This window comes from Nicotiana tomentosiformis, chromosome 8, assembly GCF_000390325.3.
Source record: "Nicotiana tomentosiformis chromosome 8, ASM39032v3, whole genome shotgun sequence".
Classification (NCBI taxonomy): Eukaryota; Viridiplantae; Streptophyta; class Magnoliopsida; order Solanales; family Solanaceae; genus Nicotiana; species Nicotiana tomentosiformis.
This window is the reverse complement of record NC_090819.1, coordinates 132345248-132489426: the sequence shown is the minus strand read 5'-3', so window position 1 is coordinate 132489426 and position 144179 is coordinate 132345248.

Sequence of the window (144179 nt, the reverse complement as noted above, 5' to 3'; positions counted from 1 at the left end):
GAGTATTAGTTTGTTTTCATTCTTTATTGAGCTATTCCAATATGTGTAGCTATCCTTTTTAGTCTAATATCGCATGTCTACGTGCTTTAATTGCTTATTTGAACTTTGTGAAGCATGCCTAATTGATTTCCTGCTTTTCCTTGTTCTTTATCAGTATAACTGTAGAAATCTTGTTGTTAATTGTTGTACTTATCGGTTTGAGCTGTGTGTTTACTTTTGAGACTACGAGGCGGTACCTTAGGAATTCTCCCTGCATATTTACTTTTGAGACTACGACGCTATTTCTCGGGAGTTCTCCCTGCATATTTACTTTTGGGACTACGGGACGGTGTCCCGGGAGATCCCCCTACACATTTACTTTTGAGACTACGAGGCAGTAGCTCGGGAGTTTTCCCTGCACATTTACTTTTGAGACTATGAGGCGGTACCTCGGGAGTTCACCCTACATATTTACTTTTGGGACTACGATATGGTATCTCAGGAAATCCCCTGTTGTTTATTTCTGCGTGTTGTACTGTAATTTCATTGTATTTTCCTTTGTTGAATTCCAGTCTCTTATTATACTATTATATTCTCCTGCATTATTTATTATATACCAGTGGACCTGACTTGACCTCGTCACTACTCGACCGAGGTTAGGCTTGGCACTTACTTGGTACCAATTGTGGTTTACTCATGCTACTCTTCTACACATGTTTTGTGTGCGGATTCAGGTGCTCGTTATCAGCCGCATTACTAGTGAGTTGAGACTGCTTTGGAGACTTCAAGGTATATCTGTCACGTCCACAAACCTCAGAGTCCCCCTCTATTCTCCTCCATGTCAAACATTTTCTGTATTTCTTTTTATTAGACTCTGGTGTAAAGAGATACTATTTCCGTTCTGTAGCTTGTGACTCATGATGTTCCGGATTTTGGATAGACTGTGTATTTATAAAGTATTAGTTATTGTACATGCTGAGCGGCATTGTTACTAGTTATTTAGTTATCCACTATTGTTAGTTGCCAAGTTTTACTTTCATTTTGTTATTTTCCGCAATTTGTTAGCCTTACCTAGTCGTATAGACTAGGTGCCGTCACGACGTTATATAGAGGGAGTTTGGGTCATAACACTCACACTCAGTAGGTACCTACGCTCATTGGGGGTGTGTGTAGACTCCGGAGGGGCTCCTTCAACCCAAGCGCTATAACAAGCCAATCATGGTATAAATCAATGAAATATGCTGCGACATGCAGCCTGAGCCCATAAATATCCTCACAATCAGGCCATCGGCCTCACTCAATCATTAACCTCTCCAGTCTCTCGGGATCTCAGAAATCATGATAAGTAGCCCAAACAATAATGATATGATGCATCAATATTGAGCAATAGAGACTCAGATGTAATATGCAAGTAAAATCATGACTGAGTATGAAACAACAATTTAGCAGATAATTCAACATGTACACGACATCTGTGGGTCTTAACAGTGTCAACACATGGTTTAAACATGATTTATAGATCAATTTTTCTAATACGTGGAAAATATGCGGATACAAATAGATTATTCAACTACACAATTCCATGGAATTGACAGAGGTCACAATTCCTACGGTCGACGCCAACACGCCTTTCACCTAGCATGTGCGTCACCTAATAACCGATCAATAACACAAAATCCAGGGTTTCATACCCTCAGAACTAGATCTAGAACTGTTACTTACCTCAAATCGAGAAATTCTTTATTATGCAATGTCGTTGCCTCGTGAATCGGCCTCCAAAAGCCTCGAATCTAGCCACAAATAATTCGATTAAGTCAATACAAATTATAGGAATTAATTCCATATGAAAATATTAATTTTCCAACAAAAATCCGAAATATCACACAAAGATCTCTGGTGGGGGCCACATCTCGGAACCCGACAAAAGTTACAAAATATGAACGCCCATTCAACCACGAGTCTAACCATACAGATTTTACCAAAATCCGACATCAACTCGACCCTCAAATATTCAAATTAAACCAAGAAGGTTTTTAAAATTTTCCAACTTAATTCACCAATTAAATGTTAAAAACAACCATGTATTTGTGTAATTTGACAAATATTGAGTTAAGAACACTTACCCTGTTCTTTTCCTTGAACATTTATCGAAAATTGCCTCTTTCCGAGGTCCAATTCGACAAAAATGGAAAATGGGATTTTCAGAACTTAAACTTTCTGTCCAGGCATTCCTTCTTCGCGAACGCGACCCTTGCCTCGCGAATGCGATGCTTCCCCGGGATGCTCAATCGCGAACGCATCTTCTCCATCACGAACGCGAACACCAATTTCCCCTAGGCCGACTTTCACCTTCACAAATGCGAGGTCTTAATCGCGAACACGTAGCTTTGCCCCCTGAACTTGCGCGAATGCGTAGCTTTGCCCTTGAACATTCGTGAAAGCGTGCCCTCGGTCGCGAACGCGAAGAACAATATGGGCCAGTCCAAATTTCCCCTTCGCGAACGCGTGAGTCCCTTCGCGTTCGCGAAGAAAAACATCAGTAACATCAAACCAGTAGCAGTAACCCAGCCAAACATGGTCCGAAACCACCTTGAAATACACCCGAGTCCCCGGGGACCTGAACTAAATGTACCAACAAGTCCCAAAACATCATACAAACTTAGTTGCAGCCTCAAATCACATCAAATAATATTTAAAACACGAATCATATGCAATTCAAGTCTAATGAAACTAGTAAATTCCAACTTCTATATTCGACGCTGAAACCTATCAAATCAAGTCCGATTAACCTCAAATTTTGCAAACAAGTCATAAATGACATAACGGAGGTATTCTAATTTCCATAATCGGATTCCGATATCGATATCAAAAAGTTAACTCTCCGGTCAAATTTACAAACTTAAATTTCTATTTTAGCCTAATTTACTACGGACTTCCAAATAATTTTCCATACATGCTCCTAAGTCCAAAATCACCATACAGAGCTATTGGAATCATCAAAATTCTATTCCGGGGTCATTTAAATGTAAGCCGAAATCTGGTTACTATTTTAACTTAAGCTTTAAACCTTGAAACTAAGTGTTCCAATTCATTCCAAAATCTCCCCGGACCCGAACCGATTACCCCGGCAAATTACATAGTAACTATAAAGTATAAATTGAGCAATAAATGGGGAAATGGGGTTGTAATACTTAAAACGACTGGTTGGATCGTTACAATTACTCAAGTAGTCTGCTCAGTAAATGATACATCATGCAAGGGTGATATGCATTGAATCGGGTAATTAACCACGGAAATTGCAAGTAGAGATAAAATGAAAATTCAAACAAACACTAGATAAATTTTCCTCAACCTTTCCATTTTCGTACCAAATCACTGATTCATTTTCCTTAAGAACTGCGTGCACACCATCAAGAAGGCACATGAGAGAGTGACCCTTGGGGGATGGATCCATATCCATACGCAAGCACGGCCAGTTCAACATGCTACCAGCCAACGTGGTCAGAGGCTCAATATCATAATTCGCCCAGTGTGGTCACATGCATAATAGTACAATCCACCCGGTGTGATCACATGCATAACAACACAATCCGCCCGGCGTGGTCGCAGGCATGCAGTCCAAATCATATCACATAGTAGGAAATGTATAAGAATACATGTAATTGATGAATGAATAACAGATCGCATGCTCTTGGAGTGATGTAAATGACATGCTAAAGTGTAGGCATGTGCAAAGTGTGCTATCATAGCTCAAATCGACAATTTCATCACGGAAATAACAATTATCATGTTCATTCAGGGAATTAGTCTTTATGTAACCTCAAACATGACTCAAATAGTTCACAACAAGGTGCACACCCTTGTAGTCTTTATACGGCGGGTGATAGATTTACATAAAAGGCGGCAATGCACCACGACTTTTAAATCATGGTGACTTTTAAATCTTGGGTCCATCTATGTCTGTGTCGCCCTTTTGATGTCAAGGCTTCACCCTTGTCTTGCTGTCAGATATATATATGTGGCACTTTTTATTGATTCTTGCTTGTGTTTAGAAGTAATGAGTTTCTATTAGTATACATTTTTACTTTGAATATCAAAATATAAAATATGCATGTATAGTATGTTTTTGTTTGCGAAAGAGAAATCATTTTAAAGATAATTGTTTTCTATTTTGAATGTTTTCCCACAAAGTTTCTTAAATATATTTTAATTTTTAACAATTTTTTTATTTGGCTATTTATATTTGGATTTTATTATTCTGAAAATTCAAAAAAGATTAAAAGTAAAGCTTGACCTGATTTATTAAAAATACTTTATCTTTTCAGTGTAATTATTGAATGATTTCACTAAGTAATATTAATTTTTTTATGATTTTTTCTTTATGAGTTTTTTAATTCTTATATTTTTTGCCTTGGAATTTGAGCATGTTATTACGATATCACTTTATTCTTTATCCTAAAATTACCAATTGACTATCCAAGTGAAATTTTGTTATCACATGGGTTCCAAAAAAAGGTTAGGAAGAGAAACATCCAATCATAAAAAGTGAAAACCAAAGTTCCCCGAAGAAATAATATATTTCTTAAATTTTTATTATTCATATGGGAAAGAGAAAAGAATTGAACTTTTGGTCTTTTTTCTTCATTTTGGTTTTCAGGTCTCCAAGAAACTATTGGATAAATATAGTTCAAAAAATATTCTTGATACACTAATTATTGAGGTCTTTTCGACTCAAACGTTACCCTTTTATCATCTTTAGTATTTTCGGTAAATCCAGTACTGAAATCATGTCACGACCCAAAACCTAACCCGTCGTGACGGCGTCTATCGTGGTACTAGGCAAGTCGACCTTCCCAAAACACTTTTAAAAATTTAACAATGAATTAAGATTTTAAAAATAACCGGAGTTTTTCATAAAACGGTGGTATAACCCAATTAAAACATAAGTGCGGAAAAGAAAATAGCCCAACATCAGGGTGTCACTAAGTCACGAGCATCTAACAACCAATCTAGAAACAGAGTCTACTACAGTCTGTGACAAATGCCAATACAAGAGAGAAAAGATAATAATAAAGGAGAAACAAGGACTGCAGCTACCTCATAAGTCTCTGATAATCAGCCCGCGCACGAACTCAGCAACTGTTAGTACCATACACACCTGGATCTGCACATGAAGTGCTGGGTGTAGCATGAGTACAACCAACTCAGCAAGTAACAAAATTAAATACGGAACTGAGAAGCAGTGACGAGCTATAAAAATACAGTTCATTTCTAAAGTTTTCAGTAAATAGTGAACATGCTTTCAATTCCAGTGTGTAAGTCAAATCAGTTCGAGCTCAAGTAAAACAGATATGAATCTTCCAAAAATTTCACCACAACAACAGATAACAACTAAGTGCAACGATAAATAAAAACAAGTACAACCTCTCAAGGCAGCAGTCACTGAACTCATCACAACAACTCATACTCTCGGCTCTCAGCCCTCAATACACACTCTCAATAGGTACCTGCGCTCACTGGGGTTGTGCAGACTCCGTTGGGGCTCCTTTCAGCCCAAGCGCTATATCGCTGCGACGTGCAGCCCGACCCAATCATATAAGTAGCCATAAGGCTCGTTGCGTCATGCAACCCGATCCACAGTCCATAAATAGCCATAAGGCTCGTTGCGGTGTGCAACCCGATCCATATAACCTCATATAGCTCATAGATCGACACTCAGGCCCTATCTCAGTCACTAACCTCTCCATCCCCTCGGGCTCACAGAATATCATAATAATCAGCCGAAATAGAGAATACAACAAGTATCAACAAGAACTGAGAGGGAAGAGAGATGTAACATACAAGTAAGACTGTGACTGAGTACACAACAATAATTAGCAGTCAATTCAACAAGTATACGACTGATGCGGGTCCCAACAGTGATGTCATATGGCCTAAGCATGGTTTCTAACACTAAAGGCAGTCAATTGCTCAAAGACGAGGAAAAACAAGTAATAACAATGGCTATTCGACTTTACAGTCTCACGGGACGGACCAAGTCACAATCCCTCACGGTGCACGCTCACACGCCCGTCATCTAGCATGTGTGTCACCTTCAAATACTCACATCATACTAATTCTCGGCGTTTCATACCCTCAAAACCAGATTTAAGACTGCTACTTACCTCGAACCGAGCACATCTTTACTCCGAAATGCCTTTGCCTCTCAAATCAGTCTCGAAACTTCCCGAATCTAGCCACAAGTAGAACAATACAATCAATATAGGCTAAAGGGATCAATTCCACAAGAAAAGTACTAAATTATAGCAAAAAATCCGAAATTGGCCCGAACCCGGCTCCTGGTACCACGTCTCGAAATCCGAAAAAAGTCACAAAACCCGAAAGCCCATTCACTCACGAGTCTAACCATACCAAATTTACTCAAATCCGATAACAAAATTCCATTCAAAACCTCAAAATCCTAACTCAAGAGTTCTTCCTCTTTTTCCCCAATTTCTCACCTCAAATCACAAATTAGGTGATAAAATTAAATATTAAATCATGGGATTTAACCCAAACCATGTAAGAATCACTTACCCCAATCAACTCCATGAAAATCCCTTCATGAATCGCCAATTCCATGCTCTCTAGCTCAAAATCTGCAAAAATGGGTTCAAACCCTCGTTTTTTAAATTAATACTTCCTGCCTTGATATCCTTCATTGCGATCGCGGAACATTCCTCGCGATTGCTTAGCACAACTACGCTGCCCTACATTTTTACCCTCACGCGATCGCGGAATCACTCACGTGATTGCGGATCACTGCCTCTCATACCTACGCGATCACATCTTGTTTTACGCGATCGCATAGAGCATTGGCCAAACCTCCCCTCCTGCTCAAATCCTTCTACGCGAACACAACCTTAGCCACGCGTTCGCGAAGAACAACTTAGCACACATACGTGATCGCGTTCCTAACTCTGCGATCATGTAGAACAAACTCACCTCTGCCCCAAATAAGCTTACGTGATCGCGAATAAATCTCTGCGATCGCGTATAAGGAAACCAGACTCTGCTGCAACCAGACTCCAGCTATCAAGCCAAGTCCAAAAATGTTTCGTTAACGACCCGAAACTCACCCGAGGCCCCCGGTACCTCAACCAAACACACCAACACATCCCAAAATATTATACAAACTTAGTCGAGCCTTCGAATTACTCAAAACAACATCAAAATACCAATTACATCTCAATTCAAGCCTAAAGAACTTCTAAACTTTCAAATTCCACAAACGACACCGAAATCTACCAAACCAGCCCAAGTGTAAAGAGATACTATTTTCGTTCTATAGCTTGTGACTCAAGATGTTCAGGATTTTGGAAAGACTGTGTATTTATAGAGTATTGGTTATTGTACATGCCGAGCGGCATTGTTACTAGTTAGTTAGTTATCCACTGTTGTTAGTTTCCAAGTTTTACTTTTGTTTTGTTATTTTCTGCAATTTGTTAGCCTTACCTAGTCGTAGAGACTAGGTGCCGTCATGATGTTATACAGAGGGAGTTTAGGTCATAACACTCACACTCAGTAGGTACCTACGCTCACTGGGGGTGTGTGCAGACTCACACTCAGTAGGTACCAATCATGGTATAAATCAATGAAATATTCTGCGCCATGCAGCCTGAGCCCAAATATATCCTCACAATCAGGCAACCAGCCTCACTCAATCATTAACCTCTCAAGTCTCTCGGGATCTCAGAAATCATGATAAGTATCCCAAACAATAATGATATGATGCATCAATATTGAGCAATAGAGACTCAGATGTAATATGCAAGTAAAATCATGACTGAGTATGAAAAAACAATTTAGCAGATAATTCAACACGTACACGACATATGTGGGTCTTAACAATGTCAACACATGGTTTAAACATGATTTATAGAAAAAATTATCTAATACATGGAAAATATACGGATACAAACAGATTATTTAACTACACAGTTTCATGGAATTGACCGAGGTCACAATTCCTACGGTCGACGCCAACACGCCCGTCACCTAGCATGTGTGTCACCTCATAACCGATCAATAACACAAAATCCAGGGTTTCATATCCTCAGAACCATATCTAGAACTGTTACTTACCTCAAACCGTGAAATTCTTTATTCTGCAATGTCGTTGCCTCGCGAATCGGCCTCCAAACGCCTCGAATCTAGCCACAAATTATTCGATTCAGTCAATACAAATTATAGGAATTAATTCCATATGAAAATATTAATTTTCCACCAAAAATCCGAAATATCACCCAAAGATCGCTCGTGGGGGCCACGTCTTGGAAACCGACAAAAGTTACAAAATATGAACGGCCATTTAACCACGAGTCTAACCATACAAATTTTACCAAATTCCGACATCAACTCGACCCTCAAATATTCAAATTAAACCAACAAGGTTTTCTAAATTTTCCAACTTAATTCACCAATTAAATGTTAAAAACAACCATGAATTCGTGTAATTTGACAAATATTGAGTTAAGAATACTTACCCTATTCTTTTCCTTGAACATTTATCAAATATTGCCTCTTTCTGAGCTCCAATTCGTCAAAAATGGAAAATGGGATTTTCAGAACTTAAACTTTCTGTCTAGGCATTTCTTCTTCGCGAACGCGACCCTTGCCTCGCGAATGCGATGCTTCCCCGGGATGCTCAATCGCGAACACGTCTTCTCCGTCACAAACGCGAACACCATTTTTCCTTAGGCCGACATTCCCCTTCACAAACGCGAGGCCTTAATCGCGAACACGTAGCTTTGCCCCCTGAACTTGCGCGAATGCGTAGCTTTGCCCCTGCACATTCGTGAAAGCTTGCCCTAGGTCGCGAACGCGAAGAACAATATGGGCCAGTCCTAATTTCCCCTTCGCGAACGCATGAGTCCCTTCGCATTCGCAAAGAAAAACATCAGTACCAGCAAACCAGTAGCAGTAACCCAGCCAAACATGGTCCGAAACTACCTCGAAACACACCCGAGGCCCCGGGGACCTAAACTAAATATACCGACAAGTCCCAAAACATCATACGAACTTAGTCGAAGCCTCAAATCACATCAAATAATATTAAAAACACGAATCATACCCCAATTCAAGCCTAATGAAACTAGGAAATTCCAACTTCTATATTCGACGCTGAAACCTATCAAATCAAGTGCGATTGACCTCAAATTTTGCAAACAAGTCATAAATGACATAACAGAGGTATTCTAATTTCCATAATCAGATTCTGTTACCGATATCAAAAAGCTAACTCTCCGGTCAAATTTCCAAACTTAAATTTCTATTTTAGCCTAATTTAACTACGGACTTCCAAATAATTTTCCAAACACGCTCCTAAGTCCAAAATCACCATACAGAGCTACTGGAGTCATCAAAATTCTATTCCGGGGTCATTTAAATGTAAGCAAAAATTCGGTTACTATTTAAACTTAAGCTTTAAACCATGAAACTAAGTGTTCCAATTCATTCCAAAATCTCCCTGGACCCGAACCGATTACCCCGACAAATTACATAGTAACTATAAAGTATAAATTGAGCAGTAAATGGGGAAATGGGGTTGTGATACTTAAAATGACTGGTTGGATCGTTACAATTACTCAAGTAGTCTGCTTAGTAAATGATACATCATGCAAGGGTGATATGCATTGAATCAGGTAATTAACCACGAAAATTGCAAGTAGAGATGAAATGAAGAACTGCGTGCACACCATCAAGAAGGCACATGAGAGAGTGACCCTAGGGGGATGGATCCATATCCACACGCAAGCACGACCAGTTCAACATGCTACCAGCCAACGTGGTCAGAGGCTCAATATTATAATTCGCCCAGTGTGGTCACATGCATAATAGTACAATCCACCCGGTGTGGTCACATGCATAACAACACAATCCACCCGGCGTGGTCGCAGGCATCCAGTCCAAATCATATCACATAGGAGGAAGTGTACAAGAATACATGTAATTGATGAATGAATAACAGATCGCATGCTCTTGGAGTGATGTAAATGACATGCTAAAGTGTAGGCATGTGCAAAGTGTGCTATCATAGCTCAAATCGACAATTTCATCACGGAAATAGCAATTATCATGTTCATTCAGGGAATTAGTCTTTATGTAACCTCAAACATGACTCAAATAGTTCACAACAAGGTGCACACCCTTGTAGTCTTTATACGGCGGGTGATAGATTTACATCAAAGGCTACAATGCACCACGACTTTTAAATCTTGGTGTCTTTTAAATCTTGGGTCCATCTCTGTCTGTGTCGCCCTTTGGATGTCAAGGCTTCACCCTTGTCTTGCTGTCAGATATATATGTGGCACTTTTTATTGATTCTTACTTGTGTTTAAAAGTTATGAGTCTCTATTAGTATACATTTTTACTTTGAATATCAAAATATAAAATATGCATGTATAGTATGTTTTAGTTTTAGTTATCCATCCTCGAGTCAGATGATAGCTAGCTTTAGAATATGAAAACTCATTGAGGAAAATTATAAATGAATGACATATTATTATTTATATTAGTGGTATTATTTAATTTTTGAGCTCTGCTCCAAGTTGTCATAATTATTATTCCCTCCGTTCTAATTTATGTGAACCTGTTTGATTGGGCACGGAGTTTAAGAAAAAATGAAGACTTTTGAAATTTGTGGTCCTAAACAAGTCAAAACAGAGTCCAGAATATTAGTGTGGTTATAAAAGCTTCTCATTAAGGGTGGAATTGGATATTTAAGCTAAATTATTTCTAAATTTAGAAATGGGTCATTCTTTTTGGAACGAACCAAAAAAGAAATAGGTTCACATAAACTGGAACAGAGGGAGTAAATTATTTCGTTTGATTGGTTTGTCTATATAAACAGAAAACACGAATAGCCTAAATCGAAAAAGTTCAAAATATGGTTAAACCGAGCCCAAAATAGTTAGTACCCGGAACCTCCAAATTCCAGATCTCTCTCTGATTGTATTATTAGTTGATGTTTCTCGTTTGTATGTACTAGGGATTGAGTGATAAAATCATTTGTCATTTACTACTTAATATATTGGTGAGGGCCGTTTTAACCAATTCCTTAACCTATGACCTCATCAATCTTTCATGATGTCATGCATGGGCTGTTTTTCGATCTTGCCCCATGAGTCTTTGGTTGTGCCCCATAGCACCCTAATAAGCCTCTTGGTGCCGAGTGTCATGGAGGATATTCCCATGGTCTTGGCTGCACCAAGCAACAAGTGCGCATGTACCTATATTGCCCCACCGGCAGTCCGCGCCCAGCAACAAGCGATACTCAAAAGCGCCTGTCAACAGGCAGCATTAGCCAGCATCTTGCACCTACAAGCAGATGACCGCAACCAGCAAGTCCTCATGTCCTGCGCACTGATTCTATTGACAAGGACGCTGCCCCTACAAGTGCCGGCCACTGGACCAACTTTTCCTTTGTATAAGCCTAGGTCTCTTTCCATGTAAATATAGAGTAGATTTGCTTCTTGTATTTGCATTATGATTTTCTAGCTTATTTATGTCTACTCCTATAACTTAAGTTTTTATTTTAATGACATATATAAGGAGGGTATAACCGTTGAAGTTTTTTACAAGCAATCAAATCTCTGCATAAGTGTCTCCTCCCCTCCTGGCACCGCATTGACTTTCTTTCAATCATTGTTCTCTGTTAATACAAGCAAGTTTCATTGAGTTCTCTCGCTGCAAATTGTGATCGTGACATTGACTTTCTCGCATGGCACTGACAGTCTAGTCTAGCATGTAGAGGGATGCTTCCGTTGGCGAAAAGTAATCACACGGAAGTCAGTTGCTTTGCCTTATGTCGCCCTTCCCAGATATCCCAGGAAGGAATTGCACAACAATACCCAAGTCAAACGTGTGATATAGATATTTTTAAAAAATGATTTTATGCGTACAACTTTTTAAATAAAATATACTAAAATTCAGCAGCAAAAGCGCATGCACGCAAAAAGTGTGTTACGTCAAAAACGTCTAATTTCTTCACAATACATCAGATATTTAAAGACGTGCTTTTCTAGTCTAGGATACAAGGAAACTTCAGTAATTCTCTTCGAAAGTTTACTTATGACAAAGACTAGACCGAATGAATCGCACACACCGATTGCCATCAAATTCCACTTTTAAAGAACTAATAAGAATACCACAAAAGAGGAAGCAAGTATCCATGCATGGTTGTAGAGTAACAAAATTGTTTTACTCGGGATCCTAATTTTTTGAAACAAGTTCAAGGTGTAGGCAAATTTGAGAGAGATGCAGAATTAAATAATTGGGGTTTGTCGGGGCAAATGTTGCGAGCTTCATGGATAAGTGAGAGAATCTGTATGCAACTACATGTAATTCATAAATTTGCCATAAACACCAATTGTGGATAAAGTTTTACCCTCTTAACTGTCACGACCCAGAATCTGCACGTCGTAATGGCGCCTATCTCAATACTAGGCAAGCCGACAACCTCAATAAAATACAAAATCTTTTAAGATTGAAAACATAATATTTGAGTTCAATAGAAAACATCACAATTACAGATTCAAAACACTCCCAAAACTTGGTGTCACTGAGTACGTGAGCATCTAAATAATAACAAAGTCTGACTGATAAAAACACTGTCTGATCAATATAGAACAGTTCAATAACTGAAAGGAAGATAGTCAAGGTCAGTGGACTCCAAGCAGCTACCTTGATAGTCTACAACTGATAACACTCTGAGATCTAACAGTCTCCATGTCCAGAAGCACCTGGATCTGCACACGAGGTGCAGAATGTAGTATGAGTACAACCAACTCAATAAGTAACAAGAATAATATTTGGGCTGAAAGTAGTGACGAGATCAACAGGTATAGTCCAGTATAGAAACAACAGTACGGAAATGTAGGCACGCTTTCAAGTTCAACAGTTAAACTTAGTATAAATAAAATAGATCAATACTGCATTATATGAGGAATATGACATCTCAGTGGAAAACCTCATGTACCAACGATCACTAATTACTCGGTTACTCAATATTGTATATGACAAATCCTGTCCAGGGAAATTCCATCATGTATATATATACATCGACTGACAGTCAGTCACTCAGTATCGTATAAGGCCAATCCAACCCTGGGGTTTTTTTATCCGCAAATATGAATGATTCAGACAAGATCCATGTTCAGGGAATTCATCACAATTATAAATAAATAAGGAAAGTTCATGCCCTAGAAAATCCATCCCGAATATATAATCATTTGTTTAGTTGAGGTGGCTATTTTATTTAAACTCAGTGAAGGTACTAGTTGTATAAATTATTTGTGATAGATACGTGCTATAAGTGCACATATATGTGAGGTTTGAGCCCATGTGTTGTTGAAGGTGACGCACATGCTAGGTGACAATCGTGTGGGAGAGCACCATAGAAATTATGACGTAAATAAATTATGTGGAGTTGTAAAATTAAAGAATCATGTTATTATCCGAATATTCTTCACGTGTTAGGGAAACGAGTTGAGACTCGTATTAATGAGTATATAAGCTGAAACACACCCCTCCCCCCAACACACAGTGAGCGTAGATGATTATATATTCGGGATGGATTTCTCATGGCATGGACTTGCCTTATTTATTTATAATTGTGATGAATTCCCTGGACATAGATCTTGTCCGAATCATTTATATTTGGGGATAAAATACCCCAGGGCTGGATTGGCCTTATACGGTACTGAGTGACTGACTGTAAGTCGATGTATATATATACGAGATGGAATTTCCCTGGGCTGGATTTTCCATATACAGTACTGAGTGACCGAGTAATTAGTGATCGTGAGTACACGAGGTTTTCCACTAAGATGTCATATTCCTCATATCATGCAGTATTGATCAATTTTACTTGTACTGAATTTAACTATTTGACTTGAAAGCATGCCTACATTTCCGTACTATTATTTCTATACTGGACTATACCTGTTAAGCTCGTGACTACTTTCAGCCCAAAGGTTAGTCTCGTTACTTATTGAGTTTGTTGTACTCATACTACACTCTGCATCTCGTGTGCAGATCCAGGTGCTTCCGGACACGGATACTGTTAGATCTTAGAGTGTTATCAGTTGGAGACTATCAAGGTAGCTTCTTGGCATTCACTAACCTTGACTCTCTTCCTTTCAGTTATTAAATTGTACTATATAGTTCAGACAGTGTTTTATCAGTTAGACTTTGTTATCATTTAGATGCTCATGTGCAAAGTGACACCGAGTTTTGGGAGTGTTTTGAATCTGTAATTGTGAGGTTTTCTATTGAACTCAAATTTTTCACACAAGTCATAAATGATATAATGGTAAATACTCCCCGGTCAAACTTCTAAACTTAAATCTCCATTTTAGCCATTTCAAGCCTAATTTAACTACGAACATCCAAATAATTTTCCAGACACGCTCCCAAGTCCAAAATAACCATACGGAGCTATTGGAATCATCAAAAATCAATTCCAGAGTTGTTTGAGCAAAATTCAAACTCCGATCAACCCTTCTCATTTAAGTTTCCAACATGAAATTTATTTTTCCGAACTAATCCCGAAACACCTGAAAATCAAAACCGATAATTCACACACCTCATAATACATCATATGAAACTTTTCAAGACTTCAAATAGTTGAAAGAGGCATAGATACGTAAAATGGCAAGTCGGGTCGTTACATTAATACTTATACCCGAGAAGATAAAGAAAAAACAAACTAAGAAAAATGAAAAGAAAAAAAAACAAAGGTCTCATCTGTAGCATTAAAGTATTAGTACTAGAAAGTAAAAAGTATCAATGAACTTAAAGCTCGAATTGGAAAATGTACTTCATAAGATAAGAAATTTGTTTTTGTTCCTATTTGAGAAAGGAGCTCGTGTCAGTATGCACTTCTAGGAGAATTACAACAACAACAACCCAACGGGATCGCACAAATGCGCTATGAGGAGGGTAATGTGTACGCAAACCTTACCCCTACCCTGGAGAGCAGAGAGAATTAATGCTTCAAATATCAAAGTACTTGCACTTTTTAAGCTGGAAGGATGAAAAATGAGTGGGAGTTACATATTAAAAGTTTGTCATGACCCAAAATCCGTTAAAGGTCGTGATGGCCCCGGACACCACTATCAGGCAAGCCAACACTAGATAGTTACTTAAATTCTCATTTTTATTATTTTTGAAATCGTAAATTTACTTCAATATATCTAGTAAAAGATGAATTTACGCAATAAATAACAATGTTTTCCAATTTTAATACTGAACATCCCATAATAATCCAAGAACCCGGTGTCACAAGTGCATGAGCATTTTTTAGGAGTTTAAAACAAAATACAATAACTGTCCGGAATACAAATTTGGATAGGAAAGAAACTAGAATACTCTGAAGGAGACTCTGCTAGCTGCGGGTCATACATAAGATGCAGCTCACCTAAATCCCCGTAATAACCGCGCCTCTGCGCCCACAAGGCCACTAGTCATGTATGTACCTGCACAAAATGTGCAGCAAGTGTAGCATGAGTACGTAAATCAATGCGTACCTAGTAAGTATCCCGCCTAACCTCGAAGAAGTAGTGAAGAGAGGTCGACTCCGACACTTACTGTGACCATCAATAATATAATTAGTCGTAGATTTATTAAAAACGAAAATAAACTCAAGAAAATCAAGAATCAAGTAAACAATTCCTTTGATAATAAGAGGTTTCCGTATTCACATTTCATCATTTATCAATTTTTCTAAGACCGGGGAGGCAGTATCATTATTTTATAAATTTCAAGGCAAGCAATAAAAGCATGCACAAATCATATCGAGGTCGTACAGCCCGATCCACCAAATATTTAAACTGTGCACTGCCAGAGGGTCGAATGGCGCGAACCATAGATTTATCTATTTAATTTGCCGAGACGTTCGACCCGTTCCACAAAGATAAACATATTCAAACAGTCAATCGAGAATTCATCAAGGGGTAATTATCCAAGGAAATGGCAATTGCTCTTTTAACAGTCAAGAAACGATGTTTAGTTTTTTAGAAAATTTTATTTACCAAGTTCGATATGATGTAAGCATTTTGAATTGACAACAAGGTTGCAGATATTACAAGTAGAGCATACTTTTAGGTCGTAGACTACCCGGACTCAAGCACACTAGTAGCTACGCACAGACTCTCGTCACCTCGTGCGTACGTAGCCCCCACAAATAGGAGCACGTATTGAATTATTTAAACTATGGGGTAAATTCCCTCTTACAAGGTTAGAAAGGAGACTTACCTTGCTCCGAAGTTCCATAACCGGCTCCCAAGCCATTCAATCAACGCAAATTGATGCCCAATGCTCCAAAACTAGTCAATAAATGAGCAAATCCATAAATATATACTGTAATACTTATTATAATCCAATTTATAACAATTTCTAACTCCGCTCGAAAAGTCGATAAAAATCAGCTCGGGCCCACGTGCCCGGATTCCGATATTGTTCGAAGATAATTATTACCCATAGCCTTATGAACTCAAATATATGATTTATTCCCAATTCCATATCCAAATTGGGTGGAAAAAGTACAAAATACCAAGTTCTAGGTCTTCCTTCAAAATCTCAAATCTCTACTAGTTTGCATATCTATATCCGCATATAAACCTTGTATTTAGATTGCAATAGGTGAGAATAACTTACCTTGATGTAGATGATGAAGATAGAGCTCCAAAATAGCTCCAATACCGGATCCCAGGGAGGAAATGAAGTCCAAATGAGCCAAAACCTCGATTTTAAAAGAACACTGCCCAGGTCTTTCCCCTTTGCGATCGCGGAAATCCACTCGCAATCGCGAAGGCCACTCAACAGCTGACTAAAAGATTCCCTTTCGCGAACGCGATCGTATTGCTCAGCTTCTTCAACTTTCGGAATCGCGAACACCTCTATGCGATTGCATAGAATAACGTTCACCAAACGGGCCAGCCCCATTAACACAACACGTTCGCGATAGCCCCTCCGCGAACGCGAATAACCTCTCGCTCGACCACTCCGTGAATGCAAACAATTATACGCGATCGCGTAGAGTAAAAATCCCACCAGTCCACTTAACCTTTTGCGATCGCGGCCCTTTCTTCGCGATCGCGGAAGAGGAAACCAGATGCCCAGAAACCAGCAATTCCTTAGAGTCCAATATCCGTTCGAACACGATCCAAGACACAACTAAGGCCCTCAGGACTTCAACCAATTATGCCAATATGTTTCAAAACACATTACGAACTTAGTCGAGCCTTCAGATCATATCAAATAATATCAAAATAATGGATGGCAACTCAATTCAAGATTTATGAACTTTAAAATTTTAACTTCTACCTTCGATGCCGAAACCTATTAAAACACGCCTGATTGACCTCAAATTTTGCACACAAGTCACATTTATATTACAGACCTACTATAACTTCACCAAATGACCTCGAAATGACCTATGGACCTCCAAATCCACTTTCGGATGCGCTCCCAGACTCGGAATCCCAAATGGACATTGATAACATTGAAAAGCACTCAACTCAAATTAATGAAATTCTTCCAAAATACTAACTTCCATAATAGGTGCCTAAACGCTCTTGGGGCATCTGAAACTCGATCTGAATATACGCTCAGGTCCGAAATCATCATACGAACCTACTGGAACTTTCAAATTCTGATTTCGAGATCGTTTACCCTAAAATCCAATCTTAGTCAATTCTTCCATCTTGAAACTTTCGAAATGAGAATTTTCTTTCCGATTCAACTTTGAACATCCCGAAATTCAATCCCGATCACGCGTACAAGTCATAATACCTGAAGTAAATCTGCTCATGGCCTCAAACTTCCGAACGACGCGCTAGAACTCAAAACGACCGATCGGGTCATTACAAAGTTAAAGCCAAATGTGTATATAAAATGCTGAAAATGATGAGTTAAATTTATTTAGCTAACTCAATAAAAAAGAAAATGATAACTATTACAAATTTATATGAAGAATAATAAATTGACAATTGCCTATTTATTTATAAAAATATTTGTTTAGGTTGTACATTATTTAGAAAATAAAGCATATAAAAATAAAGCACACATAAGTGAACATGAAAATATGACGTTGAGCCTGAAAGTTTTAAGTTTTTGGAATTTGTCTAATCCATAAACATTATATTATACGTTAGAAAAGAAAAATAGAACACTAACATTATTAAGAATTGAGACAAACAAAATAAAGCGAGAATTCAAATTATTCACAAAAGAAAATAATTTTTCAATTCATAAGTGAAGGAAGTTATTTGTTCTCTTTTAGAGAAAGCGTTTTTGATAAAGTAGATTTCTTAAAGATGTATTCTGCCAAATACTTACTCTCTTAATATTGTACCTGAGAATAGAAGAAAGAAAAAAAGAAAGATTTCAAAGCTGTATTTGAAATGGAATTTTTTTGTTCCCATATTATAACAAATCTCTTGTCAGCATGATGCATTTACTGAATACAATAATAAAAACCCAGTGAGTTCTCACAAGTGGGGTCAGGGGAGGGTAGAGTGTACGCAGACCTTACCCCTACTCTGAAGAGTATATGGAAATTGTTTCCGAAAGACCCTCGGATCAAGAAGCCGAAAAGAGACATTATATTAGTACCATCATTAGAACCATAGGAAACGCATTTACTGAATATATTTATGAAAAAAGAGGTAAAAGTTTGGATTCACCAACTCTGATTTATCTTTAGCCTTGTGAAGAAATATTGAATGGTTGTGTCATAGTGAGGGCTCAAGTCAAGTTTTCAATTTCCAAAAGTGAGTTGTGCAGAAAGCTGTAAGCAGATTTGCAAGTAGATGAAAACACCGGTTGTGGTAATATAATACCCTCTTAATATTGTACCTGAGTAGATAAAGTTTGAAAAAAGACAGTAAAGAGAACAAAGGAAGATTTCAAATATTTTACATTAAAGTTCTAGAGTACTACAAAGTATCAAAGAAAGCTGAAGATGTACTTCATATGAAGTGGAATTTATTTGGTTCCTATTTTAGAAAGGAGCAGTCTACATCATTATGGAAAGGAGAAAAAAAAAGAACAATTTAAATAATACAACTGGAAATTCAGAGTTTTTCATCTCTGATTTATCTTTAGGATAGGAAACATACCAATAATTAAGAAGAGTTGTAGGGGACACATATATACCAAGAACTCTATATATATGCACCAAGAACCATTTCGTTCTTACAGACGCTATACAAATTCAAAACAAAAACAAAAGAGAGAGAACTAGAGTTTGAAAAAAGAGAGAAGCATAACAGAATCAGCGCTTCAAGTTCATCGAACATTTTCAATGAAGATTACTTGGAAATTGTTCCATGGAATTTCAATCACTTTTATGAGGAAAATACATTTTAAAAAAAGGCTATAGAAGCGTATTTGCAGATGCACAAATCTCACTTAGTAATACCACAAGAATGTGAAACGCACATCGAATGGAAAACTAGCCGTAAACATGAAAACTTGGTGTTACTATGGGACAAATATATTTTGGCAAATAGGATAATCTGTGATAAATCTTTTAGATATCACAAAGAAAACCTCAGAGGGATTGACAAATATATATCGGCAAATATTCAGCTGCTCCAATATCCATCGGTTAAGGTCAAATTTCATGGAGTTTATGTAGATCCAATATATGGTCTAGATTTAGGACAATTAAAATTGAAACCACATCCTAAGTCACGTAATAAGTTATATGATACATCATGGCTTATGATGTGGGGATGCTAATCTAACCCTCCCATCAGAGAGAAGCATCACATCTCCAAATACAAAAGAGCATATGAGAAACTTCGTCAATTTTATGGATAGCCCCGGTATTTTTGATTTAGATTTTAGCCCCTTTACATTTGGAGATACCAAATAACCACACAGATTATCCAAAATTGATAGGATAATCTGCACTGAGAAATTTTACAGTTCATTTCAACGTGTAACAGCAACGAGTCTAGGAAGCGACATTTCGGACCATAAACCGATGACGTTGAGGTTGGCATGCTCAATCGAAGTTGCACAAGTGGATAAGAAAAAATTGGTATCCAAATATGCATTCTGTGATAATTACGTCCAATTGCAGTTGTGTTGGTTTCGAGAAACTACGAGATTGGCAGTTCTCTTCTCTTCAACCCCTCCCCCCCCCATTTTTTCTTTCTTGTCCATGAACAGTGGACTTCTACTAATGCTTTCAATCTCAAATGCAGAATAAGTGCATAGAGTACTCATTTTATCGAATGCTGCTAATATCTTTTTAGTATACGTTATTTTGTTACCTTTCATTCTTTCCCTTCTTTGATTTAGTTAATGATGCTTGACACTTTATTAGTTTTAAATTCTTTAATCATGTCTTGTATATGAAGACTAATATTTCTCCATGCAAGTATGATTGTATTTGCATTAATGTGCATCTCTAATTTAAAATAGCAATTTGTAATTAATACATCACTTTGTTCAAATGACCTTTTGATTGAAATATGATCCTATTTTCTGTAAATTGGATTTCAGTGTTGTTGGCATTACCTACTTACCATTAAATACTTGTTCTCTATAGAATTCACAAGTGGTCAAAATGTTATCCATATATAACAGGCCAGTTCATATGTTATTCCATGTGAAGGAGTTAGCTACTTGCCTTGATGTACCATAGTTGATATACCATAGTTAGTTGTTGAGTCAGCTGATAGGAAGTTAGTTAAAGTAATTAGTGGAAGGTACGAGTGTACAACTGGTTACATACAATACAATTCATTCTGAATATTAGTTTTGAGCTTATCATGTGCTCACAATTTTCGTCCTCTGTTTTTCTCTTCTTCTTTATTTCTAGAATTAATAATTCGATGTGTTTTGTCATGGTATCATAGCTTCGTGTCGATAGGATCTAGGGATTGTTCTTCGCAGATTGAAGATGATCGAGAGATTCATCGACATTTCTAGTAAAAATTTTGAATCCTAATTTGTAGCTGAAATGAACCCTAGATGTGTTCGTTATTTTCAATTTTGTTCATAATTCTTTGCTTTTTTGTCAGAATTACAGTTCTATATTCTGTAAAATTGACAATTTTAATTTCTATTGATGAGATATCATATTTGGGGACGTCTATTCCATCTCCAGTGGTCATTGACCATAATCATCCCCTGTATATTCACCCTTCTGATGCTCCTGGTTCACTGTCTATTGGCATTCAACCTGAGGTATGGAGAATTACACTTTCTGGGACAGATCGATGAGAGTTGCACTCCTATGAAGGAATAAGTTGGGTTTTATAGATGGCACGATCACAAGGGACACATTTGGGCCAACCTTAGGGCATCAATGGGATATGTGTAATGCAATAGTTGTTTCATGGCTTACTGGTAATGTGAGTAAAGAATTGTTGAGTAGAATTCTTTTCGTTCGAATGCATATTTGGTCTAGAATATTATAATGCTTCTCGGATCGTTATTGGCTGTGTCTTAATGTAGGAGGGTATAGTGATTGCTTATGATTCACGCCAGTTGAAGCCACGTGAAAAGAACTACTATGTTCATGATTTAGAATTGATAACCATTGTTCATGCATTAAAGATCTGGAGGTACTATCTCTACGGTATGTCTTGTGAGGTATTTACAGATCATCAGAGTCCTCAACACTTATTCAAATAGAAGGATCAAAATTTGAGGCAGCGGAGATGGTTGGAGCTGCTAAAGAATTATGATATTACTATTCTGTATTATCCCGTGAAGGACAATGTGGTGGCCAATGCCTTGAGTAGGAAGGAAGTGAGTATGGGTAACCTTGCATTCATTCCTATTGGTGAGAGGCCTCTTGCAGTTGATGTTCAGTCCTTGGCTTCATGAGATTGGATGTTTTAGAGCCCAGTCGGGTTCTAGCTTGTGTGGTTTCACGATCTTCCTTATATGACCGCATCAGAGAGCGCCAGCATGATGATCCCCATTTTCTTGTCCTAAAGGACACATTTCAGCATGGTGATGCCAAAGATGTTACTATTGGAGATGATGGGATGTTGAGGATGCAGGGTCGGATTTGTGTGCCAAATGTAGATGGATTGCGTTAGTTGATTCTTGAAGAAGCCCACAGTTTGCGATATTCCATTCATCTCGGTGCCGCTAAGATGTATCAGGACTTAAGACAACACTATTGGTGGAGAAAAATTAAGAAAGATATAGTTGGGTTTGTAGCCCGGTGTTTAAATTGTCAACAAGTGAAGTATGAGCATCAGAGACTTGAATATCTGAAGTGCAAATGGGAGCGTATTACCATGGACTTTGTAGTTGGACTCCCACAGACATTACATAAGTTTGATGCTATTTAGGTGATTGTGGATCTATTGACCAAGTCTGCACATTTTATTCTAGCTGGTAGTACTTATTCTTCGGAGTGGTTGGCTGAGATTTATATCCGAGAGATTGTTCGTTACACGGTGTTCTAGTGTCCATCATTTCAGATCAGGGAACGCAGTTTACATCACAGTTTTGGAGAGCAGTGCAGCGAAAATTGGGCATGCAGGTTCAATTGAGTACATCATTTCACCCTCAGACGGACGGACAGTCCGAGCGTACTATTCAGATATTGGAAGATATGCTACGCGCTTGTGTTATAGATTTTGGGGGTTCTTGGGATATGTTTCTGCCACTTATAGAGTTTTCTTACAATAACAACTACCAATCGAGCATTAAGATGGATCAGTATGAGGATTTATATGGGAGACGATGTCGGTCTCCAGTGGGTTAGTTTGAGCCGGGTGAGGCAAGGATATTAGGTACTGATTTAGTCTAGGATGCTTTGGAAAAAGTTAAATTGATTCAGGATCGACTTCGTACGGCGCAGTCTAGACAGAAGAGTTATGCCGACCAGAATATTCACGATATTGTTTACATGGTATGAGAGAAGGTACTACTCCAAAATTCACGTATGAAGGGTTTTATGAAATTAGGGAAGAAGGGAAAAGTGAGTCCTAGGTATATTGGGCCTTTTGAAATACTTAAGAAGATTGGAGAGGTGGCTTATGAACTTGCTTTGCCACCTAGTTTATCGGGTGTTCATCCAGTGTTTCATGTATCTATGCTCCGGAAGTATGTCGGAGATCCGTCTCATATTTTGGATTTCAGTACGGTTCAGTTGGATGGTATTTTGACTTATGATGTGGAGCCGGTGGCCATTTTGGACCGGCAAATTCGAAAGTTGAGATCAAAGAAAATAGCTTTAGTAAAAGTACAGTGGAGAGGACAGCCCATCGGAGAAGCTACTTGAGATACTGAGCAGGAGATGCAGAGCAAATATCCACACCTATTTGAGGCTCCAGGTATTATTCTAAACCCGTTCGAGGACGAACATTTGTTTAAGAGGGGGAAAATGTAACAACTCGGCCAGTCGTTTTGAGTATTACAGACCTGTTCCCCCATTTACTTCTCATTTTGTGCTTTACAGTTGTTATGTGACTTGCCAGGGTAATTGGTTCGAGTCCGGTGATGTTTCGGAATGAATTGAGACACTTAATCTCAAGGATGAAAACTTAAGTTGAAAATGTTGACAGGATGTTGACTTATTTGTAAACGACCCTGGAATAGAGTTTTGATGATTCCAATATCTCCGTATGGTTATTTTGGACTTAGGAGAGTGTCCAAAAAATTATTTGAAAGCCCGTAGTTAAATTAGGCTTGAAATGGTGAAAAATAGGAAGTTTAAGTTTGGTCGTTTGACCGGGGAGTTGACTTTTTGATATTGGGGTCGGAATCCAATTTTGAAATTTTTTTATAGGTCTGTTATGTCATTTATGAGCCGTGTGTAAAATTTGAGGTCAATCGGACTTGATTTGATAGGTTTCGACATCGAATGTAGAAGTTGTGATTTGTTAGTTTTCATTAGGCTTGAATTTGGGTATGATTCGTGTTTTTAGCGTTATTTGATGTGATTTGAGGCTTCGACTAAGTTCGTATGATGTTTTAGGACTTGTTGGTGTATTTGATTGAGGTCCCGGCAACCTCGAGTGAGTTTCAGATGGTTAACGGATTGATTTTAGGACTTAGAATTTTGCTGGAATTCTTCCGATGCACTATTTGGTTTCCTTCTACTCGATCGCGAGAGGGGGGATGCGATCAGGTAGCTATGGGATGGTGTGCTTCACGAACGGGTGGTTAGTGTCGCGTTCGCGTAGAGTATAGGAGGCAGAAGCTGGGGCCACACGATTTGTTCATCGTGATTGCGTGGAGAAGTCCGTGATCGCGTAGGTCTGTGGAACTAAGCTACGCGATCGCGTACAGTTATCCGCGATCGCGTAGAGCAAACAACTGGGCAGCATATTTAAGTTATGATTTTCCACTTTTAACAATTTTGAGCTCGGGGTAAGTGTTCTTAAGTCAAATTACCTGAATTTATTGCTATTTTTAGCATTTAATTGGTGTTTTAAGTTGGAAAAATTGTGAAAACCCTTAAGGTTAAATTGAAGATTTAAGGGTCGAGTTGATGTCAGAATTTGGTAAAATATGTGTGGTTAGACACGTGGTTGAATGAGCGTTCATATTTTGTAACCTTTTTCGGGTTCCGAGATGTGGGCCCTGCTGGGAATTTTAGGGAGATTTCGGATTTTGTTGGAAAAATTAGTATTTTCATGTGGAATTAATTCCTATAATTTGTATTTACTGAATCGAATTAATTGTGACTAGATTTGAGGCGTTCGGAGGCCGATTGGCGGGGCAAGGGCATATTGGAATAAAGAATTGCATGGTTTGAGGTAGGTAACATTTCTAAACTTGATTCTGAAGGTATGAATCCCTGAATTTCGTGTTATATGAATTGTTTGGAGGTGACGCACATGCTAGGTCATGGGCGTGTGGGCGTGCGCCTTAGAAATTGTGAATTAATTGATTCTGTGGAGTTGCATAACTTATTAAATGTCATTATCCACATATCCTCCATGTGTTAGAGAAATTGAGCTGAGACTCATATTAAAGATCATGTTTAGGCTACGTGCCGATATTTTGGGACCCGCATGGGTCGTGTTGGTGTTGAATCTTTTGTTTAAATTGTAATTTTGTACTCAGTCACATCCATCATTTTGCATATCATATCTTAGTCTCTGTTGTCATTCATTGATACATCATATCATTATGTCGGGTTGATTTTCATGTCATTGAGAGCCCGAGAGACTGGAGATTTTGAGTGATATTTATGGGATTGGGATGCAAGCTACAACATATTTTATTAATTATGTTTGGATCTGGCTTATTACAGTGCTTGGGCTGAAGGAGTCCCTCCGGAGTCTGCGCCCCCCCACAGTGGGCGTAATTTTATTTATATTTGGGATGGAGTTCCATAGGCATGGAGTTGCCTTGTGGGATGGAGTTCCATAGGCATGGAGTTTCCTTATTTATTTATATTTGGGATGGAGTTCCCTCGGCATGGAGTTGCCTTATTTATTTATATTTTGGATGGAGTTCCCTGGGGCGGATCGACTTTGTACAGTACTGAGTGACTGATTGTCATTAGATATATATATTTGGGATGGAGTTCTGTGGGCTGGATTGGCCATACATAGTACTGAGTAATTGAGTATTCTGAGAGTGTGGGCACACGAGGTTTCCATTGTGGTACATCACACACAACATATATTATGGCACGTAGATATAGAGATGTCATATTCTCATATCATGCAGAATTTATCTATTTTTCTTGTATTGAGTTTAAATGTTGAACTTGAAAGCAATGCATATATTTATGTACTATACTGGATTGCACCTATTGAGCTCATCACTACTTTCAGCCTAAAGGTTACCCTTGTTACTTATTGAGTTGGTTGTACTCATACTACACTTTGCACTTCGTATGCAAATCCAGGTACTTCAAGATATGACGGCTGTTAGTTTTTCGGAATTTTATATGTTGGAGACTATCAAGGTAGTTGCTTGGCGTCCGCAAACCTTGACTCTATTTCCCTTCAGTGATTGTATTGTTCTATATTTTCAGACATTGTTTTAATCAGTCAGGCTTTGTTATCATTTAGATGCTCATGTACTTAGTGACACCAGATTTCTGGAGTGTACTTATATCAGTGTTTGTGAGATTTGTATATTGAATTTAAATATAATGTTTTCAAACTTAAGAGAAATTATGGTTTATTGAGGTTGTAGGCTTGCCTAGTATTGAGATTGGTGCCATCACGACATGTGGATTTTGGGTCGTGACATTATCATTGTTGGACTGAGTAGTACGGGATTGTGAGACCTTGAGACTTGAGAGATTGATGACTGAGTTGGGATTTGAGAGCCAGATTGTGAGTGATATTTGTTAGATCAATTTGCACGTCATAATGAAATCAATAAGACAACCGCAAGAAATGACCCTTATGGGTCCCAACAGTACCGGCATAAAGCCTAAACATGATATCTAGCATGAGTGACAACTCAATTACTTTATCACATGATGAAAACACAGATATCAACAAGATAGAACCACTATACAGTGCCATAGAGTCAACCAGGTCACAATTCTCATGGTGCACGCCTGCACACCCATCACTTGGCATGTGCGTCACCTCAATACCAATCACACAACACATAATTTGGGGTTTTGAATCCTCAGAACCAAGTTTGAAAGTGTTACTTACCTCAATGCGGGCTAAACTCTACTCCAAAATTCCCTTGCCCCTCAAATCGGTCTTCAAACATCCCAAATCTAGCCACAAGCAGTACAATACAATCAATATAGGCTAAAGGAATCAATTCCACAAACAAATATGAAATTCTAGCCAAAATCCGAAATTGGCCCAAACCTGGCCCCCGGGCCCACGTCTCAAAATCCGACAAAAGTCACAAAATGCGAAAGCTCATTTACTCACGAGTCTAACCATACCAAATTTACAAAAATTCAACACCAATTGGTCATTCAAATCCCCAAAATTAACTATCCAAATCCCTAGCCTCAAACCCCCAAATCACACCTAAAAAACACACCATCTAGGTGGGAAATCAGTCAGGAAACATAATTATTGATAAAAACCGAGTACAAGAAACTTACCTCAAGAATCCCCTCGAAAACCTTCTCCAAAATCGCCTATGTCCGAGTCCAAAATGTTGAAATGAGACAAAAATCGCGAACCCTTGTTTTTAAACATTCTGCCCAGGCTTTTCGCACATGCGGCAACTTGGCCATTTCTGCGGACTCGCAAGTGCGCCCCATAGCCCGCTTCTGCACCAACCGCAACTGCAGAACAACCCTCACAGGTGCGCCATTCTTCACATTTGCTCCCAATATCTGCTCATGGGCAAACCACTTCTGCACGCGCATGTCCGCATATGCGGCCTGTGACAAAAGAATCCTTGGCCACTTATGCGGCCCCTTTTCTTGCTTATGCAGACATGCACCTGCGATGAGACTTCCGCAGGTGCGATTACACTAGCTGAGTCCAAACTTCAACAGACTTACAACGTCAAATCTTGACCCGTTAATCACCGGAAATCAATCCGAGGCCCCAGGGACCTCAACGAAACATACCAACACGTCTTAAAACATCATACGAACTTATTCAAATATTTAAATCACCTCCAACAACATCAAAACATGAATTACACACGGATTCAAGCCTAATGAGCTTCAAAATTTCCAAATTCTACAAGCAACGTCGACACCAATTAAATCACGTCCGATTGACCTCAAATTTTGTACACAAGTCATAAATGACCCCACGAACCTACTAAAACTTCCAGAATCGGAATCTGACCCCGATATCAAAAAGTGACCCCCCGGTCAAACTTCCCAAAAATTTAACTTTCTCTATTTCAAGCTTAATTCTACTCCCGACCGCCAAATAAAAATCCGGACAAGCTCCTAAGTCCAGAATCATCCAATAGATCTAACAAAACTATCAAAATTCCAATCCAAGGTCGTTTGCACATAAGTCGACATCTGGTCGACTTTTCCAACTTAAGCTTTCAATTAAGAGAATAAGTGTCTCAATTCACTCTAAATTCACTCCGGACCCGAACCAACTAACCCAATAAGTCATATAACAGCTATAAAGCACAAATGGAGCAGTAAATGGGGGAACATGGCAACAACTATCGAAACGACCGGCCGGGTCTTTACATCCTCCCCCACTTAAACAAAAGTTCGTCCTCGAAAGGGTCTAGAAACATACATGGAGTCTCAAATAGGTATGGATATCTACTTCGCATCTCCCGCTCGGTCTCCCATGTAACCTCCTCCACGGGCTGACCTCTCCATTGCACTTTCACTGAAGCTATATCCTTTGACCTCAACATCCGAACTTGCCGATCCAAAATGGTCACCGACTCCACATCATAGGTCAAACCATAATCCAACTGAGAGGGATCATCTATCTACTTCCGGATCATAGAAACATGAAATATTGGATGCACACTCGACAAGCTAAGTGGCAAAGCAAGCTTGTAAGCCACCTCCCCAATCCTCTGAAGTACCTCAAAAGGCCTAAAGAACCGAGGGCTCAACTTGCCCTTTTTCCTGAACCTCATAACACCCTTCTTGGGTGAAATCTTCAGTAGAACCTTCTCCCCAACAATGTAAGACACATCACGGACCTTTCTATCGACATAGCTCTTCTGTCTGGACTGCGCCGTGTAAAGCCGCTCCTAAATCAATTTAACCTTGTCCAAAGCATCCTCAACCAAGTCAGTACCCAGTAGTCTAGCCTCCCCCATCACAAACCAACCCACTAGAGATCTACACCGTCTCCCATACAAAGCCTCATATAGAGCCATATGAATGCTTGATGGTAGCTGTTGTTCTAGGCAAACTCCGTGAGTGACAGAAACTGATCCCAAGAACCCCCAAAATCAATGTTCTCCAATATTTGAATAGTATGCTCGGACTATCCGTCCGTCTGAGGGTGAAATGTTATGCTCAACTCAACCTGAGTGCCCAGCTCTTGCTGCATGACTCTCCAAAACTGCGATGTAAAATGCCTTTCTCTATCTGAAATGATGGAAACTGGTACCCCGTGAAGGTGAACAATCTCTCTGATGTAAATCTCAACAAACCGCTCCGCAGAATAGGTAGTACCAACTGGAATGAAGTGCATGGACTTGGTCAGCCGATCCATAATCACCCAAATAACATCCAACTACAAAATCCATGGTGGTCCGCTCCCACTTCCACTATGGAATCTCTAACCTCTGAAGCAATCCACCCGGTCTCTGATGCTCATACTTCACATGCTGACAGTTAAGGCACCGATATACAAACCCCACTACATCCTTCTTCATTCTTATCCACCAACAGTGCTGCCTCAAGTCCTGATACATCTTCGCGGCACCCGGATGAATGGAATACCGCGAACTGTGGGCCTCCTCAAGAATCAACTCACGTAGCCTATCCGCATTGGGCACATAAATCCGACCCTGCATACGCCATCATCCCCAATAGTCCCATCTCTGGCATCACCGTGCTGAACCGTGTCCTTAAGGACAAGAAAATGGTGATCATCATACTTGCGCTCTCTGATGCAATCATATAAGTACAACGAGAAACCACATAAGCTAAAACCTTACCCGGCTCCGAAATATCCAATCTCATGAACTGGTTGGCAAAAGCCTGAACATAAATTGTAAAAGGTCTCTCCCCAATGGGAATGAATGCAAGACTACCCATACTCACCGCCTTTCTACTCAAGGCATCGACCACCACATTGGCCTTCCCGGGATGATACAAAATGGTGATATCGTAGTTTTTTAGCAGCTTCAACCATCTCCGCTACCTCAAATTTAGATCCTTTTGTTTGAACAAGTGCTGGAGACTCCGATGATCTGTAAACACCTCACAAGACACACCGTAGAGATAATGCCTCCAAATCATCAATGCATGAATGATGGTAGCTAACTCCAATACACTGTATAAGAGCCTGAAGCTTAAGGAAAAACTAGAACTGGAGTTGTGGTCAAGGCAGTCTTGAGCTTCTGAAAGCTCTCCTCACACTCATCCGACCACCTGAAAGAGCACCCTTTTAGGTCAGTTTGGTCAAGGGCGATGCAATAGACGAGAAACCCTCCACAAAGTGACGATAATAACAGACCAACCCGAGAAAGCTCTGAATCTCCGTAGCTGAGGACGGTCTGGTCCAACTCTAAACCGCCTGTAATTTCTTCGGATCCACCTGAATACCCTCACTGGACACCACGTGTCCCAAGAATGCCACTGAGCTGAGCCAAAACTCACACTTGGAGAACTTGGCATAAATCTTCTCCTCCCTCAACTGTTGTTGCAATACAACCCTCATATGCTGGGCATGCTCCTCCTAGCTACGAGAGTACACCAGGATATCATCAATGAATACTATGATAAATGAGTCAAGATAAGGCTGAAACGCACTGTTCATCAGATGCATGAACATTGCTGGGGCGTTGGTCAGCACAAAAGACATCACAAGAAACTCATAATGACCATAATGGGTCCTGAATGCTGTATTTAGAATATTCGAGTCCCGAATCTTCAACTGGTGATATCCAGACCTCAAATCAATCTTGGAGAACACCATCACTCCCTCAACTTGGTCAAACAAATCATCAATACGTGGCAAAGTATAATTTTTCTTGATTGTAACTTTGTTCAACTGCTTGTAATCAATGCACATTCTCATAGTACCATCCTTCTTCTTCACAACCAACACCGGTGCACCCCAAGGTGACACACTAGGCCTAATAAACCCCTTATCAAGGAGTTCCTGAAGATGCTCCTTCAATTCCTTCAACTTAGCTGGTGCCATGCGATATGATGGAATAGAAATGGGCTGAGTACCCGGCACCAAGTCAATACCAAAGTCAATATCCCTGTCGGGTGGTATGCCCGACAAGTCTGTAGGAAACACATCCGAAAAGTCCCCCACCACCGGAACATAATCAATAGTAGGAGCATCAACACTAACATCCCTCACAAAGTCCAAATAAGATAAACAACCCTTCCCAACCATCCGCTGGGTCATCAAATACGAAATCACCTTACTGGGAAGATAGTATAGAGAACCTCTCCACTCAATCCTCGGCAACCCCGACATCGCCAACATCACAGTATTAGCGTGATAATCTAGAACAACATGACATGGAGACAACCAATCCATCCCCAAGATTACGTCAAAATCAACATGCTAAGCAATCAGAGATCAACTCTAGTATCCAGACTCCCAATGGTCACTACACACGACCGATATATGTGGTCCACAGTAATAGTATTGCTCACCATCGTAGAGACATGAACATATGAAAATAAGAACTCACGAGGCATATCCAAATGATGAGCGAAATACGATGATACATAAGAATAAGTGGAATCAGGGTCAAATAGTACAAAGGACTCCCTGTGGAAAACTGAGACAATACCTGTGATTACTGTGTCTAGAGCAACAACATATGGTCTGGCAGGAATAGCATAGAATCGGTCCTGACCGCCACCTGATCGGCCTCACCCTCTAGGACGACCCCTAACTGACTGAGCTCCACCCCAAGATGGATGAGATGGACCTCCCGTAAGGCAGAGACAATACCTCTTGAGGTGACCCATATCTCCACACTGAAAATAACCCCTCCTTGCGAATGGCGGTGAGGATTGGAGGGATCCCCGAGTACCAGAATACCTGCTAGAAGAACCCGGTGCCGATGAGCCCTGAACTGATAGTGCATGGGATGAACTCTGAGCTGGTAGGGAACTAAGAGATGACTAGCCCTGATGATAACTATATGAACCATGGCTGGATGATGCACCACGGTGAACTGGACGACCTGTCTGAGCGTGCCTGTAAGGACGACCCCTGCCACGGTATAACTGACCCCCTGAAAGTACAATGCTAAAATCACCTGATCCACGAGGCCTCTTGTCCTCCCTCTCTCCACGCTCCTAGCTATGGACCATCTCTATTTTCCAAGCAATGTCAAGTACCTCATCAAAAGTAGCACCAGATACCCTCTCTTTAGTAATAAGAAACCGCAACTGATATGTGAGGCCATCAATGAACCTCTTAATCCTCTCCCTATTAGTAGGAACTAGCCAAACTGCGTGATGAGCCAACTCAGAAAACCCCATATCGTACTGTGTCACAGACATGCAATCTTGAAGAAGCTGCTCAAACTTTCTACGCAGCTCCTCTCAGTGACACTGCGGCACGAACTTCTCCAAGAAGAGAACGGAGAACTCTGGTCATGTAAGTGGTGCCGCACCGACTAGCCTGCACCTCTCATAAGCCTGCCATCATCTGAAAGCAGCCCCAGAAAACTGAAAAGTAGTGAACGAGAGTCCAATGGTCTCCAGAATACCCGTTGTCCGAAGCATCCACTCGCACCTACCCAGAATGCACTGAGCATCTTCTAACTCAGCCCCACTAAATGTTGGAGGTTGAAGCCTCCCAAATATCTCAAGCCTCCTCTGCTCATCATCTGCCATAACGGGGACTACTTGGGCCTGAGCAGCTACAGCCGGCTGGGTTGGTAATGCCCCCGGTATTTGAAGTCCCAACACTACCTGATCTGGAGTATGGGCAACAGGGGTATGAGTACCTCCCCCGACCTAAGAAGTTGGAGGTGCATCCTGAGCCAAAACCACCTAAGCAAGGCTAGTTCAAACTGTCAATATCTAGGCCAAAGCCTGCTCAAGGCCGGGAATCACAATGGGCATAGCTAGTGCCTGAGCTTGTCCAACAGGCTCGTCAACAACTGGACCTGGTCCCACAGGCCGGTGTATCTGTAAGTGCTGTCATAGCTACTGTGCGAGCTGCACCTCTGCACCTTCCGCGGCCTTTACCGTGACCTCGACCTCTTGCGACCCTAGCTAGTGGTACGTGGCTGTCCATGGTGCCCAGTAGTACGTGTTCTCATCATCTGTGAGAGAATAGAATAAAATAAGTTTAGTTACAGGAACCAATAATCCGCACGACAAGAATACAAGAATGTGAAATTTCCTAAGGGTTCATCGGCCTCTCGAAGATAAGTACAGACGTCTTCGTACCAATCCTCAAGACTCTACTAAACCTACTCATGACTCGTGAGACCTATCTAACCTAAGCTCTAATACCAATTTGTCACGACCCAAAAACCAACCGTCGTGATGGCGCCTATCGTGGAACTAGGCAAGCCACTACTTAACTATCTCAACACAGTAAAAGCTTTAAAAATATAAGGATGTGAGGCTCCAGATATGATTCTTAACCTGTTTGAGGACGAACGTTTGTTTAAGAGGGGGGACTGTAATGACCGGTCGATTATTTTGAGTATTACAACCCTGTTCCCCCATTTACTGCTCAATCTATACTTTAAAATTGTTATGTGACTTGCCGGGGTAATTAGTTTGGGTCCGGTGAGGTTTTGGAATGAATTGGAACACTTTTTATTTTATTTTTTGATTTTTTGTTTTTTTACAAAAATCATAAACAGAAAAACCACAAAGGAAGAGTACAAGTAAGGGGGACAAAAGCCACAATAGTGTTGCCTCTTCGCTATAATCATCCATCTGCGCCTCCAATACCCTTTGACGCAGCCTCATAGGCTACTTGCTTAGTCTCACGATGGCGAATGATCTCATAGCCGTATGGATATATTCCAAAGTCGTAGGACATGAGCAAGCACATACTGCGCTAAACCTTGGAACACTTAGTTCCAAGGTTTAACGCTTAAGTAGAAATAGTGATCGGATGTCGCCTTATGTGTAAACGACCCCGAAATAGAATTATGATGATTTCCAATAGCTCTGTATGTTAATTTTGGACTTAGGAGCGTGTCCGAAAAATTATTTGAAAGTTCGTAGTTAAATTAGGCTTGAAATGGCTAAGATAGAAATTTAAGTTTGAAAGTATGACCAGAGAGTTAACTTTTTGATATCGGGGTCGGAATCCGATTCTGAGAATTGGAATACCTCCGCTATGTCATTTATAACTTGTGTGCAAACTTTGAGGTCAATCAGATGTGATTTGATAAGTTTCGGCGTCGAATGTAGAAGTTGGAATTTCCTAGTTTCATTAGGCTTGAATTGGGGTGTGATTCATGTTTTTAGCGTTATTTGATGTGATTGGAGGCTTCGACTAAGTTCGTATGATGTTTTGGGACTTGTTGGTATATTTGGTTGAGGTCCCGGGGGCCTCGGGAGTGTTTCGAGGTGGTTTCGGACCAAGTTTGGATGGGTTGCAGTTGTTGGTTTGCTGGTACTGATGTTGTTCTTCGCGAATGCGAGGGGACAAATGCGTTCGCGAAGGGGAAATTTGGACTGGCTTATTTTGTGCTTCGCATTCGCGATCGAGGGCACGTGTTCGTGAAGGTTCACGGGGCAAAGCTACGCATTCGCGATTGAGGCCTCGCGTTCGCAAAGGGGAAAGCAGTCCTGGGGGAAATTGGTCTTTGCGTTCGCGATGGAGAGGACGCGTTCACGATTGTGCAGCCCGGTGAAGAATTGCATTTGTGAGGCAAGGCTGGCATTCGCGAAGAAGGAAAAATTTGCAGCACATTTTTGTGCTTCGCGAATGCGAGGCAAGGGTCGCGTTCGCGAAGAAGGAATGCCTGAACTTAAAGTTTAAAATCTGAAAATGGGACTTTGTCCCATATTCCATTTTGACGAATTGGAGCTCGGGAAGAGGCAATTTTAGGCAGATTTTCAAGGAAAACAACGGGGTAAGTGTTCTTAACTCAATATTGGTCAAATTACCCGAATCTATGGTTGTTTTTAATAATTAATTGGTGAATTAAGTTGGAATATTTAGAAAACCCTCTTGGTTTAATTAGAAGATTTGAGGGTCGAGTTGATGTCCAAATTTAGAAAAAATTGTATGGTTGGACTCGTGGTTAAATGGGCATTCATATTTTGTAAATTTTGTCGGGTTCTGAGGTGTGGCCTCCACGAGCGACCTTTTGGTGAAATTTCGGGTTTTTGTTGGGAAATTAGTATTTTCATATGGAATTAATTCCTATAATTTGTATTGACTGAATAGAATTATTTGTTGCTAGATTCAAGGCATTTGGAGGCCATTTAGCGAGGCAAAGGCATTGCAGAATAAAGAATTTCACGGTTTGAGGTAGGTAACAGTTCTAGATCTGGTTCTGAGTGTATGAAACCCCGTATTTGTGTTATGTTCTCGATTTTGAGGTGACACACATGCTAGGTGAAGGGCGTGTGAGCGTGTACCATAGGAATTGTGACTCGGTCAGTTCCATGGAACTGTGTAGTTGAATAATCTGTTGATATCTGTACATTTTCCATGTATTAGAGAAATTGATCTATAAATCATGTTTAAACCATGTGTTGACACTGTTGGGACTCATAGAGGTCGTGTACATGTTGAATTATCTGCTAAATTGATGTTTCATACTTAGTCACGATTTTACGTGCATATTACATCTCAGTCTCTATTGCTCATTATTGATGCATCATATCAATACTGTTTGGGCTGCTTATCATGATTTCTTAGAGCCCGAAATATTGGAGAGGTTGATGACTGAGGTTGATGACTGAGTGCGGCCGAGGGCCTGATTGTGACGATATTTATGGGATCGGGCTGCACGCTGCAACATATTTCATTAAGTTTTGCCATGATTGGCTTGTTATAGCGCTTGGACTGAAGGAGTCCCTCCGGAGTCTGTACACACCCCCAGTGAGCGCATGTACCTACTGAGTGCGAGTACCTAGTGCTGAACGCTGAGTGATTGAGAGGAATGAGTGACTGTGAGGGAAGAGTGATTGTGAGGTTGAAGTGAATGGGAGGACTGAGTGACTGTGGCTCTAAGAGGATGCATTGATTTCATTATTTTTGTACTTCAGCTGTCATATATCACAGTTTTGGAAATTTTTGAAAGACATTATGTTCTGTTTTAGTTGAATTTGACATGAAATTACTGTTTAAGATTTAGATGATGAACTTGAAACCATGCGTACCTTCTTATGTTGGAAATTACTTTAATTGGAATTAGCTGTGAAGCTCGTCACAATCTTCAGCTCTTTATTTAGTATTGTTACTTACTGAGTTGGTTGTACTCATACTACACCCTGCACATTGTGTGCAGATCCAGGTACTTCTGGACACGGCGGATGCTAGTTTTTCGAAGCTTTATCCGTTGGAGACTATCAAGGTAGCTGCTTGATGTCCGTAGACTTTGACTCTCTATCCTTTTAGTTTTTGTATTGTTCTATATTTTCAGACAGTGTTTTATCAGTCAGACATTGTTATCATTTAGATGCTCATGTACTCAGTGACACCGGGTTTTAGGAGTATTTGTATCGGTATTTGCGAGATTTTTGTATTTTATATAAATGTTATGTTTTCAAACTTAAAGGAAATCGTGATTTATTGAGGTTGTCGGTTTTCCTAGTATTAAGATAGGCGCCATCACGACAGGTGTGATTTTGGGTCGTGACAGTAATCGTACACACACACATAGAGAGATAGTTCCTTTTGTGCTTTATACTTGATCACATTTTTGTTCCATACTTGTTAAATTTATGAAACTGTACAGGTTATATCAGGTATTACTTGTAATTATTTCTTATTTTACCTCGCCGAGGTTAGTTACAATGCTTATTTAGTACATTGGATCAGTTGTACGCATACTATACTATGCACTTAATTATGTAGATCCAGGTATTGGTACCAGCTATCAGTAGCAGAGTTGCTTGTTTAGCGGAGTATCGAGAGACGAAGTAGAGCTGCATTTTCGCCCCCAGTCTTGACTTGTATTTTCTTATGTACTATTGCTTTAGTTCAGACAGTTTTGTTATTTAATGTTCCGACTTGAATTCCGTTGTAGAGATCATGACTCTGTATTTACCAGTTTCTAGAGAGTTTATCATGTATTAGCGGTATGTGGTTATGTTGAGATTTCAGACTTATGCTATTTCTACAAATTTCGATTATTTTTGACTCTTTATTGTTATATCCTGTTTGCCTAGCAAGTGTGAGGCGCCATCACAACGGGTTGGGATTTTGGGTCGTGACAACTGATTAACACGTGTTCTCTCACTATTTTCTCATATATTTGAGAGAAAATACATGTTCCTTCTTTATAATTGAGGCCTTGCATTTCTCGTCAAAAACTTGAGTTTTACCCCTTCTTCAAAGTTGTCTTCGTTATTTCCTTCTCCTAATTAAGCTGGTGATTTGAGTACTGAATTTATGAAAAACACTGAAGATGATGAAAGGGTAACGTATGAGTCGAAAAGACCTCAATAATTAGTGTATCGAGAATATTTTTTGAACTATATATATCCAATAGTTTCCTAGAGACTCGAAAACAAAAATAAAGAAAAAACACCAAAAGTTCAATTCTTTTCTCTTTCCCATATCCAATAGTTTATGATTGGATCTTTCTCTTCCTAATCCTTTTTTGGAACCCCTGTGATAACAAAATTTCACTTGGATATTCAATTGGTAATTTCAGGATAAAGAATCAAGTTATATCGTAATAACATGCTCAAATTCAAAGGCAAAAAATATAAGAATTAAAAAACTCATAAAGGAAAAATCATGAAAAATTAATAGTACTTAGTGAAATCATTCAATAATTGAAAACATAAAGTATTTCTAATAAATCAGCTCAAGTTTTACTTTTAATCTTTTTTAAATTTTCAGAATAATAAAATTCAAGTATAAATCACCAAATAAAAAAATTGTTAGAAATAAAAATATATTTAAGAAACTTTGTGGGAAAACATTCAAAATAGAAAAAAATTATCTTTAAAATGATTTCTTGCATATAGGTGTTCATAACACGCATCGGAAGACAATAACAATCCTAGGCAGAACTTATCGTGTTTAAAATTTATTTACATGTACAAGATCGGATCTAAGACGTACATGATGAAGAGAGCCTCGTTTCAGAGTTTTCTTCGATAATACGAAGACTCTATGCGTATCCACATCGAGACCGATCTTTACTATCAACTCTTTGATCAATGAAAACAGTGAACAAATTGAACGAAAAATATTATGTTGAAATTTTTCATTCAATGGCCCTGACCAAGGGCTTAATTTGGTCGGTTATAATTCATGACAACATGGAGCTTAAACTCATTACCAAGAGTTGATAGATTCAATTTTGATCAATCACTAATTCTACAAGTATTTAATCATACCCAATATCCTTTCAACTATCACCCTAAGGACATAGGTGTCTAGTATCAAAACACAATAAATAACTTGTCAATTACTATGATGATATGAGGTCAAAGGAAACTCTTACATTACATTCTTCAAGAGAATATCCTATTGATAGTTTTTGGTAATTCTAACCATTAGGAATTATCCAATAAATCGGTTAAATGATCATATCTATTTATGCATCATCTATTTATGTGATTTAGTTAATGAGATCAACTAATCTTTATCCGATAAAGACGATCACATAAATATTGATTTAACCGGTTTACTAATATCCAAATTAATAATCCTACGATCATGAAAAAAATTTAGATTAAGTTGTAAGAGACTTTACTCTCATTATAATGGCCTCCATCATGATGATAAGTTTCATAATTTAATCAAAGACCTTACTAAATTAATCAAGCAATTAATAATAACTATGATAAACGAATATCAAATGCCATTGTAACGACCTGACTTGTCATTTTAAGAATTAATGCTCCGTTTAGCGACTAAAGGTCTCGATCAGCTTCGTAATATGTAATATGACTCGCAGGTGTGGTCGAGTTTGATTTTCGGAAGATTCAGAATTAAATTAAAAGAACAATTCTCATTTTTGAAGCTTAAATAAGAAGAGTTGACCAGAGATTTAACTTTTGAGTAAACAACCCCGGAATAAAATTTCGATGATGGCAATAGCTTTGTATGGTGATTACGAACTTAGGCGTATATTCGGATTTCGATTTGGAAGTCCGTAGGACAATTCAACGCATTTTGGCAAAAGTTGAAAAATAAATTTTTTTTGGAAAGTTCGACCGAAGGTTGAATTTTTTATAACGAGGTCGTATTTCGATTCCAGAAATTGGAATAGCTCCATTATGTCATTTATGACTTGTGCGCAAAATTTAAAGGCATTTCGGATTGATTTGATACAGTTCAGAGCAAAATATAGAAGTTGGAAGATTTGAAAACTCATAATTCGTTTCGATGTGCGATTCATAATTTTGGCATTGTTTGACGTGGATTAAAGCCTCGACTAAGTTCGTATTATATTTTGGTACGTGTTGGTATATTTGGTTGAGGTCCCGAGGGCCTCGGGTGGATTTCAGATGGTTAACAAATCGATTTTTGGACATTTGGAGACGTTGGAAATTCTGGACAGATGATGCAATCGCTTCTGCGATGTCCTAGTCGCAAAAGCGAGTGAAGGGGAGATGGGCAAGGCTAATGGAGAAAGTCACAGAAGCAGCAACATTTTGCGAAGAAGCGCAGGTGCGGCCACTCTGCTCGTAGAAGCGGAGGCAGCGCAGGTGCTATTTTGGCTCACAAAAGCGAGGCCGCAAATGCGGAAATATGTCCGCAGAAGCGGAAACTGGGCAGAATGTTAAGGACTAAAAATGGTTATTTCGCCATTTTCGTTTTGGATTTTTAGAGCTCGGATTTGGGCGATTCTGGAGGAAATTTTCACAATCTTGGTTGGGGTAAGTGTTCTATATCCTAAAATAATTATATTTCATGAATCTATGGTTATATTCATTGTTTAATTCGAGTTTAATGGAGGAAACGGGAATTTTTGTAAAAACTTTTCAAAAATGCAAATTCATGATTTGGAGGACGATTTGTTATTGAAATTCGATAAAATTGGTGTGGTTGAACTCGTATCAGAATGGGTGTTCGGACTTCGTAAAAATTATGTAGGGTTCCAAGAGGAGGGCCCCGTGTTGACTTTTGTTGAATTTTTAGAATAATTTTTAAGTCCACGTTTTAGTATCCGAAAGTGTTTCCGATGAATTTTAATGAAGTTATACAATTAATTTGGATAGATTTGAGTGGTTCGGATGTCAATACAAGCAAGAAAGCGATTTTGGAATATCGGCATAACTTAAAAAAAAAAGTAAGTATTTTGCCTAACCTTGAGTGGGGAAATACCCCTTAGGCATTGAGTCTTATGTGCACATTGTGTACTTGAAAACCATGTAAGCGAGGTGACGAGTACGTACTTGATTTATATGTGAAAATTACATTGGTTAAAATCCTTAGACGCCCTTATGTACTAAATTGGAAATTATTGGCACTTATCAAATCCTCTATTTGTCATGCCTAGATCCTTGTTTGTTGAAATTATTTTTATACGATGATTTGGTGTGATTGCCACCCTGATTTATTTGTGAAATATTATTTTGTTGAGTTGTTCACTCCCAGATATTTTGTTAAGATTTTTGTGCACATTATGATCGAGCCATGAGCTCCTTATTAAGGAAAATAATGTATTGTTGATTTTTGTAGCAAGTGGTTATATTTGACTTCCTATTTACTAGTGGAATATGAAGTTGTTCTTGACATGATTAAGTTCGTATTTACTAGTTTCACCTCTACATGCTTTAATTTTAATTAATTGCTTTAGGATTCACTCTTATTGCCTAGTTGACTCTTATTTGACTTAACTGAAGATTGTACCTCTTCTATTGTCATGCTATCTTTTCATAACAGCTTATCTTTATTTGGAATTATTATTATCTTATCCTATAATTATTCAGTCTTAATTGAGGTTATTATTATCTTTCCGCTGCTTATCCTTAATTGAATTGTTGAATATCCTTCGTAATTTCTCAACCTTAAACGAAGTTAGATATCCTACATCTTAGTCGACTTGTTTTATTTGGAATTATTTGACTCATGTTAGCATCCCCGTTGTTGAAATGTATATTGCGGGATCGTTGCTACATATTAGCTTTCCCTTGTTGAGCTGTTCTCTTTAAGCCTAACATTCTTTACTGTGGTTATTCCTTGTAAATTGGTTCTACCATTTTATTTGTGATTTAAAGTTCTTGAGTTGATTTACTTGTCGTACTTTATATTATTGTCATTGTTGTTGTTGTACTTATTGTGGTAATGTACGAGGTTTCTGCCATGCGGTTGTTGTTATTGTGATGCACGAGGTTTCTGCCGTGCTGTTGTTGTTATTGTGATGCACGAGGTTTCTGCCGTGCAGTTGTTGTTATGGGGTTGCACAAGGTTTCTGCCGTGCTATTGGTACTATTGATATTTGCACATGCGGTGTTACAAGGAGTGATATATATATATAGGGGGGGAGAGAGGGTTGCGCATGTGGCGAGACAAGGTGGGAACATTATTATGCATGTGTAGCGAGACAAGGCGAGCATTTACTTTACTATTGCATGCATGGCGAGACAAGGTGGGTTGTGTCAGGGATTGATTTGTGATGATTTGTGATGGCATGGGGGCATTCTTGTTATTAATATTTGTGTGGTGGAGAGACCTTGGGGAAGTTAGGTTCTCGAGAGCTTTCCTTTCTAGAGTAGGTTTACGTGTTTGTGGTGTGAGGGAACGAGGTAAGGCTTTTAAATAAGTGAACACGTCCTAAAATTGAGGAGGAAAATAAAATTAGCTCGGTTAGACCTCGCCTGTGCGAGGCATTATCAGGGGCGCCGAAATAACTATGCAAGGCGCCATTAGAGGCGTCAAAATTACAGTGCCTTGCACTGTCAGGGGCGTTGAGGATGATGCCCAAGACAGTGCCTTGCACTGTTTGTGGCCCTGAGTTTTTATGGACTTGCATTGTTTATGTCCGTGAGTTTTCATGACCTTGCACTGACTAGGCTATAATACGTACATCCCATAAATTTAGTCGATTTTATTTAATTTTATAGACCTTACTCTTGCTCTTGTTCTTAAATCAATTGTTTCCAACCATAGTCATCCTGTTAGGACTTCACATGTCTAGAAGGTCACATTAATACTCATTTTATACATCCACAACTAATATAGATTTATGGGGTGTTAAATGCTTTGAGCAGTCATGTGATTCTTTTAGTTAAAAATGAACCAACCGACTAGAATCAAGATATTGAAACAAAAACGTGGTTTGTGGGCAATTTAACAGAATAGATATTGATTTGAATGATTGATGAACTGACTTAACACTGAGCTGATTGGATACTGAACAACATGGAGATTATAATAAAAGTTCTGAATGAAAAGGATAGCTACCTTTGATATTTCTCCAAAACACCTGCCAACTAACAGATCATAACGATAGCTTCATAGGGCACCATAATGCGTAAACACGTGAAATATATACATGAATACTTGGCCGTTATGGATATGCGCATTTTGGACTAACGCGGATATATGAATACTGATCTGGCACGAATATTTGATTATTGTACTGACGTGAATATCTGATCACGAAAGTGACATCGGTATCTGAGTACTAAGCTGACATGAATATCTGAGTACTAGACTAACACGAGTACCTAAGTATTGAACTAGCATGAGTGTTCTAACATGAGATCTGAATACTAGAAACTTGAATGTTATAACATGACACGTGAAATACTAGGTGTACATCCGCCAATTCTTGTGGCAACTCTAACTCATAAGCTACTTGCCCGACCCTTCATAGGATCCTATACAACCCGATGTGTCTGAGACTGAGATTTCCTTTCTTCCCAAATCTTATAAAACCTTTCATAAGTGAAACTTTTCGAAACACGTTATATTCAACGTGAAACTTTAGGTCTCTATGCTACACGTCCATATAGGACCTTTGGCGACTCTTAGTTGTCTTAAAATGCTCTTGAATCAACTGGACTTTCTCCATAGACTAATTGACCAAATATGGTCCCAATAACTGTGCTTCGCCAATTTCGAACCAACCAATAGGCGATCTACACCTCCGCCCTTACAAATCATGATTTTCAAATAAGCGAGATAATCCTATTATGAGGTCCATATTTACTATCTTCACTAAAGGATGTGTATATTCTATGGTAAAATGCTAGGATTTGTGCTTCTTGATTTTCACCTCCAGACAATTTGGACACTAGGCCACAAAGTCAGTGACGTTGATTTTCATGTCGTTCCACCAATAAGATCTCCTTAAGATCATGATACATCTTTGGGAAGCCTAGGTGGATAGAATACCTGGAATTATGGGCTTCTAACACGTTACTCCCTCGCTAAGTCCATCTATGATTCGAATACACAATCTATCTCGATACCTCAAGGTAGCATCATCTCCCCCTTGTTCAAAAGTCATGGTCTAATGCATGTGATTTCCCTCTTTCAGCTACAACAAGTAGGGATCATCAAACCATTTCGCCTTCACTTCGGCTACTAAGGAGGAGTAAGTTCTGTTTTGGACAACAACTCCACTATCTTTGGTGTCCGAAAGCCGAATTCCTACTTTGGCTAAGTGGTGAATGTCTTTCACCAGAGTTCTCTTGTTTGCCTCAATCATGAGCTATACTATCCATAATTGATTATCTTCTTGAGGTACTTCCTAAAAACACTTATAGTATTGTTGTGAGCTAAGTCTCTGGCCATTACTCGGAATTATAGAGTCTCGTTCAATGGCACTACCCACGTGACACTTAGCTGGGCAAGTTTAATAGTTTTTATATCCCAAGCTCACTATGTGGGTTTCAAATCTCCAACTGTACTTACTGACAATTTTCACATGTCCCCCTTAGACTAAAGGTCTTATACTTGCAAATCCTTCTCTTTTGTTGGGATCAAAATAACTTTCCCTATCTTCTGCAATTCTTTGGACTTTACATCAATGACGACTCATTTTCTGAATTACTTCTGATAAATCTTTCTTACTAGGAGAAACTAAATTATTTACATAAACAGAAAGCTACTGTATTTACAACTACCATACACAATCCTACATTATTTAACTCTGCTCACACTGTCTATCCTGGGGGACCCTTTTTTGATAAGTCTTAAAGGTTATTCTTCTATAGTTTACTCTCTTAATACTATCTAATGTTTTCCCCACTGTCACTGTAATTCAAGTTTAAGTTAAACTCTTCGGATTACAACACGCCTTCGGTGTTTCAAACTGTTACCCACTCACTAGTGTTAACCTAACTAAGTAAATCAAATCGCACCTCTAATAGCTCGGTTGGAATTTTTAATTCATTGTATCTACTCAAGATACTTACTATTGTCTGGGGCGTTGAGGATGATGCCCTAGACAGTGCCTTGCACTGTTTGTGGCCCTGAGTTTTTATGGACTTGCATTGTTTATGTCCGTGAGTTTTCATGACCTTGCACTGACTAGGCTATAATACGTACATCCCATAAATTTAGTCGATTCTATTTAATTTTATAGACTTTACTCTTGCTCTTGTTCTTAAAACAATTGTTTCTACCCATAGTCATCCTATTAGGACTTCATATGTCAAGAAGGTCGCATTAATACTCATTTTATACATCCACAACTAATCTAGATATATGGGGTGTTAAATGCTTTGAGCAGTCATGTGATTCTTTTAGTTAAAAATGAACCAACCGACTAGAATCAAGATATTGAAACAAAAACGTGGTTTGTGGGCAAATTAACAGAATAGATACTTATTTGAATGATTGCTGAACTGACTTAACACTAAGCTGATTAGATACTGAACGACATGGAGATTATAATAAAAGTTCTGAATGGAAAGGATAGCTACCTTTGATATTTCTCCAAAACACCTGCCAACTAACAGATCATAACGCTAGCTTCATAGGGCACCATAATGCGTAAAACATGAAATATATACATAAATACTTGGCCGTTATGGATATGCGCATTTTGGACTAACGTGGATATATGAATACTGATCTGGCACAAATATTTGAGTATTGCACTGACGTGAATATCTGATCACTAAAGTGACATCAGTATCTGAGTACTAAGCTGACATGAATATCTGAGTACTGGAGTAACACGAGTATCTAAGTATTGCACTAGCATGAGTGTTCTAACATGAGATCTGAATACTAGAAACTTGAATGTTATAACATGACACGTGAAATACTAGGTGTACATCCGCCAATTCTTGTGGAAACTCTAACTCATAAGCTACTTGCCCGACCCTTCATAGGATCCTATACAACCCGATGTGTCTGAGACTGAGATTTCCTTTCTTCCCGAATCTTATAAAACCTTTCATAGGTGAAACGTTTAGAAACACGTTATATTCAACTTGAAACTTTAGGTCTCTATGCTACACGTCCAAATAGGACCTTCGGCGACTCTTAGTTGTATTAAAATGCTCTTGAATCAACTGGACTTTCTCCATAGACTAATTGACCAAATATGGTCCCAATAACTGTTCTTCGCCAATTTCGAACCAACCAATTGGCCATCTACACCTTCGCCCTTACAGATCATGATTTTCAAATAAGCGAGATAATCCTATTATGAGGTCCATATTTACTATCTTCAATAAAGGATATGTATATTCTATGGTAAAATCCTAGGATTTGTGCTTCTTGATTTTCACCTCCTGACAATTTGGACACTAGGCCACAAAGTCTGTGACGTTGTTTTTCATGTCGTTCCACCAAAAAGATCTCCTTAAGATCATGATACATCTTTGGGAAGCCTAGGTGGATAGAATACCTGGAATTATGGGCTTCTAACATGTTACTCCCTCGCTAAGTCCATCTATGGTTCGAACACACAATCTATCTCGGTTCCTCAAGGTAGCATCATCTCCCCCTTGTTCAAAAGTCATCGTCTAATGCATGTGATTTCCCTCTTTCAGCTACAACAAGTGGGGATCATCAAACCATTTTGCCTTCACTTCTGCTACTAAGGAGGAGTAAGTCCTGTTTTGGACAACAACTCCACTATCTTTGGTGTCCGAAAGCCGAATTCCAACTTTGGCTAAGGGGTGAATGTCTTTCACTAGAGTTCTCTTGTTTGCCACAATCATGAGCTATACTATCCATAATTGATTATCTTCTTGACTTACTTCCTAAAACACTAATAGTATTGTTGTGAGCTAAGTCTCTGACCATTACTCGGAATTATAGAGTTTCGTTCAATGGCACTACCCACGTGACACTTAACTGGGCAAGTTTAATAGTTTTTATATCCCAAGCTCACTATATGGGTTTCAAATCTCCAACTGTACTTACTGACAATTTTCACATCTCCCCCTTAGACTAAAGGTCTTATACTTGCAAATCCTTCTCTTTTGTTGGGATCAAAATAACTTTCCCTACCTTCTGCAATTCTTTGCACTTTACGTCAATGACGACTCATTTTCTGAATTACTTCTGATAAATCTTTCTTACTAGGAGAAACTAAATTATTTACATAAACGGAAAGCTACTGTATTTACAACTACTATACACAATCCTAAATTATTTGACTCTGCTCACACTGTCAATCCTGGGGGACCCTTTTTGATAATTCTTAAAGGTTATTCTTCTATAGTTTACTCTCTTACTACTATCTGATGTTTTCCCCACTGTCACTGTAATTCAAGTTTAAGTTAAACTCTTCGGATTATAAAACGCCTTCAGTGTTTCAAACTGTTACCCACTCACTAGTGTTAACCTAACTAAGTAAATCAAATCGCACCTCTAATAGCTCTGTTGGAATTGCTAATTCATTGTATCTACTCAAGATACTTACTATTGTCTGGGGCGTTGAAGATGATGCCCTAGACAGTGCCTTGCACTGTTTGTGGCCCTGAGTTTTTATGGACTTGCATTGTTTATGTCCGTGAGTTTTCATGACCTTGCACTTACTAGGCTATAATACGTACATCCCATAAATTTAGTCGATTCTATTTAATTTTATAGACATCACTCTTGCTCTTGTTCTTAAAACAATTGTTTCCACCCATAGTCATCCTGTTAGGACTTCGCATGTCAAGAAGGTCGCATTAATACTCATTTTATACATCCACAACTAATCTAGATTTATGGGGTGTTAAATCCTTTGAGCAGTCATGTGATTCTTTTAGTTAAAAATGAACCAACTGACTAGAATCACGATATTGAACCAAAAACGTGGTTTGTGGGCAATTTAACAGAATAGATACTGATTTGAATGATTGCTGAACTGACTTAACACTAAGCTGATTGGATACTGAACGACATGGAGATTATAATAAAAGTTCTGAATGGAAAGGATAGCTACCTTTGATATTTCTTCAAAACACCTGCCAACTAACAGATCATAATGCTAGCTTCATAGGGCACCATAATGCGTAAAACATGAAATATATACATGAATACTTGGCCGTTATGGATATGCGCATTTTAGACTAACGTGGATATATGAATACTGATCTGGCACGAATATTTGAGTATTGGACTGATGTGAATATCTGATCACTAAAGTGACATCAGTATCTGAGTACTAAGCTAACATGAGTATCTGAGTACTAGACTAACACGAGTATCTAAGTATTGAACTAGCATGAGTGTTCTAACATGAGATCTGATTACTAGAAACTTGAATGTTATAACATGACACGTGAAATACTAGGTGTACATCCGCTAATTCTTGTGGCAACTCGAACTCATAAGCTACTTGCCCGACCCTTCATAGGATCCTATACAACCCGATGTGTCTGAGACTGAGATTTCCTTTCTTCCCGAATCTTATAAAACCATTCATAGGTGAAACTTTTAGAAACACCTTATATTCAACTTGAAACTTTAGTTCTCTATGCTACATGTCCAAATAGAACCTTTGGCGACTCTTAGTTGTCTTAAAATGCTCTTGAATCAACTGGACTTTCTCCATAGACTAATTGACCAAATATGATCCCAATAACTGTGCTTCGCCAATTTCGAACCAACCAATTGGCGATCTACACCTTCGCCCTTACAAATCATGATTTTCAAATAAGCGAGATAATCCTATTATGAGGTACATATTTACTATCTTCACTAAAGGATATGTATATTCTATGGTAAAATGCTAGGATTTGTGCTTCTTGATTTTCACCTCGTGACAATTTGGATACTAGGCCACAAAGTCTGTGACGTTGTTTTTCATGTCGTTCCACCAAAAAGATCTCCTTAAGATCATGATACATCTTTGGGAAGCCTAGGTGGATAGAATACCTGGAATTATTGGCTTTTAACACGTTACTCCCTCGCTAAGTCCATCTATGGTTCGAACACACAATCTATCTCGGTACCTCAAGGTAGCATCATCTCCCCCTTGTTCAAAAGTCATTGTCTAATGCATGTGATTTCCTTCTTTCAGCTACAACAAGTAGGGATCATGAAACCATTTCGCCTTCACTTCGGCTACTAAGGAGGAGTAAGTCCTGTTTTGGACAACAACTCCACTATCTTTGGTGTCCGAAAGCCGAATTCCTACTTTGGCTAAGGGGTGAATGTCTTTCACCAGAGTTCTCTTGTTTGCCTCAATCATGATCTATACTATCCATGATTGATTATCTTCTTGAGGTACTTCTTAAAAACACTTATAGTATAGTTGTGAGCTAAGTCTCTGACCATTACTCAGAATTATAGAGACTCGTTCAATGGCACTACCCACGTGACACTTAACAAGGCAAGTTTAATAGTTTTTATATCCCAAGCTCACTATGTGGGTTTCAAATCTCCAACTGACATTTCCCCCTTAGACTAAGGGTCTTATACTTGCAAATCCTTCTCTTTTGTTGGGATCAAAATAACTTTCCCTATCTTCTGCAATTCTTTGCACTTTACGTCAATGGCGACTCATTTTCTGAATTACTTCTGATAAATCTTTCTTACTAGGAGAAACTAAATTATTTACATAAACGGAAAGCTACTGTATTTACAACTACCATGCACAATCCTAAATGATTTAACTCTGCTCACTCTGTCAATCCTGGGGACCCTTTTTTGATAATTCTTAAGGTTATTCTTCTGTAGTTTACTCTCTTACTACTATCTGATGTTTTCCCCACTGTCACTGTAATTCAAGTTTAAGTTAAACTCTTCGGATTATAACATGCCTTCGGTGTTTCAAACTGTTACCCACTCACTAGTGTTAACCTAACTAAGTAAATCAAATCGCACCTCTAATAGCTCTGTTGGAATTGCTAATTCATTGTATCTACTCAAGATACTTACTATTGTATGGGCCATTGAGGATGATGCCCTAAACAGTGCCTTGCACTATTTGTGGCCCTGAGTTTTTATGGACTTGCATTGTTTATGTCCATGAGTTTTTATGACCTTGCACTGACTAGGCTATAATACGTACATCCCATAAATTTAGTCGATTCTATTTAATTTAATAGACCTCACTCTTGCTCTTGTTCTTAAAACAATTGTTTCCACCCATAGTCATCCTGTTAGGACTTCACATGTCAAGAAGGTTGCATTAATACTCATTTTATACATCCACAACTAATCTAGATTTATGGGGTGTTAAATGCTTTGAGCAGTCATGTTATTCTTTTAGTTAATAATGAACCAACCGACTAGAATCAAGATATTGAAACAAAAACGTGGTTTGTGGGCAATTTAACTAAATAGATACTGATTTGAATGATTGCTGAACTGACTTAACACTAAGCTGATTGGATACTGAACGACATGGAGATTATAATAAAAGTTCTGAATGGAAAGGATAGCTACCTTTGATATTTCTCCAAAACACCTGCCAACTAACATATCATAACGCTAGCTTCATAGGGCACCATAATGCGTAAAACATGAAATATATACATGAATACTTGGCCGTTATGGATATGCGCATTTTGGACTAACGTGGATATATGAATACTGATCTGGCACGAATATTTGAGTATTGGACTGACGTGAATATCTGATCACTAAAGTGACATCAGTATCTGAGTACTAAGCTGACATGAGTATCTGAGTACTAGACTAACACGAGTATCTAAGTATTGAACTAGCATGAGTGTTCTAACATGAGATCTGATTACTAGAAACTTGAATGTTATAACATGACACGTGAAATACTAGGTGTACATCCGCCAATTCTTGTGGCAATTCTAACTCATAAGCTACTTGCCCGACCCTTCATAGGATCCTATACAACCCGATGTGTCTGAGACTGAGATTTCCTTTCTTCCCGAATCTTATAAAACCTTTCATAGGTGAAACTTTTAGAAACACCTTATATTCAACTTGAAACTTTAGGTCACTATGCTACACGTCCAAATAGGACCTTTGGCGACTCTTAGTTGTCTTAAAATGCTCTTGAATCAATTTGACTTTCTCCATAGACTAATTGACCAAATATGGTCCCAATAACTTTGCTTCGCCAATTTCGAACCAACCAATTGGCGATCTACACCTTCGCCCTTACAAATCATGATTTTCAAATAAGCGAGATAATCCTATTATGAGGTCCATATTTACTATCTTCACTAAAGGATATGTATATTCTATGGTAAAATGCTAGGATTTGTGCTTCTTGATTTTCACCTCGTGACAATTTGGACACTAGGCCACAAAGTTTGTGACATTGTTTTTCATGTCGTTCCACCAATAAGATCTCCTTAAGATCATGATACATCTTTGGGAAGCCTAGGTGGATAGAATACCTGGAATTATGGGCTTCTAACACGTTACTCCCTCGCTAAGTCCATCTATGGTTCGAACACACAATCTATCTCGGTACCTCAAGGTAGCATCATCTCCCCCTTGTTCAAAAGTCATCGTCTAATGCATGTGATTTCCCTCTTTCAGCTACAACAAGTAGGGATCATCAAACCATTTCGCCTTCACTTCGGCTACTAAGGAGGAGTAAGTCCTGTTTTGGACAACAACTCTACTATCTTTGGTGTCCGAAAGCCGAATTCCTACATTGGCTAAGGGGTGGATGTCTTTCACCAGAGTTCTCTTGTTTGCCTCAATCATGCGCTATACTATCCATAATTGATTATCTTCTTGAGGTACTTCCTAAAAACACTTATAGTATTGTTGTGAGCAAAGTCTCTGACCATTACTCGGAATTATAGAGTCTCGTTCAATGGCACTACCCACGTGACACTTAACTGGGCAAGTTTAATAGTTTTTATATCCCAAGCTCACTATGTGGGTTTCAAATCTCCAACTATACTTACTGACAATTTTCACATCTCCCCCCTTAGACTAAAGGTATTATACTTGCAAATCCTTCTCTTTTGTTGGGATCAAAATAACTTTCCCTATCTTCTGCAATTCTTTGCACTTTACGTCAATGACGACTCATTTTCTGAATTACTTCTGATAAATCTTTCTTACTAGGAGAAACTAAATTATTTACATAAACGGAAAGCTACTGTATTTACAACTACCATACACAATCCTAAATGATTTAACTCTGCTCACACTGTCAATCCTGGGGGACCCTTTTTTGATATTTCTTAAAGGTTATTCTTCTGTAGTTTATTCTCTTACTACTATGTGATGTTTTCCCCACTGTCACTGTAATTCAAGTTTAAGTTAAACTCTTCGGATTATAACACTCCTTCGGTGTTTCAAACTGTTACCCACTCACTAGTGTTAACCTAACTAAGTAAATCTAATCGCACCTCTAATAGCTCTGTTGGAATTGCTAATTCATTGTATCTACTCAAGATACTTACTATTGTTTTAAATCATGTTTTCTTGTTCTTCTTTGAATAACTAAAGTGAAGCATAAGGTTATTCCTAACTTTCCTTACCACTCGACCCTATTCTACGTTGACATACTATCCCTTTTTATAAAAAAAACTATGTCCATGGATCACACTTAGAGAGTATATCCAAACACATCCTTGGTAATAACAAATGTTTCTGACTCCTATTTATTTTACCCTTAGGCTCTAGTATGTCCAAGACTATATTGATCAATTCTATGTCCGTTGCGATTAAATTCTTAACATGTACACTATGCGCTCTGACATCTGAACTATCATTCTCCAACATGTGGCTCTATTTCCAAGAACTAAATGAAGTTGTGCTGGGAGGTAAAACACATACGAATACATTACTATGCACAAACATATTGGTCAGAATATACCATCATTTGATAAATCACTTTCAGCACCATCCAGTGAGTCTTGGGTCTTAATCTGGACCTCAAACGTTAAAAACTTTCGCAATAATCACTGTCACCAAAATTTGGATATACTGAAAATTGGACATCTGGTAACTGAATAACTGATAATGGGCATACTGAATAACCATAAACTTGCTAACTAAAAGACTGTATAATTGGTAACTATGGTAAATTGATTACCATAAAACATGATAACTGATTTTGTACCTTTTGATAAAGTCACGCTCTAATATGTACTACTATCTATTGCATTCCACTTACAACAACCTCTGAAGGACTTGGGTTTTCCCTGCACGTCGCTTATGCATTCGGTACATCTTGAATTTGATAGGAATAGAAGGTTACCCATTGCTCTAAGTTTCATGGCACGATTTAGAGTAGAAAGAAGTGAGATAATTCTAAATGTCTTAGTAGTTAACCATTTACATGTGCGGCCGACACACACATATAAAGGAAACTCCACTGGACACATCTTCATAGACTCTCTATAATACTTAAACCTAGTGCTCTGATACGATGCTTTGTCACGCCCCAAACCTGGTCTTGGACGTAACACGACACTCGGTGCCTGACTACATGTGACCGAGCAAACAAACTGGCTGGCTGAATCAACATGTGATATCATAACATACTGAATGCGGAAGATAAAATAACACATGCTGATATACTAAAACTCTGAATGATATAAATCAAATTTTGGAAAACTAATACAAGTCTAAAAATAATTGTAGTCAACATTGCTTAACATGAAAAACTCGAGACTCTGTCTAACTGTTTTTCTAGTCTATGAAGCCTCTAATGAAGTACTGAAAACACTGAGTGTCTGAAATTACTGAAGACTGTAAGGTAATCATAATGCCACGAGAACTGAGGATCACCAAATAGATGGTAAGAGAATCCTAGAGCTCTGAATCATCAACCTGTAAATTATTACCTGCATCGGGAGATGCAGGTCTCGGGCAAAAGGGACGGCAGTACATTTGAATTGAACTGGTATGTAAAGCAACTGAAAGAAATGATTATAAATGCTGAAACTGAAACTAAGTTGATAACTGAGAATTAATAATTGATAATTGAAATGATAACTATTGAAACTTAAGCTAAAATTATAACTGATAACTAATAACTTAAATTATAACCGATAACTAATAACTGATATAATAACTGATAACAGATAACTGAAATGATAACTAATAACTGAACTGAACAAAGCAAGTAACGATATGAATACTCCTTCTTCTGAATGATGAACATCCTATTTATCTAAATATTAAACTGCGGCCTCAGGCCCAATATATATATGCACAAACTGCGGCCTCAGGCCCAAGTCTACGTATACATAATTGCGGCATTAGGCCCAAATATTCATAAGCATAAACTGCGGCCTCAGACTCAAAGATGCATAAAGAAATATCTGCGGCCACAGGCCCAAATACAGGTGTTCAACATTCTTGATTTTAAAATCATGAAATGAGAATCACACTACAATACATGATACTGAAATACTTAATCACACTAAGACATGTATTCTTGAACTGATTATGAACACTGATACTTCAACTATTTATGACATGCCAAGTAAGCTATACTGAGACTCGAGTACATCAAACCAAAGTCTATATTGAATACGCGCTAAGCTCACAAACATTCAGAATGAAAGTCATGAACGAGTTAGGAATCTAGAGAATAGAAGTTCTGCAAATATTCATGGAACTAGGCTTAACTATATTTTTGAGGCAATTAGTAACATCGTAAAGGAAACCTATTGTAGGGAGAATTATTAACATTCTCAAACATAGAGAGTTAGCCTCACATATGTTGACGCTGGCCCTTTTAAGTGTATCACAATGTTTGTCGCCTCCTTCAACGATAATCTACGTTAATATATATCAAGATGAAATAATATTAGCACTAATTCTCATGTTTTGATCACTTAGGAATTCTATCAAACACCCTTTGGGCGTAAAGCCTCACAACCATTAATATTTTGTCTTTTCTTCACCAAGTTCTTATTCTACTACTTCTAACTGATCCTATAATCCCAAATAGATGTAACTAACACCAATTCTCATCTCCTTAATGTTTACAACAATCTTAAGTCAACAATCCAAAAGCATACCATAGTTCATATGGTTCTCTTTATCAAACCCATTTACTATTCTCTCATAACTCATATATTAATAGCTATAAATGATTTGGAAGAAGAAGCATTACCTTTTTGAAGTTCAATCCTTTTGAATTCTAGTTATAGCGTTTCCTTTCTCAACTATGGTGTTTTGATCGAATATCTTGGAGGATGGAGAGACCTTGGGGAAGTTAGGTTCTTGAGAGCTTTCCTTTCTAGAGTAGGTTTTCGTGTTTGTGGTGTAGGGAAACGAGGTAAGGCTTTTAAATAAGTGAACACATCCTAAAATTGAGGAGGAAAATAAAAATAACTCGGTTAATATGGAAAGCTACTGTATTTACAACTACTATACACAATCCTAAATGATTTAACTCTGCTCACACTGTCAATCCTGGGGGACCCTTTTTTGATAATTCTTAAAGGTTATTCTTCTGTAGTTTACTCTGTTACTACTATCTGATGTTTTCCCCACTGTCACTATAATTAAAGTTTAAGTTAAACTCTTCGGATTATAACACGCCTTCGGTGTTTCAAACTGTTACCCACTCACTATTGTTAACCTAACTAAGTAAATCAAATCGAACCTCTAATACCTCTGTTGGAATTGCTAATTCATTGTATCTACTCAAGATACTTACTATTGTCTGGGGCGTTGAGGATGATGCCCTAGACAGTGCCTTGCACTGTTTGTGGCCCTGAGTTTTTATGGACTTGCATTGTTTATGTCCGTGAGTTTTCATGACCTTGCACTGACTAGGCTATAATACGTACATCCCATAAATTTAGTCGATTATATTTAATTTTATAGACCTCACTCTTGCTCTTGTTTTTAATACAATTGTTTCCACCCATAGTTATCCTGTTAGGACTTCACATGTCTAGAAGGTCACATTAATACTCATTTTATACATCCACAACTAATCTATATTTATGTGGTGTTAAATGCTTTGAGCAGTCATGTGATTCTATTAGTTAAAAATGAACCTACCGACTAGAATCAAGATATTGAAACAAAAATGTGGTTTGTGGGCAATTTAACAGAATAGATACTGATTTGAATGATTGCTGAACTAACTTAACACTGAGCTGATTGGATACTGAACGACATGGAGATGATAATATAAGTTCTGAATGAAAAGGATAGCTATCTTTGATATTTCACCAAAACACCTGCCAACTAACAGATCATATCGCTAGCTTCATAGGGCACCATAATGTGTAAAACATGAAATATATACATGAATACTTGGCCGTTATGGATATGCGCATTTTGGACTAACGTGGATATATGAATACGGATCTGGCACGAATATTTGAGTATTGCACTGACGTGAATATCTGATCACTAAAGTGACATCAGTATCTGAGTACTAAGCTGTCATTAATATCTGAGTACTAGACTAACACGAGTATCTAAGTATTGAACTAGCATGAGTGTTCTAACATGAGATCTGAATACTAGAAACTTGAATGTTATAACATGACACGTGAAATACTAGGTGTACATCCGCCAATTCTTGTGGCAACTCTAACTCATAAGCTACTTGCCCGACACTTCAAAGGATCCTATACAACCTGATGTGTCTGAGACTGAGATTTCCTTTCTTCCCGAATCTTATAAAACCTTTCATAGGTGAAACTTTTAAAAACACCTTATATTCAACTTGAAACTTTAGGTCTCTATGCTACACGTCCAAATAGGACCTTTGGCGACCCTTAGTTGTCTTAAAATGCTCTTGAATCAACTGGACTTTCTCCATAGACTAATTGACCAAATATGGTCCCAATAACCGTGCTTCGCCAATTTCGAACCAACCAATTGGCGATCTACACCTTCGCCCTTACAAATCATGATTTTCAAATAAGCGAGATAACCCTATTATGAGGTCCATATTTACTATCTTCACTTACGATTATTTGGTGTGATTGCCACCTTGATTTATTTGTGAAATATTATTTTGTTGAGTTGTTCACTCCAAAATATTTTGTTAAGACTTTTGTGCACATTATGGTCGATCCATGAGCTCCTTATTGCGGAAAATAATGTATTGTTGATTTTTGTAGCAAGTGGTAATATCTGAGCACTTGAATTGCAATTTATGAGATATGATATTGGCACGTTATATTGTTGGGAGGTTTGTTCGGGTGTTTGCATGAGGTTTCTGCCGTACTATTGTTACAATTGATTTATGCACATGCGGTGTGACAAGGCAGGCTATATATATATATATATATATATATATATATGTGTGTGTGTGGGGGGGGGAGGGGTTGCGCATGTGGCCAGACAAGGTGGGAATATTATTATGTGCGTGCGGCGAGACAAGGCGAGCATTTACTTTATTATTGCGCACGTGGCGAGACAAGGTTGGCTATGTCGGGAATTGAATTGGGATGACTTTTGATGGCCTGGGAACATTGTGGTTGTTGCATATTTACGTTGGGACTACAAGGCGGTACCTCAGGAGATCCCCCTGTCTTGCATATTTACTTTTGGGACTACAAGGCGGTACCTCGGGAGATCCTATCACGACCCAAAATCTAACCATGGTCGTGATGACGCCTATCCTGTTAAAAGGCAAGCCTACTCCCCAAAATATTACTACTAAACCGATTATAAGAATTTATTAAAACATTTCCAAAATTTAAATTTTTTATAAACTAAATCAACTCTAAATATAATTATAGAAATAAGAAAACGAGCCCCAAACATCGGGGTGTCACTAAGTCATGAGCGTCTAAAATTATAAAGTAAGATATATAAACTGTCTAACTGTCCAAAAGAAGAAATGACAAAAGGAGTAACAAGGTCCTGCGGACGCTAGCAGCTACCTTGCAATCTCCACAGATAGCCGGCCTGAACTCAACGATCGCCATGCGGTAACTCACCTGGATATGCACATAAAGTGCAGGGTGTAGTATGAGTACAACCACCTCAGCATGTAACAGAAATAACTAAGGAACTGATCAATAGTGACGAGCTAAGTAAAACAGTCCAATTATTCATTTTCACAATTTAAAAATAAACAGAAATAAATAGGTAAATTCCATAACTCAGTAAATGCCACAAAGAAGTTTAACAGATAAATGCAGTAACAACACAAATAAATACAACCTCACAGTAGTGTCACTCCATCACTCATCACTCGCACTCAACACTCAACATTCCAAACACTCAACACTCTCCGCTCACTGGGGTGTGTACAGACTCCGGAGGGGCTCCCAAAGCCCAAGCGCTAAACACAGACAACTCACATGCCATCATATCAATACCTGGATCCGCACGGTCAAGTCACGTACTATGCGGACAACTCACATGCTATGGTATCAATACCTGGACCCGCACGGTCTACTCACGTGCTACGCGGACAACACATGCTCTATCGTATTAATATCCTCACAACCAGGCCCTTGGCCTCACTCAATCATGTACCTCACTATCCTCACAATCGTCAACAATAAGGGAACACAACCCACATCAAGTATCACATCATATTAGCAAATAATAGAGACTGAGGTAAACATGTACAATAATGTCTATGACTAAGTACAAATAATATAAGCATGAAGAAAGCCTAAGCATGATCTCTAACATGAAGGCAAACAAGTTCAACAACAAATAAACACATAACCACAGATAATAGCCATTAGGCCTCACAGCCTCAAGGGACGGACCAAGTCTCAATTCCTTGTGGTGCACACCCACACGCTCGTCACCTAGCATGGGTATCACTTCCAAACAGTCACACGTTATTAAATTCTCCGGGTTTATACCATCTAAGCCAGAGTTAAAACTGTTACTTACCTTAGGAGTGTAAAAATCCAACTCCGGGATGCCCTCGTCTCTGGACTCGGTCTCCAAATGCTCTGAATCTATTCACAATCAGTACAATACCATCAGTACGCGCAAATGGAATGAATTCCACAAGAAAAGCTACAAAATTAGACCAAAACCCAAAATTGGCTCAAACCCGGCCCCGGGCCCATGTCTCAAAATATGACAAATTTTACAAAACTAGAAAGCTCATTCACTCACGGGTCTAACCATACCAAATTCATCAAAATCCCACATCGTTTGGTCCTTTAAATCCTTAAATTACTCTCCAAAAATTCCAAGCCCTAAACCCTCATTTTTAGTAATTACAATGACTAAACAACGGAAAATCACCATATATACAAGTATTAGGGCTCAAGAAACTTACCTCACTGATAGCCCTTCAATCACCCTTCAAAAATCACTCCAAAAGCAAAACGACTTAAAAATGGTGGAAAACCATGCCTATAGGATTGTAAGTCTCGATTCTGAAACTATGTATTGCCTAAGCAGCCCACGTGCATTTATTGTTTATGTGTGGAGGGTGACATGGGCCTTTAATTATCTTTATGTGAAGTCCTATCTATTTTGAATGCCGCTTAGTTTTACCATTTTGAGCAACCTAGTTGAAGTCTAGAACCATCCAAATAGTAGGTCCAAAGTCTCCTGGATCATAGGTATGCGGCAGGTAGTGCACGTATAGGATACGATTTAGAATTGAATTAGAGCGCCTTTAAGTAACAACTTCGACATAGTAATTGGGTAGCAGGAGATGATAGTCTGTGCCCTCTGAATAATATAAACAAACACTACCTTAAGGAAGTTGCGAAGTATGATTTATGTTACACGGGGTGATCCTTTAGGCTAAAAAACTTAAGACCCCCGTTTTCTTTATATACTTGATATTTACTCTTAGTCATTTAACATAAACCAATGTAGTTGTATCCTTGTAATCATTAAGGATTTGTATCGATTCTCATGTGTCATGATAAGACTCTTCGACTTCTATATTTCCCTTTGTTTATTTGATCACATACCTTAATTACATACTCCGCATGGTTTAAAATTTGGGCGAGACCCATAGTTGTGGACCTCGAAGAGTGCCTCACACTTTCTCTTTGAGGTAATTTGAGCCCGTACCTGATCTTTGGTGACACAGACTAGTCAAACATAGTTATTTGCAAATAGGTGCCCTAACACACCTTAAAAATCGTTAGGTCACCAAAGGCCTTGAAGTTGCTGGGTTATTCCTCTTTGGGCCTGCTCTGCTTATTGGGCGTGTACTCATTTAACTTGTAATATTCGAGCATGTATTCTTCATTTTGGGCCTGTAATGATTTGTAAACAAATAATTGGAGTGTTAGTGAAATTGGGGAATGGGTGTGCTTTATTCTTACATAAAGGGTAGACAACATGCCTACATGGCCCATGTGTTTTATTTGCTATTATGTTTGACTTGATCTACTTTTGCGTGCTAATAGAAATCATGTCTATAGGAACCGCACACATCTCACCTAATTTGACTAATACTCACTACCTCAAACATGTTAGGAGTCACTATACTTGATTTCTATGTTATTACTGTGCGTTTAGACAGCATGCCTATAGGATGTATAGCATATGTTTTGTCAACCTAGAAACCATGCCTATAGTATTTCAAATAATCCACCGTTCAATTGCTTCTATTACTTTTAGTGTACTGCCCATCTAGATATTATGACTATAGGACCCTAATCTTTTAATCAACTACTTCTGTTGTTTTCATTACACTGCACCGCCTATATGACATGCTTATAGGAGTAAAGTGTTATAAAATCAAGAATAGTTGTCAATTGTTAAAAATCCTGCCTATAGGATGCCGTTACTCGTATAAGAACTGCTATGGGATCAATATTGTTAATACTAGATTTAAAGTTGTTTCATTTCCTAAGTTATGCCACTACTAGAATCATGCATATAGGACAATGTCACCCGCCTAAGACGCCTATTTATAAAATCAGTGCTAATAATCCTGAGCGTGCAAACAGTTTACTGCCTCCTCGCCTAAGCCATTTAGAACAATAACGATGCATATACGATACTAGAATTCATAATCACCAAGAAACCATGCCTATAGGACTCTAAGTCTCGATTCTCAAAACTATGTATTGCCTAAGCTGTCCGCGTGCATTTATTGTTTATGTGTGGTGGCTAACTTGGGCCTTTAATTATCTTTATGTGAAGTCATATCTATTTTGAATGCCGCTTAGTTTTACCATTTCAAGCAACCTAGTTGAAGTCTAGAACCATCCAAATAGTAGGTCCAAAGCCTCCTGTATCATAGGTATGGGACGGGTAGTGCACGTATAGGATACGATTTGGAATTGAATTAGAGCACCTTTAAGTAACAACTTCGACATAGTAATTGGATAGCAGGAGATGATAGTCTGTGACCGATGAATAATATAACAAACCCTACTTTAAGGGAGTTGCGAAGTATTATTTATGTTACACAGGGTGATCCTTTAGGCTAAAAAACATAGGACCCCCGTTTTCTTTATATACCTGATATTTACACTTAGTCATTTAACATAGACCAATGTAGTTGTAACCTTGTAATCATTAAGGGGTTGTACCGATTCTCATGTGTCATGATAAGACTCTTCGACTTCTATATTTCCCTTTGGTTATTTGATCACATACCTTAATTACATACTCCGCATGGTTTAAAATTTGGGTGGGACACATAGTTATGGACCTCGAAGAATGCCTGACACTTTCTCTTTGAGGTAATATGAGCCCGTACCTAATCTTTGGTGACACAGACTAGTCAAACATAGTTATTTGCAAATAGGTGCCTTAACGCACCTTAAAAATCGTTAGGTCACCAAAGACCTTGAAGTTGTTGGGTTATTCCTCTTTGGGCCTGCTCTGCTTATTGGGCCTGTACTTATTTAACTTGTAATATTCGAGCATGTATTCTTCATTTTGGGCCTGTAATGATTTGTAAACAAATAATTGGAGTGTTAGTGAAATTGGGGAATGGGTGTGCTTTATTCTTACATAAAGGGTAGACAACATGCCTACATGTCCCATGTGTTTTATTTGCTATTATGTTTGAGTTGCTCTACTTTTGCGCACTAATAGAAATCATGTCTATAGGAACGACACACATCTCACCTAATTTGACTAATACTCACTACCTCAAACATGTTAGGAGTCACTATACTTGATTTCTATGTTATTACTATGCGTTTTGACAGCATGCCTATAGGATGCATAACATATGTTTTGTCAACCTAGAAACCATGCCTATAGGATTTCAAATAATCCACCGGTCAATTGCTTCTATTACTATTAGTTTACTGCACATCTAGATATTATGACTATAGAACCCTAATCTTTTAATCAACTACTTCTGTTGTTTTCATTACACTGCACTGCCTAGATGGCATGCTTCTAGGAGTAAAGTGTTATAAAATCAAGAATAGTTGTCAATTGTTAAAAATCCTGCCTATAGGATGTCGTTACTCGCACAAGAACTGGTATGGGATCAATGTTGTTAATACTAGATTTAAAGTTGTTTCATTTCCTAAGTTATGCGACTACTAGAAATCAAGCATATAGGACAATGTCACCCGCCTAAGAGGCCTATTTATAAAATCTGTGCTAATAATCCTGAGCCTGTAAACAGTTTACAGCCTCCTCGCCTAAGCCATTTAGAACAATAACGATGCATATACGATACTGTAATTCAGAATAACCAAGAAACCATGCCTATAGGACTCTAAGTCTCGATTCTGAATCTTTGTATTGCCTAAGCTGCCCGCGTGCATTTATTGTTTATGTGTGGAGGCAAACTTGGGCCTTTAATTATCTTTATGTGAAGTCCTATCTATTTTGAATGCCGAGTTTTACCATTTTGAGCAACCTAGTTGAAGTCTAGAATCATCCAAATAGTAGGTCCAAAGCCTCCTGGATCATAGGTATGGGACAGGTAGTGCACGTATAGGATACGATTTAGAATTGAATTAGAGCGCCTATAAGTAACAACTTCGACATAGTAATTGAGTAGCAGGAGATGATAGTCTGTGCCCGCTGAATAATATAAGCAAACCCTGCCTTAAGGGAGTTGCGAAGTATTATTAATGTTACACGGGGTGATCCTTTAGGCTAAAAAACTTAGGACCCCCGTTTTCTTTATATACTTGATATTTACACTTAGTCATTTAACATAGACCAATGTAGTTGTATCCTTGTAATCATTAAGGATTTGTACCGATTCTCATGTGTCATGATAAGACTCTTCAAGTTCTATATTTCCCTTTGGTTGTTTGATCACATGCCTTAATTACTTACTCCGCATGGTTTAAAATTTGGGCGGGACCCATAGTTGTGGACCTCGAAGAGTGCCTGACACGTTTTCTTTGAGGTAATTTGAGCCAGTACCTGATCTTTGGTGACACAGACTAGTCAAACATAGTTATTTGCAAATATGTGCCCTAACGCACCTTAATAATCCTTAGGTCACCAAAGACCTTGAAGTTGCTGGGTTATTCCTCTTTGGGCCTGCTCTACTTATTGGGCCTGTACTCATTTAACTTGTAATATTCGAGCATGTATTCTTCATTTTGGGCCTGTAATGATTTGTAAACAAATAATTGGAGTGTTAGTGAAATTGGGGAATGGGTGTGCTTTATTCTTACATAAAGGGTAGACAACATGCCTACATGTCCCATGTGTTTTATTTGCTATTATGTTTGACTTGCTCTACTTTTGCGCGCTAATAGAAATCATGTCTATAGGAACCGCACACATCTCACCTAATTTGACTAATACTCACTACCTCAAACATGTTAGCAGTCACTATACTTGATTTCTTTGTTATTACTGTGCGTTTAGACAGCATGCCTATAGGATGCATAACATATGTTTTGTCAACCTAGAAACCATGCCTATAGGATTTCAAATAATCCACCGGTCAATTGCTTCTATTACTTTTAGTGTACTGCCCATCTAGATATTATGACTATAGGACCCTAATCTTTTAATCAACTATTTCTGTTGTTTTCATTACACTGCACCGCCTAGATGGCATGCTTCTAGGAGTAAAGTGTTATAAAATCAAGAATAGTTGTCAATAGTTAAAATTCCTGCCTATAGGATGCCGTTACTCGCATAAGAACTGCTATGGGATCAATGTTGTTAATACTAGATTTAAAGTTGTTTCATTTCCTAAGTTATGCGACTACTAGAAATCAAGCATATAGGACAATGTCACCCGCCTAAGACGCCTATTTATAAAATCAGTGCTAATAATCCTGAGCCTGCAAACAGTTTACTGTCTCCTCGCCTAAGCCATTTAGAACAATAACGATGCATATACGATACTGTAATTCAGAATAACCAGGAAACCATGCCTATAGGACTCTAAGTCTCGATTCTGAATCTATGTATTGCCTAAGCTGCCCGCGTGCATTTATTGTTTATGTGTGGAGGCAAATTTGGGCCTTTAATTATCTTTATGTGAAGTCCTATCTATTTTGAATGCCGCTTAGTTTTACCATTTTGAGCAACCTAGTTGAAGTCTAGAATCATCAAAATAGTCGGTCCATAGCCTCCTGGATCATAGGTATGGGACAGGTAGTGCACGTATAGGATACGATTTAGCATTGAATTAGAGCGCCTTTAAGTAACAACTTCGACATAGTAATTGAGTAGCAGGAGATGATAGTCTGTGCCCGCTGAATAATATAAGCAAACCCTACCTTAAGGGAGCTGCGAAGTATTATTAATGTAACACGGGGTGAACCTTTAGGCTAAAAAACTTAGGACCCCCGTTTTCTTTATATACTTGATATTTACACTTAGTCATTTAACATAGACCAATGGAGTTGTATCCTTGTAATCATTAAGGATTTGTACCGATTCTCATGTGTCATGATAAGACTCTTCGACTTCTATATTTCCCTTTGGTTATTTGATCATATACCTTAATTACATACTCCGCATGGTTTAAAATTTTGGCGGGACCCATAGTTGTGGACCTCGAAGAGTGCCTGACACTTTCTCTTTGAGGTAATTTGAACCAGTACCTGATCTTTGGTGACACAGACTAGTCAAACATAGTTATTTGCAAATAGGTGCCCTAACGCACCTTAATAATCCTTAGGTCACCAAAGACCTTGAAGTTGCTGGGTTATTCCTCTTTGGGCCTGCTCTGCTTATTGGGGCTGTACTCATTTAACTTGTAATATTCGAGCATGTATTCTTCATTTTGGGCCTGTAATGATTTGTAAACAAATAATTGGAGTGTTAGTGAAATTGGGGAATGGGTGTGCTTTATCCTTACATAAAGGGTAGACAACATGCCTACATGTCCCATGTGTTTTATTTGCTATTATATTTTACTTGCTCTACTTTTGCGCGCTAATAGAAATCATGTCTAAAGGAACCGCACACATCTCACCTAATTTGACTAATACTCACTACCTCAAACATGTTAGCAGTCACTATACTTGATTTCTATGTTATTACTGTGCGTTTAGACAGCATGCCTATAGGATGCATAACATATGTTTTGTCAACCTAGAAACCATGCCTATAGGATTTCAAATAATCCACCGGTCAATTGCTTCTATTACTTTTAGTGTACTGCCCATCTAGATATTATGACCATAGAACCCTAATCTTTTAATCAACTACTTCTGTTGTTTTCATTACACTGCACCGCCTAGATGGCATGCTTCTAGGAGTAAAGTGTTATAAAATCAAGAATAGTTGTCAATTGTTAAAAATCCTGCCTATAGGATGCCGTTACTCGCATACGAACTGCTATGGGATCAATGTTGTTAATACTAGATTTAAAGTTGTTTCATTTCCTAAGTTATGCGACTACTAGAAATCAAGCATATATGACAATGTCACCCGCCTAAGACGCCTATTTATAAAATCATTGCTAATAATCCTGAGCCTGCAAACAGTTTACTGTCTCCTCGCCTAAGCCATTTAGAACAATAACGATGCATATACGATACTGTAATTCAGAATAACCAAGAAACCATGCCTATAAGACTCTAAGTCTCGATTCTGAATCTATGTATTGCCTAAGCTGCCCGCGTGCATTTATTGTTTATGTGTGGAGGCAAATTTGGGCCTTTAATTATCTTTATGTGAAGTCCTATCTATTTTGAATGCCGCTTAGTTTTACCATTTTGAACAACCTAGTTGAAGTCTAGAATCATCAAAATAGTAGGTCCATAGCCTCCTGGATCATAGGTATGGGACAGGTAGTGCACGTATAGGATACGATTTAGCATTGAATTAGAGCGCCTTTAAGTAACAACTTCGACATAGTAATTGAGTAGCAGGAGATGATAGTCTGTGCCCGCTGAATAATATAAGCAAACCCTACCTTAAGGGAGCTGCGAAGTATTATTAATGTAACACGGGGTGATCATTTAGGCTAAAAAACTTAGGACCCCCGTTTTCTTTATATACTTGATATTTACACTTAGTCATTTAACATAGACCAATGGAGTTGTATCCTTATAATCATTAAGGATTTGTACCGATTCTCATGTGTCATGATAAGACTCTTCGACTTCTATATTTCCCTTTGGTTATTTGATCATATACCTTAATTACATGCTCCGCATGGTTTAAAATTTGGGCGGGACCCATAGTTGTGGACCTCGAAGAGTGCCTGACACTTTCTCTTTGAGGTAATTTGAGCCAGTACCTGATCTTTGGTGACACAGACTAGTCAAACATAGTTATTTGCAAATAGGTGCCCTAACGTACCTTAATAATCCCTAGGTCACCAAAGACCTTGAAGTTGCTGGGTTATTCCTCTTTGGGCCTGCTCTGCTTATTGGGGCTGTACTCATTTAACTTGTAATATTCGAGCATGTATTCTTCATTTTGGGCCTGTAATGATTTGTAAACAAATAATTGGAGTGTTAGTGAAATTGGGGAATGGGTGTGCTTTATCCTTACATAAAGGGTAGACAACATGCCTACATGTCCCATGTGTTTTATTTGCTATTATATTTGACTTGCTCTACTTTTGCGCGCTAATAGAAATCATGTCTATAGGAACCGCACACATCTCACCTAATTTGACTAATACTCACTACCTCAAACATGTTAGCAGTCACTATACTTGATTTCTATGTTATTACTGTGCGTTTAGACAGCATGCCTATAGGATGCATAACATATATTTTGTCAACATAGAAACCATGCCTATAGGATTTCAAATAATCCACCGGTCAATTGCTTCTATTACTTTTAGTGTACTGACCATCTAGATATTATGACTATAGAACCCTAATCTTTTAATCAACTACTTCTGTTGTTTTCATTACACTGCACCGCCTAGATGGCATGCTTCTAGGAGTAAAGTGTTATAAAATCAAGAATAGTTGTCAATTGTTAAAAATCCTGCCTATAGGATGCCGTTACTCGCATAAGAACTGCTATGGGATCAATGTTGTTAATACTAGATTTAAAGTTGTTTCATTTCCTAAGTTATGCGACTACTAGAAATCAAGCATATAGGACAATGTCACCCGCCTAAGACGGCTATTTATAAAATCATTGCTAATAATCCTGAGCCTGCAAACAGTTTACTGTCTCCTCGCCTAAGCCATTTAGAACAATAACAATGCATATACGATACTGTAATTCAGAATAACCAAGAAACCATGCCTATAGGACTCTAAGTCTCGATTCTGAATCTATGTATTGCCTAAGCTGCCCGCGTGCATTTATTGTTTATGTGTGGAGGCAAATTTGGGCCTTTAATTATCTTTATGTGAAGTCCTATCTATTTTGAATGCCGCTTAGTTTTACCATTTTGAGCAACCTAGTTGAAGTCTAGAATCATCAAAATAGTAGGTTCATAGCCTCCTGGATCATAGGTATGGGACAGGTAGTGCACGTATAGGATACGATTTAGCATTGAATTAGAGCGCCTTTAAGTAACAACTTCGACATAGTAATTGGGTAGCAGGAGATGATAGTCTGTGCCCGCTGAATAATATAAGCAAACCCTACCTTAAGGGAGTTGCGAAGTATTATTTATGTTACAGTGGGTGATCCTTTAGGCTAAAAAACTTAGGACCCCCGTTTTCTTTATATACTTGATATTTACACTTAGTCATTTAACATAGACCAATGTAGTTGTATCCTTGTAATCATTAAGGATTTGTACCGATTCTCATGTGTCATGATAAGACTCTTCGACTTCTAGATTTTCCCTTTGGTTATTTGACCACATACCTTAATTACATACTCCGCATAGTTTAAAATTTGGGCGGGACCCATAGTTGTGGACCTCGAAGAGTGCTTGACACTTTCTCTTTGAGGTAATTTGAGCCCGTACCCGATCTTTGGTGACACAGACTAGTCAAACAGAGTTGTTTGCAAATAGGTGCCCTAACGCACCTTAAAAATCGTTAGGTCACCAAAGACCTTGAAGTTGCTGGGTTATTCCTCTTTGGGCCTTCTCTGCTTATTGGGCCTGTCCTCATTTAACTTGTAATATTCAAGCATGTACTCTTCATTTTGGGTCTGTAATGATTTGTAAACAAATAATTTGAGTGTTAGTGAAATTGGGGAATGGGTGTGCTTTATTCTTACATAAAGGGTAGACAACATGCCTACATGTCCCATGTGTTTTATTTGCTGTTATGTTTGACTTGCTCTACTTTTGCGCGATAATAGAAATCATGTCTATAGGAACCGCACACATCTCACCTAATTTGACTAATACTCACTACCTCAACCATGTTAGCAGTCACTATACTTGATTTCTATGTTAGTACTGTGCGTTTAGACAGCATGCCTATAGGATGTATAACATATGTTTTGTCAACATAGAAACCATGCCTATAGGATTTCAAATAATCCACCGGTCAATTGCTTCTATTACTTTTAGTGTACTGCCCATCTAGATATTATGACTATAGGACCCTAATCATTTAATCAACTACTTCAGTTGTTTTCATTACACTGCACCGCCTAGATGACATGTTTATAGGAGTAAAGTGTTATAAAATCAAGAATAGTTGTCAATTATTAAAAATCCTGCCTATAGGATGCCGTTACTCGTATAAGCACTGCTATGGGATCAATGTTGTTAATACTAGATTTAAAGTTGTTTCATTTCCTAAGTTATGCCACTACAAGAAATCATGCATATAGGACAATGTCACTCGCCTAAGACGCCTATTTATAAAATCAATGCTAATAATCCTAAGCCTGCAAACAGTTTACTGCCTCCTCGCCTAAGCCATTTAGAACAATAACGATGCATATATGATACTGGAATTCAGAATCACCAAGAAACCATTCCTATAGGACTCTAAGTCTCGATTCTGAAACTATGTATTGCCTAAGCTGCCCGCGTGCATTTATTGTTTATGTATGGAGGCTAACTTGGGCCTTTAATTATATTTATGTGAAGTCCTATCTATTTTGAATTCCTCTTAGTTTTACCATTTTGACCAACCTAGTTGAAGTCTAGAACAATCCAAATAGTAGGTCCAAAGCCTCCTGGATCATAGGTATGGGACGGGTAGTGCACGTATAGGATACAATTTAGAATTGAATTAGAGCGCCTTTAAGTAACAACTTCGACATAGTAATTGGGTAGCAGGAGATGATAGTCTGTGCCCGCTGAATAATATAAGCAAACCCTACCTTAAGGGAGTTGCGAAGTATTATTTATGTTACAGTGGGTGATCCTTTAGGCTAAAAAACTTAGGACCCCCGTTTTCTTTATATACTTGATATTTACACTTAGTCATTTAACATAGACCAATGTAGTTGTATCCTTGTAATCATTAAGGATTTGTACCGATTCTCATGTGTCATGATAAGACTCTTCGACTTCTAGATTTTCCCTTTGGTTATTTGACCACATACCTTAATTACATACTCCGCATAGTTTAAAATTTGGGCGGGACCCATAGTTGTGGACCTCGAAGAGTGCTTGACACTTTCTCTTTGAGGTAATTTGAGCCCGTACCCGATCTTTGGTGACACAGACTAGTCAAACAGAGTTGTTTGCAAATAGGTGCCCTAACGCACCTTAAAAATCGTTAGGTCACCAAAGACCTTGAATTATTCCTCTTTGGGCCTTCTCTGCTTATTGGGCCTGTCCTCATTTAACTTGTAATATTCAGGCATGTACTCTTCATTTTGGGTCTGTAATGATTTGTAAACAAATAATTGGAGTGTTAGTGAAATTGGGGAATGGGTGTGCTTTATTCTTACATAAAGGGTAGACAACATGCCTACATGTCCCATGTGTTTTATTTGCTGTTATGTTTGACTTGCTCTACTTTTGCGCGATAATAGAAATCATGTCTATAGGAACCGCACACATCTCACCTAATTTGACTAATACTCACTACCTCAAACATGTTAGCAGTCACTATACTTGATTTCTATGTTATTACTGTGCATTTAGACAGCATGCCTATAGGATGTATAACATATGTTTTGTCAACATAGAAACCATGCCTATAGGATTTCAAATAATCCACCGGTCCATTGCTTCTATTACTTTTAGTGTACTTCCCATCTAGATATTATGATTATAGGACCCTAATCATTTAATCAACTACTTCAGTTGTTTTCATTACACTGCACCGCCTGGATGACATGTTTATAGGAGTAAAGTGTTATAAAATCAAGAATAGTTGTCAATTATTAAACCTCCTGCCTATAGGATGCCGTTACTCATATAAGAACTGCTATGGGATCAATGTTGTTAATACTAGATTTAAAGGTCTTTCATTTATTAAGTTATGCCACTACTAGAAATCATGCATATAGGACAATGTCACTCGCCTAAGACGCCTGTTTATAAAATCAATGCTAATAATCCTGAGCCTACAAACAGTTTACTGCCCCCTCGCCTAAGCCATATAGAACAATAACGATGCATATATGATACTGGAATTCAGAATCACCAAGAAACCATTCCTATAGGACTCTAAGTCTCGATTCTGAAACTATGTATTGCCTAAGCTGCCCGCGTGCATTTATTGTTTATGTATGGACACTAACTTGGGCCTTTAATTATATTTATGTGAAGTCCTATCTATTTTGAATTCCGCTTAGTTTTACCATTTTGAGCAACCTAGTTGAAGTCTAGAACCATCCAAATAGTAGGTCCAAAGCCTCCTGGATCATAGGTATGGGACGGGTAGTGCACGTATAGGATACAATTTAGAATTGAATTAGAGCGCGTTTAAGTAACAACTTCGACATAGTAATTGGGTAGCAGGAGATGATAGTTTGTGCCCGTTGAATAATATAAGCAAACCCTACCTAAAGGGAGTTGCGAAGTATTATTTATGTTAAACGGGGTGATCCTTTAGGCTAAAAAACTTAGGACCCCCGTTTTCTTTATATACTTGATATTTACACTTAGTCATTTAACATAGACCAATGTAGCTGTATCCTTGTAATCATTAAGGATTTTTACCGATTCTCATGTGTCATGATAAGACTCTTTGACTTCTATATTTCCCTTTGGTTATTTGACCACATACCTTAATTACATACTCCGCTTAGTTTAAAATTTGGGCGAGACCCACAGTTGTGGACCTCGAAGAGTGCTTGACACTTTCTCTTTGAGGTAATTTGAGCGCGTACCCGATCTTTGGTGACACAGACTAGTCAAACAGAGTTATTTGCAAATAGGTGCCCTAACGCACCTTAAAAATCGTTAGGTCACCAAAGACCTTGAAGTTGCTGGGTTATTCCTCTTTGGGCCTTCTTTGCTTATTGGGCCTGTACTCATTTAACTTGTAATATTCAGGCCTGTATTCTTCATTTTGGGTCTGTAATGATTTGTAAACAAATAATTGGAGTGTTAGTGAAATTGGGGAATGGGTGTGCTTTATTCTTACATAAAGGGTAGACAACATGCCTACATGTCCCATGTGTTTTATTTGCTGTTATGTTTGACTTGCTCTACTTTTGCGCGATAATAGAAATCATGTCTATAGGAACTGCACACATCTCACCTAATTTGACTAATACTCACTACCTCAAACATGTTAGCAGTCACTATACTTGATTTCTATGTTATTACTGTGCGTTTAGACAGCATGCCTATAGGATGTATAACATATGTTTTGTCAACCTAGAAACCATGCCTATAGGATTTTAAATAATCCACCGGTCAATTGCTTCTATTACTTTTAGTGTACTGCCCATCTAGATATTATGACTATAGGACCCTTATCATTTAATCAACTACTTCTGTTGTTTTCATTACACTGCACCACCTAGATGACATGCTTATAGGAGTAAAGTGTTATAAAATCAAGAATAGTTTTTAATTGTTAAAAATCCTGCCTATAGGATGCCGTTACTCACATAAGAACTGCTATGGGAGCAATGTTGTTAATACTAGATTTAAAGTTGTTTCATTTCCTAAGTTATGCCACTACTAGAAATCATGCATATAGGACAATGTCACCCGCCTAAGACGCCTATTTAGAAAATCAATGCTAATAATCCTGAGCCTGCAAATAGTTTACTGCCTCCTCGCCTAAGCCATTTAGAACAATAACGATGCATATATGATACTGGAATTCAGAATCACCAAGAAACCATGACTATAGGACTCTTGGTCTCGATTCTGAAACTATGTATTGCCTAAGCTGCCCGCGTGCATTTATTGTTTATGTGTGGAGGCTAACTTGGGCCTTTAATTATCTTTATGTGAAGTCCTATCTATTTTGAATGTCGTTTAGTTTTACCATTTTGAGCAACCTAGGTGAAGTCTAGAACCATCCAAATAGTAGGTCCAAAGCCTCCTGGATCATACGTATGGGACGGGTAGTGCACATATAGGATACTATTTAGAATTGAATTAGAGCGCCTTTAAGTAACAACTTCGACATGGTAATTGGGTAGCAGGAGATGAAAGTCTGTGCCCGCTGAATAATATAAGCAAACCCTACCTTAAGGGAGTTACGAAGTATTATTTATGTTACACGGGGTGATCCTTTAGGCTAAAAAACTTAGGACCCCCTTTTTCTTTATATACTTGATATTTACACTTAGTCATTTAACATAGACCAATGTAGTTGTATCCTTGTAATCATTAAGGATTTGTACCGATTCTCATGTGTCATGATAAGACTCTTCGACTTCTATATTTCCCTTTGGTTATTTGATCACATACCTTAATTACATACTCCGCATAGTTTAAAACTTGTCCGGGACCCACAGTTGTGGACCTCGAAGAGTGCCTGACACTTTCTCTTTGAGGTAATTTGAGCCCGTACCCGATCTTTGGTGACACAGACTAGTCAAACAGAGTTATTTGCAAATAGGTGCCCTAACGAACCTTAAAAATCGTTAGGTCACCAAAGACCTTGAAGTTGCTGGGTTATTCCTCTTTGGGCCTTCTCTGCTTATTGGGCCTGTCCTCATTTAACTTGTAATATTCAAGCATGTACTCTTCATTTTGGGCCTGTAATGATTTGTAAACAAATAATTGGAGTGTTAGTAAAATTGGGTAATGGGTGAGCTTTATTCTTACATAAAGGGTAGACAACATGCCTACATGGCCCATGTGTTTTATTTGCTATTATGTTTGAGTTGCTCTACTTTTGCGCGCTAATAGAAATCATGTTTATAGGAACCGCACACATCTCACCTAATTTGACTAGTACTCACTACCTCAAACATGTTAGCAGTCACTATACTTGATTTCTATGTTATTACTGTGCGTTTTGACAGCATGCCTATAGGATGTAAAACATATGTTTTGTCAACCTAGAAACCATACCTATATGATTTCAAATAATCCACCGGTCAATTGCTTCTATTACTTTTAGTGTACTGCCCATCTAGATATTATGACTATAGGACCCTAATCTTTTAATCAACTACTTCTGTTGTTTTCATTACACTGCACCGCCTAGATGACATGCTTATAAGAGTAAAGTGTTATAAAATCAAGAATAGTTGTCAATTGTTAAAAATCCTGCCTATAGGATGTCGTTACTCGCATAAGAACTGCTATGGGACCAATGTTGTTAATACTAGATTAAATGTTGTTTCATTTCCTAAGTTATGCCACTACTAGAAATCATGCATATAGGACAATGTCACCCGCCTAAGACGCCTATTTATAAAATCAGTGCTAATAATCCTGAGCCTTCAAACAGTTTAGTGCCTCCTCGCCTAAGCCATTTAGAACAATAACGATGCATATACGATATTGGAATTCAGAATCACCAAGAAACCATGCCTATAGGACTCTAAGTCTCGATTATGAAACTATGTATTGCCTAAGCTACCCGCGTGCATTTATTGTTTATGTGTGGAGGCTAACTTGGGCCTTTAATTATCTTTATGTGAAGTCCTATCTATTTTGAATGCCGCTTAGTTTTACCATTTTGAGCAACCTAGGTGAAGTCTAGAACCATCCAAATAGTAGGTCCAAAGCCTCCTGGATCATAGATATGGGACGGGTAGTGCACGTATAGGATACGATTTAGAATTGAATTAGAGCGCCTTTAAGTAACAACTTCAACATAGTAATTGGGTAGCAGGAGATGAAAGTCTGTGCCCGCTGAATAATATAAGCAAACCCTACCTTAAGGGAGTTACGAAGTATTATTTATGTTACACGGGGTGATCCTTTAGGCTAAAAAACTTAGGACCCCCTTTTTCTTTATATACTTGATATTTACACTTAGTCATTTAACATAGACCAATGTAGTTGTATCCTTGTAATCATTAAGGATTTGTACCGATTCTCATGTGTCATGATAAGACTCTTCGACTTCTATATTTCCCTTTGGTTATTTGATCACATACCTTAATTACATACTCCGCATAGTTTAAAACTTGTCCGGGACCCACAGTTGTGGACCTCGAAGAGTGCCTGACACTTTCTCTTTGAGGTAATTTGAGCCCGTACCCGATCTTTGGTGACACAGACTAGTCAAACAGAGTTATTTGCAAATAGGTGCCCTAACGAACCTTAAAAATCGTTAGGTCACCAAAGACCTTGAAGTTGCTGGGTTATTCCTCTTTGGGCCTGCTCTGCTTATTGGGCCTGTACTCAATTAACTTGTAATATTCGAGCATGTATTCTTCATTTTGGGCCTGTAATGATTTGTAAACAAATAATTGGAGTGTTAGTAAAATTGGGTAATGGGTGTGCTTTATTCTTACATAAAGGGTAGACAACATGCCTACATGGCCCATGTGTTTTATTTGCTATTATGTTTGAGTTGCTCTACTTTTGCGCGCTAATAGAAATCATGTTTATAGGAACCGCACACATCTTACCTAATTTGACTAGTACTCACTACCTCAAACATGTTAGCAGTCACTATACTTGATTTCTATGTTATTACTGTGCGTTTAGACAGCATGCCTATAGGATGTAAAACATATGTTTTGTCAACCTAGAAACCATGCCTATATGATTTCAAATAATCCACCGGTCAATTGCTTCTATTACTTTTAGTGTACTGCCCATCTAGATATTATGACTATAGGACCCTAATCTTTTAATCAACTACTTCTGTTGTTTTCATTACACTGCACCGCCTAGATGACATGCTTATAAGAGTAAAGTGTTATAAAATCAAGAATAGTTGTCAATTGTTAAAAATCCTGCCTATAGGATGTCGTTACTCGCATAAGAACTGCTATGGGACCAATGTTGTTAATACTAGATTAAATGTTGTTTCATTTCCTAAGTTATGCCACTACTAGAAATCATGCATATAGGACAATGTCACCCGCCTAAGACGCCTATTTATAAAATCAGTGCTAATAATCCTGAGCCTTCAAACAGTTTAGTGCCTCCTCGCCTAAGCCATTTAGAACAATAACGATGCATATACGATATTGGAATTCAGAATCACCAAGAAACCATGCCTATAGGACTCTAAGTCTCGATTATGAAACTATGTATTGCCTAAGCTGCCCGCGTGCATTTATTGTTTATGTGTGGAGGCTAACTTGGGCCTTTAATTATCTTTATGTGAAGTCCTATCTATTTTGAATGCCGCTTAGTTTTACCATTTTGAGCAACCTAGGTGAAGTCTAGAACCATCCAAATAGTAGGTCCAAAGCCTCCTGGATCATAGATATGGGACGGGTAGTGCACGTATAGGATACGATTTAGAATTGAATTAGAGCGCCTTTAAGTAACAACTTCAACATAGTAATTGGGTAGCAGGAGATGAAAGTCTGTGCCCGCTGAATAATATAAGCAAACCCTACCTTAAGGGAGTTACGAAGTATTATTTATGTTACACGGGGTGATCCTTTAGGCTAAAAAACATAGGACCCCCGTTTTCTTTATATACTTGATATTTACACTTAGTCATTTAACATAGACCAATGTAGTTGTATCCTTGTAATCATTAAGGATTTGTACCGATTCTCATGTGTCATGATAAGACTCTTCGACTTCTATGTTTCCCTTTGGTTATTTGATCACATACCTTAATTACATACTCCGCATAGTTTAAAACTTGTCTGGGACCCACAGTTGTGGACCTCGAAGAGTGCCTGACACTTTCTCTTTGAGGTAATTTGAGCCCGTACCCGATCTTTGGTGACACAGACTAGTCAAACAGAGTTATTTGCAAATAGGTGCCCTAACGAACCTTAAAAATCGTTAGGTCACCAAAGACCTTGAAGTTGCTGGGTTATTCCTCTTTGGGCCTGCTCTGCTTATTGGGCCTGTACTCAATTAACTTGTAATATTCGAGCATGTATTCTTCATTTTGGGCCTGTAATGATTTGTAAACAAATAATTGGAGTGTTAGTAAAATTGGGGAATGGGTGTGCTTTATTCTTACATAAAGGGTAGACAACATGCCTACATGGCCCATGTGTTTTATTTGCTATTATGTTTCAGTTGCTCTACTTTTGCGCGCTAATAGAAATCACGTTTATAGGAACCGCACACATCTCACCTAATTTGACTAGTACTCACTACCTCAAACATGTTAGCAGTCACTATACTTGATTTCTATGTTATTACTGTGCATTTAGACAGCATGCCTATAGGATGTAAAACATATGTTTTGTCAACCTAGAAACCATGCTTATATGATTTCAAATAATCCACCGGTCAATTGATTCTATTTCTTTTAGTGTACTGCCCATCTAGATATTATGACTATAGGACCCTAATCTTTTAATCAACTACTTCTGTTGTTTTCATTACACTGCACCGCCTAGATGACATGCTTATAAGAGTAAAGTGTTATAAAATCAAGAATAGTTGTCAATTGTTAAAAATCCTGCCTATAGGATGTCGTTACTCGCATAAGAACTGCTATGGGACCAATGTTGTTAATACTAGATTAAATGTTGTTTCATTTCCTAAGTTATGCCACTACTAGAAATCATGCATATAGGACAATGTCACCCGCCTAAGACGCCTATTTATAAAATCAGTGCTAATAATCCTGAGCCTTCAAACAGTTTAGTGCCTCCTCGCCTAAGCCATTTAGAACAATAACGATGCATATACGATATTGGAATTCAGAATCACCAAGAAACCATGCCTATAGGACTCTAAGTCTCGATTATGAAACTATGTATTGCCTAAGCTACCCGCGTGCATTTATTGTTTATGTGTGGAGGCTAACTTGGGCCTTTAATTATCTTTATGTGAAGTCCTATCTATTTTGAATGCCGCTTAGTTTTACCATTTTGAGCAACCTAGGTGAAGTCTAGAACCATCCAAATAGTAGGTCCAAAGCCTCCTGGATCATAGATATGGGACGGGTAGTGCACGTATAGGATACGATTTAGAATTGAATTAGAGCGCCTTTAAGTAACAACTTCAACATAGTAATTGGGTAGCAGGAGATGAAAGTCTGTGCCCGCTGAATAATATAAGCAAACCCTACCTTAAGGGAGTTACGAAGTATTATTTATGTTACACGGGGTGATCCTTTAGGCTAAAAAACTTAGGACCCCCTTTTTCTTTATATACTTGATATTTACACTTAGTCATTTAACATAGACCAATGTAGTTGTATCCTTGTAATCATTAAGGATTTGTACCGATTCTCATGTGTCATGATAAGACTCTTCGACTTCTATATTTCCCTTTGGTTATTTGATCACATACCTTAATTACATACTCCGCATAGTTTAAAACTTGTCCGGGACCCACAGTTGTGGACCTCGAAGAGTGCCTGACACTTTCTCTTTGAGGTAATTTGAGCCCGTACCCGATCTTTGGTGACACAGACTAGTCAAACAGAGTTATTTGCAAATAGGTGCCCTAACGAACCTTAAAAATCGTTAGGTCACCAAAGACCTTGAAGTTGCTGGGTTATTCCTCTTTGGGCCTGCTCTGCTTATTGGGCCTGTACTCAATTAACTTGTAATATTCGAGCATGTATTCTTCATTTTGGGCCTGTAATGTTTTGTAAACAAATAATTGGAGTGTTAGTAAAATTGGGTAATGGGTGTGCTTTATTCTTACATAAAGGGTAGACAACATGCCTACATGGCCCATGTGTTTTATTTGCTATTATGTTTGAGTTGCTCTACTTTTGCGCGCTAATAGAAATCATGTTTATAGGAACCGCACACATCTTACCTAATTTGACTAGTACTCACTACCTCAAACATGTTAGCAGTCACTATACTTGATTTCTATGTTATTACTGTGCGTTTAGACAGCATGCCTATAGGATGTAAAACATATGTTTTGTCAACCTAGAAACCATGCCTATATGATTTCAAATAATCCACCGGTCAATTGCTTCTATTACTTTTAGTGTACTGCCCATCTAGATATTATGACTATAGGACCCTAATCTTTTAATCAACTACTTCTGTTGTTTTCATTACACTGCACCGCCTAGATGACATGCTTATAAGAGTAAAGTGTTATAAAATCAAGAATAGTTGTCAATTGTTAAAAATCCTGCCTATAGGATGTCGTTACTCGCATAAGAACTGCTATGGGACCAATGTTGTTAATACTAGATTAAATGTTGTTTCATTTCCTAAGTTATGCCACTACTAGAAATCATGCATATAGGACAATGTCACCCGCCTAAGACGCCTATTTATAAAATCAGTGCTAATAATCCTGAGCCTTCAAACAGTTTAGTGCCTCCTCGCCTAAGCCATTTAGAACAATAACGATGCATATACGATATTGGAATTCAGAATCACCAAGAAACCATGCCTATAGGACTCTAAGTCTCGATTATGAAACTATGTATTGCCTAAGCTGCCCGCGTGCATTTATTGTTTATGTGTGGAGGCTAACTTGGGCCTTTAATTATCTTTATGTGAAGTCCTATCTATTTTGAATGCCGCTTAGTTTTACCATTTTGAGCAACCTAGGTGAAGTCTAGAACCATCCAAATAGTAGGTCCAAAGCCTCCTGGATCATAGATATGGGACGGGTAGTGCACGTATAGGATACGATTTAGAATTGAATTAGAGCGCCTTTAAGTAACAACTTCAACATAGTAATTGGGTAGCAGGAGATGAAAGTCTGTGCCCGCTGAATAATATAAGCAAACCCTACCTTAAGGGAGTTACGAAGTATTATTTATGTTACACGGGGTGATCCTTTAGGCTAAAAAACATAGGACCCCCGTTTTCTTTATATACTTGATATTTACACTTAGTCATTTAACATAGACCAATGTAGTTGTATCCTTGTAATCATTAAGGATTTGTACCGATTCTCATGTGTCATGATAAGACTCTTCGACTTCTATGTTTCCCTTTGGTTATTTGATCACATACCTTAATTACATACTCCGCATAGTTTAAAACTTGTCTGGGACCCACAGTTGTGGACCTCGAAGAGTGCCTGACACTTTCTCTTTGAGGTAATTTGAGCCCGTACCCGATCTTTGGTGACACAGACTAGTCAAACAGAGTTATTTGCAAATAGGTGCCCTAACGAACCTTAAAAAGCGTTAGGTCACCAAAGACCTTGAAGTTGCTGGGTTATTCCTCTTTGGGCCTGCTCTGCTTATTGGGCCTGTACTCAATTAACTTGTAATATTCGAGCATGTATTCTTCATTTTGGGCCTGTAATGATTTGTAAACAAATAATTGGAGTGTTAGTAAAATTGGGGAATGGGTGTGCTTTATTCTTACATAAAGGGTAGACAACATGCCTACATGGCCCATGTGTTTTATTTGCTATTATGTTTCAGTTGCTCTACTTTTGCGCGCTAATAGAAATCACGTTTATAGGAACCGCACACATCTCACCTAATTTGACTAGTACTCACTACCTCAAACATGTTAGCAGTCACTATACTTGATTTCTATGTTATTACTGTGCATTTAGACAGCATGCCTATAGGATGTAAAACATATGTTTTGTTAACCTAGAAACCATGCTTATATGATTTCAAATAATCCACCGGTCAATTGATTCTATTACTTTTAGTGTACTGCCCATCTAGATATTATGACTATAGGACCCTAATCTTTTAATCAACTACTTCTGTTGTTTTCATTACACTGCACCGCCTAGATGACATGCTTATAAGAGTAAAGTGTTATAAAATCAAGAATAGTTGTCAATTGTTAAAAATCCTGCCTATAGGATGTCGTTACTCGCATAAGAACTGCTATGGGACCAATGTTGTTAATACTAGATTAAATGTTGTTTCATTTCCTAAGTTATGCCACTACTAGAAATCATGCATATAGGACAATGTCACCCGCCTAAGACGCCTATTTATAAAATCAGTGCTAATAATCCTGAGCCTTCAAATAGTTTAGTGCCTCCTCGCCTAAGCCATTTAGAACAATAACGATGCATATACGATATTGGAATTCAGAATCACCAAGAAACCATGCCTATAGGACTCTAAGTCTCGATTATGAAACTATGTATTGCCTAAGCTGCCCGCGTGCATTTATTGTTTATGTGTGGAGGCTAACTTGGGCCTTTAATTATCTTTATGTGAAGTACTATCTATTTTGAATGCCGCTTAGTTTTACCATTTTGAGCAATCTAGATGAAGTCTAGAACCATCCAAATAGTAGGTCCAAAGCCTCCTGGATCATAGGTACGGGACGGGTAGTGCACGTATAGGATACGATTTAGAATTGAATTAGAGCGCCTTTAATTAACAACTTCGACATAGTAATTGGGTAGCAGGAGATGATAGTCTGTGCCCGCTGAATAATATAAGCAAACCCTACCTTAAGGGAGTTGCGAAGTATTATTTATGTTATATGGGGTGATCCTTTAGGCTAAAAAACTTAGGACCCCCGTTTTCTTTATATACTTGATATTTACACTTAGTCATTTAACATAGACAAATGTAGTTGTATCCTTGTAATCATTAAGGATTTGTACTGATTCTCATGTGTCATGATAAGACTCTTCGACTTGTATATTTCCCTTTGGTTATTTGATCACATACCTTAATTACATACTCCGCATAGTTTAAAATTTGGGCGGGACCCACAGTTGTGGACCTCGAAGAGTGCCTGACACTTTCTCTTTGAGGTAATTTGAGCCCGTACCCGATCTTTGGTGACGCAGACTAGTCAAACAGAGTTATTTGCAAATAGGTGCCCTAACGCACCTTAAAAATCGTTAGGTCACCAAAGCTTCTCTTTTAATACCTCCTTTAAAAGAGTTGTCACACGTGAAGCCCGTTCTCGCAAGAAAACGGGACGCGACAGCATGGAGACTCTACTAGTGATATACTTAGGCTCTTACCTTAATCACCTTGACTTATGTGGATTACTTTCTTTATTTTTCTTCATTTTTTTTAAACTTCTATGACATGCATAACCCTTTGCTTATTCATCTTTAAACTGCTATGACATGCACATCCCTTCCCTTATTCACCTTTATCTGTTTTAAATTGCTATAACATGCACATCCCTTCCCTTATTCTCCTTTATTTACTATGACATGCATGACCTCTTTCCATCTCCTTCACCTTGTCTAAGACTGCTATATTATGACTCTCCCATCTCTATTTCCCTACCTGCTTCATTACATTTTTGCGCATTTTAATGAGCTAAACTGACTTCTCTCTCTTGTCTTTCGTTTCTTCTTTTCATGTTCATCTTTACTATGTTATTTACTGTTTTTACGTAATTTGATCATGCAAACACTTGGGAATGTGTTATTATTTCTTCATAAATCATGATCCGCATCATACTCCACTCGTGCCAATTATCAACATAGCGACGCTTGATTAGTGTCTGCGCTTTCCTGAAATCACCCTTTTTAAATCGAAAAGGCTTATTTGTGGCAGACTAGTCGATCAGTGGTGCAGTCGACGGTCCCATGCCTTTCCCTCTCAAGTTGTCCACTTGGGAGTACCAGTCTAGACCCATCTAAAAACCCCACTCCAATTTGAAATGTACATGCATCATGCTAAACCTAGTACGAGTCTAAGCGTTATTGACATAACAACCCGCTTAGATAAACCTTATCCAAAGTCAAACGGGACTTCCATAATCCCAATGGACACTATCTTGTCATGTGCATTACTTGGAGAAAATGTGCCAATATGTTGATCATTATTGCATAGGTAGCCAAATCTGGAGGGGGGGAGGGGGAGGGTTAAGGCTATTTGTTTGCAGAAATGAATCACAAAATCCCCAGGTTCGGTATGAGAAAAGACCTTGCACCTTGTGACAAAAATCATGTGAGGAGAGTACTTAGTGACCTGCCATCTTTGCTGAACATTCAACCAAATAGGGAACCGATCAAGGCCGCTACCATATTCTGGGATGAGAAAAAAGTTATTTTATGATTTGGCAATATAGAAATGACTACTCTCCTAGAAGAAATAGGGGTTTTTTCCAAGTTACCATGGGATAGTTCGGGACTATTGGTACCAGAAAATTGCACCCCCGCAGTTTTCTGAAGATGATGGGTTTTAAGAAGAATGATGAACTACTCTGTCTAAAGAAGTCATACATCCCCTTTGAGTTTCTCTACGAGTGTTATGGGCATAGAAAATCATATCACCTTCATCACGACGAACTAGCCATTACTTCCTTAGGATGGGTGCATCGCTGATTTTATGTATTCATTGTCTGCTTCTTGGGGTTGCTGATATTTCCAATGCAAGGAGGAAGGATTCATACTCGTTTATCCATAGTTTTCAGGACCTTAAGGGATGGCATCGAAGGACAAACTTACACTATCATCCCCACGATCTTAGCTGAGATGTATTGCGCTCTAAATCGGTGCAAGCAGGGATTCAGATACTTTTAGGGTTGTAATCTATTGCTACAAGTTTGGCTACTGGAACACTTTAAGAGGGGAGAGTACCGTCAAGAGCTTTTGCGAAGGCCATTAAATGACTACATAGCCAACCATCACCCAAAAGAATGACGTTTATTCCAAACAAGTTTACAAAGCCTAGAAATGTTGTAGGTTGTGTGCATTTTTTCAGCAATCTGACAGACGAGCAGGTGCATTGGATGTTTGAATGGTTTCCTAGTAGTGAGTTCATCATAATATCAAAAGGGACTACTCACTTGGTGTTGATCGGGCTGCGAGGTATCTACCCTTACGCTCCAATAAGGGTAATGAGACAAGCTGGAAGAAAACAGGTCATACCTCGAGTTTACAACATGGTCCAATATAAGGCATATTGCAAGGGAGATTTCATCACGTTCAAGTTTCAAGTGCAACACATGTTGAACCAAAAGATCATTGTGGAAGGAGAAACTATTGAGCCAGACAGGTATCACAGCGGTCATATGTACTACTATCTATCATGGATGGAAGACGACGTAGTTGGGAACGTCAAACCAGGAGTCAATCTAAAAGATAGGATCATAGATGAAGTGGCTGAGGCACAAGTGAAGTACAAGAGGCTACGCAAAAGGCTGTTTGAATCCGAAGCTAAGCATCTGGAGCAACATAAGGCAAACATGGAGGCGATAAGGGAATGGAAAGAGATTACCACTAAATCGACGGAGATATTAGAATACTTGGAGCAAGGTTGATGGAGTTAGAAGGGAAGATGAGGAAGAGACTTTGGGATTGTCAGGGCATGGACGACGACGAAGGAGGAAAGCCATCAAAAGCTTACTTATTGCTGGACATGCGCGATCTGGGGAACATGATTGATGGCGTCAAGAGAGCCAAGCATGGAGAAGGCCCTTCAGGGACAAAATAGATTAAAAGATGATGTTCTTTACTGTTTTCTAGCTTAGATAAGATTTTGATGTAATAAGGCCTAATGCCATTAGTAACTTTATTATTATTATTATGGATTTAGTAAAAGATTGTTTTGGCTCATTTTCGCATTAATGAAATTAAGCAAACGTTGGCACTAATTTTCTCCAAGTCTATGTGTCTCTTAGGCCTACCTCAGGCACAATGAGGTCCCTAAATTAGGACGTGAATTATTGCATGACTTTGTGAAACATGATTAAATATTGCGAACACTCTTTTATTTTACCTTACTGACTAGGTTACCTTTTGCTTTTTTTTTCTTTCTGATTATTCCCATTCCCAAAGGTTGATTCATGCATAATGGCATCACCAGCATACCACACTATATCTAGAGGTCCTTTACCTCCTCCTCCACCTAGCGACCCAAAAGGCAAAGGCAAGGGCAATGGAAAAATGGATGATTTAAGTGGTATGCGGAAAGATAATATTGTTGTGGTGGAAAATGTTGAAGCTTTATATTGTAGAAGCACTCTGGGGAAGAATGAGTTGGTCTTACATTTCGAGCAGAAAATCCTGGAACTACAAGGCGAGCTTGAGTAGGTCCGAAATCTGGCAAACCTTTCCCTTACTCTCAATGTTCCCGACATCAATCAGCAAAACCTGACTACCCAGAACCAAACACCACCACAAAACATACAAAATCAGAATCCACCACCCATAGCTCTGAATCCTCCTACACAACACCAGTGTCATAATCCCGCACCTTTCCAGAACCTTAACACACCACCGGTGCAAACCCCTCAACAACAACACCATCAACCAACTTAATACCCGTAAACCACTACTTATCACACTCTCCAAAATGCACCAAAACCTACTCCCGTTCCGCAAAACTCGACCAACGATCACCCATATACCCAAGTTCTAAGAACTCATCAGAGCAATCCGATATATGTGGAAACCTTACCCCATATCCCGCATCAAACCCTATACATACCCGCACCGATTGAGATGGGCCTGCTCATTAGAAACATGACGGAGGAACTCAATAAACTCACAGGGAGAGTCCAGAGCATTGAAGGTGGGAAAGACGTTGAAGGGCCGAATTACGAAGATGTGTGTATTCATCTAGATGTGGAGCTGCCAGAGGTTTACAAACCTCTAAAGTTTGAAATGTTTGATGGCATTGGTGATCCAAAGGTGCATTTAAGAAAATATTGTGACAAGCTTGTAGGAGAGGGTAAGAATGAACAAATCTGCATGAAAATGTTCATGCAAAGTCTTACAGGAGATGTCGTGTCTTAGTATATCAGTCAAAACCCGAAGAAGTGGGAAATTGGGTAAGTATGGCATCTGACTTCATGTACAGATTCATGTTTAACACAGAAAACAGGACAGATGTTTTCTATATTCAAAACCTCAAGAAGAATCTGACAGAAACCTTTCGTGAGTATGATACTCGATGGAGATCAGAGGCTACAAAGCTAAGGCCATCGCTCGAAGAAAAACAAATGAACAAGTTCTTTGTTAGAGCTCACGATCCGCAGTATTATGAAAGATTGATGGTCATCGAGAATCACAAGTTCTCAGACATGAACAAGTTGGGAGAGAGAATAGAAGAAGGACGCATGATTGTGATGATGACTAATTTTGAGGCGCTGCATTCCACAAATAAAGCCTTTCAATCATGAGGTATTTTGAAGAAGAAAAAAGTGGGTGCCGCGATGGTAGTCCAGGGCCCTAAGTCTCCCCTCACATACCAAACACCATCATCCACATATCAACCCTCACCCCCAAAATACCAATACCCCACCACCACCTACCATACCTACAACACTCAACCTGCATATTACCATTCACCTCTAACCGCCCGCTAAAACTACCCAAAGCCACGTCCAAATTTTGACCGCAGACCTCCTAGAAAATACACTCCAATTGCTGAACCCATAGCCCAACTGTATGAGAGACTGAAGGTCGTTGGTTACGTCACCCCTATTCCTACTGTTGTTGTGGAAAATCCTTCCCAATGGATCAACTCTAACAAAACATGTGCTTATCATTCAGGCATGAAGGGTCATACTATTAAGGAATACCGCACGTTGAAAGACAAGATTCAGACATTGATCGACACTAAGGTTATACAAGCAAAGGAAGCTGCACTAAATATCCGCAACAACCCTCTCCCAGATCATAGAGACAAGGGAGTGAACGTGATAGAAACTGATGAGGAGTGGGATCAGGAAGGGTCCATCGGACTCATTCGAGAAGCAGACGCTCCTAAGACATCTCCGTTCATGATGGAAGAAACAGGTGTCGCACAAGGTATGACTAGAATTGGCAGAGTTTCAACACCCGAGAATCTGGGAGGAAAGAGCAAAGAAGCTCTACCTAAGCCGCCTGTTGTTGAGGCTAGCCTTGACAACCTTTGGAGGAAGTTACAAGCAAGGGAATACTCCGTTGTTGACCACTTGAACAAGACTCCCGCTCAAATATCTATCTTTTCATTATTGCAAAACTCGGACACACACAAGAATGACTTGATGAAAGTGTTGAGTGAAGCTTATGTACCCACCGGTATTACTAGTGGAGATATGGCTAACATGGTCAGACAGGTACTGGAGAGTCACAAAATTACTTTCCATGAAGATAAGTTACCGCCAGAAGGGTTAAGTCACAACAGGCATTGCACATCACAGTGCAATTTGAGGACACGTTCATTGTCAGGGTCCTGATAGATGGAGGTTTGAGTCTAACATATGTCCACTGACCACCCTGAAAAGATTAGGTAAGGGCCAGCACGAGATACGAATGGGAAGCATAAATGTGAAGGCATTTGATGGATCTCAAAGAGCCACTATCGGGGAAATTAACCTTGATCTACATATGGGTTCGACTTGGTTTGATTTTGAGTTCCAAGTGATAGATATATCGGCTATGTATAACCTATTGTTAGGACAACCATGGATATATGCAGCTGGGGCAGTGGCTTCTACTCTGCACCTGGCTGTGAAATTCGAGTGGAATCATCAGAAGGTGAACATTCATGGAGATGGAAGCAGCCCTATCTACCCCAATCAGATAGTTCCAATTATCGAAAACAGGAGGAAGTTAGGCGGAGAAGCATATCATTGCAATGAACAGGTGGAGCAACAAGATAGAAAGCATATTGTTGTGGACAGTATATGAACCACGCAAGGGTCTTGGTAAAAAGCTTCAGGGAATCACCAAACCCATACAACCACAGTATCATGGCACGAACTTTGGACTCGGGTATGAATATACCGTGCAAGAACATCAGGATTGGATGCAGCCATGGCGCGCCCCTTATTATCCGCTGGAATAACCCATACCACCTCTTCACCAGATATTCCACCAAGATAACATAATGTGGGGATCTGAGGAAGATGAGATTTTGGCTGGCATGGGGAAGCTATTTCTGGATGAAGAAGACATGGAGTGTAGAGCAATTGTCGAGGATGAGGAGGAACACCTTACCATTCAGACAATGGAAGAGGGTGTTTTTCTCAAGAACTGGACCACTGCACCATCCCGGGCTCGCCGAGTTCCTAGTATAATTATTACATATCATGATGAACCTACGAATGTGACATGTAATGAGACAACGCAACATAAGGACAATGATTCGGAAGATTTGGAAGATGATGTAATACCTGAGGAAATTTTCAATTAAGTAGAGAATTTGGAAAACAATATGAAGTCTAATTTGGAGGAAACTGAGGCCGTTAACTTAGGGGATTCCGAAACAGTCAAGGAAATTCGCATAAGCATCCATCTATCACCGATAGAGAAGGAAGAATATATCATGTTTCTAAAAGACTATGAGGATATTTTTGCATGGTCCTACGACGATATGACTGGGTTGAGAACATCCACAGTATCTCACAAGCTACCTTCCAATCCCATGTGTCCACCGGTAAAATAGAAGTTCAGAAAGTTCAAGCCGGATATGAGTTTGAAGATAAAAGAGGAGGTCACTAAACAAATTAAAGCCAAGGTTCTCCGAGTGGTCGTATACCCGACCTGGTTAGCCAACATTGTACCTGTTCCAAAGAAAGATGGGAAAGTTAGAATATGTGTCGGTTACCGAGATCTGAACAGAGCAAGTCCTAAGGATGATTTTTCGCTGCCTAACATACACATATTGATTGACAACTGCACCAAGCATGAACCCCAATCATTTGTGGATTTCTTCGCAGGATACCATCAGATTTGGATGGATGAAGAAGATGCCGTAAAGACCGCCTTTATCACAGCATGGGGAATATATTGTTACAAAATGATGCCGTTTGGTTAGAAGAATGTCGGGGCCACCTACATGAGGGCCACGATGACTATCTTCCATGACATGATACACAAGGAAATAGAGGTGTATGTGGATGATGTTATCATCAAATCTAAAAGGAGTTCGGATCACATAACAGACTTAAAAAAAATTTTGATCAGCTTTGAAAGTACAACTTGAAGTTGAAACCTGCAAAATGTGCCTTTGGAGTCCCTACTGGAAAATTATTAGGTTTCATAGTCAGCCGCCGAGGTATTGAGTTGGACCCGTCAAAAATCAAAGCTATCCAGGACTTGCCATCGCCAAATAGTAAGAAAGATGTGATGAGTTTTCTAGGGCGCCTCAATTATATCAGCCGTTTTATAGCACAATCAACAGTGATATGTGAGCCAATCTTCAAAATGCTGAGGAAAGATGTATCAACAAGCTGGACTGAAGAATGCCAGAAAGCCTTCGACAAAATCAAGGAGTATTTATCTAAATCGCCCGTGTTGGTCCCGCCAGAACCAGGAAGACCTATGTTGTTTTATCCGTTTGTGTTAGATGGGACCTTTGGTTGAGTTCTAGGAAAATATGATGAAAGTGGAAGGAAGGAGCAGACGATATATTATCTGAGCAAGAAGTTCACGTCTTACAAATCTCGATACTCTTTGTTGGAAAGCACCTGTTGTGCTTTGACATGGATAGCCCAGAAATTGAGACATTATTTCTGTGCATACAATACATATCGCATATCAAGGATGGACCCGCTAAAATAGATCTTTCAGAAACCCATGCCTACGGGTAAGTTGGCAAAGTAGCAGATATTGCTGAGTGAGTTCGACATCATCCATGTAACTTAGAAGGCAGTCAAAGGGAAAGAATTGGCTGATCACTTAGCAGAAAATCCCGTATATGAAACAGGTGTCACGCAAGGTATGACTAGAATTGGCAGAGTTTACACACTCGAGAATTTGGGAGGAAAGAGCAAAGAAGCTGCACCTAAGCCACTTGTTGTTGAGGCTGGCACTGACGACCTTTGGAGGAAGATACAAGCAAGGGAATACTTCGTTGTTGACCACTTGAACAAGACTCCCGCTCAGATATCTATCTTTTCATTGTTGCAAAACTCAGACACACACAAGAATGACTTGATGAAAGTGTTGAGTGGAGCTTATGTACCCACCGGTATTACTAGTGGAGAGATGGCTAACATGGTCAGACAGGTACTGGAGAGTCACAAAATTACTTTCCACGAAGATGAGTTACCGCCAGAAGGGTTGAGTCACAACAAGGCGTTGCACATCACAATGCAATTTGAGGACAAGTTCCTTGCCAGGGCACTAATAGATGGAGGTTTGAGTTTGAACATATGTCCATTGACCACCCTGAAAAGATTAGGTAAGGGCCAGCACGAGATACGAATGGGAAGCATAAATGTGAAGGCATTTGATCGATCTCAAAGAGCCACTATCGGAGAAATTAACCTTGATTTATAGATGGGTTCGACTTGGTTTGATTTTGAGTTCCAAGTGATAGATGTATCGGCTATTCACAACCTATTGTTAGGACAACCATGGATACATGCAGCTGGGGCAGTGGCTTCTTCTCTGCACCTGACAGTGAAATTCGAGTGGAATCATCAGGAGGTGATCATTCATGGAGATGGAAGCAACCCTATCTATACCAATCAGACCGTTCCAATCATCAAAAATAGGAGGAAGTTAGGCCGAGAAGCATATCATCGCATTGAATAGGTTAACGCAATTGAATTGGATCGATGGTGGAGCAACAAGATAGAAAGCATATTGATGTGGACAGGATATGAACCACACAAGGGTCTTGGTAAAAATCTTTAGGGAATCACCAAACCCATACAACCACAGTATCATGGCACGACCTTTGGACTCGGGTATGAATATACCATGCAAGAACATCAGGATTGGATGCCGCCATGGCGCGCCCCTTATTATCCTCTGTAACAACCCATACCACCTCTACACCAGATATTCCACCAGGCTAACATAATGTGGGGATCTGAGGAAGATGAGATTTTGGTTGGCATGGGGATGCTATTTATGGATGTAGAAGACATGGACTGCAGAGAAATTGTCGAGGATGAGGAGGAGGAGGAACACCTTACCATTCAGACAATAGAAGAGGGAGTTTTTCTCTAGAACTGGACCGCTGCACCATCCCGGGCTCACCGAGTTCCTAGTATAAATATTACATATCCTGATGAACCTACGAATATGATATGTAATGAGACAACACAACATAAAGACAGTGATTCGGATGATTTGGAAGATGATGTAATACCTGAGGAAATTGTCCAAGAAGAAGAGAATTTTTAAAACAATCTTAAGTCTAATTTGGAAGAAACTGAGGCTGTTAACTTAGGGGATTCCGAAATAGTCAAGGAAACTCGCATAAGCATCCATCTATCATCGACAGAGAAGGAAGAGTATATCATGTTTCTAAAAGAATATGAGGATATTTTTGCATGGTCCTACGATGATATGACTGGGTTGAGAACATCCATAGTAGCTCACAAGCTACCTACCATTCTCATGTGTCCACCGGTAGAATAAAAGCTCAGAAAGTTCAAGCCGGATATGAGTTTTAAGATAAAAGAGGAGGTCACTAAACAAATTAAAGCCAAGGTTATCTGAGTGGTTGAATACTCGACCTGGTTAGCCAACATTGCACCGGTTCCAAAGAAAGATGGAAAAATTAGAATATGTGTCGATTACCGAGATCTGAACACAACAAGTCCTAAGGATAATTTTCTGCTGCCTAACATACACATACCTATTGAAAACTGCACCAAGCATGAACCCCAATCCTTTGTGGATTGCTTCGCACGATACCATCAGATTTGGATGGATAAAGAGAATGTCGTAAATACCGCCTTTATCACACCATGGGGAATATATTGTTACAAAATGATGCCATTTGGTTAGAAGAATACTGGGGCCACCTACATGAGGGCCACGATGACTATCTTCCACGACATGATACACAAGGAAATAAAGGTGTACGTGGATGATGTTATCATCAAATCTAAAAGGAGTTCGGATCACATAGCAGACTTGAAGAAATTTTTTGATCGGCTTTGAAAATACAACTTGAAGTTGAACCCTGTAAAATGTGCCTTTGGAGTCCCTGCTGAAATATTATTAGGTTTCATCATCAACCGCCGAGGTATTGAGTTGGACCCGTCAAAAATCAAAGTTATCCAGGATTTGCCACCGTCAAAGAATTAGAAAGATGTGTTGAGTTTTCTAGGGGACTTTAATTATATCAGTCGTTGTATAGCAAATTCAACGGTGATATGTGAGCCAATCTTCAAAATGCTGAGGAAAGATGTTGCAACAAGCTGGACTGAAGAATGCCAGAAAGCCTTCGACAAAATTAAGGAGTATTTATCTAAACCGCCCGTGTTGGTCCCGCCAGAACCAGGAAGACCTATGTTGCTTTATTTGTATGTCTTAGATGGGTCCTTTGGCTGCATTCTAGGACAATATGATGAAACTGGAAGGAAAGAGCAGTCGATATATTATCTGAGCAAGAAGTTGACGTCTTACGAAGCCCGATACTCTTTGTTGGAAAGCACCTACTGTTCTTTGACATGGATAGCCCAGAAATTGAGACATTATTTATGTGCATACACTACATATCTCATATCAAGGATGGACCCTCTAAAATACATCTTTTAGAACCCCATGCCTACGTGTAAGTTAGCAAAGTAGCAGATATTTCTGAGTGAGTTTGACATCATCTATGTAACTCAGAAGGCAGTCAAAGGGCAAGCATTGGCTGATCACTTGGCAGAAAATCCCGTAGACGGAGAATACGAACCATTGAAGACGTATTTTCCCGATGAAAAGGTATCATTTGTAGGAAAAAGTATTACTGAAGCATACGACGGATGGAGGATGTTCTTCGACAGAGCAACAAACTTCAAGGGAGTGGGAATCAAAGTTGTCTTAGTATCAGAAACCGGTCAACATTACCCAATATCCGCAAAACTCAGGTTCTCGTGCACCAACAATATGGCAGAATACGAAGCCTGCATCTTAGGACTCAGGTTGGCCGTCGACATGAACATTTAGGAGTTTCTAGTAATCAGAGATTATGATCTATTGGTGCACCAGGTTCTAGGAGAATGGGCTACTAAGAACACCAAAATATTACTGTACATGCATTATGTACAACAGTTGATCAAGAGGTTCATAAAGATAGAGTTCAAACATGTTCCAAGGATTTAGAATGAGTTTGCAGATGCATTAGCCACCTTATCTTCCATGATACAACATCTAGACAAGAATTTTATCGATCTTATCCCAATAGGAGTTTATAAACATCCATCTTTGGTTCCATGACATCAAGGAATACTTGGAAAAGTGAGAATATCCATATAATTCTACACACACTCAGAAACGAACGCTCCGATGATTGGCCAATCATTTCTTTCAAAGCGAAGGAATTCTATTTAGAAGAACTCCTGACTTGGGATTATTGCGATATGTCAATGCTAATGAGGCATCTGGATTTGCTCAAAGAAATACATGCCGGAACTTGCGAACCCTATATGAACGGATTTGTTTTGGCCAACAAGATATTAAGAGTACGGTATTTTTGGATGACTATGGAAATAGACTGCATCAAATATGTTCAAAAGTATCACCAATGCCAGATACATGCTGATATGATACGAGTACCGTCCAACGAACTCAATGCAATGAGTTCACCCTGACATTTCTCTTCTTGGGGCATGGATGTCATCGGACCAATCAAACTCGCTGCTTCAAACGGACATAGGTTCATTTTGGTGGCTATAGACTACTTCACAAAATAGGTTGAAGCCACATCCTATAAGGCTGTAATTAAGAAGGTCGTAGCAGATTTTGTTCGGGACCGTATTATTTGTCGATTTGGAGTACCTAGGTCAATAATTACTGACAACGCCGCCAATATTAATAGTGACCTTATGAAAGCTATGTGTGACACATTCAAGAATGGAGCCGTAGAGGCCGCCATCAAGAACATCAAGAAGATATTAAGGAAAATGGTGGACAACTACAAGCAATGCCACGAAAAGCTACCATTTGCTTTGCTCAGGTATCGCATCACTGCTCGCACGTCCACAGTGGCAACCCCCTACCTACTGGTGTATGGTACAGAGGCTGTCATCCCTGCCTAAGTGGAAATTCCTTCCTTAAGGATCATACAAGAGGCCGAGCTCAGCGACATGGAATGGATACGGTATGAATAACTAGCTCTCATTGATGGTAAAAAAATGAACGCAGTGTGTCATGGTCAACTCTGAACTGTGATTTCCATCTTAACAACAACATGTAAAACATTTCATTTACCATCTAGCACGAGGAAAATACATCTCTATGTCTACATGTCAATTATACATATCAAGTCAATAACATCATTGTGAAGCCATCAAGTATACTCACACTCAACACGCTCATGGTGCCTGGTACAAATGCCTCTCACCATCACACACAATTACACTCAGCACTGTACGGGTACCTATTACAAATACCACTCACTAAAGCACATATATATCTCCGTGCCTACTCTCTCTGTGAATACCAGACTCCGAAGGGGCGGATCCTGCCCAAACGCTAATCAATAATCAACATTACACAGCCAAGCATGGGGTCTGGTGCACGCGTCGCCCCTAAACAATACCATTTAACCTAACGTAGGGCCTGGCATATGTGTCACCTCAATATAATTAACACTCAGCCCAATACGGTGCCTCAACACAAGCATCGCCTCACTATCAATCACCATAACTCTGTGGCCCAGATCAGTCATCAATCCACTCAAGTCCCCATATGCCAACATCTCACAAAAACATAATCCAATTATACAACACACGATATCATAATGTGCCACAAATTCAGCTCAAAATCGCGTTAAGTACAAGGACACCAATAACATGTGAGACAACATATCAAAAGTGCACAGAGACAGAGATATAACATGAAGATATAACTATTATGACTGAACATTATGACTATGGCTAAGGAAAATAGCTCAACATGGCAAGAATAGCCCTATCATGTCTCAAACAAAAACTAAGCAGATAGTCTAGACATGATTTCTATCATGAATATAAACTCGAGTAGTCATTCAAATAGGGAAAACATGATATCAAAGAAGCATGATAGAAAAACAAGGCATATAATAGCCAAAGAACTATCTGGATCATGAATACCCCATACACGTACGCATGCCCGTCACCTAGCATATGCGTCCCCCCCAACACATCTCAAATATTATAGTTCTCAGGGATAATTACTCACAAATCCAACTTTAGATCTGTTACTTACCTCGAACAAGTAAAAACAATACTCTAGAAATACTATCATGCGCAAATTGACCTCTGGACGACTCAAAACTAGCCACAAACAACTCAAAAACACTAGATAATTCCAAAGGAAACTAACCCAAATGATAAAGGTCAAATCTTTAATCAAATACTCAAACTCAACCAAAATGGCAACCCAGGACTGCACCTCGGAACCCAACAAAACACACAAATCCTGACAACTCATCCGAATACGAGTCCAACCATACGAGCTTCATGCAAATCCAACTCCAAATGAAATGAAAGGATGGATAGTCCACCAGCTCCTAGCTCCCAAGCGATAACGCGATCACACTCTGCGAACGAGATGCTCAAGTCCCACAGCCTTAGCGAACGTAACCCTCCACCTGCGAATGCGAAGAGACTAGATTTACAATCGTTACTTACCTCGAACCGTTCAAATGTCTACCCCGCAATGGTCTTGCCTCTGGACTCAGCCTCCAAATGCTCTGAATCTATTCACAATCAGTACAATACCATCAATACGCGCTAATGGAATGAATTCCACAAGAAAAGGTACAAAATAAGACCAAAACCCGAAATTGGTTCAAACCCGCCCCCCCGAGCCCACATCTCGAAATCCGACAAAATTCAAAAAACTTGAAAGCTCATTAACTCACGAATATAACCATACCAAATTCATCAAAATCCGACATCGTTTGGTTCTTCAAATCCTTAATTTACTCTCCAAATATTCCAAGCCCTAACCCCTCATTTTCACTAATTACATGATTAAACAACATGAAATCACCATATATACGAGTATTAGGGCTCAAGCAACTTACCTCACTGATAGCCCGTGAATCACCCTTCAAATATAACTCCAAAAGCTCCAAAACCGACTTGAAAATAGTGGAAATGAACCAAATTCGCGAAGGGTTCTATTTAAGGTTTCTGCCCAGGTTTTTCGCACCTGCGGGCTCTTTCTCGGTGCCTGCGGGACCGCACTTGCGGGATCGCACCTGCGGTCAAGGCACCGTATCTGCGAACTCCACTTAATTCCCCATCTTCCGCACCTGCGCTCCAGGCCTCGCACATGCGGGCTCGTAGGTGCGGCCAAATCCTTCGTGCCAGCGCTCCAGCTTTGGCCTCACATTTTTCTGCATCTGCGCAGCAAATTCTCGCGCCTACGAAAGCGCACCTGCGCATTTCCTCCGCTTCTGCGAAGCATGCCCAACATTCCCCTTTCCGCATCTGCGCCCCAGGTTTTGCACCAGCGGGCTCGCATGTGCGATAGCCTTCTCGCACCAGCGCATTCTGCCTAGCCCAGCATTGCCCGCACCTATGAACTCCCTGCACACACCAACTGCCTCGCATCTGTGACTCTTTCTTCTGCAGGTGCGAAAATACCAGTAGCAGCAGCTTCAACTGCATTTTCCAACTTCGACAAATCCGTTAACCACTCAGAATCACTCCGAGGCCCTCGGGACCTCAACCAAAAATACCAACAAGTCATATATCAACATAGCAACTTAGTCGAACCTTCGAATCACTTAAAACAACATCAAATCATCGAATTACCCTCGGATTCAAGCCTAAGAACTTCTAAATTTCCAAATTCGGCAACCGATGCCGAAACTAACCAGACCACGTCCGAATTAGACCAAAACTTGAAATTGGCTCAAAACCGGCCTCCCCGCGCCCACGTCTCGAAATCTGACAAAATTCACAAAACATGAAAGCTTATTCACTCAAGAATCTAACCATACCAAATTCATCAAAATCCGACATCGTTTGGTCCTTCAAATCCTTAATTTACTCTTCAAAAATTCCAAGCCCTAACCCCTCATTTTAACTAATTACATGATTAAACAACATGAAATCACCATATATACGAGTATTAGGGATCAAGCAACTTACCTCACTGATAGGCCTTGAATCACCCTTCAAATATCACTCCAAAAGCTCAAAAAACCGGTTTGAAAATAGTGGAAATGAACCAAATTCGCGAAGGGTTCTATTTAAAGTTTCTGCCGAGGTTTTTCGCACTTGCAGGCTCTATTTCGGCGCATGCGGAACCGCACCTGCGGTCAAGGCGCCGCATCCGCGAACTCCACTTAATTCGCCAACTTCCGCACCTACACTCCAGGCCTCGCACATGCGGGCTTGCAGGTGCGACCAAATCCTTCGCGCCTACGCTCCAGCCTTGGCCTCACATTTTTCTGCATCTGCGCAGCAAATTCTCGCGTCTGTGGAAGCGCACCTGCACGTTTCCTCGGCTTCTCCGAACCTTGCCCAACATTCCCCTTTCCGCATATGCGCCCCAGGTTTTGCACCTGCGGGCTCGCAGATGTGATAGCCTTCTCGCACCTGCGCATTCTGCCTAGCCCAGCATTGCCCGCACCTACGAACTCCCCATGCGTACCAACGGCCTCGCATCTGTGACTCTTTCTTCCGCAGGTGCGGAAATAGCAGTAGCAGCAGCTTCAACTGCATTTTCCAACTTCGACAAATCCGCTAACCACCCGAAATCACCCCGAGGCCCTCGGGACCTCAACCAAAAATACCAACAAGTCATATATCAACATACCAACTTAGTTGAATTTTCGAATTACTCAAAATAACATCAAATCATCGAATTACCCTCGGATTCAAGCCTAAGAACTTCTAAATTTCCAAATTCGGCAACCGATGCCGAAACTAACCAGACCACATCCGAATGACCTCAAATTTTGCACACACGTCACAAATGACACTATGAACCTACTCCAACTTCCGGAATTCCATTCAGACCCAGATATCAAAATTTCCACTGCCGACCGAAATCGCCAAATTTCCAATTTTGCCAATTCAAGCCTAATTCTACCACGGACCTCCAAATCACATTCTGGACGCACTCCTAACTCCAAAATCACCTAACGGAGCTAACGGAACCATCTGAATTCAAATCCGAGATTGTTTACACATAGGTCAACATCCGGTTGACTTTTCCAAGTTAAATTTCTACTTAAGAGACTAAGTATCTCAATTCACTTTGAAACCACTCCGGTCCCAAACCAACTAACCCGATATATAACATAATATAGCTGAATAACACAAAAAGAACTAGAAATGGGGAAAATGGTGCTATAACTCTCGAAACGACCCGCCGGATCGTTACAATGATAATGAGAGTAAAGTCTCTTACAACTTAATCTAAATTTTGTTCTTGATCGTATGATTATTAATTTGGATATTAGTAAACCGGTTACATCAATATTTATGTGATCGCTTTTATGGGATAAAGATTAGTTGATCACATTAACTAAATCACATAAATAGATGATGCATATAGAGATATGATCATTGAACAGATTCATTGGATAATACCTAATGGTTAGAATTACCATAAACTATCAATGGGATATTCTCTTGAAGAATGTGATGTAAGAGTTTCATTTGACCTGATATCATCATAGTAATTGACAAGTTATTTATTGTGCTTTGATACTAGAGACCTATGGCCCTAGGGCGATAGTTGAAAGGATATTTGGTACGATTAAATATTTGTTGAATTAGTGATTGATCATGATGAAATCTAACAACTCTTGGTAATGAATTTTAGCTCCATGTTGTCATGAATTATAACCGACCAAATTAAGGCCTTGGATAAGGTGGTTGAATGAAAGTAGAAAAGAGTTTCTTAGGTCATTCAATGGTCGATTATTTTTTACATGAACACATAGTTGGTCGCCTATTAGGATTTGACAGTTGGAGCATATCCTAGGGTGACCCAAAGCTATAAGGATAGAAGGAATTAATGCATTATTCTTCTACGGGTTCTTGAGAGTAAATTGTATACTTCATGCTATCCGGTCTTCGAAGAGTGTTGCTAGACACCACCCTTGATTAGTATATTTATCACGACTCAAAATCCCACCACAAGCGTCGTGATGGCACCTAGTCTCTAAAACTAGGTAAGCCGATTTCCATTAAATTTCGAAGAAATTTTTGTTTTTTAATAAACGAAACCAACAACGGAAATAATTATAACAACCTCCCAATACTGGTAGTACTGAGTCACAAACTCTAATATAATACATGAAATGATCTCAATGATCGAATGCTCAATACTGTTTGATTAAAAATTAACAGTACAATGAAATGAACAGACTCCAAGGGACTGCGATGACCAAGCATCTCTACCTTGAATACTTGCGATCACACTCTAACTCTGTCCAAGTCCGATACCTTCAATACCTGGCTCTGCACAAAATTGTTCAGAAGTGCAGTATGAGTACACCACGGTCGATAACCAGTAAGTATCAAGACTAACCTTAGTGGAGTAGAGATGAGGTACAGTCAAGACACTCACTAGTCAAATAACCTGTACAATATAGCAGTATACAATAGTACTGGAAAACAACTAGCAACGATAACAACAAACCCAACCAATGATATAACAACAAGGCAATAAGAACATCATAATTATTACTCAGGCAAATAAGGAATACAAGTACAATCAACAAGTCAAGTCCTTCAAATATAAATCCTTCACATATTATTCTTTCAGATAAATATCTTTCGAATATACTTCTTTTGAATAATTATCTTTCAAATATAATTCTTTCCAAAAAATATATTTTCAAGTAAAAGTTACCATGTGATACCTCATTTCACAATCATAAAAATTATGGGTCTTAACCCACTTTCATATTTTCCATGGCACCTCGTGCCCATATTTCTATCACCATCACACCGACAACTCACGTGTCAATAATAAAATCATCACATTTTTCCCCGGCACCGCATGCCCATATTATTTTCATAACTGCATGGACAACTCACGTACCAAAATATCAATGTATATAAGATCCGCATGATCAATTTATTTTCAATAAAGTAAGGTTAAAAATCTTTAAATCAAGTAAGAAATCAACAAAAAGATAAGTTTATTTTAGAAATCATTTGAGTGAGGAAAAATGACATTTCCATTAAAATAAAGCATCAGCTAAACTACTGATTTGGATATAGAATTTATTAAATTAAACATACTAAAAAAATTTCTTTTATTTAAAACAACTAAATCATCAAAAACAAGTACAACCCAAAAATACAAATCCTCAAAGTCTCGTACGAAAAAGTCAAGGTCAACACAATACATCAAGAAATACAAAACACTTAATATTAAGTCAAATAATACATCACGGAAAACACAAGAATTTACAAATTACGGAAAAACAAAATAACCAAAGGCAAGTGCATCCATAGAAATATATCAACAAAAGGGCACTCCCGAAGTGCTGCCTCGTAGTCCCAAAAGTAAATATGCAAGACAGGGGAAATCTTTCGAGGTACCGCCTCGTAGTCCCAAAAGTAAATATGCAAGACAGGGGGATCTCCCGGAATACCGTTCAGTAGTCCCAAAGTAAATATGATTTCAAAACCTGCACATCAAGTGGTCACATATCACAAATGGATCATCAAATGCTCAAATATTACAACATATCACAAATTACACATCGAGTGCTCAAATATTTCATCTTGCCACAGAATTCAACAATACATCATTTTCCACAATAAGGATCCCATGGCTCGACCATAATGTGCACAAAATGTTAAAAAAATATATTTCACATAAATTCAAGGTGGCAATCACACCAAATCATCATATAAAACAAATTTCAATAAATAAGGATCTAGGCATGACAAATAGAGGATTTAATATGTGCCAATAATTTCCAATTTAATACATAAGGGCATATAAGGATTTTTAATCAATGATATTTGCACATATAAACCAAGTACGTACTCTTCACCTCGCGTACATGGTTTTGAATTACACAATTTGCATATAAAACTCAATGCCTAAGGGAAAATTCTCCAACTCGAGGTTAAGCAAGAAACTTACCTTTTTGAAGTTAAGCCGATATTCCAAAATTGCCTTCTTGCTTGAATTGACCTTCGGACGGCTCCAATCTTTCTTGATCATTCCTTACATTACTATGAGGTTCCGAAAATTCTAGCAACCTCAATCTATTTAGAAACATAACAAAAGTGGACCATAATTAGGAATATTTTTCATGGTTTCAGCTCATTTGATCATTTTATCAAACACTAGGTGTGCAAATTTGGTTACAAGGTTCTTCTACAATATTTCCTTCATTCTACAACCCAATCTTTACTTATTTGATCTCAACAATCTTCCGACAAACCTTATTGGTACAAGCATATATACATAATACTCTTACACCCAAGAATCCTACTCCCAATCACCAATCTTTTACCCCAAACTCGAAATTGAAGACTAGGGGTTGAATCTTACCTCTTAGATGAAGATCTTGTGATTAGCTTCCTTGATTCTTGAAGATTGGATGATTTGAATGTTAGGTTCCCTCCTTATCTCTCTAAAATGCTCTTACCTCTCTCTAAAACCCTCAGAAAAATAAGTCCGAAAGCCTATTTATCAAAATGGGGTCGGGTTATGAAAATATAAAAATTAATCCTCCAAAAGCAGGTCGGCGGTCGCATAATGGACCGCAGAATGGGTATGCGGGCGGCACAATTGATCGCAAAATTGGTGCCCAGAACTGGGCTATTCTGGTCCATTCTACAACCAGTTTTGCAATCGAAGAAGCAGTTTCGCGATCGCGTAACGATTTTGTGATCGCAGAATTGGTAGTTGAATCGCATTTTTTCAGCCTTTGGTAATTTGGTCATAACTTCTTGTAGCAGTGTCCAAATGATGAATGGTTTGAAGAGTTAGAAACTAGATACATAGACCTTTATTTTGATAGGTAACACACCATATAACTCTTCATATCAAGAGAGGTATGCTCGTTTGAAGTTAGTTCTTATGCGTACTCACTTGGAACTTTGGTCTATTATGAAATTTCGAACTTCAACATTCGATGCCGAAACCTATCGAATCAAGTCCGATCAACCTCAAATTTTGCACACAAGTCCAGAATAAAAATCCGATCTCGTGATTAAAAATTCAACCTTCGATCGAACTTTTCGAAAATCGTCTATTTTCCAACTTTTGCCAAAATGCGTTGAATTGTCCTACGGACTTCCAAATACAAATCCGAACACGCGCCTAAGTCCAAAATCACCATACGAAGCTATTGACTTCATCAAAATTCTATTTCGAGGTCGTTTGCTCAAAAGTCAACTCGTTGGTCAACTCTTTCCATTTAAGTTTCAAAATGAGAATTTCTCGTTAAATTAAATTCTAAATGTTTTGAATATCAAACTCGACCACACCCGCGGGTCATAATACATAATATGAAGTTGCCCGGAACCTTAAGTCGCTGAACAGGGCGTTAATTCTTAAAACGACAAGTCGGGTCATTACATTCTCCACCTCTTAAGCATACGTGCGTCCTCGAACATGCCAAGAATCTTTCTGAGGATTTTAAGTTACTGAGTGTATTCGTACACACATACTTGTGGGTGATTCTACGTTCCCACAATTTATCACGGGTCTGACGACACCATCTCAATTGAGATTATTTCTTTTCTCCATTCTTATAAGCTTTAAAGCGAATTCCCTAGCTCTCCAAACATTTCCAAAAGGCCTGATTTTCACTTCGACACACGGTATTAGTCTCAACTGGCTATAGTAACTCGTGCCTACGCACACATCAACTTTCTTGATAGTGTTGAAGTACTTCAAAAAAATTTCGGGTTGCTACATTCTTCCCCACTTAGGATTATTCGCCCTCAAACACATAACATATTTATCTCTTCCTTTGTAAATCTCAATCCTTCAAATTTTACTAACTCTCAATTTTTTAAAGAAATTTCCGTAGAGTCCCCCCTGTAATTGGGCCTATCCACCTGCCAGAGTAACACCAAAACAACTCCTAACAACACATCCACAACACAACAAAATATCACAAGGTATATATCAATAATACCAATCTCAACATTACAAGCACTGCATTATCATAATGATATCAGGACATGAAGCACATCATATGTATGCTCATCACCACATCTCTGGTCTTAAAAGTTGTTCATAATTAATTACAGCATCATCAATTAATCTCATATTAACCACCACCTCATTTCAAATTTTCACAACGCTGACAACAGAATGTGAGGCATGAAGACCTCATGATTGCTTACTCGGATTGATGAGTCACATTTAACGCCACCTGCGCACTCATCTCATAGGTTAAAACTCAATGTTTACAGCACAAAAATGGCTGAATATGCAGAGAAAAATATACAAGAATTATCAAATAAGAATAACAAGCATGACTCCCTATTAATACTATTGTACAATTAAATTTAACAAAGGAAAAATTTTAAACTCATAAATATTTCACCACAAGGACCTCGTCCTTACATAACTTCCATCGCGACTTGCAGCCCGGTTAAATATTTCACATCATGTAAAAATGCGAGGATCTCGTCCTCAACTTCGAATCACAAGTATGTTGCACATTGTGCCAACTGCAATTTTAAATTTCCTTTCTTTCTTCTTTTCAATATATTTCATAAACTATATTCACAACATATAATGACCCCTCATATCGGTAGGGCATATAATTCATAAAATTGAAATCAATTATTCCGAAATCACATCAAAACTCACAGCAGTGAGAAATAAAAAGTCACATTTGGACTTATAACCCTCAATGATGTACAAAATAAAAATGATAGACACAGGCTAACATCATCAAACCTCCCAACATAGATACACATGTGAGTGGTTCACAAAATTTTGAAGCTTACCCATAAGTAGAGCATAATATGAGGACTCACCTCAATATTCGGATCCGAATCAAATTAAGTGAAAATATCCTTTTATAAAAAATAAGGATCATACCTGTAACGACACCATCTGGTGTATTGGCCTCAACTAAATCATAGCATTTACAACAACGGGTCAGGTCTCCACCTCTTAGGCATCCTCCACCCGCCTGTCCTCCACCTCTACTAGTTGTGTACGTGGAGTAGTAACTGCATTGAGGTCCATAGCCTGAGTGTTCTGATAAAAATCCATTCCTCCCAAGTCTGGGACAATCTCACATAATATGCCTAGTGTCACCACACTCATAACAGCCTCTCTGAGGTCACGGTTGCTCATACTGAGTCTTTGCCGGATAACTGGAATAACCATTATAGGAATTCTGTGCCGGTGGTGCATTGTAAAATCTTACTGGAGCACTCTAAGTAATCTGATGTTCGGACTGAGCTGGCCGACTGCTCGAGCCTCCGATATAATGGGTCCTAGCTGAAAAGTAAAATCCACTGACCCCTCCAGATCTTCGAGACCTTTTGTCCTCCATAGACTCCTTTTCCTCGCCTAAAACACCCTCAATCTTTCTCGCAATCTTCACTACTTGTTGAAATGGAGTATCAGTTTGCAACTCTCGAGTCATGCATATTTTAATATCATAATCGAGCCCCTCAATGAATCTGCGGACCCGTTCTCTGATTGTAGGAACTAAGATTGGTGCATGATGGGCTAGCTGACTGAACCTGATAGCATATTCTGACACTGTCATAGTGCCCTAACGCAACCATTCAAACTCTGTGCACCACGCATCTCTGAGAGTCTGGGGAACAAACTCTTTCAAGAACATTTCCGAAAATTGAGCCCAAGTTAGTGGTGTGGCATCAGCTGGTCTACCTTCTTCACAGATTTTCCACCACCTATGCGCTGCACCTGAAAGTTGAAATATAGTATAGGAAACTCCGCTCACTTCCCAAATACCCATGGTGCGGAAAATACGGTGACAATTTTCCAAAAATCCTTGGGCATCCTCTATAGTTATGCTACTAAAAGTTGGTGGATCATATTTCTTAAACCTTTCAAGTCTTTTTTGTTCTTCTTCTTCTGATGCCTCGGGCCTGACCTCGGGCCGAACCAGAATAACAGGTTGTATCGGTACTACACTCGGAACCTGTCCAACGTGAACCTACTGCTCTGGTGTTGTGGTAGGAGTCTGAGCTACTCCCTCAATTTGCGGAAATGTTTGGTGCAACAGAGATCAATCCCGCTTGAGTTAATGTTCCAAACATACTTAGGAACTATGCTAAAGTCTCCTGAAGTCCTAGGGTAACAATAGGTGGTTCTAGTACCTGTCCCCAACTGGAGCTACTAGTGGCTCCTCAACTGTTGTTCTGACAGGTGCTCTAGTCGCAGCAAGTGCCCTTCCTCGACCTCTACCTCAGTCTCTACCTCGGCCCCGGCCTCTTGCAGCCCTAGCAGTATGTGCGGATGCCTGCTCAGCTAACCCAGTAGCACGTGTCCTCACCATCTATGAGAGAATGGAGATACAAAGGTTCAAATCCCATATTAAACAAATTTGGGACGACATGAATGAAAGAAATGGAAATTTCCTAACAGTTCTGTAGCCTCTCGAGATAAGTACAAATGTCTCCGTACCGATCCGCAAGACTCTACTAGAATCGTTCGTGACTCGTACAACCTATGAACCTAGAGATCTGATACCAACTTGTCACGACACAAAATCCCACCACAATCATCGTGATGGAACCTAGCCTCTAAGACTAGGTAAGCCGACTTCCATTACATTTCGAAGCCATTTTTTTAATAAACCAAACCAACAACAGAAATAATTATAAGAACCTCCCAAGACTGGTAGTACTGAGTCACGACTCTAACATAATACATGAAATGATCTCAATGATCGAATACTCAATACTGTTTGATTAAAAATTAACAGTACAATGAAATGAACAGACTCCAAGGGACTGCGATGACCAAGCAGCTCTACCTTGAATCCTTGTGATCACACTCTAACTCTGTCCAGGTCCGATACCTCCAATACCTGGCTCTTCACAAATATGGGCAGAAGTGTATTATGAGTACACCATGGTCGGTACCCTAGTAAGTATCAAGACTAACCTCAGTTGAGTAGAGACGAGGTACGGTCAAGACACTCACTAGTCAAATAACCTGTACAATATAGCAGTATACAATAGTATGGGAAAACAACTAGGAATGATAACAACAAACTCAACCAGTGATATAACAACAAGGCAATAAGAACATCATAATTATTACTCAGGCGAATAAGGAACACAAGTACAATCAACAAGTCAAGTCCTTCAAATATAAATCCTTCACATATTATTCTTTAAGATAAATATCTTTCGAATATACTTCTTTTGAATAATTATCTTTCAAATATAATTCTTTGCAATAAATATATTTTCAAGTAAAAGTCACCATGTGACACCTCATTTCACAATCATAAAAATTATGGGTCTCAGTCCACTTTCATATTTTCCACGGCACCTCGTGCCCATATTTCTATCACCATCACACCGACAACTCACGTGTCAATAATAAAATCATCATATTTTTCCCCGACACCTCATGTCCATATTATTTTCATAACAAAATATCAATGTATGTAAGATCAGCGTGATCAATTTATTTTCAATAAAGTAAGGTTAGAAATCTTTAAATCAAGTAAGAAATCAACAAAAAGATAAGTTTATTTTAGAAATCGTTTGAGTGAGGAAAAATGACATTCCATTAAAATAAAGCATCAACTCAACTACCGATTTGGATATAGAATTTATTAAATTAAACATATTAGAAATTTTCTTTTATTTAAAACAACTCAATCATCAAAAACAAGTACAAACCAAAAATACAAATCCTCAAAGTCTCGTACGAAAAAGTCAAGGTCAACACAATACATCAAGAAATACAAAACACTTAATATTAAGTCAAATAATACATCACGAAAAACACAAGAATTTACAAATTATGGAAAAACAAAATAACCAAAGGCAAGTGCATCCATAGACAAATATCAACAAAAGGGCACTCCCGAAGTACCATCTCGTAGTCCCAAAAGTAAATATGAAAGACAGGGGGAATCTCCCGAGGTACCGCCTCGTAGTTCCTAAAGTAAATAGGCAAGAGAGGGGATCTCCTGGAATACCGTTCCGTAGTCCCAAAGTAAATATGCATGGCAGGGGGATCTCTTGGAATACCGTTCTGTAGTCCCAAAGTAAATATGCAGGGCAGGGGGATCTCCCAGAATACCGTTCCGTAGTCCCAAAGTAAATATAATTTCAACAACTGCACATCAAGTGCTCACATATCACAAATGGCTCATCAAGTGCTCAAATATTACAACATCTCACAAATTGCACATTGAGTGCTCAAATATTTCAACTTGCCACAGAAATAAAAAATACATCATTTTCCACAATAAGGAGCCCATGGCTCGACCATAATGTGCACAAAATCTTAACAAAATATATTTCACAAAAATTCAAGGTGGCAATCACACCAAATCCTCATATAAAACTAATTTCAACAAACAAGGATCTAGGCATGACAAATAGAGGATTTAATAAGTGCCAATAATTTCCAATTTAATACATAAGGGCATCTAAGGATTTTTAATCAATGAAAGTCGCACATATAAACAAAGTATGTACTTGTCTCCTCGCGTACATGGTTTTCAATTACACAATTTGAACATAAGACTCAATGCCTAAGGGGAAATTCCCACACTTGAGGTTAAGCAAGACACTTACCTTTCTGAAGTTAGGCCGATATTTCAAAATCGCCTTCTTGCTTGAATTGACCTCCGGCTGGCTCCAATTTTTCTAGAGCCTTCCTTACATTACCACGAGGTTCTAGCAACTTCAATCTATTTAGAACAATAACAAAAGTGAACCATAATTAGGAGGATTTTTCATGGTTTCAGCTCATTTGAAAATTTTATCAAACACTAGGTGTGCAAATTTGGTTACAAGGTTCTTCTACTATATTTCCTTCATTCCACAACCCAATCTTTACTTATTTGATCTCAACAATATTTCTACAAACCTTTTTGGTACAAGCATATATACATAATACTCTTACACCCAAGAATCCTACTCCCAATCACCAATCTTTTACCCCAAACTCGAAATTGAAGACTAGGGGTTGAATCTTACCTCTTAGATGAAGATCTTGTGATTAGCTTCCTTGATTCTTAAAGATTGGATGACTAGAATGTTAGGTTCCCTCCTTATCTCTCTAAAATGCTCTTACCTCTCTCTAAAACCCTCAGAAAAACATCCCAAAATAAGCCCAAAGCCTATTTATCAAAATGGGGTCGGGTTATGAAAATAGAAAACTTAACCCTCCGAAAGCAGGTATGCGGTCGCATAATGGACCGCATAATGGGTATGCGGGCCGTACAATTGATCACAAAATCGGTGCCCATAACTGGGCTGTTCTGTTCCATTCTGCGACCAGTTTTGCGGTTGCAGAAGCAGTTTCGCGGTCGCATAACGATTTTACGATCGCAGAATTGGTTGCAGAATCGCATTTTTCCAGCCTTTGGTATTTTGGTCATAATTTCTTGTAGGAGTGTCCAAATGACTAACGGTTTAAAGAGTTGGAAACTAGACACATAGACCTTTCTTTTGATAGGTAACACACCATATAACTCTTTATATCAATAGAGGTATGCTCATTTGAAGTTAGCTCTTGTGCGAACTTACTTGAAACTTTAGTCTATTATGATATTTCCAACTTCAACATTCGATGCCGAAACCTAACGAATGAAGTACGATTGACCTAAAATTTTGCACACAAGTTATAAGTGAAATAAGAGAACTATTTCAATTTCCAGAATCGGATTCCGACCTCATTATCAAAAATTCAACCTTCGATCAAACTTTCCGAAAATCGTCTATTTTCCAACTTTCGCCAAAATGCGTCGAATTGTCCTACGGACTTCCAAATCCAAATCCGAACATGCGCCTAAGTCCAAAAGCACCATACGAAGCTATTGACATCATCAAAATTCTATTCCGAGGTCGTTTGCTCAAAATTCAACTCTTTGGTCAACTCTTTCTATTTAAGCTTCAAAATGTGAATTTCTCTTTCAAATAAATTCTAAATCTTCCGAAAATGAAACTCGACCACACCCACGGGTCATAATACATATTATGAAGTTCCCCGGGACCTTAAGTCATTGAACGGGGTATTAATTCTTAAAACAACAAGTCGGGTCATTGTAATATTGATGTGATCAATTTATTACCGATTTAGTATTGAACCTATGGGGTCGCACACTAACGAGTGTTCTAATCTTTGCTAAAGGATGAATTACTTTACTATTTGATAATTAAATTAAAGAATTTAATTTATTCAAATAAATTTAGTTATTAGTCCAAATAAAATATTGTTATATTCTTTGCTAGCATAGAGAATATAATTAATATTGTTAACAAATTGAAGTTTTCTATTTGGAATAGATAATTAAATTATATCTCTTGATTGAAAAAAAAAATATATATATATATATATATATATATAGTGTGTGTGTGTGTGTGTGTGTGATATATATTTGGTACTTATAATTAATATTTATTTATATATGGAATATGTATTAAATATTAATAAGGAGACTAATTCAAAATCCACAAAACACCATTTTAATTCTTCCTTGGAATTATTTTTCTATATTTCAACTTTGACTTGGAAAGGAATTAAAACAACATTTTAATTCTTCCTTGGAATAATTTTTCTAAAGTTCAACTTTGACTTGAAAAGGAATTAAAACACCATTTTAATTCTTCCTTGGAATTATTTTTCTAAAGTTCAACTTTGACTTGGAAAGAAATTAAAACACCATTTTAATTTTTCCTTTTCCATTCACTTATATATAGAGATATATTTGTGAACTTGAAGAAGATATGATAACCTATAAGGTGTATGTGTGCCCCAAAAAGTCAAGAGAAAATTATTTCTTATTTTTCTACCTTTGAGTTGAGATTTTTGAGAAAATTTCAACACAATATTTTTCATTCAATTTGTTCGTGATTTTCATTGATCAAAGAGTTGATAGTAAAGATCGGTCTCGGTGTGGATACGCATTGTCACAACCAAAAATCCTAACTTGTCGTGATGGCGCCTAACGTGGTACTAGGTAAGCCGATTTCTCACAAATATTTCCAACACTTTTAACAAGAATGAATTTAAAGTAGTTTTAGTAGTAAAAGTTCTCATAACAGGGATAGAAAACCCAAAACATAATGCGGAATTCCCAACTATTGGGGTGTCATAGAGTACATGAGCATCTATACATCACAAGTCTGGAAAACACGGTATATAATAGTCTGAGACCAAATACAATAATCAAGAAGATAAGGAAGAAGAGACAAGGTGTAACGACCCGACCGGTCGTTTTGAGCTCCAGCGCGTCGTTCAACAGTTTGAGGTCATGAGCAGCTTCACTTCAGGTATTAGATCGGAAAAAGAATTCTCATTTCGAAAGTTTTAAGTTGGAAGAATTGACTAAGATTGAATTTTTGAGTAAACGACCTCGGAATCGGTATTTGAAGGTTCCAACAGGTTCGTATGATGATTTCGGACTTGGGCGTATGTTCGAATCGGGTTTTGGGTGCCCCGGGAGCATTTCGACACCTATTGCGGAAGTTGGCATTTTGGAAGAATTTCACAAATTTGGGTTGAAGTGCATTTCAATGTTATCGATGTCCGTTTGGAATTTCGAGTCTGGGAATAGCTCTGTATGGTGATTACGGTATTGGGAGCGCGTCCAAAAGTGGATTTGGAGGTCCGTGGATCATTTTGGAGCCACTTGGCTAAAGTTAGAAATTTGAAGGTTTTTGAGAAGTTTGACCTGGAGTGGACTTTTTGATATCGGGTTCGGAATCCTATTCCGGAAGTTGGTGTAGGTCTGTATCGTGATTTAAGACTTGCACGCAAAATTTGGTGTCACTCCGAGCAATATAAGTATATTTTGGTGCGTTCGGAGTAAGTTTAAAGAATCTAAAATTTCTAAGTTGAATCAATTTGGTTTGGGGTATGATTCTTAGTTTTGATGTTATTTTACACATTTCGGGAGTTCGAGCGAGTTTATTTTATGATTTCAAACTTATGGGTATGTTCGGGTAGGGCCCCGGGTACCCCGAGTGTTAACCGGACGTGGCTTAGACCAATTTTGGGATATGGAGGAAGAGCTGAAGCTTCCAGCTTCTGGTATAATCGCACCTGCACATGGATAGCCGTAGGTGCAAGCCACCAGTTTCAGATGTGAAGGAGAGGAGCTGGACAGCAACCGCAGATGCAGAGTATTTTAGCGCACCTGCGAACAAGCAGGTGCGAAGGATTTGCCCGCAGAAGCAGATGGATGCGTAGGAGCGAAGGGATAGGCGCTCCTGCGTTTGCGCAGAAGCGAGCAATTGTCTGGAGGTGTGGTTCAAGGACAAAAGGGATAAATGCACACTTGCGAGGCATTGTCCGCAGGTGCGAGTGTAACTCCGCAGGTGCAAAAATCGCAGAAGGAAGAACCTTCATTTAAGTCCGGAGTTGCGTATGTTTAGCCCATTTTCTTCATGTTTTGGGTGATTGTGGAGCATGTTGAGAATGGATTTCAACTAGAAACTTGAATATAAGTTAGTTCTTCACACTTTGAGTTAAATTCATAGATTATGGATAGATTATAACCGGTAAATCTTGGAAATCAAGGGTTTAGATGAAAAACCTAGAATTTTATAAACAAGAGATTTTAACAACGTAAATGGTTATGGAATTGGATAGAAATCATATGTTTGAGTTCATAAGGTTATGGGTAATGATTATCTTCGAAAACTTTCAGAATCCTGGCATGTGGGCCCAAGGGTGATTTTATCGACTTTTCGAACGGAGTTGGGAATTATTGTAAATAGGATTATAATGAGTATTAGAGTATATATTTATGGATTTGCTTACTTATTGACTAGTTTTGGAGAGTTGGGCATCGATTTGAGTTGATTGAATGGCTTGGGAGCCGGTCATGAAACTTCAGAGCGAGGTAAGTCTCCTTTCTAACCTTATAATAGGGAATTGACCCCATATGTGAAATAAATTAATATATGCTTCTAATTGTGGGGGGGAGGGGGGGGGCTACGTGCGCACGAGGTGACGAGAGTCCGTATGTAGCTACTAGTTATGCCTAAGTCCATGTAGTCTAGGTTTACATCATGCCTTGTTAACATTGTTGTCGATTTATGTTATTGTTTGCCTTGAGAAGAAGCAAGATTGAGGTTGAGTAACGATTGACTTGAAAGAATGGAAATTTGAAGAAAATTAAGATTTAAAAGGTTTCATTTGAACTTCGTAATTTCGAAAAGAATTGAGGAATATTATAATAGCTTAAGAAATCTATGTGTAACCGCGTCGCATGTATGATTCGCGAGTGTGGTAATTTCCTTAAAAAGCTTCAAGTTGAATTTCCTTTATTTTGAAAAGAATGAAGAAAGAAATATGATTTAAATGTTAAACTTATATTTGGCTGCGTCGCAGGTATGATTCGCGAGCGGGGTATTTCCTTAAATTTATATTTGACCGCATCGCATGTATGATTCGCGAGCGGGGAAATTTATAGATACATCTATGGTTTGCGGAATTCGACCCTATGGCAGTGCACAGTTAAAATATTATGTTGGATTGGGTCGTACGACCGCAATATGATTTGCGCATGCTTGTATTGCTTGCCCTGAAATTTATGACAATTGATATGGCCTTAATGGCAGGAGATATAAATTGTTAAAATATGAAAATAAATTTGGAGATTCCTTAATTATAAAAGAATTGCTTACTTACTTCAAAATAATGAGCTTACAGCCGTTATACGAAATCCATACTTAATCATACCATTGGTATTTTATTTATAGCCCATAGTAAGTGTCGAAGTCGACCCCTCGTCACTACTTCTTCGGGGTTAGGCGGGATACTTACTAGGTACGCGTTGATTTACGTACTCATACTACACTTGCTGCATATTGTTTTGCAGGTACACATATGTTTAGCGGCCTTGTGGGTGTAGAGGAGCGATTATGGTGGGGACTTAGGTGAGCTGCACTATATACGACGCACCGCAGCCAGCAGAGTCTCCTTCAGAGTATAGTATTTTCTTTTCTGTCCAAGTTGTATTCTGGACAGTTATTGTATTTTATTTTAAATTTCTAGAAAAGGCTCATGCACTTGTGACATCGGGTTCTGGGATGATTATGGGCTGTTCACTATTGGAATTGGGAAATATTGTTATTTATTCTGTAAATCCATCGTTTACTAGGTAAATTAAAGTAAATTTATGATTTTAAAAATATTAAAAATGAAAATTTAATTGACTATTTAGTGTTGGCTTGCCTGGCAGTGGTGTCTGATGCCATCACGGCCTTTAATAGATTTTGGGTCTTGACAACATAGTATTAGAGCACTAGGTTCACTTAGGTCTCACTAGTCATGAGCGAGTCTATTAGAGTCTTGCGGATCGGTACGGAGACGTCTGTACATAACTTCGAGAGGCTATAGGACTGTTAGGAGCACTTCCCTTCTTGATTATCATCGTGCGATTTGATTCCTTTGAGGCTTATGCCTTCATTTCTTTCCCATTCAATCTTATGTGATGTGAAGCGCTGGTTATAAATGGGGAATTGAGGAATTTTATTGGTTCTATAGATGTGGTGCGGGATGTTTCTCCCTGCATAGCTGATTGGGATATTGTTGTCGCCTTGTGGAAGGATATTCTATCATTTCAGCTCAGTAGTTGTACTTCTGAGAGATTTGAGCCTATGCACAGGTTGCTACGATGCTCATGAGTTGTTATCGCACAGTATTGATGTGATGGTAGGGTGCTTTCCCATGTGTCGGGGTAGTGAATGAATTGAAAAGAGGTTTACTCAGTGCATGATTCACAGATTCAGTATTTATTTTCAGATGGAGGAAAGTCAATCAAACTGAGGATGTTCAGACTTGGGCTGATGGAGTAGCGGGACTCGATATTTTCGAGCATGGTGGAATCTTCGTATGTGATATGGCATCATTGTCCTTGATTGGTTATAATATGTAAAGTTTGCCGGTGTTATGGTTTCCTTCAATTCTCCTTAGGGTAGAGTATTATAAATGGTGCCCAGAAAGCGGCTGTCAGAGGTCGTAGTGTGCAGAGGTTCAGGATCAATTCAGCATTCATGGAATTGATGGCTTGAGAAAGATGATTTCCGGAAAGGTTTAAAGTTGGTAGCGATCTATCGATTCAAGTGCTACAGAGGTAGATTTTGATTTAAGGCAACAACTGGGCAGCGAAGGATGAGGAAGGACATGTGGGATGTTTCTTGTGGTGGTTAAGTTCCTAGAAGAACAAGTGTGAGAAATAGAAGTCGAGTAGTTGGTTAAAGGAGAGGATTTGACCAAAGTAGGAGAGTGGCAAGGTAGCATATGGGTTATGGGGTAGGATAACTACATGTCTTGAGGAAAGTGTAGAGTGATTTGGGATTCATGGTGGACAGTGACTAGGTCTACAGACTTAATTTGAAATATTGGCTAATATACGGCCAGAGATTGGATACAAAAGAAAGGAGTTGCTTGATATGAAGAAAGATACAATATGATTTGGGATTAGAATGTATTGTCGCACCTTTAGTTGACGTCCATGAGGAGTGAATGGACTGGTGCAATTGGTGAATAGACTCAGGATGATCTACTGATTTTGTAGTAATTATACACAGTGCAGCGATGTTGGAATATGTCGGCATGTAATTTCCAGAGATGGGTTATCCCCTATGAGCAGGTTAGCGGTCGCGTGGTGATTGGCGAAGCTTCTGCAAAATATTCTACTGGCTACCCGGTAAGATATTTAATATGTAAATGTGGCTAGTGGTTCGGAGTGTTTATTAAAGGTTAATAGAAGGATTTCAAGGATTTTGGCGGGTTGATTGTACTGGATCATGTCGATGAAGGAAGAATCTTGGTGGGTTCCGGGTTTATGCCATAGTAGCTTCAAGCTAAGTGGTAGAGTCCCACCGCATACAGTTGGATTGCATGGTCGTCTATTTGTAAGATTTCTGGTTATCGACATATTGATGGGTTATTACGACTAAGGAAAGAGAACATCAGTGGTAATTTGAGCAAGCGATTTGAGGAATGTGTGCTATAGTTGGCCTTACCAATTCGTGCTCATGCTTTGGGAAGACGCAGGATTTCTGCTCCGTGTAGAGGTGAGTTACAAGGAAGATAATTCAGCCAAGTGCTTCTTTGAGAGGGTGCTTATGTGCTAGAGGATCCTTGGAGTTGATTATATTCTAGACCAAGTCAGAGTGGGTGACTCTCAATAACGGTCCTAGTAGATTCAAAGTTAAGGTGTGGTGTCTAAGGATTTTGAGTCCATGGTATGGTTGAATATCGAGCTTTTGCAGCGGATATTGATAAAGGAGTTGTTATTTCTAAGGAAGATCTAGAGTAAATTAGGAGAAGTCAGGTTTTGGTTAGCAATGGTTGAATTGGCATGATGATGGCAATGATCAGCTCCTTCAGAGTGTTGAGTTGTGCATGTGATTTATGGCGGTACATGCAAGGTTTGACGGTCGCCGTAATTGATTTTATTTGGGGGCATTCGAGCTTTATGGAATTTTAGGTGTAGACGGATCTCGAAAGGATTGTGGTGGTTTATATCACTACTTGAGGTTGGTATTTTCCGTAGATATGAGGATTCAGTCACGAGTTTAGATGGTTCTCTTGGAACGAGTTAAGTAAAAGGTTTCTATGTGGTGAAGTGTTTACCCTATTAGTAGTTCGGAAGTTAAGATGAAATTCTTGTACTCTTGTGCATCAGCATGACTAAGTGCAGTGATCGGCATGGGATTCAGAAGTTGAAGATCAAGGTTGCAGTTTGGTCTCTACAAGAATGTCAAGAGCTCGGATGAGCGGGAAAGGATTTAGATGGTTAGAGTAAGCTGATATTGTCTATGGCGTCACCTGAGATCGGTGCCTGGTGTGAAGAGACCTTGCATACAGAATACAGATTCTTGAGTTTTCTTTACAACGATTGGTGTGGCCGATAGTATGAATGTACAAACTTGTTACCTGGTGCGGAAGGTCATGGGAGCATATCCAAAGGGAAGATTGTATAAGTGTGACATGTAGTCACTTGATTGATTGAAGAATGGAAACCAAGTATGAAGATTTTGGTAATATCACTAATTGGGAATTGAAGCTTGGAGGGCGCTCTGTTCATTTGGTGGTGGATTGTGTAAGTTTGTTCCGGTTATGATGGACCCTTGAAATGTTATTAGCCTAGTATGGTGCGATCATAATCGGCTTGAGGTATGTGGATGGATTTAAAAGTGAATATGGGCTCTATGTCAGGCCGAATGTATTCATTTCGGCATAGCTCTCCTTATGGAGGAGTATTCAGACGTTGGATGTTATTTCCTCGTTGGCTATTTCATGTAATACTATATTGTGCCATGTGAGTTGTGTAACGACTTGATAAATTTCCTATGTGTTGAGGTTCCGCGTAGCGATGGTGTTGTATGAGCGGGATGTGTCTCGAGATTCAGATCATATATCGCACCATAGTTGTGCTCGCGTTTTGTAGCATATGGAGCCATCAATCTCCCTCAGGGATGGTATTATGCACTTAGCGTTCTTGTGGCCGATATTCGGGTATTTCGTAATAATGAGCATTCTAGCTCGGTAAGTATCTCCTTATATAGATTTTATGTTTGGATTGGGTTGCACGCGACAACAGTGTGATGTTGAGTTCAGTCCCCTATATTCTATTTTGCTTGTTTTGTGTTCCATTTTCTGAGGAAGGTTCATGACACCTTTTCGGTTGTCTAATTAGTTATGTGGATTGAGTAATCCCTTCCAGAGTTCATTTTCCTTATGTATCACGTTTGATTTGGTAGCTTGTTGGCACATTATGGCATCACATGAGACTTTTGATCGTTTTTGAGGTGGCTTATTGCCTGAGCAGCTTGTACTGGGGTGAAATGAGATTATTGGACTCAGGATCAGTGCGATCGGATTATATGAAGTATAGTAAAGAGCAAATACCATCATTTGGTTATAATGGGGTGACAATTCTAGTCAGGAGGAGAGACTCAATGATTTGTTGACTCGACAGTCGGTTATGAATTTCTACACGCCTCTTATATCGTGGCGGTATTGCAAGAGTTAGAACCAGACTTATATATGTCATGAGGTGCATGGTGAGTATCAGATTCGGGGAATGTCGGCTCTTATGATCAGAGAATGTTATTATGGTCACGTGAATGTTGCGATGCATGGTGTGAATTTGGCAAAGGTATGTAGTCATGTTCTGGTATATCGTGTGGTGATTGATACGGTGTTCGTATGTTGGAAGCAGGCCTGGCAGAAAATTTCGGATGTTGGAACTGGGTTCTAAGGTTTATTTGCCTACATAAAAGAGAATATCTTCAGATTTGATTGATCTAATGTGCTCAATTGAGTTGTGGTAGCACAGGTAGGTGCACGAGGTGTTAAACAGTGATTTCGGACAACTCTAGCGCAGTTCTTAGCACGTTCGTGAACGAACGTATATTTAAGTGGGAGAGAGTGTAACGACCCGACCGGCCATATTGAGCTCTAGCACATCGTTCAGCATCTTGAGGCCATGAGCAGCTTCACTTCAGGTATTAGGACTTGTGTGTATGGTCGGAATTGAATTTCGGAAAGTTCTGAGTTGGATCTGAAAGATAATTCTCATTTCGAAAGCTTTAAGTTTGAAGAATTGACTAAGATTGGGTTTTTGATTAAACAACCTCAGAATCGGGATTTGAAGGTTCCAACATGTTCGTATGATGATTTTATACTTGGGTGTATGTTCGAATCGGGTTTTGGGTGCCCCGTGAGCATTTCGACACCTATTGCGGAAGTTAGGATTTTTGAAGAATTCCACAAATTTGGGTTGAAGTGCATTTCAAGGTTATCGATGTACGTTTTGAATTCCGAGTCTGGTAATAGCTCTATATGGTGATTCCGGTATTGGGAGCACGTCCAGAAGTGGATTTGGAAGTCAGTAGGTCATTTTGGAGTCATTTGGCTAAAGTTAGAAATTTGAAGGTTTTTGAAAAGTCTGACCGTGCGTGTAGTTTTTGATATCGGGTTCGTAATCTGATTCTAGAAGTTGGAGTAGGTCCGTATCGTGATTTAAGACTTGCACGCAAAATTTGGTGTCACTCCGAGCAGTATAAGTATATTTCACCGCGTTCGGAGTAAGTTTGAAGTATTTGAAATTTCTAAGATGAATCAATTTTGTTTGGGGAATGATTCTTAGTTTTGATGTTGTTTTACACATTCCGGGAGTTAGAGCGTGTCCGTTTTATGTTTAGCGGCCTTGTGGATGCAGAGGAACGATTATGGTAGGGAGTTAGGTGAGCTGCATTCTATACGACGCACCGCAGCCAGCAGAGTCTCCTTCAGAGTATAGTATTTTCTTTCCTGTCCAAGTTGTATTCCGGACAGTTATTGTATTTTATTTTAAATTTCTAGAAAAGGCTCATGCACTTGTGGCACCGAGTTCTGGGATGATTATGGGATGTTCACTATTAGAATTGGAAAACATTGTTATTTATTCTGTAAATCCATCATTTACTAGGTAAATTGAAGTAAATTTACGATTTCAAAAATAATAAAAATGCGAATTTAATTGACTATTTAGTGTTGGCTTGCCTAACAATTTTGTCTGGCACCATCACGGCCTTTAACGGATTTTGGGTCATGACACAAGGTCTGCAAAACACCGACAGCTACCTCGAAATCTCCGGATAATCAACTATGCGAAGAAATCAACACCCACTGTGTCCGGGAACACCTGGATCTGCACACGAAGTGCAGGGTGTAGTATGAGTACAACAAACTCAGCAAGTAACAATACTAAATAAAGAACTAAAAGTAAGGACGAGCTTCACATATGAGTCCAATTACAGTAATTTCTAACATAATAAGGTAGACATGTTTCAAGTTCAACATTTAACGCCAAAACAGTAATTTCATGTTATGTTTAACTGAAACATAAGATAATATCTCTCAGAAATTTACAAAACAGTGATATATGACAACTGAAGTGCAACAATAAAGAAATCAAATGCATCCTCTCAAAACCACAGTCACTCAGCCATTCCATTTACTTAGCACTCAGCACTCGCACTCAGTTGGTACCTGTGCTCACTGGTGGTGTGTACAGACTCCGGAGGGGCTCCTTCAGCCTAAACGCTATAATCCGCACGGACAACTAATGTGCTAAAATATCAATATCTGGATCTACACAGATAACTCACGTGCTATAGTATCCATATCTGGATCCGCACAAACAACTCACGTGCTATAGTATCAATATCTGGATCCGCACAGACAACTCACGTGATTCACAGACAACTCATGTGCTATAGTATCAATATCTCACAATCAGGCCCTCGGTCTCACTCAATCATAAATCTCTCCAGTCTCTCGGTCTCTCAATAACCATGAAAATCAGCCCAAACAACAATGATATGATGCATCAATAATGAACAATAGAGATTGAGATAAAATAAACAAGTAAACTGTGACTGAGTACAAAACAATAATTTAGCAGATAATTCAACATGTACATGACCTCTGTGGGTCACTACAGTGCCAACACATAATCTAAACATGATTTGTGGTTCAATTTCTCTACTACATGGAGAATGTACAGATAACAACAGATTGATCGACTACACAGTTCCATGGAATTTGACCAATTCACAATTTTTAAGGTGCACGCCCACACGTCCGTCACCTAGTATGTGTGTCACCTCAAAACCGATCACATAACACAAAATCTAAGGTTTCATACCCTCAGAACTAGATTTAGAACTGTTACTTACCTCAAACCGTGTAATTATTTAATCTTCTATGCCTTTGCCTCGCGAATCGGCCTCCAAACGCCTCGAATCTAGTCACAAATAATTCAATTCAGTCAATACAAGTTATAGGAATAAATTTCATATAAAAATACTAATTTTCCAACAAAATCCGAAATTGCACTCAAAATTTGCACTTAAAAACAACCATGGATTCGGGTAATTTAACCAATATTGAGTTAAGAACACTTATCCCGTTGTTTTCATTGAAACTCTCCCGAAAATGGACTCTTCCCAAGCTCCAATTCGTCAACAATGGAAAATGGGACAAAGTCCCATTTTCAGAACTTAAACTCTCTGTCTAAGTTTTTCTTTTTCGCGAACGTGGCCACTGCCTCGCGTTCGCGAACCACATTTTGTGCTTCCCAGAATTTCCTTCTTCGCAAACGCGGCACTTGCCTCGCATGCGCGAAGCCTAAAAATTTGTGGCACTAATTTCTTTTTCTCAAACGCGAGATCCCACCCGCGAACGCGATGGTTAACAATCTCAGGCCTTCTTGAATGCGAAGCCTCTCTCGCGAACGCGTAGGCCAACGCGTTTGGTCCAACCCTAGCTCCCTTTCTTCTTCGCGAACGCGACAACCCTCTCGCGTTCGCGATGCACAACCTGCCCAACCCATCGCGGATGAGTCCTCTCCTTCGCGAACGCGAAGAGCAAATATTGTCTTCCCATCATTTCCTCTTCGCGAACGCGAGACTCCTCTCGTGAATGAGATGAAAGAAACCAGATAGTGCATCAAAAAAATTCCAGCAAAGCTCCAAGTCCAAAAATTGATCCATTAACCCTCCGAAACTCACCCGATGCCCTCGGGACCTCAACCAAATACACCAACCAGTTCTAAAACATCATACGAACTTAGTCAAAACCTCAAATCACATCAAACTTCACTAAAACCACGAATCATACCCCAATTCAATCCTAATGAAACTAAGAATTTTCAACTTCTACATTCAACGCCAAAACCTAACAAATCAAGTCCGATTGACCTCAAATTTTGCACACAAGTCATAAATGACATAACAGACCTATTCCAATTTTCAGAATCAGATTCTGGCCCCGATATCAAAAAGTCAACTCCCCGGTCAAACTTCCAAATTGAAATTTCTATTTTCGCTATTTCAAGCCTTATTTAGCTACGGGCTTCCAAATAATTTTCCGGACACGCTCCTATGTCCAAAATCACCATACGGAGCTATTAGAATCATCAAAACTCTATTCCGGGATCGTTTAAACATAAGTCGACATCCGGTCACTATTTAAAATCAAACTTTAAACCTTAGAACTAAGTGTTCTAATTAATTCCAAAGCCTCACTGGACCTGAACCAATCACCTCGGCAAGTCACATAACAACTGTAAAGCATAAATTGAGCAATAAATGGGGGAACGGGGTTGTAATACTCAAGATGACCGGACATGTCGTTACATTCTCTCCCTCTTAAACAAATAGGTGTGGATATTTGCTCCGCATCTCCCCCTCAGTCTTCTAAGTAGCTTCTCCGACGGGCTGGCCTTTCCACTACACTTTCACTGAAGCTATGTTCTTTGATCTCAACTTTCAAACTTTCCGGTCTAAAATGGCCACCGTCTCCACATCATAAGTCAAATTACCATCCAATTACACTTTGCTGAAATCCAAAATATGAGACGGATCCCTGACATACATCCGGAGAATAGATACATAAAACACTGAATGAACACTCGATAGACTAGGCGGCAATGCAAGTTCATAAGCCACCTCTCCAATTTTCTTAAGTATTTCAAAAGGGAAAATATACTGAGGGATCAACTTGCCCTTCTTCTCGAACCTCAACACACCCTTCATGGGTGAAATATTGAGCAGAACCTTCTCCCCAACCATGTAAGCATCATCACGTACCTTCCGGTCGGCATAACTCTTATGTCTAGACTGCGCCGTGAAAAGTCGATCCTGAATCAATTTAACTTTTTCCAAAGCATCCTGAACTAAATCAGTACCCAATAGCGTAGCCTCACCCGGGTCAAACCAGCCCACCGGAGACCGACATCGCCTCCCATATAAAGCCTCATACGGAGCCATCTGAATGCTCGATTGGTAGTTGTTATTGTAAGCAAACTCTCCAAGCGGCAAAAGCAGATCCCAAGAACCTCAAAATTCTATAACACAAGTGCGTAACATATCTTCCAATATCTGAATAGTACGCTCAGACTGTCTTTCCGTCTAAGGGTGAAATGATGTACTCAACTGAACCTGTGTAACTAATTATCGTTGTACTACCCTCCAAAAATGAGATGTAAACTGCGTACCCCGATCTGAAATGATGGACACTGGCACACACTGCAGGCGAACAATCTTGCTGATATAAATCTCAGCCAACCACTTCGAAGAATAAGTAGTACCAACTGGAATAAAATACGCAGACTTGGTCTAACCGATCAGCAATCACCCGAACAACATCAAACTTCCTCAAAGTCCGTGCGAGTCCAACTACAAAGTCCATGGTGATATGCTCCCACTTACACTCCGGAATTTCATGTATCTGAAGTAATCCGCCCAGTCTTTGATGCTCGTACTTCACCTGTTGACAATTTAAACATCAAGCTACAAACCCAACTATATCTTTCTTCATTCGCCTCCACCAATAGTGCTGCCTCAAATCCCGATACATCTTCGCGGCACCTGGATGAATGGAGTACCGCGAACTGTGAGCCTTTTGGAGAATCAACTCACGCAAACCATCTACATTAGGCACACATAGCCTGCCATGCATCCATAATACACTGTCATCCCCAGTAGTGACTTCCTTAGCATCAGCTTGCTAAATTGTGTCATTAAGGACAAGCAGACGAGGGTCGTCATACTGACTTTCTCTGATACGATCATAAAAAAAAGATTGAGAAACCACACAAGCCAAAACTCAGCTCGGCTAAAAAATATCCAATATGACAAACTGGTTGGCCAATGCCTGAACATCTAAGGATAAAGGCCTCTGATGTCGGTAAGTATGTTAAGTTGTGCAAACTCTCTGCCTTATGACTCAAGGCATCGGCCACCACATAGGCCTTTCCGGGATGATAGAGAATGGTGATATCATAATCCTTAAGAAACTCCAACCTTATTCGCTACCGCAAATTAAGATCCTTCTGTTTAAACAGATGTTGTAGACTTCAGTGATCGGTATACACCTCACAATGGACTCCGTACAAATAATGCCGCCAAATCATCAACTCATGAACAATAGCTTCTAACTCAAGGTCGTGGACCGGATAATGCTTCTCTTATACCTTTAACTGTCTGGATGCATGGGCAATCACCCTACCGTCTTGCCCCAGCACTGCGCCGAGACCAATATGTGACGCATCACAATACACAGTATAAGACCCTGAACCTGTAAGCAACACCAATACTGGGGTTATAGTCAAGGTTGTCTTGAGCTTTTGAAAGTTCTCTTCACACTCATCCGACCACCTGAGCGGAGCACCTTTCTGGGTAAATTTAGTCAAAGGCGATGCAATAGATGAGAAACCCTCCACAAAGTGACGATAATAGCCAGCCAAGCCGAGAAAACATCAAATCTCAATAGCTAAAAATGGCTTGGGCCAACTCTGAATTGCCTCTATCTTCTTCAGATATACCTTAATTCCTTCACTGGACACTATGTGTCCCAAGAATGCTACGAAACACATCCAGAACTCACATTTAGAGAATTTGGCATAAAGTCTTTCCTCTCTCAGCCTCTGTAATATAATACATAAGTGTTGTGCATGCTCCTTCTGGCTATGTGAGTACACCAGGATATCATCAATAAATAGTATGACATATGAATCAAGGGATGGTTGGAATACACTATCCATCAAGTGCATAAATACTGTTGGGGTGTTGGTCAACCCAAAAGACATCACGAGAAATTCATAGTGACCATAACGAGTCCTGAATGTCGTCTTTAGAATATTCGAATCCCGAATTTTTAACTAGTGATACCCGGATCTCAAATCAATTTTGGAGAATACCCTCACCCCCTGAAGCTGGTCAAATAAAATCATCAATACGCGGCAAAGGATATTTGTTCTTGATTGTAACTTTGTTCAACTACCTCTAGTCTATGCACATCCATATAGTACCATCCTTCTTTTTCACAAACAGAACCTGTGCACCCTAAGGCGACTCACTAGGCCTAATAAACCCCTTATCAAGAAGTTCCTGAAGTTGCTCTTTCAATATTTTCAACTCTGCTGGTGCCATATGATATAGAGGAATAGAAATTAGCTGAGTGCCCGTCACCAAGTCAATACCGAAATCAATATCCCTGTCGGGTGGCATACCCAGCAGGTCTGCAGGAAATACATCAGAAAAGTCTCGCACTCCGGTACTGAATCAATAGTAGGAGTATCTGCATCAATATCCCTCACAAAGGCCAAATATGACAAACACCCCTTCCCAACCATACGTTGCACCTTTAAATAAGAAATTGCACTGTTGGGAACATAATCTAGCGAACCTCTCCATTCGACCTTCGGCCACCCCGGCATCGTCAATGTCATAGTCTTTGCGTGACAGTCCAGAATAGCATGACATGGAGAAAACCAATCCATACCAAAGATTACATCGAAATGAACCATGCTAAGCATTAAGAGATCAACTCTAGTCTCTGATCCCTCAATAGTTACCACACACGACCGATATACACGGTCAATAATAATAGTATCGTCCACCGGCATAGATACAAGAACAGGTGAAACTAAGGACTCACGGGGCATATCCATATAATGAGTAAAGTATTATGATACATACGAATAAGTAAAACCAGGGTCAAATAATATAGAAGCTTCCCTGTGGCACACTGAGACAATACAGGTGATCACTGTATCTGTAGCAACAACATCTGGCCTGGCAGGAAAAGCATAGAATTGAGCTTGACCGTAACCTGATCGGCTTCCCCCTCTTGGGCGACACCTAACTGGCTAAGCCCTACCTCGAACTAGCTGGGCGGGCAGTGTAATTGCTGGTGCTGGTGCCATTGGCCAAGAACTCTGTTGTGGAGCCCTACTCAACAACCTAGGAAAATCTCTCTTGAAATGACCAACTTCTCCGCACTCAAAACAACCCCTCCTCTGACGCAACTGCTCCTCTTGATAACTTGAGGAATTACCTGTAGAAGCCTGAGCGGACGAGGCATGATGAGAACTCTGCAATGGTAGTGCACTGAATAAAGATCGCCCTGAATGAACACTGTAAGAACCGTGGCTAGATGATGCACCACGATGAGCTGGACGAGTCATCTGAACAGGCCTATAAAGCAGACCCCTGCTGTGGTGGGACTGCTCCCCAGAAGGTACCCCACCAAAATTGCCCGAACCTCGAGGCCTCTTAACCTCCCTCTCACCACGCTCCTGGCTATGGACCGCCTCTATCTACAGAGCAATGTCAACCACCTCGTCAAACGTGGCACCAGATACCCTCTCCCTAGTCATAAGAAACCGCAGCTAATATGTGAGGCCATCAATGAACCTCCTAATCCTATCCCTATCAGTGGGAATCAACCAAACTATATGACGAGCCAACTGAGAAAACCTCATCTTGTACTGGGTCAGAGACATGCCATCCTGCCGAAGCTGCTCAAACTGTCTGTGCAGGTCTTCCCTATGAGACTACAATACGAACTTCTCCAAAAAGAGAATTGAGAACTCCTGCCATGTAAGTGGTACTGCATCGACCAACCTGCACCTCTCATAAGCCTCCCACTATCTGAAGGCAGCCCCAGAAAACTGAAAAGTAGTGAACGAGAGCCCATTGGTCTCCGGAATACCCGTTGTCTGAAGCATCCACTGGAACTTATCTAGAAAACCCTGAGCATCCTCTGACTCAGCACTGCTAAATGATGGAGGTCGAAGCCTCCCAAATCTCTCAAGTCTCCTCTACTCATCATCTCCCATAACGGGGATTACCGGGGCTTGAGCAGCAGCAGCTGGCTGGGCTGGTAGTGCCCCCGGTATCTGAAGTCCCTGCACTACCTGCTATGAAGTATGGGAAATAGGGGTATGAGTACCTCCCCCAGCTTGAGAAGTGGCTGGTGCAGCCTAAGACGAAACCACCTGAGCAAGGCCAGTGCAAACTGTCAATATTTGGGCCAAAACCTCCTAAAGCCTGGAATCACAATAGGCATAGCTGGTGACTGAGCTGGTCGCGACGACTCAATTATATCTTGAATCGGCTCCTGAGCTGGAGCAACTAGTGGTGCAATAGGTGCTGCTCCAACTGGTGTACGAGCTACACCTCAAACTCTACCTTGGCCTCTACCAGGGCCCCGGCCTCTCACGGCCCTAATTGGTGGCACTGGTGGCTGACCATCCGATCCAGTAGCATGTGTCCTCACCATCTGTGAGAGAATAGAATAACAGAAATTTAGTTTCAGGAATTAACAAATTCGCGCGATAGAATACAAGAAAGTAAAAATTTTCTAAGGGTTCGGCAACCTCTCGAAGATAAGTACAGACGTCTCCGTATCGATCCGCAAGACACTACTAAACCTGCTCATGACTCGTGAGACCTATGTAACCTAGGCTCTGATACCAACTTGTCAAAACCCAAAATCTTAACCTGTCATGATGGCGCCTAACGTGTTACTAGTCAAGCCGATTTCTCAAAAATACTTCCAACACTTTTAACAAAAATGAATTTAAAAAAGTTTTAGTGGTAAAAGTTCTCATAACCGGGATAGAAAATCCAAAATATAATGCAGAATTCCCAACTTTTGGGGTGTCACAAAGTACATGAACATCTATACATCACAAGTCTGGAAAATGCAGTCTATAATAGTCTGAGACCGAATATAGTAATCAAGAAGATAAGGAAGGAGAGACAAAGTCTGCGAAACACCGGCAGCTACCTCAAAATCTCCGGATAATTAACTTTGCGAACAAATCAACACCCATTGTATGTTGGAACACCTGGATCTGCACACGAAAGTGCAGGGTGTAGTATGAGTACAACCAACTCAGCAAGTAACAATACCAAATAAAGAACTGAAAGTAGTGACTAGCTTCATACCTAAGTCCAATTACAGTAATTTCCAACATAATAAGTTAGGCATGCTTTCAAATTCAACATTTAAGGCCAAAACAGTAATTTCATGTCAAGTTCAACTGAAACATAAGATAGTATATCTCAGAAATTTTTAAAATAGTGATATATGACAGCTGAAGTGCAACATTAATAAAATCAAATGCATCCTCTCAGGACCACGGTTACTCAGTCGTTCCATTCACTCAGCACTAGCACTAAGTAGGTACATGCGCTCACTGGGGGTGTGTACAGATTCCAGAGGGGCTCCTTTAGCCCAAGCGCTATTATCCGCACGGATAACTCACATGCTGCACCGACAACTCATGTGCTATAGTATCAATATCTGGATCCGCACGGACAACTCACGTGCTGCACAGACAACTCATGTGCTATAGTATCAATATCTGGATCCGCACGGACAACTCAGTACTATAGTATCAATATCTCACAATCAGGCCCTCGGCCTCACTCAGTCATAAATCTCTCCAGTATCTCGGGCTCTCAATAACCATGAAAATCAGCCCAAACAACAATGATATGATGCATCAATAATGAACAATAGAGACTGAGATAAAATTAATAAGTAAACTGTGCCTGAGTACAATACAACAATTTAGCAGATAATTTAACATGTACACGACCTCTGTGGGTCCCTACAGTGGCAACACATAATCTAAACATGATTTGTCGTTCAATTTCTCTACTACATGGAGAATGTACAAATAACAACAAATTATTCGACTACACAGTTCCATGGAATTTGACCAATTCACAATTCCTATGGTGCACGGCCACACGCCAGTCACCTAGCATGTGCGTCACCTCAAAACCGATCACATAACACAATATCGGGGTTTGATACACTCAAAACCATATTTAGAACTGTTGCTTACCTCAAACCGTGTAATTCTTTAATCTGCTATGCCTTTGCTTCACGAATCGGCCTCCAAATGCCTCGAATCTAGTCACAAACAATTCAATTCAGTTAATACAAGTTATAGGAATTAATTCCATATAAAAATACTATTTTTCCAACAAAATCTGAAATTGTACTCAAAAATTGCTCGTGGGGCCCACGTGTCGGAACACGACAAAAGTTACAAAATATAAACACCCATTCAAACACGAGTCCAACCATACAAATTTTACTAAATTCCGACAACATCTCGACCCTCAATTCTTCAAATTAAACCAAGAGGGTTTTCATGATTTTTCCAACTTAAATCACCAATTAAATGTTAAAAATAACCATGGATTCGGGTAATTTGACCAATATTGAGTTAAGAACACTTAACTTGTTATTTTCCTTGAAAATCTCCCGAAAATCGCCTAATCCAGAGCTCCAATTCGTCAAAATGGAAAATGTGACCTAATCCCATTTTCAGAACTTAAACTCTCTGCCCAAATTTTTCTTCTTCCCGAACGCAGCCACTACCTCGTGTTCGCAAACCACATTTTGTGCTGCCCAGAATTTCCTCCTTCGCGAACGCAGCCCTTGCCTCGCGTTCGCGAAGCACAAAAATCTACTGCCACAATTTTTTATTCGTGAATGCGAGATCCCACGCGATGATTAACCACCTCAGGCTTTCGCGAACGTGAAGCCTCTCACGTGAATGCGTAGGCTAACGCGTTTGGTCCAACCCCAACTCCCTCTCTTTTTCGCGAACGCGACAACCCTCTCGCATTCACGATGCACAACTTTCCCAACCCTTCGTGAATGCGTCCTCTCCTTCGCAAAGGCGAAGAGCAAATCATGCCTGCCCCTCAGTTCCTCTTCGCGACTCCTCTTGCGAACGCAATGGAGGAAACCAGATAGTGCATCAAAAATATTCTAGCAAAGATCAAAGTCCAAAAATTGATCTGGTAACCCTCCGAAACTCACCCGAGGCTGTAACGACCTGGCCGGTTGTTTTGAGAATTTAAGTCCTGTTCGGCAGCATAAGGCCCTGAGCATCTTTGTATTATGTGTATTGACTTGCATGCGTGGTTAAATTCAGTTACCGGATGATTCAGACTGATTTAGGACACTTAGTCCCTAAAACGGAAGCTTAAATCTTAGGATTTTGACCGTAGTTAGAACACTATGAAGACAACTCCGGAATAGAGTTATGTCGGTCCCCTTAGCTCCGTTGGGTGATTTTGGACTTAGGATAGTGTCCGGACTGTAAATTTGAGGTCCCTAGCTTATTTAGGCTTGAAATGGCGAAAGTCGAATATTTGGAGATTTGGACCAGTAGTGGAAATTTTCATATCGGAGTAGGATTCTGATTTTAGAAGTTAGTGTAGGTCCGTAATGTTGAATATGACTTGTGTGCCAAATTTGAGGTCATTCGGATGTGATTTGATAGGTTTCGGCATTGGTTGTAGGAATTTGAAGTTTCAAGTTCTTTATGTTTGAATTGGAGGGCGATTCATGATTTTGGCGTTGTTTGATGTGATTTGAGGGCTTGACTAAGTTCTTATGGTGTTTTAGGATGTGTTGGTATATTTGGTTGAGGTCACGGGGGCCTCGGGTGAGTTTCGGGTGCTTAACAGATCAAAAGTTGGATTTGTGTTGATGCTGAAGTCTTCAGGCTTCTGGTATTTTTGCACTTGCGGTGAAGAGACCGTAGGTGCGGGATCGCACGTGCGAAGAGTCAAGCGCAAAAACGGAAAAGTGGAGGAGTGCCATGGGTCGTAGGTGCGAGGTAAATTCCGCATCTGCGATTCTTGCGGATACGATGGAGGAATCGCAAGAGCGGTGAAGGACCGCAGAAGCGTACATGGATCCGCAGGTGCACACACGCAGGTGGGACCCTGGGATCGTAGAAGCAGACACTGAGTTTTGAGTGGAATCCACACCTGCGATGGGAAGTCAGGAGGTGCGGTGATGCATGTGCGAAGGCAGGTCTGCATATGCGGTTTAACTGGCAGAAAAGGGGCCAAATCAAGGGTTTGATTCATTTCATTATTTTTTTACTTGGGATCTCAGATATTGGCAATCATTCAAGTGATTTTCAGAGAGAGCTTTGGGGTAACGATTTCTAACTCGTTTTTGGTTGTATTTCATCAATCAATAGTTGTTTTCTTCATTAAATTTAGGGTTTGGATTGAAATTTTAGGAAAAATGGGAAGAAGTTCTTCAACTAAGATTTCTGAATTTTGATTAGGATTTAGACATCATATTTGGATAATATTGGTACGAGTGAACTCGTAAGTAAATGGGTGTTCGTATTTTGTGACTTTTACCTGATTCCGAGATGTGGGCCTGGGTCGACTTTTTAGGATGGATTTCAGAATTTTATTAAAATCTTGATTTCATTAATCAGATTAGCCTATTAAAGTTGTATTCATGATATGTAATTGATTTGTCTTGATTTGGTCCATTCGGAGTCGGATATTCATGGGAAAGGCATTGTGACCGATTGATTGAGCTTGGTTCGAGGTAAGTATCTTGCCTAACCTTTTGTGGGGGAATTTCCCCTTAGGATTTGAGACTTCTATGTTGATTGTAGTCCATCTATGTGAGGTGACGAGTGCGTGCTCAGACTTATTTGTGAAAAGTTGGCCTTTTAGGATTCTTAGGTCCTTATATTCACCGAGTATGAAGTTGTTCTTGATATGATTTAAGTTCTTATTTACTAGTTTTACCTCTACATGCTTTAATTAGAATTAATTACTTCAGGATTCACTCTTATTGCCTATTTGACTCTTAGTTGACTTAACTGAAGATTTTACCTCCTCGATTTTTGTGCTATCATTTCATAAGTGCTTATCTCATCCTATAATTGTTCAGTCTTAATTGAGGTTATGATTTTCACTGCTTATCCTTAATAGAACTGTTGAATATCGTTCGAAATTTCCTCAACCTTAAAAGAAGTTTAGATATCCTATATCTTAGTCGACTTGTTTTATTTGGAATTATTTGACTCGTGTTAGCTTCCCTGTTGTTGAAACGTATATGGTGGGATCGTTGCTACACATTAGTTTTATATTGTTGAGTTGTTCTCTTTATGCCTAGCATTCTTTACTGTTGCTATTCCTTGTGAATTGGTTCTACCGTTTCTTGTGATTTACAAGTTATTGAGTTGATTTACTTGTCATACTTTGTATTATTACCAATTGTTGTTGTTGTACTTGTTATGGTGATGCATGAGGTTTTTGTCGTGCGATTGTTATTATTGTGATGCACGAGGTTTCTGTCGTGCTATTGTTACTATTGATATTTGCACATGCGGCATGACAAGGCGGGATATGTATATGTGGGTTGTGCATGTGGCGAGACAAGGTGTAAACATTGTTATGCACGTGTGGCGAGACAAGGCGGGCACTTATTTTGTTATTGCACACGTGGCGAGACAAGGTGGGTTGTGTCAGGGATTGATTTGTGATTGCCTGGGGGCATTCTTGTTATTGATATTAGTGTAGTGGTACACTTACCTGTGTGAGCTTTATCTTGTGAAAGTTGTAAAAAAAGTATTCTACGTGATGACCGTTCTTTTTCCTTATGCTTATTTCCTGGTATGGACTGTGTTAGGACACTTGCACAAGCATACACATAGTTAATCACTCTTATCGGATAAGAGGTATTCTTGATATTTTTGAGCATAGATGCTCACCCTTGTTTACTTGCCTTCTATGTGAGAATGGCTCTATTGGCACGTGAGTCGGCCGTGCAGTTATGGAGTGTAATGAGGGAACATGATGCCAAGTGTTAGGGTTCAGGTATCGAGACCCATGAGTTATGATTTGTCCGAGGTTCGGTACCTCGTGGAGTTTGATGACTAAAACCTAATGTAAAAGCGGTTGCAGTTGCTGAGTTATTACTTGTCCTTGCTGTATTTGTGGTTCCGGATGTAGGTTGTCTTCCATTTACTTTTCTGAGTCTTTTTTTTTGGGTATTCCGCTGATACTTGTTGTTTCCTTTCTTATTGCCATTACTGTATTGCGAGCCATATTGCATAGTCTTTATACATGTATCATATTTTTGTTGTTCTTATACTTATACTTGTTTAGTTTATTAGACTAGTGGGTGTCTTGACTGTTCCTCGTCACTACTCCACCGAGGTTAGTCTTGATACTTACTGAGCACCGCTGTGGTGAGTTCATTATATACTTTTGCACAGTTTTATGCAGATCCAGGTATTTGTTTGTTAGCCGTTGTGTGGGTCGTTGCTGTGGAGACTCAAGGTAAACCTGCTGCTGCGTTCGCAGGCTCCGGAGTCACCTTCAAGTTTTTATTTTGCACTGTTTATTCTTAATTATGAACAATTGTATTTAGAAGTTTTCTAGCACACACTCTATAGAGCTTATGGCTTGTACTACCAGTTTTGGGAATTTTAAATTTATTTTGGAGGTTTCCCTTTCAAAGATTGTTAGATGTTATTTAATTATTGTTGTTATTTAATAAATGTTAGGCTTACCTAGTCCCTAAGACTAGGTGCCATCACGAAACCCCACAGAGGGAAAATTAGGTCATAACAAGTTGGTATCAGAGCACTAGGTTCATAGGTGCTACGAGTCATAAGCGAGTTTAGTAGAGTCTTGTAGATCGGTACGGAGACATCTGTACTTATCTTCGAGAGGCTACGAAACTATTATGACAGTTTCACTTCCTTCATTACTATCGTGCGAGTTTATTGATCTCAAAGTTTGAACTTTTATCATTCCATTCTCTCAGAGATGGTGAGGACACGAGCTGCAGTTACTAATGACATTACCCCCGGAGCAGATGTCACTAGGGGCAGAGGCAGAGACCAACGAGGAGCATGCGCCGTAGCTAGAGCACCTACTAGAGTAGCAGTTGAGGAGCCGCCAGTAGCTCCAGTTAGGGGTAGATACTGGAGGCACCTACTGTTACCCTCGAACTTCAGGTGACCTTAGCACAGTTCCGGTTGCACCATCTATTTCACAACCTGGGGGAGGAACCCAGACTCCCGCTGCCCATACCCCAGAGCAGCGAGTTCATGTTGGTCAGGTTCCAGGTGTCATGGCGACACAGACTGTGGTTCCAGTTCAGCCCGTGGTCAGGGCAGCAGCATCTGAGGAAGAGTAGCTTAGACTTGCAAGGTTCAAGAAATATGACCCTCCTACATTCAGTGGTTTGGCTTCAAAGAGTGCACAGGGTTTTCTGGAGGAGTGTCACCGCATTCTCCGTACTATGGGTATTGTGGAGACGCGCGGGGTTGCTTTTACTACGTTCCAGCTTAGGGGAGCGGCTTATCAGTGGTGGCGGGTATATGAGTTGGGTAGCCCAGCCGAGTTAGCTTCACTTACATATGTTCAGTTTTCAGAGATGTTCCTGAGAGAGTTTGTACCTCAGTCCCTTCGAGATGCATGGCGCGTAGAGTTTGAGGCGTTGTGCCAGGGCACTATGTCAGTGTCAGAGCATGCCGTAAAATCCAGTGATTTGGCTAGGCATACACCTGCTTTGGTCGCTACAGTTAGAGAGTGTGTCCGTAGATTCATTAAGGGACTCAGGCATGATATTCGGTTTAGCATGGCTCAGGAGTTAGAGTCAAATGTTTCGTTTCAGCAGGTGGTAGGGATCGCTCGCCACGTGGAGGGTATGTGGGATCAGGAGATAGAGGACATGCGAGGCCATGAGGGAGAGTACAGGAGAGGTCCATAGAGAGAGGAAAAGGAGTCGAGGAGGCCTCGTAGACTAGAGTGATCTACTGGTCCTTATTTTGGAGGTAAGGTACGACATGGTAGAGGTTTTGTGGGTCAGCCAATTCAGTTTGCACTTCAGGATTCACATAGTGTTTCAGGTGCTCATGGGTTTCAGAGTAATCGTACCACATAGTTCCCACATTCACGTCAACATAAAGGTTGCATCGAGTGTGGAGATACTAGCCACAAGGTGAGAGATTGTCCTATACTTCAGATAGGTATGTCACAGCAAAGTATTCAGGCGGATAGAGGGTGCCCAAGAGGGGAAGGCTCAGCCCGTTGAGGTGTCTCATATAGTAGGCTGGAGGCCGCAGCGCCAGATGATGTCATACATGTATGCTTTTGATTTTTTACAGAGGGGAACCATTCGTATTTTGATTCGGTTCTGCCCTATTTGTTGTTCCACCTATGGGTGAGTTCATGACTCAGTATTCTATATATGTGTTTGCCATATTGCGAAATTTTATGAGTGATAGCCATGCCTATTGTTGTTTTAATTCATTATTGAAAGTTACGAGACTAGAGGTGAACTCATGTTGTCTAATATGGAAGGTTTGATGTGATTCATGAGTAATTTGGTTACGAATTGTAATTTGATACTCTACCGGGGTGAGAGTCGAGTAAGAGTTGTGATTTTATTGGCAAAATTGAGTTTGTGGAAGATTTCCATAGGTATGATGTATACTCGACTTGTGATTCAGAGTTGAGGGTGAGACCCTCGTGATTCCATGTGATTTGATATGTTTGAGCCGGTTGCACTCCACGGTGGAAGTTATATCAGGATGAGATTCTTGTGATTTGTACATATACTTTGATTTTTTTTAATTTAAATTGATTCGTAGTATAGTACTGTTAGAGAGTTGTGCCTGTCGGGCTTGTTTGATATTTCTTTTATGCGTTTCTCTTTACGTATTCAGCCATTTTTGTTATGTGCTTCTTGGGTTTTAGCTTGCGGGGTGTGTGCCCGTGGTGTTAGTTGTGACTTGTTGATCCAGGTGTATAGTTGTGAGGTCTTCGTGTTTCTTGAATCATTGTCAGCGTTATGGAGGTTTGAAACGGGTTCTAACGGATATGAGGTGAATTGTCGATGCTGGTTTTGATTACCGGAAGCTATTATGATCAGAAATGTCATTTTGGGCCTATGTGTGGCATGTCATGTTGAGTAGTCGTACCTTGTGGGTGTAGGCATGAGTTGTTTCAGCTGGTTGAGACTGATACCGGGTATGGATTTAGAATCTGGTCTTTAGGAAATGAATGGAAGGTGAGATGGTGTCGTCATGCTTATGTGGATTGGGGTGACGTGGGGTCACCTGCGTGTATACGTTGGATATGTACTTTCAGTGATTTGATGACTTCGAGGAAATTCTTAGCACGTTCGACGATGAACGTTTGTTTAAGAGGGGAAGGATGTAACGACCCGACTGGTCATTTTGAGAGTTTAAGTCTTGTTCGGTGGCATAAGGCCCTGAACAGCTTCATATTATGTGTATTTACTTGCATGCGTGGTTGAATTCAGTTACCGGATTATTCAGAGTGATTTAGGACACTTAGTCCCTAAAACGGAAGTTTAAGTCTTAGGATTTTGACCGTAGTCGGAACTGTGTGAAGCCGACTCCGGAATGGAGTTTCATCGGTCCCCTTAGCTCCGTTGGGTGATTTTGGACTTCGGAGTGTGTCCGAACTGTGAATTTGAGGTCCCTAGCTTATTTAGGCTTGAAATGGCGAAAGTTGAATTTTTGGAGATTTGGACCAGTAGTGGAAATTTTGATATCAGAGCAGGATTCTGATTCCAGAAGTTGGAGTAGGTCCGTAATGTTAAATATGACTTGTGTGCCAAATTTGAGCTCATTCGGACGTGGTTTGATAGGATTCGGCATTGGTTGTAGGAATTTGAAGTTTCAAGTTCTTTATGTTTGAATTGGAGGGTGATTCGTGATTTTAGCATTGTTTGATGTGACTTGAGGGATCAACTAAGTTCGTATGGTGTTTTAGGATGGGTTGGTATATTTGGTTCAGGTCCCGGGGGCCTCGGGTGAGTTTTAGGTGCTTAACGGATCAAAAGTAGGATTTGTGTTGCTGCTAAAGTCTTCAGGCATCTGGTATTTTCGCACGTGTGGTGAAGAGACCGCAGGTGCTGGATCGCACGTGCGGAGAGGCAAGTGCATAAGCTGAAAAGTGTAGGAGTGCCAAGGGTCGCAGGTGCGAGGTAAATTCCACAACTGCGATTCCCGCGGATACGATGGAGCAATCGCAGGAGCGGTGAAGGACCGCAGAAGCAGACATGGATCCGCAGGTGTGACCCTTGGATCGCAGAAGCAGACACTGAGTTTTGAGTGGAATCTGCACCTGCGATGGGAATTCAGTAGGTGCGGTGATGCATGTGCGAAGGCAGGTCCGCATATGCGGTTTAACTGGTAGAAAAGGGGCCAAATCGAGGGTTTGATTCATTTCTTCATTTTTGGACTTGGGAGCTCGGAAATTGGCATTCATTCGAGGGATTTTCAGAGAGAGCTTTGGGGTAACGATTTCTAACTCGTTTTTGGTTGTATTTCATCAATCTATAGTTGTTTTCTTCATTAAATTTCGTGTTTGGATTGAATTTTTAGGAAAAATGGGAAGAAGCTCTTCAACTAAGATTTCTGAATTTTGAGTGGGATTTAGACATCAAATTTTGATAATTTTGGTACAAGTGAACTTGTAGATAAATGGGTGTTCGTGTTTTGTGACTTTTACCCGATTTTGAGACGTGGGCCCAGGTCGACTTTTTAGGATGGATTTCAAAATTTTTATTAAAATCTTGATTTCATTAATCAGATTAGCCTATTAAAGTTGTATGCATGATATATAATTATTTTAGCTAGATTTGGGCCATTTAGAGTCGGATATTCATGGGAAAGGCATTGTGACTGATTGATTGACTTGGTTCGAGGTAAGTATCTTGCCTAACCTTGTGTGGGGGATTTCCCCCTTAGGATTTGAGTCTTCTATATTGATTGTAGTCCGTGTACGCGACGTGAAGAGTGCGTGCTCGAACTTATTTGTGAAAGTTGGCCTGTTAGGATTCTTAGGTCCTTATATTCACCGAGTATGAAGTTGGTCTTGATATGATTTAAGTTCTTATTTACTAGTTTTACCTTTACATGCTTTAATTAGAATTAATTACTTCAGGATTCACTCTTATTGCCTATTTGACTCTTAGTTGACTTAACTGAAGATTTTACCTCCTCGATTGTCATGCTATCATTTCATAACTGCTTATCTCATCCTATAATTGTTCAGTCTTAATTGAGGTTATGATTTCCGCTGCTTATCCTTAATTGAATTGTTGAATATCCTTCGAAATTTCCTCAACCTTAAAAGAAGTTTAGATATCCTATATCTTAGTCGACTTGTTTTATTTGGAATTATTTGACTCGTGTTAGCTTCCTTGTTATTGAAACGTATATTGTGGGATCGTTACTACACATTAGTTTTTCCTTGTTGAGTTGTTCTCTTTACGCCTGGTATTCTTTACTGTGGCGATTCCTTGTGAATTGGTTCTACAATTTCTTGTGATTTAAAAGTTATTGAGTTGATTTACTTGTCGTACTTTGTATTATTTCTAATTGTTGTTGTTGTACTTGTTATGTTGATGCACGCGGTTTTTGCCGTGCGGTTGTAATTATTGTGATGCACGAGGTTTTTGCCGTGCAGTTGTTGTTATGGGATTGCACGAGGTTTCTGCCATGCTATTGTTACTATTGATTTGCACATGCAGCGTGACAAGGCGGGATATGTATATGTGGGTTGTGCATATGGCGAGACAAGGTGGGAACATTGTTATGCACGTGTGGTGAGACAGGGCGGGCACTTATTTTGTTATTGCACACGTGGCGAGATAGGGCGAGCAGTTATTTTGTTACTGCACACGTGGCGAGATAAGGTGGGCTGTGTCAGGGATTGATTTGTGATGATTTGTGATTGCCTGGGGGCATTCCTGTTGTTGATATTAGTGTAGTGGTACACTTACCTATGTGAGCTTTATCTTGTGAAAGCTTTAAAAAAAAATATTCTACGTGTTGTCCGTTCTTTTTACTTATGCTTATTTCCTGGTAAGGACTGTGTTAAGACACTTGCACAAGCATACACGTAGTTAAGCACTCTTATCAGATAAGAGGTGTTCTTGATATTTTTGAGCATAGATGCTCACCGTTGTTTACTTGCCTTCTATGTGAGAGTGGTTCTATTGGAACGTGAGTCGGCAGTGCACTTATAGAGTGTAATGAGGGCACAGGATGCCAAGTGTTAGGGTTCAGGTATCGAGACCTGTGAGTTGTGATTTGTCCGAGGTTCGGTACCTCGTGGTGTTTGATGACTAAAACCTAATGTAAAAGTGGTTGTAGTTGCTCAGTTATTACTTGTCCTTGCTGTATTTGTGGTTCCGGATGTAGGTTCTCTTCCATTTACTTTTCTGAGTCTTTTTTTTGGGGTATTCCGCTGATACTTATTGTTTTCTTTCTTATTTCCATTATTGTATTGCGAGCCATATTGCATAGTCTATGTACAGATATCATATTTCTGATGTTCATATACTTATACTTGTTTAGTTTATTAGACTAGTAGGTGTCTTGACTGTTCCTCGTCACTACTCCACCTAGGTTAGTCTTGATACTTACTGGGCACCGCTGTGGTGTGTTCATTATACACTTCTGCACATTTTTGTGCAGATCTAGGTATTTGTTCGTTAGCCGCTGTGTGGGTCGTTGTTGTGGAGACTCAAGGTAAACCTGCTACTGCGTTCGCAGGCTCCGAAGTCACCTTCAAGTTTTTGTTTGGCACTGTTTATTCTTATTTTTGAACAGTTGTATTTAGAAGTTTTCTAGCAAACACTCTGTAGAACTTATGGCTTGTACTACCGGTTTTGGAAATTTTAAATTTATTTTGGAGGTTACCATTTCAAAGATTGTTAGATGCTATTTAATTATTGTTGTTATTTAATAAATGTTAGGCTTACCTAGTCCCTAAGACTAGGTACCATCACGATACCCAACAAAGGGAAAATTGGGTCATGACAAGTTGGTATTAGAGCACTAGGTTCATAGGTGCTACGAGTCATAACCGAGTTTAATAGAGTCTTGCAGATCGGTACGAAGACGTCTGTACTTATCTTCGAGAGGCTACAAAACTATTAGGACAGATTCACTTCTTTTATTATTATCGTGCGAGTTCATTGATCTCGAAGTTTGAACTTTTATCATTCCATTCTCTCACAGATGGTGAGGACACGAGTTGCAGTTACTGATGACGTTACCCCCGGAGCAGAGGCAGAGGCCGACGAGGAGCACGCGCTGCAGCTAGAGCACCTACTAGAGCGGTAGTTAAGGAGCCGCTAGTAGCTCTAGTTGGGGGGTAGGTACTGGAGGAGCCGCCAGTAGCTCCAGTTGATGTGATTCCTGAGTAATTTGGTTACGAATTTTAATTTGATACTCTACCGGGGAGAGAGTCCAGTAAGGGTTGTGATTTTATTTTCAAAATTGAGTTAGTGGAAGATTTCCATAGGTATGATGTATATTTGACTTGTGATTCAAAGTTGAGGGTGAGACCCTCGCGATTCCATGTGATTTGATATGTTTGAGCTGGGTTGCGCTCCGCGGTGGAAGTTATATCAGGATGAGATTCATGTGATTTGTACATATACTTTGATTTTTTCTATTTAAATTGATTCTTAGTATAGTACTATCGAGCTTGTTTGATTTTTCTCTTATGTGTTTCTCTTTACGTATTCAGTCATTTTCGTTATGTGATTCTTTAGTTTTAGCTTGCGGGGTGTGTGCCAGTGGTGTCAATTGTGACTTGTTGATCCGGGTGTATAGCTATGAGGTCTTCGTGTTTCTTGCATCATTGTCAGCGTTGTGGAGGTTTGAAATGGGTTCTAATGTATATGAGGCTAATTGTCGATGCTGGTTTTAATTACCAGCAGCTATTGTGATCAGAAATGTCATTTTGGGCCTATGTGTGGCATGTCATGTTGAGTGGTCATACCTTATGGGTGTAGGCATGAGTTGTTTCATCTGGTTGAGACTGATACCGGGTATGGATTTAGAATCTGGTCTTTAGGAGATGAATGGAAGGTGAGAATTTTGACTCTAGTTCTTATGGGTGTTAGTAGAAAAGATAAATTATAAATGAGATGGTATCGTCAGGCTTATGTGAATTGGGGTGACGTGGGGTCACCCGCGGGTATATGTTGGATATGTACTTTCAGTGATTTGAAGACTTCGAGGGGATTCTTAGCACGTTCGAAAACTAACGTTTGTTTAAGAGAGGAAGGATGTAACGACCCGACCGGTCATTTTGAGAATTTAAATCTTGTTTGGCGGCAAAAGGCCCTTAACAACTTCGTATTATGTGTATTGACTTGCGTGCCTGGTTGAATTCAGTTACCATATGATTCAGAGTGATTTAGGACACTTAGTCCCTAAAACGGAAGCTTAAGTCTTAGGATTTTGACCGTAGTCGGAACTGTGTGAAGCCAACTCCGGAATGGAGTTTCGTCGGTCCCCTTAGCTCCGTTGGGTGATTTTGGACTTCGGAGCGTGTCCGAACTATGAATTTGAGGCACCTAGCTTATTTAGGCTTGAAATGGCAAAAGTTGAATTTTTGGAGATTTGGACCGATACTTGAAATTCTGATATCGGGGTCGGATTCTGATTCCAGAAGTTGGAGTAGGTCCGTAATGTTGAATATGACTTGTGTGCAACATTTGAGGTCATTCAGACGTGGTTTGATAGTTTCAGCATCGGTTGTAGGAATTTGAAGTTTCAAGTTCTTTAAGTTTGAATTGGAGGGTGATTCATGATTTTAGCATTGTTTGATGTGATTTGAGGGCTTGACTAAGTTCGTATGGTGTTTTAGGATGGGTTGGTATGTTTGGTTTAGGTCCCGGGGGCCTCGGGTGTGTTTCTAGTGCTTAACGGATCAAAAGTTGGATTTGTCTTGCTGTTGAAGTCTTCAGGCATCTGGTATTTTCGCACGTGCGGTGAAGAGACCGCAGGTGCGGGATCGCACGTGCGGAGAGGCAAGCGCAGAAGCGGAAAAGTGGAGGAGTGCCAGGGGTCGTAGGTGCGAGGTAAATTGCGTATCTGCGATTCCCGTAGATGCGATGGGGCAATCGCAGTAGCGTTGAAGGACCGCAGAAGCGGACATGGGTCCGTAAGTGCGCACAAGTAGGTGCGACCCTTGGATCGCAGAAGCGGACGCTGAGATTTGAGTTGAATCCGCACCTGCGATGGGAATTCCGCAGGTGCGGTGACGCATGTGCGAAGGAAGGTCCGCAAATACGGTTTAACTGGCAGAAAAGGGGCCAAATCGAGGGTTTGATTCATTTCTTCATTTTTGGACTTGGGAGCTCGGATGGCAATTTTTATAGGGATTTTGAGAGAGATCTTTGGGGTAATGATTTCTAACTCGTTTTTGGTTGTATTTCATCAATCTATAGTTGTTTTCTTCATTAAATTTCAGGTTTGGATTGAAGTATTAGGAAAAAGGGAAGAAGTTCTTCAACTAAGATTTCTGAATTTTGATTAGGATTTAGACATCGAATTTGTATAATTTTGGTACGAGTGAACTCGTTAGTAAATGAGTGTACGTATTTTGTGACTTTTACCCGATTCCGAGATGTGGGCCCAGGTCGACTTTTTAGGATGGATTTCGGATTTTTTATTAAAATCTTGATTTCATTAATCAGATTAGCCTATTTAAGTTGTATTCATGATATGTAATTTTTTGGCTAGATTTGGGCCTTTCGGAGTCAGATATTCATGGGAAAGGCATTGTGACCGATTGATTGAGCTTGGTTCAAGGTAAGTATCTTGCCTAACCTTCTGTGGAGGATTTTCCCCTTAGGATTTGAGTCTTCTATGTTAATTGTAGTCCATGTACGCGAGGTGACGAGTCCGTGCTCAGACCTATTTGTGAAAAGTTGGCCTTTTAGGATTCTTAGGTCCTTATATTCACCGAGTATGAAGTTGTTCTTGATATGATCTAAGTTCTTATTTACTAGTTTCACCTCTACATGCTTTAATTAGAATTAATTGCTTCAGGATTCACTCGTATTGCCTATTTGACTCTTAGTTGACTTAACTGAAGATTTTACTTCCTCTATTTTCATGGTATCGTTTCATAACTGCTTATCTCATCTTATAATTGTTCAGTCTTAATTAAGGTTATGATTTTTTTCCGCTGCTTATCCTTAATTGAATTGTTGAATATCTTTCGAAACTTTCTCAACCTTAAATGAATTTTAGATATCCTATATCTTAGTCGACTTGTTTTATTTAGAATTATTTGACTCGTTTTAGCTTCCCTGTTGTTGAAACCTACATTGTGGATCGTTGCTACACATTAGTTTTCCCTTGTTGAGTTGTTCTCTTTAATCCTAGCATTCTTTACTGTGGCTATTCCTTGTGAATTAGTTCTACTGTTTCTTGTGATTTAAAAGTTCTTGAGTTGATTTACTTGTCGTACTTTGTATTATTACCAATTGTTGTTGTTGTACTTGTTGTGGTGATGCATGAGGTTTTTGCCGCGCGGTTGTTATTATTGTGATGCACGAGGTTTCTGCCGTGCAATTATTGTTATGGGGTTGCACGAGGTTTCTGCCGTACTATTGTTACTATTGATATTTACACATTCGGCGTGACAAGGCGGGATATGTATATATGGGTTAAGCATGTGGCGAGACAAGGTGGGAACATTGTTATGCACGTGTGGCAAGACAAGGCAGGCACTTATTTTATTATTGGATATTTGGCGAGATAAGGTGGGTTGTGTCACAGATTGATTTGTGATGATTTGTGATGGCCTGGGGGCATTCTTGTTTTTGATATTTGTGTAGTGGTACACTTACCTGGGTAAGCATTAGCTTGTGAAAGCTGTGAGAAAATATTATACGTGTTGTTCGTTCTGTTTCCTTATGCTTATTTCCTAGTATGGACTATGTTAGGACACTTGCACAAGCATACACTTAGTTAAGCACTCTTATCGGATAAGAGGTGTTCTTGATAGTTCTGCGCATAGATGCTCACCATTCTTTACTTTCCTTCTATGTGAGAATGGATCTATTGGCGCGTGAGTCGTCAGTGGAACTATGGAGTGTTATGAGGGCACAAGATGCTATGTGTTAGGGTTCAGGTATCGAGACCCGTGAGTTGTGATTTGTCCAAGGTTCGGCACCTCATGGAGTTTGATGACTAAAACTTGATGTAAAAGCAGCTGTAGTTGCTGAGTTATTACTTGTCCTTGCTGTATTTGTGGTTCCGGATGTAGGTTGTGTTCCATTTACTTTTCTGAGTCATTATTTTTGGGGTATTCCGCTGATATTTGTTGTTTCCTTTTTTATTGCCATTACTGTATTACGAGCCATATTGCATAGTCTTTATGTAGATATCATATTCCTATTGTTCATATACTTATACTTGTTCAGTTTATTATACCAGTGGGTGTCTTGACGTCATTACTCCATCGAGGTTAGTTTTGATACTTACTGGGCACCGTTGTGGTGTGCTCATTATACACTTCTGCACATTTTTGTGTAGATCCAGGTATTTGTTCATTAGCCGCTGTGTGGGTCGTTGTTATGGAGATCAAGGTAAACCTGCTGCTGCGTTCGCAGGCTCCGGAGTCACCTTCAAGTTTTCGTTTGGCACTGTTTATTCTTAATTCTGAATAGTTGTATTTAGAAGTTTTCTAGCAAACACTCTGTAGAGTTTATGGCTTGTACTACCGGTTTTGGGAATTTTAAATTTATTTTGGAGGTTTTCATTTCAACGATCGTTATATGTTATTTAATTATTGTTGTTATTTAATAAATGTTAAGCTTACCTAGTCCCTAAGACTATGTGCCATCACGATACCCAACGTAGGGAAAATTGGGTCGTGACAGAGGCCTCCGAGACCTCAACAAAATACACCAACAAGTCCTAAAACATGATACGAGCTTAGTCGAAACGTCAAATCACACCAAACAATGCTAAAACCACGAATCATACCCCAATTCAAGTCTAATGAAAGTTAGAATTTTTAACTTTTACATTCAACGCCAAAACCTATTAAATCAAGTCCGATTGACCTCAAATCTTGCACACAAGTCATAAGTGACATAACAGACCTATTCCAATTTTCAGAATCGAATTCCGGCCCCGATATCAAAAAGTCAACTCCCCGGTCAAACTTTCAAACTTAAATTTCTATTTTCGCCATTTCAAGCCTAATTTAGCTACGTGCTTCCATATAGTTTTCCGGACACGCTCCTAAGTCCAAAACCATATGGAACTATTGAAATCATCAAAACTCTATTCCGGGGTCGTTTATACATAAGTCGACATCCGGTCACTATTTTAACTTAAACTTTAAACCTTGGAACTAAGTGTTCCAATTCATTCCAAAACCTCACCGGACCCTAACCAATCACCCCGACAAGTCACATAATAACTGTAAAGCATAAATTGAGTAGTAAATGGCAGAACGAGGTTGTAATATTCAAAAATACCGGTCGGGTCGTTACACCCATAGAGTCTTCGCATTATCGAAGAAAACTCCGAAACAAGGCTCTCTTCATCAGGTACGTCTTAGATCCGATCTTTGACATGTAAATATATTTTAAACACAATAAGTTCTGCCTAGGATTGTTATTGTTTTTCGCTGCATGTTATGAACACCTATATGAAATCCAACAGTGGCTTCAGAGCCATGATTTCTTGTGTCTAAAATTTATTTACGAAATATTTTAAGATTTTATTTGAAAAGTTCAAACCATTATCCTTGTGTCTTGTGCAATAGTCAAATTGTTTGAATGCATATGGATTGATATTATTTTATTGTGAATAAAATATATGTATTCATATAAGTTAAACTATTGAGATAGTTCGTAACTTGAATTTGAAATTTCGTACAAGATACGACGGTAATCTATAATAGATTATTAGATTATACAATTATTTTAATTGTTATTAGTTTATGAGATATAAATTAATAATAATATTCTAGCATGAATTATTTTATGTGATATATAAGATAAACATGTTAGAAGTATGTTGAATTTAGTTTTATGTCACGTGCTTGTTCGTTATATGATTTTGAATTATTATTACATATGATGTAAATTAATTTAGGACAAAGCTTGTAAACAACTTGAACAAAATTAATGTTCTATAAAAGATTGGATCATTTTGTTATTAAAAGTTGTTTTAGTAACAATTCCCTCTTGTTAAAATTTGAGTTCTAAATAATAAAATATAAGATATTGTATTGTAAAGCTATCCATAAAAATAAATAATTCCATTTACTGTTTGTTTATAAGGAGTGGCCTGGCAACCATGAGACTTATAGTTTGAGAATATGTTAAAATTATTCATTGTATTAGATGCATGATTGAAAGAGTTATTTAATTGTACACCAGACGCCTGGACTACCTGGGGATTATAAAATTAAATAAATTCTTTGCTATCATGATGGTTGATCTCAACTATGCCAATAGGATCGACCTGACTACCAGGGGACTAATTGACATAGAGCTATTTAAGGAAATTGTATCGGGATGCAATTGGTAAGTGTACCTGCTTTTAAAATATATGTGAGAAACGACTTGACTTCCAAGTGACTCATACATATTATTAAAGGATTCCTTTACTCCACTAACAGAAATAGAGATTTCCTAAACTATAATGAGGGTAACTAGTTTAAAATAATAGCTGGAAATATAATTTAGATAAAAGTCCATGTCTTTATGATATGTGTAAATATGTTCTTAAAATATTGTCTTTTCTTTTCTAATTTTAGATTTCTCAATATGTCTGTTATATCACTGCGTGCAATACTTGAGACCAATAAGTTGGTAGGACCAAACTTTGATGATTGATATAGAAATTTAAGAATTGTTCTCATGCATGAAAAGCTTATTGATGTGATCGATACGCCTACCAAGGAAGTCCCGGATGAGGATTATGATAATGCCACCAAGATTTATTTGAAATACTTGGAAGAATGTCTTACTACTAAATGCATCATTGTCGCTTCTATGATTTCTGAGCTCTAGAGGAAACATCAGGATATGGATCCAACTGCAATCATTGAACATCTTAAGAAGATGTTTGGTACACAAAGCAGGACAGCTAGATACCAACTATTTAAGGGTTTATTTGG